The 144,179-nt window shown below is 42.8% G+C and overlaps 1 protein-coding gene across 1 annotated transcript; it reads left to right on the top strand.

Moving 5' to 3' along the window:
* The first annotated feature begins 53,231 nt into the window (after nucleotides 1–53,231).
* Nucleotides 53,232–99,906, top strand: LOC126483935 (uncharacterized). The gene is made up of 7 exons (XM_050107218.1): nucleotides 53,232–53,331; nucleotides 70,676–70,727; nucleotides 77,177–77,238; nucleotides 77,354–77,389; nucleotides 83,405–83,555; nucleotides 93,595–93,659; nucleotides 99,558–99,906. Exons 1-7 carry the CDS (start codon nucleotides 53,254–53,256, stop codon nucleotides 99,783–99,785), a joined length of 672 nt encoding a protein of 223 aa, XP_049963175.1. The 5' UTR covers nucleotides 53,232–53,253; the 3' UTR covers nucleotides 99,786–99,906.
* Nucleotides 99,907–144,179: the final 44,273 nt, after the last annotated feature.

Raw genomic sequence — 144,179 nt, forward strand, 5'->3', positions numbered from 1 at the left:
AATCACTTGTCAGTTCTAGTATAATATATTTTTCCAATGAATACCCGTTTATGATCTACATTTCTTCTTGGTGTAGCAATTTTAATGGCCAGTAGTGTATATGTGACTTAGTTTCTGCCCAGAGTTGTACTAACAGTTATGTAACTGTAATGTGCTAATTCCTTGAAAAGGACTGTGAACTGTGATATGAAGATAATGAAATCTTTGTGCGTTATCTAAATGGAATCAACAAAAGTAACAAAAACCTAGTGTCTGTAATTCCACTACAGTCTTTTTGGGTATACTGCCGCGTCATCTCATACAACAAAACTCTTTGCCCTGAGGAAAGCCGCTGCAACACGGCCGAAATGTCTGTTATTTTTGCTACACTACATCCACGACTTTTGGTCAGGTGATTACAGGGTTATAAATACAAAATCAAATAGGGCTAATGCAGGAGTAGGTTTAATAATGAATTAAAAAATAGGAGTGCGGGTTAGCTACTACAAACAGCATAGTGAACGCATTATTATGGCCAAGATAGACACAATGCCCATGCATACTACAGTAGTACAAGTTTATATGCCAACTAGCTCCGCAGATGATGGAGAAATAGATGAAATGTATGACGAGATAAAAGAAATTATTCAGGTAGTGAAGGGAGACGAAAATTTAATAGTCATGGGTGACTGGAATTCGTCAGTAGGAAAAGGGAGAGAAGGAAACATAGTAGGTGAATATGGATTGGGGGGAAGAAATAAAAAGAGGAAGCCGTCTGGTAGAATTTTGCACAGAGCATAACTTAATCATAGCTAACACATGGTTCAAGAATCATAAAAGAAGATTGTATACTTGGAAGAATCCTGGAGATACTAAAAGGTATCAGATAGATTATATAATGGTAAGACAGAGATTCAGGAACCAGGTTTTAAATTGTAAGACATTTCCAGGGTCAGATGTGGATTCTGACCACAATCTATTGGTTATGAACTGCAGATTGAAACTGAAGAAACTGCAAAAAGGTGGGAATTTAAGGAGATGGGACCTGGATAAACTGAAAGAACCAGAGGTTGTAGAGAGTTTCAGGGAGAGCATAAGGGAACAATTGACAGGAATGGGGGAAAGAAATACAGTAGAAGAAGAATGGGTAGCTCTGAGGGATGAAGTAGTGAAGGCAGCAGACGATCAAGTAGGTAAAAAGACGAGGGCTAGTAGAAATCCTTGGGTAACAGAAGAAATACTGAATTTAATTGATGAAAGGAGAAAATATAAAAACGCAGTAAATGAAGCAGGCAAAAAGGAATACAAACGTCTCAAAAATGAGATCGACAGGAAGTGCAAAATGGCTAAACAGGGATGGCTAGAGGACAAATGTAAGGCTGTAGAGGCTTGTCTCACTAGGGGTAAGGTAGATACTGCCTACAGGAAAATTAAAGAGACCTTTGGAGAGAAGAGTACCACTTGTATGAATATCAAGAACTCAGATGGCAACCCAGTTCTAAGCAAAGAAGGGAAGGCAGAAAGGTGGAAGGAGTATATAGAGGGTTTATACAAGGGCGATGTACTTGAGGACAATATTATGGAAATGGAAGAGGATGTAGATGAAGACGAAATGGGAGATAAGATACTGCGTGAAGAGTTTGACAGAGCACTGAAAGACCTGAGTCGAAACAAGGCCCCGGGAGTAGACAACATTCCATTAGAACTACTGATGGCCTTGGGAGAGCCAGTCATGACAAAACTCTACCATCTGGTGAGCAAGATGTATGAGACAGGCGAAATACCCTCAGACTTCAAGAAGAATATAATAATTCCAATCCCAAAGAAAGCAGGTGTTGACAGATGTGAAAATTACAGAACTATCAGTTTAATAAGTCACAGCTGCAATATACTAACGCGAATTCTTGACAGACGAATGGAAAAACTGGTAGAAGCGGACCTCGGGGAAGATCAGTTTGGATTCCGTAGAAATGTTGGAACACGTGAGGCAATACTAACCTTACGACTTATCTTAGAAGAAAGATTAAGAAAAGGCAAACCTACGTTTCTAGCATTTGTAGACTTAGAGAAAGCTTTTGACAATGTTAACTGGAATACTCTCTTTCAAATTCTGAAGGTGGCAGGGGTAAAATACAGGCAGCGAAAGGCTATTTACAATTTGTACAGAAACCAGATGGCAGTTATAAGAGTCGAGGGGCATGAAAGGGAAGCAGTGGTTGGGAAAGGAGTGAGACAGGGTTGTAGCCTCTCCCCGATGTTATTCAATCTGTATATTGAGCGAGCAGTAAAGGAAACAAAAGAAAAATTCGGAGTAGGTATTAAAATTCATGGAGAAGAAGTAAAAACTTTGAGGTTCGCCGATGACATTGTAATTCTGTCAGGGACAGCAAAGGACTTGGAAAAGCAGTGGAATGGAATGGACAGTGTCTTGAAAGGAGGATATAAGATGAACATCAACAAAAGCAAAACGAGGATAATGGAATGTAGTCAAATTGAATCGGGTGATGAACCCCGACCGACACGGTACACAACGAACTCTCTGCTCTCGGGTGGGAGTGCATTCGGGTAAACCGGATGTCAGAGTTCGGCACAGCGAGACCGTCACATAACTACATGGCGGAGCTGGCCGACACGGCCAAATCCCGCGACCTGCTGAAGTTAAAATTATTTCTTCACATGGTCGTTAATGTAGAGGTGTACAACACGCCGCGCACCCCCCAACAATGCCACAACTGCCAGCGCTATGCGCACGCGGGTATCAGATGCGGTCTCGCACCCCGCTGCCGCATTTGCGCTGGCGGTCACACAACCCAACGCTGCAAACTCCCCAATACAGCACCTCGCAAGTGCGCCAACTGTGGTGCTGCCCATCCGGCAAACTACAGAGGGTGCATTGCATACAAAGTAGCTCTGAGGCGCAAAATCGCGAAACATGCGAAACCAACCGCCATCACAGTTCCAAAACCGCCCCCGCGCCCAGTAAGAAGTGGAATATCCTTCGCTGGAGCGGTCGCTGGCAGCCCCAGCAGCGCGGGACGGTCAGAGGAGCCCCAGAGCTCAGAACACGCTCAGCAAACACCCCCAGCAACAGACACACAACAGACAAGCACAACAAATGACACCACACCCGCACCGGGCACACCACACGAAACAAGCAACAACACCACCCTACCCCCTGAGATCGCGAACTGCAGCCCACCACAGGCTACAGAAAACGCACCCACACAGGGACAACCACAGCGCCAGAGGAGGAGGAGAAGGGAAACAGCCGCAGCACGAGGAACACGACCGCACCACAACAAGTACACAGTCAACAGAACACCAACACCCACGAACACATCCCGGACACCAACTCAACAACCCACATAACACACCCACTCACCTCAGAAAATACACAGGCGCCCACAACTGCCACACGAACAACCGACTCGCAGGCCAGCCCTCACCAAACGCCAACACTGGAACAAGCGGCCGCTAACACGACCAACAACTCCCAGGCCGACATGACCAACATCACAACAACATTCCAGAGAATAATGGAAACATTATTCCCCGGACGCACGACCACCGAAATAGTCACGAAGATTATGGGGTGTGTCTCACAACTCTTCATGCAGTTCATGTCGGGTACGCTCAACTGGACTAGCTTCCAAGCCACTATCACACCGCTCTTTACACTACTACATGGATAATACACCACACCAGCCCCGAAACGCAGACTTAAACACAATCACACAGATCCTGTTTTGGAATGCCAACGGGATCGCAAACAAAAAAGCCGAGATGGCCGCGTTCATGGAACGAAAGGGTATCCGAATCGCTCTTGTGAACGAAACACTGCTTACGCCTCGCAAACAACTAAACCTCCCAGGTTATTGCGTCTATCGTCCGACCGAGCGGATGGCAGGAGGGGAGGCGGCACGGCAATCATTATACACAGAGACATAGACCACACGAACATCGAGCTCCCAGCACTTGAAAGACTGGAGGCTACGGCCGTTAGGGTCAAGTTCAACGGAGCCAACACCACACTGGTATCGCTATATAATCCTCCTAAAAACATAGTAACACGCGATATCAGCACAGTACTCAACATGGCACCGCGGGTAATAGCCGCTGGAGACCTCAACGCATAACACCCCGATTGGAACTCACGAATACGAACCTCCAACGGCAAGAAACTGTACGAACGCGCACTAGGCCGAAACTACATTATACTTGGGCCAGACGTTCCCACGTTCGTGCCTACACAGGCCCGACATAGGCCAGACGTGTTAGACATAGCCCTCATAAAGGGCATCACATGCACACTCAACCTAACGGTTGAAAACGATCTGGACTCAGACCACATGCCTGTAATACTGCACATGGAAGAGACACTGCAGGACATCGAACCACGCAGGATGCTTAACTACAAGCGTGCGAACTGGACACTGTTCAAGGAAACGCTTGATAGTCGCATTCCTGACACCCACGAAATTAACAACACACAGCAAATCGATGAGGCTGTGGAGGCTCTCACAACTGCCGTCCAAGACGCAATGACTGACGCCATTCCATTTACAAGACCAAGACAACACTCGACGGCCCTGCCCCAGGAAATCCTGGGCCTTATCTCAATGAGGAACCGCCTCAGGAGATACTGGCAGCGTACCAGGCGCCCGTTCTATAAACTGCACGTCAACAGACTCCAGGGCATAATACGGAATAAAATCCAAACATTCAGAAACGAACAATGGGGACAGAAACTCGCTCGGCTGGATACCACACGTCCTGGCGTGTGGCAGCTGGCCAGACACTTCACCAGGGAGAAACATTACATTCCCACGTTACAAGGACCAGACGGCCCAGCCTACTCCGCGACGGAGAAGGCAGAGCTTATGGCCACAACACTTGCAGCGTCCTTCATGCCGAATCTGGTTCCTTCAGACCCAGCATTCACACTTGAAACGGACCAGGAGGTTACACGACTTGTAGCCCAGCCCTCGCGCGACGAAATCAGACGTGCTAGCACAAATGAAGTCACATGGGCTATCAAGCACACCAACGCTAGAAAAGCCCCTGGGCCTGATGGCATTCAAAACCGTGTCCTCCAGGAGTTCACGGATAAAGCCGTAGAATACCTCACACACCTAACGAATGCCATCCTGACACACCAACACTTCCCTGACTTTTGGAAGGCGGCCAAGGTCCTGATGTTCAGGAAGCCAGGGAAAGACCACTCCCTCCCACAAAATTACCGACCCATCAGTCTGCTGTGCTCGCTCAGCAAGATTGTTGAGAAGGTAATACTAAAACGTATCACTAGGCATTGCATCGCCAACGACACCCTAAGACCGGAGCAATTCGGCTTTAGGAATCACCACTCGACAACACAACAACTCCTCCGCGTAGTCGAACATATAACACACGGCTACAACATGAACAAAGCCACAGGGGCCGTGTTCCTAGACATCGAAAAGGCTTTCGATCGTCTCTGGCACAACGGAATCATACGCAAACTAAGCGAAGCTGGTTTCCCAGACGGACTCGTACGTCTCATACACTCATATCTCACGAACAGATGTTTCAACACTAACGTGCAGGATAAACAATCAACACAACACGGTATCCAAGCTGGAGTACCCCAAGGAAGCATTCTGGGGCCCATCTTGTTTAACCTGTACATTAATGACTACCCAGCGACACGAAACACGACGTTAGCCGTCTACGCGGATGACACAGCCATCCTCGCGCAAGACTGGAAACCGTCGAACATCAACTCACGAATACAGACAGCACTCAGAACAGCCGAGCCTTGGCTGGAGCGATGGCGTATTAAAGTAAACGTCGACAAGTGCGAAGCAGTTCTGTTCACACGCAGACCGAAACTACTGCGCAAACACCAACACTGTAGACCGATAACACTACATACACGCCCAATACGTTTCCGAGAGAAAGTCAGATACCTTGGTGTCTGGCTGGACCGGAAACTTACATGGGGGGACCACATCGAATACGTTGCCAACTGAGCGCACGAGAGGCTCAAACAGCTCTACCCAATGCTCAACAGGGAAAGCACACTGAATAGGAGGGTGTCGAGGTCCTTATACACGACACTGATTAGACCTCTGATGACGTACGCAGCTCCCGTCTGGGGATATGCAGCTCCCACACGACTGCGCCGCCTGCAGATCATACAGAACAAAGTGCTACGAATCATTAGCAATGCTCCACGCTACACACGCACCGTGGATCTTCACCATGAATACCGCCTTGATACCCTCAAGGAAGTATTCAAGAAACACGCCACACGACTATACAGGAACTCGAGACACTCGAACAATCCTTTCATCCTCACTCTGGGAAACTACGATCACAACCACAGGTGGAAACACAAGCGACCAAAGACACTGCTAGCTAGGGCATAACCACCTATGGTAAACTGACATACGCAAACAGCGACAAACGTCGGTAAGCCCCTGCATATCAGCAATACTGACTGGCAACTACCAGCTGCTATTAGAGCCGACCAACAGGCCACAGCAGGGACACCGACGAGCTCGCCCACAGACGCACGAACAATCTCCCAACACTCCCTCACACTGTGCCTCCGGTATATGACCTATCGGACACAAGACCGATAACAAACATAACTGTTGCAGGTTGCAGGACGCTGAACGAGGACTCTGTACCAGCACCCAGCGCCAGCCGCCGAGCAGCACAAACGCACAACGTCAAGGTATCGACATGCATGATACCCACTACTAACAAAGCCTATCCTTGCACAACCTATCGCAGGCAGCAAGACAACCGCTACTGCTCTTGCCGCCCGACCTAACTTTCGCAGAGGTTTTTTTCCCTTGGCTCTTGCCTTGGCACTTTTTTTCCTCTGCCCTTCAAACCGCTACCCTTCGTCAGATTTCGACCAATCTATCTCCAGATGAGCGCGTATTAATGGTTAATCCTAACCAGACGTACGCAAACATCGCAGCACCCACATCCTGCGACACCTCACTTTAGTGAATACTAACCCTTATGCAGAGATGGCAGTAGACCTTTTGTGTTGGCCATCATGCCGGTGTGGGCGTGGAGGGGCTCCACCTCTTGCGAAAAAAAAAAATGGCAAGGAAAGCGTTTCTGAAGAAGAGAAATTTGTTAACATCGAGTATAGATTTAAGTGTCAGGAAGTCGTTTCTGAAAGTATTTGTATGGAGTGTAGCCATGTACGGAAGTGAAACATGGACAATAACTAGTTTGGACAAGAAGAGAATAGAAGCTTTCGAAATGTGGTGCTACAGAAGAATGCTGAAGATAAGGTGGGTAGATCACGTAACTAATGAGGAGGTATTGAATAGGATTGGGGAGAAGAGAAGTTTGTGGCACAACTTGACTAGAAGAAGGGATCGGTTGGTAGGACACGTTTTGAGGGATCAAGGGATCACAAATTTAGCATTGGAGGGCAGCGTGGAGGGTAAAAATCATAGAGGGAGACCAAGAGATTAATACACTAAGCAGATTCAGAAGGATGTAGGTTGCAGTAGGTACTGGGAGATGAAGAAGCTTGCACAGGATAGAGTAGCATGGAGAGCTGCATCAAACCAGTCTCAGGACCGAAGACCACAACAACAAAGACAACCTTCACGAGGATTTTAATGAGACTGACTCTGGCTGCGGAAGCGTACGTATATTTGTATTAATGACTGTAATCAATGATCTGCGAGTGAAACGACTTGAATGCTTGTCCTGTGATACTGCGCACAACGGATCTACATCTATATCCACATCTACATGACTACTCTGCAATTCATAAATAAGCGCCTGGCAGAGAGATTCTGGTACCACCTTGAAGCTAATTCTCAGTAATACCACTCTTGAACAGCGCGCGAGGGAAACGATTTCATATATCTTTCCGTGCGCGCTGTAATTTCTCTTATTTTAGTGCAATGATCATTTCCCCCTATTTAGTTAGGCGTCAACAAAATATTTTCACGTTCGGGGGAGAGAGAGTTGGTGACTGAAATTTAGCGGAAAGATCTTGCTGCAACGAAAAACGCCTTTGTTTTAAGATTTCCACCCCAACTCGCGTACCATATCCGTGACACTCTCTCCACTACTTCGCGATAATACAAAGCAAGCTGCCCTTCTTGTACATTTTCAATGTCTTCCATCAGTCTTATCTGACGTGGATCAGACACCGCTTAGTAATACTCCAAGGGAGGATGGACAAGTGTAATGTGGGCAGTCTCTTTGATAGATCTGTTGCATCTTCTAAGTGATCTGTCAAAAAAACGCTGTGTTTGGTATGTTTTCCCTACAGCATCACCTATGTGACCGTTTAAATTAGAGTTATTCGTGATTGGTATCCCTGTTGAATTGATAGTCTTTAGATTTGTGTCATTTTTCGTGTAAATGAAATTTAGCGGGTTCCTTTTAGTACTCACGTTGATGACTTCACACTCTTTATTATGTAGAGTCCACTGGCACTTTTCGTGGTGTATGGATATCTTGTGTATATCATTTTGCGATTGGTTTTGATATTCTGATGACTTTGCTAGACAGTAAATGACAGCGTAATCTGGAAACAATTTGAGATTGTCTTCTAAATCGTTTATGCAGTTCAGGAAGAGAAGAGGGCCTGTAACACTTCCTTGTGGAACGCCAGAAATCACTTCTGTTTTACTCAATGAGTTTCCATCAGTTACTACGAGCTGTGACCTTTCTGAAAGGAAATTACGAATGCAGTCGCACAACTGAGGCGATACCCCATTAGCACACAATTTGATTAGAAGCTGCTTGTAAGGAACGGTGTCAAAAGCCTTCTGTAAATCTAAAAATAGGGTATCAGTTTCATTTCTCTGTCGATAGCACTCACCACTTCACGAGAATTGTGTTGCATAGGTACGATATTTTATGAATCTGTGCTATATTTGTGGAAATGGATGATTTTTTCGAGGAATTCATAACATCCGAAGACAGTACATGCTACAATATCCTACTGCAAATAAGCGTCAGTGATATCGGACTGTAATTCAGCTGATTACTCTGATTTCCTTTGCTGAGTTATGGTGTGACTTGTGTAACTTTCCAATCCTTAGGTACGGCTCTTTCATTGAGCGAGCAGTTTTATATGATAGATAAATATGGAGCTATTATATCAACATACACTGAAAGGAATTTAACTGATATACAGTCTGGATCGGAAGACTTACTAGTAGTAAGTGATATAAGTTGGTTCGCTACACCGAGCATATCTATTTCTAAGTTACTCTCTCAGCGGCTGTTAGTGATTCGAATTTAAGAAAATTTATTTCGTAATCTTGGTGAAGGAATTTCGGAAAACCGTAATTTGTAACTTTGGCTTCGTGTGATCAAGCAGTGAAGGTGTTGATTTTGTCTTGCTGCTGGTGTACTTTACGAAAAACCAGACTCTCTTTCAATTTTCTGCCAGACTTCGATACAGAGTTAAGTTGTGGAAACTATTATAAGCATCTCGCACTGAAGTTCGCATTAAATTTCGAGCTTCAGCAAACCGGCACACACCTTGGCAATATTGTGCGCTTTTCAATTTGCGTTTTCCGTTGCTTTTGCAACAACGTTCAGGCTTCGTTTATGTATCATGAGTGTTAAGTAAAATCTGTTATTAATTTATTTGGCGTACATCTCCCAATTTCCGTCGATACTTTTTTCGAATTGTGCCACACCTGGTTTACGCTTGAACACGCTGACCAAAAAAGGAACCAATTCTCAATTTATTGCAATTGTCAAGCATAACATCTACGCACACTAACTCAGAGGAACCATCTATTTCAGTTTCGCAGTAAAGTAAACTTCTCCTAACAGCAATTAATATTCTAGCACCAACAGTATTTAATCTAGCCTTTCTGAACACCGTTAGGTCTTTAGCAAAAATTTCGGCTGAATTTAACCAGCTTTCAATACCTATGTCGATTGAGCTCCGGTGCTTACTATTAACACTCAGAGTTCTTGTTCTTTCCCAAAACAGGTATGACAATTTAGAACTGCGAAACCGACTGTTGTTAGATCTACCCTAATCCTGTGTTTGACATGCACCCTCTGAGTCTGAAGCCCTTTCTGTAACTTCCCGAGACCCTCTGATCCAAAAAACCACCCAGTCCACTTTACACAGCCCACGCTACCCATATAGCCGCTTCCTATGTGTAATAGAACCTTGACCTATTAAGTGGAACCCGAAACACATCACCTTATGGCGCAAGCCGAGGAATTTGCAGCGTGAACTTCTGATTCAAAACTTCCACTCTGCTCCGTGCCAGTCGGCGATGCTAGAGATGGTGAACTCTGCCTTCACCTCGCAAGCAATACTGGCAGTCTTTACCTCATCTGATAGCCACCCGAAACCAGAGAGATTCTCTTCCAGACCAAAGAGACATACATTGTTGGTACCAACATGGCTGCATTCTGAGCTGTTCATGACATCAGGAAGCAACCATTCCACATGTGAACACTGGACTTCTTCCCCTCTTTGGCAGCCATATCCCTATGAGGCCTCCTTACACTCCTAACAGTGGAGCTCCCAACCAACAGCAGTTTCACCATTTGTGGCTGCTACCATGTTGCAGACCAAGGGGCTTGTTCTGAAGCAGGGCAAGCAATTGCATCTGGCTCAGGATCTTTATCGGACTCAGACAGCACCTCAAACCTGTTCGACAGACGAACAGGGAGGCCCATCAATCGGCCCCCTTGAAAGACTTTTGCTGCCTGCCGCACCCTGAATGGACCTCCCACTCGACTTATAAAATAAACTGAGAAGCACGCAGGAAATCAGAATAAGTTGCTTCTACTTAGAAACTGGTAAACAAGTAACCAATTCACAAACGAAAGGGTGTGCTCTGATCTGCTGCTGCAGGGACAGAAGCTGCCTCCTAAGTGAAATGTCTAACAACTACACTGACGGAAAAGAAATTGCAGCACCAAAAAATAAGTAACGTACAGTATTGAAATTTCGGGACTGCATTTGTCTACGTATCATATTTAAGAGATTAACATTGCAAGATCACAGTTTGACATAAGTGAAAGATAAATCACTGCAATTGTGAAACGTTGGTACAGTAATAACCGGTATCACCTCCATGATGTTGAATGCAAGCATACAAATGTGCATGCATTTTGTTGTACAGGTCCCGGATGTGAGATTGTGGGATGGAGTTTCACGCCTGTTGCACTTGGTCGCCGGCCGCTGTGGCCGACTGGTTCTAGAGGATTCAGTCGGGAACCGCGATGCTGCTGCGGTCGCAGGTTTGAAACCTGCCTCGGGCATGGATGTGTGTGATGTCCTTAGGTTAGTTAGGTTTAAGTAGTTCTAACTTCTAGGGGACTGATGACCTCAGATGTTAAGTCCCATAGTGCGGAATTAAAGGCGGATTTGTGCCTTATAAATATGCAAATACGCAAAAAGTTTAAGAATTTAAACTAAGAAGCACACAAGTAAATCAAAATATTCTTTTGACAGCTGTTCCAATCTAAAGGAGTCGTAATGCAACAATTTACATTGCACTCAGATAAAATGTCATAGAAATGCTCACTAACCTCTCTGATTAATTTTATAAACAGTGTCCTGCGAAACGCAAGGATGAAATGTGTAAAGGAACACAGCATATTAACAACTCGGCGGAAATGAAGTGGGAAAGCATGTTACCAGAGTTCCCTCAGTCCCACATAGAAAGCTCGATGTCACATGACATGAGGTTAGCATTATTATAGCGACGACTGGGGCTAACCCCGCAGCATGAGGCTATTGAAGGAATGTGAAAATACAGTGTGTGTCAATTAGCGAGCAGTACGGTGTACTGTGGAGATGTTCGTCAGTACGACATCACTCGGAGGCCATGTTTGGATGACTTTACACAGGTAAGATTCACCGGGAAACTGGAAGTAGGACAAAGTATGAGGAGTGTATGGGTCTGAACAGAAAGAAAGCTAGTAGTCTGCTTGCCGACTTGCCAGGCTGAGCAGCGCAGCTAGTGTATAACATGCCTGTGGATGCACACAGAGGACGCTGGTCAAGATGCGCTATGCCATTACAGGCAGAACGTCAAGTACGCTTTGTTGGCTCTGTAGTCTTCCTCACACGATGTTCAGCTTCATATGTCAACTTTATGGTAAAGTGCCGATCATCTGGTTAGTGGTAATATATTATATTATTATTTAATTAAGGTGCTGCGTTAAGTTCTAAAAGGTTTGCAGCGATAAATATGGGCCGCTATGATTTTGTGTTTGGTGCATGTTACACCATATGTTGCTGCAAATGAAATTTAGCTAAGATATTGAATTTTTTTAGACTTGGGAGGAGATCTCTATCTGCCTCCAAACTCGACAAAATGGAATTTCCGACCGCACACTCACGAGAACGAAATATTCGTAACATACCACACATCCCCTAAACCGTTTGAGATATCGATACGAGATTTTGTCAAGTTATTCCACACAAAGGGGAGGGTATTTTGTTATATGATTAGCATGCAGAACATTCTTATCTATGGCAATATAGTAGAAGCAATGGCTTTTATTTTTTTTCAATCCAGTAGTGTAATTTTTTTAAGAATCTTCAACAGCTATTGAAATGAGAATTTGCTAGTATGAAAATGAATGCGAACTTTCTTATTTTATAATACAGCAAACTGACACAATGAGGTTTCCATATGGTAGTGACCGCCCTTGTTTCTTGTTTAATAAAACACTCTGTTTCAAGAGTCTGTCGCAATAGCTATTGCAAGGTGAGTTTGTGAAATTAATACTGTAGTTTGGGAAAAAGCATAATTAAACCTGTGAACAAGAGAAAATTAGTCATTCCTCTTAATTGATGATTCTTCTTCAACTAAAAAATGGTTAACAATTCACACAAAAATAAATCATTAATTCTGTTGCAGTTTTGGCGGAATCCTGTAATCCATCACATTTTTAATAGTGAAAGACTGGAATGGAAACTTACCAAACGATTTTTTCCTTGTTTTTAATCATAGAAATATGAGAATAATTCTCAGCACATAGTGTTCCATATTTCTATTCCTATCCCCATTCAGAGTGGAGCGGTGAATTTCTTCTTCATAATTGTCTTTTAATGTGTTACAGATAGATTACTTGTACTCGGTGACAATTATTGAACTTTATGAAATAAAATCGTCATAACTTCCGCACGGTTTGCGTTAGGACACTCAAACTGCATGGTTGGCAACGGGCATGATGGAAATTATTATGTGCATGTGTACGTGCCTTGTTGTTGTCGACCATTTGCACGTGAAAATGTCAAAGTACAGCGCGTTCTGGGGACAGAGTCCACATTTCGCTATCGAAAAGTTTCTTCACCCTCAACGGGTGACTGTGTTGTGTGCAATGTTCAGTCATGGAATAAGCGGTCCGATAGTCCTTCATGACATGGTGAGTACCGAATGGTATGTGCAGGATTTGGAAGATGATTTCATAGCCATTATCCAAAGCGACCCTGATTTCGACAAGATGTGGTTCATGCAAGACAGAGTTCGACCCCATCGAAGCAGAAGAGTGTTAGGTGTCCTGGAGCAGCACTTCGGGGACCGAATTGTGACTCTGGGGTACCCAGAGGCCATTGGCATGGGCCTCGATTGACCGCCATATTCTCCGGATCTGAACACAAGCGTCTCCTTTTTGTGGGGCTATATTAAGGACAAGGTGTACAGTAATAACCCCAAAACCATTGCTGAGCTGAAAACAGCCACTCAGGAGGTTATTGACAAAATTGATATTCCGACACTCCAGCTGATCATGCAGAGTTTCGTTTTTGTCTGTGCTAAAACGTCACTAACGATGGCAGGCATATCGAAAATATCGTAACGTAAATCCGAATATCTGTAGTGACGTTTACATGCTGAATTAAGTGTGTGCAAGCCGTAGTTTGTAACTGATTTACGTTTCTTTTCTCAAATTTTTCAATTATTGTCACCCTGTGTTTATAATCTATTTTAACCTAAATAAGTAGTTAATGATAGCCGATGGCTATCGGTTCTGCCGACGCCAGTATACCTTTGGCATTGTAGTGGATGAAAACCACAGAGCTTTTACATCCAAGAAAACGGAGAACACCACTCACATTCTAGCGGCGGTCAAGTGATATCGCACGCTTTGTTCATCCTGCACTTGATTGTCACAAGGTCTAACTACTGTGTATCGCAGGCACGTCACACGCCGAACTGTGCCACTCACGTTTGGTGGCAGACCTCTCTCTCCAATACTGTAGCTACGCGATTTATCATATTTGTTTGTGTGTGTGTCAACGAATTAACCTGGTGACTTGTTTGTCAAATGCTGGAGTTTATTGTTGGGCAATATTGTCGAAACGGTAGGGAGCACAGATTTGTGGAGCGGAGCCTGCTAGTTTTTGAACTTGTCGTTAACTCAATGAAAGAGTAGCAAATATTTTAATTTGTGTACAATGACAGATAGAAGTTGTTCGGCAAACTGGTACTGAAGCATAATTAATAAATTGATTCTACGAAAGTACAGGGTGATTCAAAAAGAATACCACAACTTTAGGAATTTAAAACTCTGCAACGACAAAAGGCAGAGCTAAGCACTATCTGTCGGCGAATTAAGGGAGCTATAAAGTTTCATTTAGTTGTACATTTGTTCGCTTGAGGCGCTGTTGACTAGGCGTCAGCGTCAGTTGATGCTAAGATGGCGACCGCTCAACAGAAAGCTTTTTGTGTTATTGAGTACGGCAGAAGTGAATCGACGACAGTTGTTCAACGTGCATTTCGAACGAAGTATGGTGTTAAATCTCCTGATAGGTGGTGTATTAAACGTTGGTATAAACAGTTTACAGAGAATGGGTGTTTGTGCAAAGGGAAAAGTTCTGGACGGCCGAGAACGAGTGATGAAAATGTAGCACGCATCCAGCAAGCATTTGTTCGCAGCCCAGGAAAATCGACTCGCAGAGCTAGCAGAGAGCTGCAAATTCCACAATCAACTGTATGGAGAGTCCTACGAAAAAGGTTAGTTATGAAACCTTATCGTCTGAAACTGGTTCAAGCACTGTCTGCAGCTGATAAGATTAAAAGAATCGATTTCTGTGATTTTATCCTTGCTCAAATGGAAACAGATGAATCTTTCGTTTCAAAGATTGTGTTTAGTGATGAAGCAACTTTCCGCACTAACGGGAAAGTCAACCGTCACAATGTCTGTAAATGGGGCACTGAGAATCCGCGTGAAACAACTCAGTATGAACGTGACTCACCTAAGGTGAACGTTTTCTGTGCCATTTCAGCCAATAAAGTTTTTGGTCCCTTTTTCTTCGAAGGTGTTACTGTAACTGGACTACAGTATCTGGAGATGTTAGAGAATTGGCTGTTCCCTCAGCTCGAACAAGAAGCACAACAATTCATATTTCAGCAGGATGGAGCGCCACCACATTGGCACTTATCTGTCCGTAACTACCTGAACGTCAACTATCCGAGGCGATGGATCGGCCGCTAGGCAGCCCGTGACAGAGCACTTCATCACTAGCCTCCAAGAAGCCCTGATCTTACCCCCTGCGATTTTTTCTTTTGGGGGTATGTTAAGGATATGGTGTTTCGGCCACCTCTCCCAGCCACCATTGATGATTTGAAACGAGAAATAACAGCAGCTATCCAAACTGTTACGCCTGATATGCTACAGAGAGTGTGGAACGAGTTGGAGTATCGGGTTGATATTGCTCGAGTGTCTGGAGGGGGCCATATTGAACATCTCTGAACTTGTTTTTGAGTGAAAAAAAACCTTTTTAAATACTCTTTGTAATGATGTATAACAGAAGGTTATATTATGTTTCTTTCATTAAATACACATTTTTAAAGTTGTGGTATTCTTTTTGAATCACCCTGTACATTTACCAACTGCACTAAATAAAATTTAAAAGAAATTGAAAATTAAGTATTTTAAAAACGACACAAATTTAAGAAACGCAAATTAGTTCTCAGAAAGAAATGTAAATTACAAATGGAGGATTTATGACGTTTTTATCAGGTACTCCGGATATTCCAGATGCATGAAATGAAACGATCAAGTGACAATGTTGGCCGGGAGGCCTGCCCTGGGAAGTTCGGTCGCCGGGTGCGAGTCTTATTTCAGTCGACGCCACATTGGGCGACTTTCTTACCGGTGATGAGGATGAAATGATGACGAGAACAACATAGCACCCAGTCCGCGACCGGAGAAAATCTCGAACACAGCCGGGAATCTAATCCAGGCCCGCTGCATGGTAGCACTTACCACTCAGCTAAGCAGCGGACGCCAGATGCAGATTAACACTAAAGACAAACATCAACTGGTTTATTCAGTCTTATCCTAGGAGGCGTCGTTAAAAAAAGGCAATTGTGTTTCAGCTTGCCGAACAAATGCCGGCTGCGTTTAGGTAATGGATGTGTGTGGTGTGGTGAAATGTTTGTGTTGGAGCGTCATGAGGGAAGAAAGAGAGAGAAACACGACGGCAGTACGTAGGCTACTCCTCGTGAATAGCACCAAAGGAATGACTGGGCTTAATACAAAAATACTAAACTCCGTCCGAAGAGGCCACGAACGCCCAACGGTAACGACCGGCCGTCATGTCATTCTCAGACCACAAGCGTCACTGAACGTGGATATGTCAGTTAACGAAACCGGAGCCGTTACATCTCAATCAAGTAGCTCCACAGTTTGTCTCATAAGAGTTGAGTGCATCCTGCTTGCCGACAGCCCTGGACATACCCGATGGTCATCCACCCGAGTGCTAGCCCAGCTCGATAGCACCTAACTTCGATGATCCGGTGGGAACCGGTATTCCCATTGCGGCAAGGTCGTTGGAGTGGGCTTAATATTCCCACCCGAAAGACCGATTACCATCAATGGTGTCATATACAATGGCATAACGGGACTATGAAACGAATGTGTTTCGTATTTTAAGCTTCTCTGTAGCGCACGGAATTTTGTATGTGTTTTCAGGGTGTCTGATTACAGTTTTTGCCATTGATCAGCCTGTCGCAATTCCCTCAAAAATGACTCTGTGCGCTATGGGACTTAACTTCTGAGGTCATCAGTCCCCTAGAACTTAGAACCACTTAAACCTAACTAACCTAAGGACATCACACACATCCATGCCCGAGGCAGGTTTCGAACCTGCGACCGTAGCGGTCGCGCGGTTCCAGACTGTAGCGCCTAGAACCGCTCGGCCACCCCGGCCAGCCGCAATTTTCTGTTACATTATTTCAGCAATGGTGTAGTTATAGACTATTTCACAAATCGAGCTAGTCAGTAACGCATCGGTCTACCTCTGGCCCTAATGAAATCTATTGTTCGGCTTCACATTGATTGATGGTGTTGTTGGATGTCCTCCTGAGGGATACCACACCTAATTCTATTCAGTTTGGATCGTCAATACTCCGAGTTGTTGGGAGGGCTCTGACCACAAAGTTCCAAACGTTCTCAATTGAGGAGAGATCCGGCCACCTTGCTGGTGAAAGTAGCGTTTGGTAAGCACGAAGACAAGCGGTAGAAACTCGCACCCTGTGCGGGCGGGCATTATCTTGCTGAAATCTAAGCCCAGGAAGCGGAACTCGTCACTAAAGACAGTTTACTCCACTGAGATACCAGGTTAAATGTGTTCAACACCACTGCAAATAGGTGCACATAAATCAATGGTAGTCGCTGCAAGGGGCGTCGTGAGCCGAATAGTCGCATCGCTCCTACTCAAATGTCGGGCGTTTTACCGATTACTCCAACGGGCTTCTTTGGACCAAACTACACGTGGGACGTGTCATCTGCCATCTGCGTAAATTGTTCACGTGCCTGTCTGCGAGACGTCGTTTAAGTACACGGAATGAATTATGCATAGCCGGCCGAAGTGGCCGTGCGGTTAAAGGCGCTGCAGTCTGGAACCGCAAGACCGCTACGGTCGCAGGTTCGAATCCTGCCTCGGGCATGGATGTTTGTGATGTCCTTAGGTTAGTTAGGTTTAACTAGTTCTAAGTTCTAGGGGACTAATGACCGCAGCAGTTGAGTCCCATAGTGCTCAGAGCCATTTGAACCATTTTTGAATTATGCATAGACTTTATACCCTGGTATCGACGTGTCATCTGTTTTCTATCCTTGACAGCTGCGTGGTGTAATTGCGCTGCAGCGTCACACTTTAATTCGTCGGCTGCAGAAGTTTACAGTTTTACATTTTCCGCCGAGTCCTATGGGAATATCAGTTTGTGACCAGTTTGAGAATTCGTGCGTGTCTAATTTTTTGTCTTTGCAAGTCAACTCGCCAATTCATTTTTGAATAATGCGGCCATACTTCTCGGGTTGTCCTTGTACACATAAGACAACGTAAGGAAATGTCGTTCCTGACACAGTTGTAGTATACTGTGAGCTGTGAAGGAATGACTAAACTTGATCAAATCTTTTTTCTGCACAGGGGCGCTTTTCACTCAGTGTTATGGATTGAAAAATAAGGGCAGGAGAGAGAGAAAGAGAAAGCGAAAAGAATTAATGGGCTGGATTTGAACGTGTACAGCCATCGTGGTTGCTATGAGTCTTAGCCGCTGCGCTAGACCAACCAACGTTACAGGTATAGGTGACGTAACTAGATACCATCGCATGAAAAGCTGCTAGCCACGTTCTCAGGACACATCCCTCCACAACAGTGGTTCCTAACCTTTTATGTAAGGTGCCCTCCTTTGCAACCGTAGAATAACTCATGCCCCTTTTGTTTATTTATTTATCTTATTTATTTATTTTCTCGCTTCTTTCGAAGAACATCACTTGACAATAATCCACAGTCCACATGTTAGCAAAAGAGAGTTACCAAATGAAGAGAAATACAAAACTATAGTTTTCCAAAGGGCTTGCTAGCCGAAATAGAAATGTCTTAATGTCTTACATAAAAACCTAATGATATTGTTTTCACATGAATAGCACGTTTCGCATCCAACATTTTTTTATGTGATGAAAATCACTTGAATAATTGATAACGTCAGTGAGACGGCAGAAATTGTTTTTCTTTAAGCATCTCCTGAATGTGTGGTTTCAAATTAGTTAAAGTACACGTAAGGTCACTGTCCACTTTCAGGCAGCTGCAGTGTTTTATTTTCACGATGGCTAGTGCCGAGAACCTGTCTCACATGGATATGTAGATAGGAACTGTATGAGAACTTTTAAGGCTTTCTTTGCTACTCCTGGAAAAATAGCATGGAATTTGGCGCAAAATTCTTCCAATTCCGTTTACTGAAATTGTTTTTTAGCACTCGAATCAGTTTTCAACTCAATTGCATCCTCTTGTATTCCATCACGGAGTATATGCACTGCCAGTCTTCTGAAGATAAAGGGGGAAAATAAAGTTTGAACTCTTCATGAAGCCTTTGCAGGTTTTTGCTGATGATGTCACTCCAGTCGCTGACATCGACATCGCAGTGTTGCCTGTCTAGAAGTTCACTCAATAAAGGGAATGACGAGAAGTTAATAATGGGAGCATCCGCGCGTCGCTTCCACAGCTGTTTCTTTTCCAGGAAGGTCCTTATGACATCATCTGTATCCATCACAGTATAAAGCTTTCGTCAGTGAATGAATGATGAAGCTCAACTTCTCCTAAACTCAAACGAAATAGTTCTGATTTTAATTTATACACCGTTCGAAGCATATCGTGCTTCGGAAGCCAGGCAAAGTTTTAGATGCTAAGGCTTGTCTGTGGATCAGACAGTGAGAGCCAATGAAATTACGAGTTTTTTTCTATGACAATACTTAGGAAGCCAGCCGTGAACCGTACATGGCTGGTGCTCTCTCAGTACAAATTCCCATAACACTGTCCCAAGAAAAACAATTTTACACCAAAAATTCATTGACGACAGAAAATACATCAGAACCGTAAGGTGTTGTTTCCAAGTTTTTAGAAAAGAATAGTTGTTCTCATCCATAAATCTGCAGTGTGTTATTGACATTGTTCAGCTATAACAGTAGGATCGTGAAACTGCAAAGCAAATAATGGAGAAAATTGCAGTCTTTTAACCAGCTGTTCTTTCACATTCACAGCCATTCCTTCGATGCTCCGTTGCACATTGTTGTTTGAAACTGGCAGTTAGTTCATTTTTGCCGACTATATTCTCCAAAAACAATTCCGGTGGTTTTAAGAATGGTAGGATTGATTAGCGCCTCACCAGTGTATACGGTTTTTCTGTTTTTTGGTGATAGCTGAGAAATTCCATATGAAACTTCAATAACTTTCTGATTTTTCTGCTGAAAGATCCCAATAGAGTCGAATTTGTTGCGATTTAAATTATTTCTTCGTACAGCAGAAAACCCTTTGGTTTATATTTCAACTCTGAGTGAGCTGTCGTTAGATGACGTTCGAGACACACAGGCCACAATGAATCCTTATTGAGGACATTATGACACATAACACACTATGACAGTTGGGAATTCTCTTTTTCAGTTAACGTGAATCAATATTTAATATATTCTTCATTATAATCTTATTTTCTCAGACATTTTCAGGCAGTGTACAAAACCAATGAAATACTATTTACTCCTACAGAGCACAGCAGGCGTAATACCGAGCTAAGAATGCAGAGCATAGACTGAAGAACGTGTGTCAGCAAGAGCTTAGCGACACGCGAGGCAAGTGACGCTGTTGAGCTACATCAGTAGCTATATAAGGGATCACGTCAATTTTCACTATCTTCTCAAAAAACAAATCTGGTTGCTTTAGGAATGGTGAGCTTTGTTGTGTAGAACTTCATACACAATGTTAAGGAAAGATAGGCTACAGAGTGGTGCAGCGTCTATGGTCGCAAGGAAGCTGGACAGGAGCAGAAATGATTAACTAACAAGTAATACAGCAAACAGAAGATTCACTTAACTTGCATTTCTCCAAGAGAATGAAGACATTACAAATAATTCAGTAAACAAACAGAGTCCAGCGTCAGTGTCGAATAGTATGAGACTCATTATAGTAAGACTAGATGACTCCTGCATGGTGTCATGTGGCCCCAAGAGCGAGGCTGAGCCAATGGCACCGGCTGTCCCATATTGAGGCGGCAGAGGGCGCTCCAAGTACAGAGCTGCAAGAGGTGTGGCTAGTGGACGTGCACCATTGGGTCCACCAGATGCTGTGTGACCGCTATTGGCGTCAGACAGAAACTTGCAGTTCCGCTGGTCTAAGGCCAGTGGTGTGGTATCGATAAGTCTCACCAACAGTATAAGATTTTTTTTTTTTGCTGTTTAAAAGCAATTCACTCGCTAGCTGTAATAAGAACATTCAATTTTTGGCTTGTGTGACAGCATGTCTCTGCTTTGTTCTGAGCTGTCTATAAACCTATCATGCACAGCCACAGGAGCGCTCCCTGCAGGCTCTGCAAGATACCTAAGACTCATTAAAATCAGTGATGAATGGGTCTGAGGGTTCCCCCGACAGATGCGGACTTAGCGGAGCATGATGCCACCTGCGATGTGACAAAAGGGCAAATCAGACTACTGACTGATCCGAAGCCGACGGAAGCGGCAGTATCCGTCAGCCGCGGTATAAAGCGAGCGCGCCGGCAGGCGACGGCCACACACCGTGGCGACTATCGTGCTCACTCTGGCAGTGAAGCTGCTGTTAGTGGCTGGCGCCGTCACCGCTTTCCGGGTAAGTATCGCTACCCCTACGGCAAGTCGTGTTGCGCTGCCAAGCTAACGAACTGATGGTAGCGCTCTGCTTGACATTTCCTCATCTCAAATATGAAATGGCATCCGCTTCAGTTGTAATAATGATTTGTTCAATCCACGATCAGTTTCGGGATGTTAAAATCCTGTATTCAGATGTATATAAAAGTGTAAAATACAGAGCCGGCCGGGGTGCCGAGCAGTTCTAAAGTTGGAACCGCCCGGCCGCTACGGTCGCAGGTTCGCATCCTGCCTCGGGCATAGATGTGTGTGATGTCCTTAGGTTAGTTAGGTTTAAGTAGTTCTACGTTCTAGGGGACTTATGACCACAGCAGTTGAGACCCATAGTGCTCAGAGCCATTTGAACCATTTGCACACCCACAGGGGCGCTCCCTGCAGGCTCCGCAAGATACCTAAGACTCATTAAAATACGTGATGAATGGGTCTGAGGGTTCCCCCGACAGATGCGGACTTAGCGGAGCATGATGCCACCTGCGATGTGACAAAAGGGCAAATCAGACTACTGACTGATCCGAAGCTGACGGAAGCGGCAGTATCCGTCAGCCGCGGTATAAAGCAAGCGCGCCGGCAGGCGACGGCCACACACCGTGGCGACTATCGTGCTCACTCTGGCAGTGAAGCTGCTGTTAGTGGCTGGCGCCGTCACCGCTTTCCGGGTAAGTATCGCTACCCCTACGGCAAGTCGTGTTGCGCTGCCAAGCTAACGAACTGATGGTAGCGCTCTGCTTGACATTTCCTCATCTCAAATATGAAATGGCATCCGCTTCAGTTGTAATAATGATTTGTTCAATCCACGATCAGTTTCGGGATGTTAAAATCCTGTATTCAGATGTATATAAAAGTGTAAAATACAGAGCCGGCCGGGGTGCCGAGCAGTTCTACAGTCTGGAACCGCCCGGCCGCTACGGTCGCAGGTTCGCATCCTGCCTCGGGCATAGATGTGTGTGATGTCCTTAGGTTAGTTAGGTTTAAGTAGTTCTACGTTCTAGGGGACTTATGACCACAGCAGTTGAGACCCATAGTGCTCAGAGCCATTTGAACCATTTGCACACCCACAGGGGCGCTCCCTGCAGGCTCCGCAAGATACCTAAGACTCATTAAAATACGTGATGAATGGGTCTGAGGGTTCCCCCGACAGATGCGGACTTAGCGGAGCATGATGCCACCTGCGATGTGACAAAAGGGCAAATCAGACTACTGACTGATCCGAAGCTGACGGAAGCGGCAGTATCCGTCAGCCGCGGTATAAAGCAAGCGCGCCGGCAGGCGACGGCCACACACCGTGGCGACTATCGTGCTCACTCTGGCAGTGAAGCTGCTGTTAGTGGCTGGCGCCGTCACCGCTTTCCGGGTAAGTATCGCTACCTCTACGGCAAGTCGTGTTGCGCTGCCAAGCTAACGAACTGATGGTAGCGCTCTGCTTGACATTTCCTCATCTCAAATATGAAATGGCATCCGCTTCAGTTGTAATAATGATTTGTTCAATCCACGATCAGTTTCGGGATGTTAAAATCCTGTATTCAGATGTATATAAAAGTGTAAAATACAGAGCCGGCCGGGGTGCCGAGCAGTTCTACAGTCTGGAACCGCCCGGCCGCTACGGTCGCAGGTTCGCATCCTGCCTCGGGCATGGATGTGTGTGATGTCCTTAGGTTAGTTAGGTTTAACTAGTTCTACGTTCTAGGGGACTTATGACCACAGCAGTTGAGTCCCATAGTGCTCAGAGCCATTTGAACCATTTGCACACCCACAGGGGCGCTCCCTGCAGGCTCCGCAAGATACCTAAGACTCATTAAAATACGTGATGAATGGGTCTGAGGGTTCCCCCGACAGATGCGGACTTAGCGGAGCATGATGCCACCTGCGATGTGACAAAAGGGCAGATCAGACTACTGACTGATCCGAAGCTGACGGAAGCGGCAGTATCCGTCAGCCGCGGTATAAAGCAAGTGCGCCGGCAGGCGACGGCCACACACCGTGGCGACTATCGTGCTCACTCTGGCAGTGAAGCTGCTGTTAGTGGCTGGCGCCGTCACCGCTTTCCGGGTAAGTATCGCTACCTCTACGGCAAGTCGTGTTGCGCTGCCAAGCTAACGAACTGATGGTAGCGCTCTGCTTGACATTTCCTCATCTCAAATATGAAATGGCATCCGCTTCAGTTGTAATAATGATTTGTTCAATCCACGATCAGTTTCGGGATGTTAAAATCCTGTATTGAGATGTATATAAATGTGTAATATACAGAGCCGGCCGGGGTGCCGAGCGGTTCTACAGTCTGGAACCGCCCGGCCGCTACGGTCGCAGGTTCGCATCCTGCCTCGGGCATGGATGTGTGTGATGTCCTTAGGTTAGTTAGGTTTAACTAGTTCTACGTTCTAGGGGACTTATGACCACAGCAGTTGAGTCCCATAGTGCTCAGAGCCATTTGAACCATTTGCACACCCACAGGGGCGCTCCCTGCAGGCTCCGCAAGATACCTAAGACTCATTAAAATCCGTGATGAATGGGTCTCAGGGTTCCCCCGACAGATGCGGACTTAGCGGAGCATGATGCCACCTGCGATGTGACAAAAGGGCAGATCAGACTACTGACTGATCCGAAGCTGACGGAAGCGGCAGTATCCGTCAGCCGCGGTATAAAGCAAGCGCGCCGGCAGGCGACGGCCACACACCGTGGCGACTATCGTGCTCACTCTGGCAGTGAAGCTGCTGTTAGTGGCTGGCGCCGTCACCGCTTTCCGGGTAAGTATCGCTACCTCTACGGCAAGTCGTGTTGCGCTGCCAAGCTAACGAACTGATGGTAGCGCTCTGCTTGACATTTCCTCATCTCAAATATGAAATAGCATCCGCTTCAGTTGTAATAATGATTTGTTCAATCCACGATCAGTTTCGGGATGTTAAAATCCTGTATTCAGATGTATATAAAAGTGTAAAATACAGAGCCGGCCGGGGTGCCGAGCAGTTCTACAGTCTGGAACCGCCCGGCCGCTACGGTCGCAGGTTCGCATCCTGCCTCGGGCATGGATGTGTGTGATGTCCTTAGGTTAGTTAGGTTTAACTAGTTCTACGTTCTAGGGGACTTATGACCACAGCAGTTGAGTCCCATAGTGCTCAGAGCCATTTGAACCATTTGCACACCCACAGGGGCGCTCCCTGCAGGCTCCGCAAGATACCTAAGACTCATTAAAATACGTGATGAATGGGTCTGAGGGTTCCCCCGACAGATGCGGACTTAGCGGAGCATGATGCCACCTGCGATGTGACAAAAGGGCAGATCAGACTACTGACTGATCCGAAGCTGACGGAAGCGGCAGTATCCGTCAGCTGCGGTATAAAGCAAGCGCGCCGGCAGGCGACGGCCACACACCGTGGCGATTATCGTGCTCACTCTGGCAGTGAAGCTGCTGTTAGTGGCTGGCGCCGTCACCGCTTTCCGGGTAAGTATCGCTACCTCTACGGCAAGTCGTGTTGCGCTGCCAAGCTAACGAACTGATGGTAGCGCTCTGCTTGACATTTCCTCATCTCAAATATGAAATGGCATCCGCTTCAGTTGTAATAATGATTTGTTCAATCCACGATCAGTTTCGGGACGTTAAAATCCTGTATTGAGATGTATATAAATGTGTAATATACAGAGCCGGCCGGGGTGCCGAGCGGTTCTACAGTCTGGAACCGCCCGGCCGCTACGGTCGCAGGTTCGCATCCTGCCTCGGGCATGGATGTGTGTGATGTCCTTAGGTTAGTTAGGTTTAACTAGTTCTACGTTCTAGGGGACTTATGACCACAGCAGTTGAGTCCCATAGTGCTCAGAGCCATTTGAACCATTTGCACACCCACAGGGGCGCTCCCTGCAGGCTCCGCAAGATACCTAAGACTCATTAAAATACGTGATGAATGGGTCTGAGGGTTCCCCCGACAGATGCGGACTTAGCGGAGCATGATGCCACCTGCGATGTGACAAAAGGGCAGATCAGACTACTGACTGATCCGAAGCTGACGGAAGCGGCAGTATCCGTCAGCCGCGGTATAAAGCAAGCGCGCCGGCAGGCGACGGCCACACACCGTGGCGATTATCGTGCTCACTCTGGCAGTGAAGCTGCTGTTAGTGGCTGGCGCCGTCACCGCTTTCCGGGTAAGTATCGCTACCTCTACGGCAAGTCGTGTTGCGCTGCCAAGCTAACGAACTGATGGTAGCGCTCTGCTTGACATTTCCTCATCTCAAATATGAAATGGCATCCGCTTCAGTTGTAATAATGATTTGTTCAATCCACGATCAGTTTCGGGATGTTAAAATCCTGTATTCAGATGTATATAAAAGTGTAAAATACAGAGCCGGCCGGGGTGCCGAGCAGTTCTACAGTCTGGAACCGCCCGGCCGCTACGGTCGCAGGTTCGCATCCTGCCTCGGGCATGGATGTGTGTGATGTCCTTAGGTTAGTTAGGTTTAACTAGTTCTACGTTCTAGGGGACTTATGACCACAGCAGTTGAGTCCCATAGTGCTCAGAGCCATTTGAACCATTTGCACACCCACAGGGGCGCTCCCTGCAGGCTCCGCAAGATACCTAAGACTCATTAAAATCCGTGATGAATGGGTCTCAGGGTTCCCCCGACAGATGCGGACTTAGCGGAGCATGATGCCACCTGCGATGTGACAAAAGGGCAGATCAGACTACTGACTGATCCGAAGCTGACGGAAGCGGCAGTATCCGTCAGCCGCGGTATAAAGCAAGTGCGCCGGCAGGCGACGGCCACACACCGTGGCGACTATCGTGCTCACTCTGGCAGTGAAGCTGCTGTTAGTGGCTGGCGCCGTCACCGCTTTCCAGGTAAGTATCGCTACCTCTACGGCAAGTCCTTTTGCGCTGCCAAGCTAACGAACTGACGGTAGCGCTCTGCTTGACATTTCCTCATCTCAAATATGAAATGGCATCCGCTTCAGTTGTAATAATGATTTGTTCAATCCACGATCAGTTTCGGGATGTTAAAATCCTGTATTCAGATGTATATAAAACTGCAATATACAGAGCCGGCCGGGGTGCCGAGCGGTTCAACAGTCTGGAACCGCCCGGCCGCTACGGTCGCAGGTTCGAATCCTGCCTCGGGCATGGATGTGTGTGATGTCCTTGGGTTAGATAGGTTTAAGTAGTTCTAAGTTCTAGGGGACTGATGACCTCAGAAGTTAAGTCCCATAGTGCTCAGAGCCATTTGCAATATACAGAAGGACAGCAGTGCGAAATACACTGTCTACTTGCATTTATGAGACGACCTGGGAATAACCACCCATTATAGCACAGGCAACTGCGAGAAGTGCCGGAAGAGAGTCACTGAGATTCTGAAAGGTACCGACTGGGATGCGGGGCTATGCCGACTCCACCGCTGTGGCCAGCTGTGCTAGGTTCCTCGCTCGAATATCCATGGTGTGAACAGCCTCATCGAGGTGGTCTCACAGATTCTCGATTTGGTTTAAATCCGGGGAGAATAGTGGCCAGGGGAGTTTACTAAACTCATCCTGATGCTCTTAGAGCTATGCACTTACACTGCAAACTGTGTGACACGTTACGCTGCCCATTGGTAGGTGCCATGGTGCCAAGGAAAACCAAACTGCCTGTAGGGGTCGATATGGTACCCAGATTAGATGCCAACTTGTATTGATTCATTGTGCCTTCCAGAATGATGAGGTCACATGGGCAATGTCCTGGACTCTTGCTTGGTATTTGCTTTCAGACGTTTCATGCTGTACAGGCCAACGGCCATCTGCTCAATGGATCATAAAACGCGATTCATTTGAAAAGGCCCTCTGTGGGCACTCAGTGCACGTACAGTTGCGGTATTGGCCGATGAACAGCGGTCAGCATGGGTGCAGGAATGATGCGCCTGCTGAATACACACACACACACACACGCACACACACACACACATACACATACACACGTAAACACACATACACACACGGTGCCCACCACCCACCCTTCCTCCATCACAAGCCCAGCACCCCACTTCACTCTCCCATCACCCCTCAGTCAGTTGCCATGATCCCTCAGCGAGCTCCAAAGCATGTGACCAAGAGCAGTGCAAGAATGTGCAGTTTTCTACAGCATAGGTTGTGTACAAAGAATTATTTACTGGCTGAAACCTATACCGTTTGCATTTAGCTCATATTAAACAACAGATGGGTGCATGATAGGACACACAAATGACTGTAAGTAAAAAACACACACTTATACTTGTAAAGAGAAATAATTAGATGTAAATAAGCTGCCAAAAAATCACTACAAATCTCACATCAAACCTGGTGATCAAGGGAATGCAGGATTCGATTACGATTGTGGACGGGGCCGTAATCCGTTACTATTGGTTGCTTTTTACAGTTACACACATTTATTTTTAAAACAGTAATTCCAGACTCAACAATAAATAAAAAAATACCACACGTTGTTGATGACGGAATAGACAACTGTGTGAATAATAGTATTTTCAATCACCATAAACTACAGATACAGATAATGTTTAAGATAAACAAACCACTGTGATCACGGCTGAATGCCTTACACGCCAAGAGTGGCAATAAATTAAGAATGTTTAAGAAGTCGCTGCAGTTACAACTTACTGGTATTGAAATATTAAAAAGAGGCCACAAACACAGCAGAAGCTATCAGACGCCAGGAATGGCAGTAAATAAGGCTTTAAGGCTCACTGCTATAATACGTATATCGAATTATGTTTTTTTTAAAAGTAAATGACCACAATCCCAGCTGATGGCCTTACTTGGTAGGAACGGCAATTATATAAAAAAATTTAGAACCCTGCTGTAAAACAGCAAATATAAGCAAAGGTTAATTAAAAGAAACAAGCAACTGACCACCAAATGGGTGAAATAAGGTGATGGTAACCGTGTAACACAAGCCTTACACTGCCTGATTTATTCCAGAAGGCGACCAGAACTATTAACTAGACATACATAGCCTCTAATGTAGGCATTACAAGGTATGGTAATATATAATACCTACACCCCCAGAACACTGTGCTTATAACGCCCGGAACGAGAAAGGAATCACTACCACCACAGTAGAAGAATCACAAACGGCCTACAATCATGAAAGCTGTCAAAACTACACGCCTTACCAGGCAGCAGTGGGAAGGCGAGGAAACGTACACTGCCGTTACATACGCTAACCCCCCAGGGCAGCCGGCCGGAGTGGCCGAGCGGTTCTAGACGCTGCAGTCTGGAACCACGCGACCGCTACGGTCGCAGGTTCGAATCCCGTTTCTGGCATGGATGTGTGTGATGTCCTTAGGTTTAAGTAGTTCTAAGTTCTAGGGGACTGATGACCTCAGATGTTAAGTCCCATAGTGCTCAGAGCCATTTGAACCATTTTTGAACACCCAGGGCAGGTTACTGGGGCGTTAGCGACCATCAGGCAGGAAAAATACCGCTGGTTCAACTTAACAAATTGTAACAAGCTGAACGCAGTAAATAGTAATAAGAAGTCGAGGAAAGCTAATCAGATCCGCTTTCCCCAAGCATTCCACTCGCTGCTCTTCGCCTCGGTGACACTACAAGCAGCAACACGAACCCAAGTCACTGGAGAATCGCGAGATGTCACAATGGTGGAGGTTTCTCTACTTGAATTGAAATGCTCTCATCTTAATGCCCGCAGGATGTGGTTTACGTTGAGGTCGTGCACCCTCGTGACCACAGCCCTTCCACCCGGCAGTCCTTACATGCCGCCAGCGTTCCCGGCGTGTTTTCTCGCACAGCGTGGACCTGGCTCCTTCTGCGCCCCCCAACCGAACTGCTAAACTCACACGGCACGGAAAAACAACGACGTCGCCCCAAAGATAGGGCAACAGTTACTACATACCGATAACCGCCGCTGCTGCCACTAGCGGACAGGCAGCGCTTGCGAAACGAGTGGCGCCAGTCAAGACGAGAAGAAGACAAAGAACTGCAACCATGCCAACTAAAGGATACAGTCTGGCCTCCAACAGAGAGCGGTAACCTACAAACAGCACCAATGCGAGCCGCAGCACGGCTCAAAAATAAGTATAATTAAATAATTTGATATATATTCGATGCCTAACATGAATAAGCAAAACATATCTGGTACTCAAGAATAAATTTCAGTTGCAGATGAGGGAAGTTTTCTTATCATTCTGATGAAACACAACTGAAGCTTTTAGTCAGTAGCCATGTTATGTGGAGAGGACCTTTATCATACTTATTCAGTAAAGAACGAATAGCAAACAGTTGTATTTTATGTTAAAGGCATCATCAGTCGAATATTTTTTTGTATGAACTAAGAAAATTTTCGTTTCCCCTCAACTTGGACTTCCACTAAGGGATATAAGGCACTTCTTCTCGTCGAAATGTTTTGGTTCCTTGCTTTTACACACTTGGATTTCCATTAAATAAATAATGTAAACATGCCACAACCGATCTCGCAGTAACGTCAGACTTATAGTATGATCACTGTTAGGATTTTTTGTAAGCACTGTAAGTTCATTTAGCGCCTCTCGTGTCATTTGTCTTTGTTTTCTTTATTGACACAGATACGTCTTACCATGCTTCGCGTCTATGGAAAGTAACAACACTACAGTTAGAATTCCACTTTATGATTTTGATTTCACCATAATGGCTGAATGAACTGGCTGGCAGATTGGCAGGTGACAACAGCAAACAAGCTCCAACAGGCCCTTGGCTACCTTAAACTAAATTTCAGGCTCGTTGATCTTTACAAGACACTATTAGTTCGCCGTTCTTATCACAATGGTGTCTTCTTTGGATCAATAACAGTTGAGGTAGCCCATCTTACATTCCATACTAGCAGTGGCAGCTCCGAATAATTATCGTATACTTCCACCTCTCTGTAGTCTATGGGAATCGGGTTCGAGTAGTAATCTTAACGTTCTGAGGCCCGGTTACAGACTTTAAATAAAGCTAATTAGCAATGGCGTCCTCATTCTGTCAATGGTCTTGCGAAAGAGGCGGGAGAAGCTGTTACAGATCAAGGGCATTGGAGTGGGAAGGTGGGAAAGTGTCTCGGAAGACAGAAGAAGCAGCAGTGATCAAAGGCATGCCTTTGTAGAATGGAAACAGCTACACTGAAGGCACGTAACATTTGTCCTGGGGAAATTTGACCATTAATTGGATACGTGTTACGGTAATTTCTCTACAGACAACCAATACAAGATTAGTCCCCCAGTGAGTTATTCCTGAGGGGGTACCAAGGGAAGGTGAGCATGAGAAAAGGATAGAAAAACCAACGAAACGGTAACTTTACGATCATGAGCGTGGAAAGTCAGGGAAGATAGAAAATCTGAAAAGGGAAATGTAAAGCTTGCGTATTGAGTGAAAAAACAAAGGCAAATGAAAATAATTTAAGGATTTCTGGTTAGTTGAATATAGAGTTATATCAAAAGCAGTAAAAAATTATATGACGGGAGTAGGATTTGTTCTGAATAGAAAAGTCTCCTCAATTAAAAATTAATTTAAAAAAATGTACATGTAACAGGGAATAAATGACCTCTTCAGTCGCGAAAATAGCTTTGCTTGTACTTTTTTAAATGTAGAAGAACCTCTAAGTACATTTGATATTTCGCTTTGTAATTTTTTCAGTTATTCTCTGCCATTCTCTTCTCAGAAAGTTTAAGAAAACGACAACCCTTTTGCCCCTTTTACTCATTAGGTGGTGGACAAATTGTTCCATCAGCCACAGTATAGCATTTCGTTTAGTTGGTGGATAATGTCTCGTCTCTTCACGACTTCCATCATCTGTACGCATCTTGAGTGTTCCACTCATTTACTTTACACCTGCCGTCGTCTTAGGTTGTTCTAGATTCACAGAAATCTGTTCTTCTGGTTTCCACCTCACAGTGAACACTTACTAATTTCATGTAGTTTAAGTGAGCTAAGCTATGAATTTACTGCCGTTGTTTCATTTACTACCATATATCAAGTTGACTAAAATTTAAGTCAAATGTTCGTTGGATATGTTTGTCAATATTGCTGTTCATTTTATATCTTGTATGCTTCGTTAGGATTTGAAACGATTTATGGACCATTTCTTTGCACGCATGCGCGGCTTTTATGAAATTTCTGTATCTTAGTAAGTCAATTATTTAACTGTATTCCGTGTAATCTATATAAGTAAGTAACTATACCGGGCACAGAACTCAGACTATATCTCAGGTTGCCTGACTAACGACTTCCAGTGGCAGTAAAAATTGATTTTCATTATTTCATACAGATATTAACCAAATTGGAAAAGTTGACATAATATCTTCATTAAGTGATATAATCTTATGTGAATGCTGAATTTTGAATAAAATAGTTATGGTTATTGGGCGGCGTCATTGTAAACTACTAAAGCAACTAATTGCCGACGTTTCGACCAACTTGCTCCGGATCTCTCCAGGGCAGTTCACTTAAGTGAATTCAGCACAGTAAGACACCTATTACAGTTAGAAACTGTATGTATTTCTTGAGAAAGAGCAACTCGTTAAGTGCAAATATCCGAACTATATTCATCCAATATTTGAGAATGTGAATACTTACTGACTGACAACAAACTTTACTCATAATTTCAGAGTTTTGCGAAATGTTTTCTCGCCGGCACCCCTAACAAAACGATGAAAGGAAAGAAGTTTATCAAGTTCATCGCTCACTACATTGACACAGTTCGTGCAGTAAAAGTGCGCATCAGGCATGACGTTTTAATTTATTTCTTTGTTACTGCTAACTGTATTTGCAACACATTTTGTAGACAATATCCACTTATGGCACTGAATGAACTAGCAAAATTATATCATTGTTCAGGAGATATGGCCTCATAAATATTAAGATTTGGAAAACTAGCTTTTGCTGAAAATGGATCGAAAATTAGCCAGATTATGGTTATACAGAGTTCGATAATGAGAGCACTTCGCGACTTCCAACAAACTTTTACAGGTAAAACTTCCTGGCAGATTAAAACTGTGTGCAGAACCGAGAGTCGAACTCAGGAACTTTGCCTTTCGCACGTAATTGCTCTACCAGCTGAACCACCCAGGCATGACTCAGGACGCGTCCTCACAGCTTTACTTCCGCCAGTACCTCGTTTCCTACCTTCCTAACTTCACAGAAGCTCTCCTGCGAATATTGCAAGACTAGCACTTCTGGAAACATATTGCGGAGACGTGGCTCAGCCACGGCCTGGTGGAAGTAAAGCTGTAAGGACGGGGACGGCTCGCGAGACGTTCTTGCGTAGATCAGTCTCGGTCCGGCACACAGTTTTTATGCCGGCACGGTAGTTCAGCGTGTTCGGTCAGAGGGTTAGCTGCCCTCTGTAATAAAAAAAAACTGAGTTAATCGATCAACAACGAACTTAAAAGGGTGTCTTATGAAGTCCGAGCCGAGCAGATGCGACGAACAAAAGCGAACAAAATGAGATTAAAAAAAAAAAAAAAGTTGGTAGAGCACTTGCCCGCAAAAGGCAAAGGTCTCGAGTTCGAGCCTCTGTCCGGCACACAGTTTTAATCTTCCAGGCTGCCAGGAAGTTTCATATCAGTGCAAACTCCACTGCAGAGCGAAAATATCATTCTGGAAACTTTACACGTAATTTCCAACTTTTCTAAACCTTTTTTCGCTTATATCGTGCTTGACGAAAATACGAGTATTTAACACAGTAACTCGTTTATAAAGTAAACAGAGGTATGGAGCTGTTTTATACATAGGAGCTCGATTCTTTAAGAAATCGATGGTTCACTGGTATATCCCAAATCAGTCCAAGCAGTGACTAAGAGGGTAAAAATACCCAAGTGTTACTTTATTCCTAGCTAACAAAAACTCATATTCCTCGCGATCTGTTACTAGGTCTTGCCATTCTTGTGCTAATAATTCGTGTCAATATTTTGTAACCATGATTTAGTAAATCTGTGATTCGGTAAAATTCACATCTGCCAGGATGTGCTTTCTATGGAACAGGATTTATTACGTTCTTGAAGTGTGAGGGGATTTCACCTGTTTCACATACGCTGATTTCGTGACGACGTCACAACTTCAGCGATGCTGGAGGAGGGTAAATGTATGTCTGAAATAAGCGACCTTTTTCCGAAAACGACGAAGTCGATATAGACGAAAATCGTTCTTATATCTCTAGCGGTGGAACACATGCACTGGTAGTAATGCTGCTAAAACTGAGAGCTATGGTCACTTTTTAAATAAAAGACATGTGTTTCTAGCAAAGATGAATAGTGCTCATACCTCTTAAGGTATGCATTATAGAGTCCACATTTGCGGAAAGATTTTTCTTCTTTTGGTCCATATTACCACCTCTGCAAGTTACCATCCCTACAGTCTTAGTAACAACAGTACCAGCACATGTTCTCCACTGTCAGAGGTATCTGAAAGAATTTTGCTTTTAACTTTTGACTCGATCGTTTCCAGACCAGATTCTGTCACGTCATAGTCCATGAAAGTTTGTAACATTATCAAGGAATCGTCTTGTATATCTTGCTTGCCAGGAGAAATGGTTTTGTCATAGTAACTCTGACGGGGATGTCGTCTACTTCAGGTGCCTTTTCAGATCTTTCACGGTTATGTCAAATTTTTCGCAGTAGCATATCTTCCGTCTCATTTTCATCTACTTCTCCTCCTCTTCTTTCTATTTTGTAGTTTTCCTGTATGTGTTATATCGTTCCTATAGTCATGCATGTGTACACAGTTTTGCATTTCTAGTCTAGCCGTTATTGTTTCCAGTTCTAAGTACATCTATTCCTCTTGTACTTGCACCTTCTGCGTTGTCTCTGTTCATTCATTTCGTTTTTGCATTCCCGATTGGTAATCTGTTTAGGTACTGGGCAATGACAGGTCAAGGTGATCTAACACAGTTTCATGTCAAACACATTATTTTAATGAAGAATGCAATTTCCCGTTATCACATATATAATAATACAACCTCACTATTACTGTCTGCCACAATTACACTGTGAAATTATTAATAAAAAGAGAAGTTATTTGTATCTCTTAAGCAGACTACGCTCACAAATAAATGTTGCTTTGGCCTCATTGTTTGACGTGCTTTCTGAAAGGCATTGTTGGCGTCAGCGTTAAACATTATACTCTATTAAAGGGTATGTTACATTCATATCGTGTACAATAATGATATGTTCAAATGTCAGTCTTATTTTATAGACGTCGATATTCCCTTTTGCCTACCTCGCTTATCATGTTTTTATATTTTCTTCTTGCGCCAATCAAATTCAATAACTCGAGCGTTGTTCAAGAATTTCTTCTGACTCTTGACTTTTTGCTAACGTGATCCTCTTCTGCTTTCCGTATTCCATCTTTCAAACCTATCATTTGTCTCTATTGAGTTGCTTCCTCATTTGTTAGTCAATAGTTTCCTTTTGAATGTAAGGAAGACCTACGCTTCTTTCAATTTATCCACTATCCACCTTTTTAATTTTTTACGTTTTACATTTTCTCATTTATAATCTTCAGTTAATGACCAGTAAATTACGTTCAGATTTCACATCTAGGCCTTGAATATTTTGTAGTTTATAGTCTGGTTTAGAAATTCTTGGGTTACCAGTACACGATCTATCTGAAACCGACAGGTGTCTCGAGATCTCTTCCAAGTATATAATCTCCGTTCATGATTCTTAAACAAAGTGACACGAACGTGCTCGGTGTAAAATTAGACCAGGCGTCTTCCTCTTTCACTCCTTTCCACCAGTTTACTTTCTCATACCACATATCTTTCTATTCCCCCCTACTGAATTTCAATCTCCTATCACAACTAATTTTCGTCTCTCTTAATGATCTGCCCATTTTCTTTCCTCTCACCATTTATTCATGAAACAATGTAGACAATAAGCTTGTACTATTGTGTCTATCATGGCTACTATGTGTTCACAGTAGCTTACCTGCGTTCCTATTTTCTTATTCATTATTAGACTTACTCCTAAATTATCCTTATCTATGTTCATAAATCTGTACTCAAATAACGAGAAATCCCATTCCTCCGCCCACTAAAAAATCCTCCCATGCACTTCCAGTTACTGATTCTCACTATATTTACCTTCAACCTATCTATTTCTCTTTTAACATTATCTAACTTACCTACTCGGCTAAGGTATCTGGTACTCCACGCTCGGATTCGTAGAACGCATTATTAGCTTCTCCTGAAGATGACATCCTTTTGAGTACAAGGATGAGGGAACTGTTTAATGTTAATGAGACATATATCCTGAATTCCACATATTCATTACCATACATATCATCATTATTACTAACATTATTAGCATCGTCGTTATAATTGCTCATTTACCATACAAATTGCAACGTTTACTCGCTGAAAGAGTCTAATTAGATGCAAGAGTGGGCCAGATGAAATAAATGCATTCATACATATTATAAAAATGGATGTATGTAAGTATGTGGGTATGTTCCACATCTGCTCATAAACCACTGGAGAGATTTCAACCAAACTTGATACACGTACGCCTTACTGGCAGGCAACAAACGCTGTGGAGGTAAAGACCACCTGCCTACCATAGTTCAGGAGATATGACGTTGTAAATAATAAGATGCGTGAAAAAATGCCGCATCATAAATGGCGTTTAAATGTATTACTTCTGTGCTGCTAAATGTATTAGCAATCAATTTCGTAGGCAGTATCCTCATATGCTGCTGAAACCACCTACAAAATTATGTCATCGTATGACACATAGCTCAGGAGATATGATGTTGTAAACACTGACATGCATGAGAAATGTCGCATCATGCATGACGTTTAAATTTATTACTTCTCTGCTACTAAGTATATTTGCAACGTATTTCGCCGACAGTATCAACGTACGCTGCTGAATGTACCTACACGAATATATTATTGTACCACACATAATTAAAAAGATATGACGTCATAAACACTCGAATATATGAAAAAATTCTGCATCATGCATGAAGTATTAATACATTTATTCTTCACTAATAAGACACTCCTACAATCGAGTCTACTTGAGGAAATCTCTGACACCTGGCAGCGATTTTGACAGTTTTCAACTACGAAGCGCAAACAGCTGTAGGCGATAACCGTCTATAGAGCTATGAAGAGGCATTGTCATAGAGACGTTTACAAAATCGCGTTGTAGACAAGCGAAGCAGCTGAGTCCAGCGAACAGAAACTCTCCAGGATCATGTTCCTTAGTTTCAAAAATGTTCAAATATGTGTGAAATCTTATGGGACTTAACTGCTAAGGTCATCAGTCCCTAAGCTTACACACTACTTAACCTAAATTATCATAAGGACAAACACACACAGCCATGCCCGAGGGAGGACTCGAACCTCCGCCGGGATCAGCCGCACAGTCCATGACTGTAGCACCCTAGACCGCTCGGCTAATCCCGCGCGGCTCCTTAATTTCGATACTGTTCTTATAAAACGGTACATCATGCTAACTTCTTTGTACAACTGTTTAATTTCAAAGGTATTTTCACGAATGCGTGGAAATGAAATTTTTTTATACTATGCTACAAATATAGTTTATTGTTTCTATGTCTAATAGAAATAGATTCCCGGGAAATGCCGGATTTTTCATCTAGTAAACCAATAAATAGAAGCACATCAAATGAATTCGCAATTGCGAATAAGGACTACTATGAGCTGTAGAATGGAATGACGGAAATGAAAATATGTACCGGAGCGTCATTGCGAATTCATTTGATTTGTTTCGTAACGGCTGTGGACGCTGCAAGGCTGTTCCTTTGGACATGCACGCAAATCCAAAGGAACTTTGCATCTTAGTCAGAATAACACAGGCACACCAGTATTGAATAAATAGAAATGAGACAGAAGACATTAGGTATCAGGAAGAAAGAACACGGGATTCAATGGTGTCCATGCTTTGAGCTACCAGTCAGCCGTTAAACAAATTTCGATCGGAGTGAGGGAAACGCGATCATCAATTAATTGCAAACCTGTAACCATAGTTATCTCAAACTGCGACCTTGATTTGTTTTGACAACTAACACAAGAGAGGGATAGTTAGGGAACGTATAGGATTACTACTTTCGTAATATAGATTCATATGCCTGCCGGGAAGAGGCTAGAATAAGTCTTTAGCAGCTGCAAGTTCGTATCACGTGAAGACGTAATATTTACAATCTCCTGCTAAATGTGGGATACGCTGAAGGCCTTCCACAATACGCGTAATAAATAGTGAAACTATTCGTCACCAACTCCACCCCATCTAACGCTCCTTCCTGAGTGGCGACCACCAAAGGGGTGTCTAGTTCGCTAAAGAATGTAATTGCAAGACGGTCAGCAGAAGCTGACATCACAATCCCGAAAAGGAAATGCGGGCGGCATGTTTCATATCAGGCTCCAAAGACATCCCATCTCAACAGAGATCTATTGTGAGAGAAGCAAAGATGTGTTTCACTTCTACACATCGACAAGTTTACGTGAACTGCTGAGAGCGAGGGTAGTTTGTGAACACATTGTACCCTTTTAGTACACTGGATTATGTCTGTTACAGTGGGTATGGAATCCGAGTTTGCCGCGATATCCTTAATGTAAATAACCTAAAACCTATCATCGCAGCTGTATGTGACACTGGGATACCTTATTTTAATATTTTCCCACTGCATAGTTGGCCCTGGGTTCATCTTCTTACCCTTGTTACCTCGTAGAAAGCCATTCTCTTTTCTGAAACATTGGAAAATGAGTTACATCCGCATTAGTTGATGGATGTTGATTCTGAGGGCGTTATCATTGGCACAGTAGTTTGTAAAAAGTTCAGTGCTTGCACGACATCTGAGGTGGAGTGCCCCACTAGTCGAGCAGTCATATTCTGGCCGCAAACAAGCGCACTGATACCGCACGCCTTGTGCCCCTTCACTTGGTTGTCTCAAGATCCGACTACTGTGTATAACGGTCACATGAACGCAGAACTGTTCCATTTACTTCTACATCTACATCATAGTCCGCAAGCCACCTGGCGATGGCTCTTCTGGAACTTCTAACTGATCCGCCCTGCCCTGTTCCACTCGTGAATGTCGTATAGGAAGAATAATTGTCGGTAAGTCTCCTTCTCGAATTTTCTAATCGTGATCATTTCGCGAAATGTATTTGGGAGGAAGTAATATGTTCTCCGATTCTTCACGGGAAATAAACTGTCAAAATTACAACGGTAAACATCTCCATGATGCACAACGCCTCTCTTGTAGCGTCTGCCACTGGAGTCTGTGGAGCATCTAAACGATCTTGTGACGAAACGCGCCGCTGTCCTTTGTATCTTCTCTGTCTCTTCTATCAGTCCTACCTGGTAACGATCTCACATTGATAAACATTTAGAATTGATCGAACAAGCGCCTTGTAAACCACTTCCTCTGTGGAGTTACATTTCCTTAAGATTCTACCTATGAATCACAGAGAAGCATCCGCTTTTCCTACTATTTGCTGTATGTGGTTATTTCACTTACGGTCGTACTAGACAGTTACTCTTAGATATTTTACGATAGGTGTGTGTGTGAAATCTTATGGGACTTAACTGCTAAGGTCATCAGTCCCTAAGCTTACACACTACTTAACCTAAATTATCCTAAGGACAAACACACACACCCATGCCCGAGGGAGGACTCGAACCTCCGCCGGGATCAGCCGCACAGTCCATGACTGCAGCGCCTAAGACCGCTCGTCTAATCCCACGCGGCTACGATAGGTAGTGTAGCTGTACAGTACTGCATTTATTTTCCTATGTACGCGCAATATATTACATTTACACTGAAGAACCAAAGAAATTTTTACACCTGCATAATATTGTGTAGGGCCACCACGAGCACGCAGAGGTGTCGCAACACGACGTGGCATGGACTCGACCAATGTCTGAGGTAGTGCTGGAGTAAATGAATCCTGCAGGGCCGTCCATAAGCCCGTAAGAGTATGAGGGCATGGAGATCTCTTCTGAACACCACGTTGCAAGCCATCCCAGATATGCTCAATAATCTTCATGTTTGGGGAGTTCGGTGACCAGTAGAAGCGTTAGAAGACCGTTCCTTGAGCCACTCTGTAGCAATTCTGGACGTGTAGGGTGTCACATTGTCCTGATGGAATTGCCCAAGTCTGTCGGAATGCACAATGGACATGGATGGGGGCAGGTGATCAGACACGATGATTGCGTACGTGTCACCTGCAAGAGTCGTATCCAGACGTATCAGTGGTCACATATCACTCTAATTGCACGCGCCCCACATCATTACAGAGCCTCTACCAGCTTGAACAGTCCCCTGCTGACATTCAGAGTCCATGGATTCATGAGGTTGTCTCCATACCCGTACACGTCCATCCGTTCCATACAATCTGAAACGAGACTCGTCCTAACAGACAAAATGTTTCCAGTCATCAACAGTCCAATGTCGGAGCTGAAGGGCTCAGGCGAGGCGTAAAGGTTTGTGTCGTGCAGTCATCAAGGGCACACGAGTGGGTCTTCGGCTCCGAAAGCCCATATCGATGATGTTACGTTGAATGGTTCGCACGCTGACACTTGTTGATGGCCCGGCATTGAAATCTGCAGCAATTTGCGGAAGGGTTGCACTTCCGTCACGTTGAACGATTCTCTTCAGTCGTCGTTGGTCCCGTTCTTCCCGGATCTTTTTCCGGGCGCAGCAGTGTCGGGGATTTGATGTTTTACCGGATTCTTGATATTCACGGTATACTTGTGAAATGGTCTTACGGGAAGATCCCCACTCCATCACTACCTCGTAGGTGCTGTGTCCCATCCCTTGTGAGCCGACTATAACACCACGTTCAAATCACTTAAATCTTGATAACCTGCCACTGTAGCAGCAGTAACTGGTGTAAAAACTGGGCCAGATAGGTGTTGTCTTATATAGATGTTGCTGACCGCAGCGCCATATTCTGCCTGTACCCATATCTCTATAGTTGAACACGCCTGCCTATCCCAGTTTCTTTGGCGCTTCCGTGTATTTACGTTCACGGTCAACTAACAGACCCAGCACCAATCACAAATCCTCTGCAGTCAATTTCGCAAATCGATACTGTCTTCTGGTATTACTACTTTCTTATAGGCGATCGTATCATCTGCGGTCTTAAAGAGCTTCCGACGCTTCCTACTATGTAATTTATATATATTGATAACAGTAAGGGCCTATCACACTTCTTTGAGGTACTCTGGAAATTACCTTTACAACTGTCGATTGTGTTCCGTTAGAGCGATGTGTTGAGTTCTACCTGCAAGGAAGAGTTAGAATCTGGTCCGATGCTCTGTAAGGTCGTATTTGTTTCACTAAACGGCAGTGCGGGACGGTATCAAACGCCGTCCTGAAGTCAAGGAACACTGCATCAATCTGAACACCGTTGTCAGTAGCTCTATGGATCTCATGGAAGAACAGTGCCATCTAAGTTCCAGAATCCACGTTAATTTCGTTCGCCAAAAGCTTCATAATTCTTGAGCATTAAACCTGCTCCATAGTTCGACAACAGGTTGACATCAGTGGTATGGCCTATAATGAGGATCATTTGTAACGCGACCCTTGTTGGAAACGGGAATGAACTGCGCTTGTTTTTCCATTCGCTACGTGCCCTTAGTTGCTCCAGCAATCTACGACAAACTGAGGCTAGAAGGGGTGTCAGTTCTTTCGCATAATCTTCGTGAGGCATCTCGTCCGGTACTGATGCCTTCGCACTACTAAGCGATTGCAGTCGCTTTTCTATTCCGCCATCCGCTATCTCAACATCTGCCATTTCGACGTTCACGTGATGACTGAAGGGAGGGACAGTGTTATGATCACCTGCAGTGAAACAGTTTCGTAAGAACGAATTTAGTATTTCGGTCTTCTCTCTGTCATCTTCCGTTTCGATGCCAGGATGCTGACTGAATGAATGTATACAGGATTTTGAACCGCTTACTGATCTTAACTAAGACAGAAACATCTTACTGTTTTTACTAGGATCGGTAGGCAAAATTTTACTTTCAAACTCGTTGAACGACTGTCTCGTTGCTCTCCTCATGCTCGTTATCGCTATGTTCAGGTTTCGTTTGTCAGCTAGCTGGCCGGCGTGGCCGAGCGGTTCTAGGCGCTATAGTCTGGAACCGCGCGACCGGTACGGTCGCAGGTTCAAATACTGACTCGGGCATAGATGTGTGTGATGTCCTTATGTTAGTTATGTTTAAGTAGTTCTAAGTTCTAGGGGACTGATGACCTCAGATTTTAAGCCCCAAAGTGATCAGAGCCATTTGAACCATTTTTTTTGTCGGCTATCATTTGTCTTCTCTTGAATCTATAATGAAACTCTCATTTTTTACGTAGACGTTTTCTAACAAGGCTATAGAACCACTCTGGGTTTTTCCCATACCTTACGACCTTGCTCCGTACGTTCTTGTCTAAAGCATATTGAAGGATGCTTTTAAATTTTTCCCGTTTGTGCACCACATCTTCGTTCTCAGCACTGAATATTTGATTCTCATTACTCAGATACTCTTTAGTTAGCTTCCTGGGACTCTTAACGTTCCTTGTCAAACCTGTCGTCAAGAATGCTATCACAGCCTTATGATCTCTGCTACCCGTCTATCCGTTAACCGATTGGGTAAGTTCCGGTCTGTTTCTTGCTAGGAGGTCTCGGACGTTACCTTCGCCAGTTGGTTCTCTATTTATCTGCTCGAAGTAATTTTCAGACAAGACTTGTTTAAGGTTTCTTCCGTTACTTCTTGATAGAAAAAGTCCAAATTTAAGGCCGAATAACAAAAATCAGTAGAACGAGAACAGTCTACTTGCTATACAATCTTAAATTTCAGACAAGACATTCAGAATAATGTCTAACAAATCCCTGTCCCTGGCATCAGTTTTGAGAGCATCTCCCAGTATACACCTGAAGAGTTGCAGTCTCCCCTGCTAGAACTAAATGATTAGGGAAATTACTAACAATTTCCTGCAAGAGCTCTCGGTAGCGCTCTATCTCTACAGCTCCTGATCTAGGCCGTCTATAAATGCATCCGATTTCTTAGCGATCTTTGATGCTTAACTTTACCAGATTTATTCACATTCGGAATCCGTGATAAACAAATGCTTCAAATGGCTCTGAGCACTATGGGACTTAACATCTGAGGTCATCAGTTCCTTAGAAATTAGAACTACTTAAACCTAAGTAACCTAAGGACATCACACACATCCATGCCCGAGGCAGGATTCGAACCTGCGACCGTAGCAGTCGCGCGGTTCTGGACTGAAGCGCCTAGAACCGCTCGGTCACACCGGCCGGCCAGTGACAACCCCGCTAGATATTATTGGATTCTTTACTGCAATAAATACACCACCACTATTGGTGACTAACCTATTCTTACGATGAATATTCCAATCTGAACTTAGGAATTCGTTACTGTTCACTTCTGATTTCAACCAACTTTCTGTTCCTAATACTATCTGAGCATTATAACTTTGCATTAGCGCGACTAGCTCTGGGACATATCTTTGGATGCCCTGGAATTTACTAATAAGATATTAACGTTTTCTATTTTCGATCTACAAGGACGAGCATCCTCCGACATCACTGTGGCTAATGTAAGATTGTTTTTGGCAAGCAGTTCGTCTCTGATCCTACCGAAAGCTGCTATATAAACACTAACTCACTGAACGCAACTGCACTGCACACAGGCAGACAATGTACTGAGGCTACCAACTGGCTGCTCTAAACATTCAAAGTGGCGCACTGCAGGTGGCACAAATCTACACTACTAAAACTACGACGTACCCAAAACTATATGCAAGAAAACAAAAACTATTCTGGTGTCTTTCAGACGGCGCTCAAAGCGATACTAATAATCAAAGTCACAAAATGACTGTAACGACAGGGCCGCACTTTTCCAGCATAGTAGCTACGCCATTTATCTTGAGTGTATAAGCTCAGATATCGTGGGTCTATTTGTTTGTAGGTGTTTCGACCGGTTAAGTTGGTGACTTCCTCTTCATATACTATCTGATAAAAAGCATCCGGAGACCTATTAGTGGAAATTAATATATGTTGTGTATGCCCTTCGCCTTTATTACGACTTGAGCTGTGCTAGGCACTCACTCTTTTAATGAGATGTGTGAATGTCTATGAAGCAATTCCAGCCCATTTGTTATTAAGAGCCAAAGTCAGACGAGGTAATGATGTGGGACGCTGTGGTCTGGAGCGAAGTCGACTTTCTAATCCATCCTAAAAGTGTTTCACTGAGTTATTGTCTCCAAAGTGATCCTCTACTCGTGTTGTACGCATTACGGTAAAATCAGTCCAAATTCTTCCGCATTTAGCGTTTCCTTAATCACAATAATGGGTCCATACACTGAACCCGAGAACCCCCCCTCCTTTACAACTCCTCAGGTATACTTCACTTTGGCGCTACACGTGACGGCAATTCGCGTTCTTAAACCCAAACCCCTACATTGCAACAGGGCATCATTCCAGTCACTCGTTTCCAGCCATCTATGGTCCCGCGGCGTCGGGACGCCACTGTCTCAAGAGCCTCTCAGCTTTGACTACAGAAATGTGTGACTTATGAGGAGCTGCACCACCGTTATACTCCAATTTTTTCAGCTTCTTGTACTCAGTCATAGTGCTAGTTGGACTCCTCGTTGCACTTTGAAACTTACGAATGGTTCCTTCCCCAATTTCCTTTCATGAGATTTTTTATAATCACTCTCTGGATTGCTCAGCGGTCCCTCTTCTGAAGTTAAGTGGTTTTCCTGGTCTTGGTTCAGGTGTGATGGTTCCTTCACGTTTTCACTTCAGAGCCACAATACCAACAGTCGGCTTGAGCTCCTTTAGAAGTGTTGAAATGTCCCTATGGATTTTTTACTCAGGTGACATCCAATGAAGAACCCACGTCCGAATTCACTGAGCTCTTCTGACAGGCCTTTCCAGCTGTTACTGTTTCTCAAGTGACAACACTACACTCCCCGCCTCCTTTTATACAGGCGGGTCAGCCTCTCGTGACATCGAATGTTCAATTCCGCATTACAAAGGGGAGTCTGGATACTTTTGATCAGATTCTTAAGGCTGGAGTGCTCCTGTTGTGCATTATGTTGATCACTGATTGACTATGTCCGGTGTGAAACACATCTGCCGATTTATACGCTGTTGTTTCGGAATGGTGGCTTTCAACATGTTTTCAAACACCTCTCATGCACCCTGGTCAAATCTTGGTCTTGCACACAATCTTAATGAGCCAGCTAGTTTCACTCTTCTAGTTTCACTCTTCTACGAAATTAGCCAGGTTTTTCCGTAAAATGGGTAAGATGGAATACTGTACTGCCTAACAATTTTGTCGTATGGACTAATAATGGTAGAAATAAATACATCGAAGGTCTGTTAGTGTCAGTACAGCATTTGTTCCTTCCCTTTTAACTATCATAGTAGTATGGTCAGCGGTCCCTCTTCTGAAGTTAAGTGATTTTCCTGGTCTTGGTTCAGGTGTGATGGTTCCTTCACGTTTTCACTTCAGAGCCACAATACCAACAGTCGGCACATTTCTGTAGTCAAAGCTGAGAGGCTCTTGAGACAGTGGCGTCTCGACGCCGCGGGACCATACATGGCTGGAAACGAGTGACTGGAATGATGCCCTGTTGCAATGTAGGGGTTTGGGTTTAAGAACGCATTGTTGGTAAGGCGGGTACCAGGTTGAGATTCATTGGGAGAGTGCTTAGAAAATGTAGTCCATCAACAAAGGAGGTGGCTTACAAAACACTCGTTCGACCTATACTTGAGTATTGCTCATCAGTGTGGGATCCGTACCAGATCGGTTTGACGGAGGAGATAGAGAAGATCCAAAGAAGAGCGGCGCGTTTCGTCACAGGGTTATTTGGTAACCGTGATAGCGTTACGGAGATGTTTAATAAACTCAAGTGGCAGACTCTGCAAGAGAGGCGCTCTGCATCGCGGTGTAGATTGCTCGCCAGGTTTCGATAGGGTGCGTTTCTGGATGAGGTATCGAATATATTGCTTCCCCCTACTTATACCTCCCGAGGAGATCACGAATGTAAAATTAGAGAGATTAGAGCGCGCACGGAGGCTTTCAGACAGTCGTTCTTCCCGCGAACCATACGCGACTGGAACAGGAAAGGGAGGTAATGACAGTGGCACGTAAAGTGCCCTCCGCCACACACCGTTGGGTGGCTTGCGGAGTATAAATGTAGATGTAGATGTAGATATGGTTCCCATGTTGTACTATGAGAAAAACCAGGCAGGTAACTGCACGAACACCGAGCGAGATGGCGCAGTGGTTAGCACACTGGACTCGCATTCGGGAGGACGACTATTCACACCCACGTCCGCTCATCCTGATTTAGGTTTTCTGTGATTTTCCTAAATCGCTTCAGGGAAATGCCGGGACGGTTCCTTCGAAAGGGCACGGTCGACTTCCCTCCCTATCCTTCCCTAAACAGATGGGACCGCTGTTTGGTCCCCTCCCTCAAATCAACCAACCAACTAACTGCACGAACCACATACCGCATGGAAACTGAGATGAATGCAAAATGGATCGCCGAAAACACAGTAGAGAGCGAACGTTAAAACTGGAACTATCATCAGCTCAAAAACTGTACCGATGAACAAAGCCAGAGCCAGCAAAGAATACGCTTAATGAGAGGTCAGAAATCAAATTCCTAGGTCCAGAAAGGTGATGAAAGGGGTGGATGTGGATAATATAGCGTAACGAAGGCTTCAATGGCGAGATACGAACTAACCATTCGGTCGTCGGGCGGGGGATAGTTATCTTTAGTGGACCACCGGCCACCCTCACGTGACGTGCTTGCTGCTACTCTTAGTTTCACGGCCGCCGCAAGCGGAGCTGCTTTTTATAAAAGTAGTGTCACTACTGTACTTTGCAACACTATAATACAGAAAGGAAGAACTTACTCCTCTCGAATAGCACCGACGGAACCTGCAGGTTTAACGTCCCCATCTAACAAACAATTTACCATCGACTTTGTTTTATGTCCTGGCTTCACGAGGCGGTGAAACGAGACTTTACTGAAAAATTATTGTTTTTCGGGGTGGCTAGTTGATGCTGTTCTTTTCTAAGTGGTCAAGCTGTCACTATCCCCTATTACGTTATTTTAGGTATTGTGTGTTAGAGAGTGGGTTTTAACAAAAAATTATACAAAACGGCTGTAGACTGAATCTTGTGTACGATGAGACTTCAAAAAGAAAGTTGCACATGTCGTTCCCGTCCACGCTAGGACCATTTACGCACCAAGAGTGGCACATTGTCAAATGGTTCAAATGGCTCTGAGCACTATGGGACTTAACATCTGTGGTCATCAGTCCCCTAGAACTTCGAACTACTTAAACCTAACTAACCTAAGGACATTACACACATCCATGCCCGAGGCAGGATTCGAACCTGCGACCGGAGCGGTCACGCGGTTCTAGACTGAAGCGCTTAGAACCGCACGGCCACACCGGCCGGCTGGCACATTGTCAAAAGAGAGTATCTCTTCTGAGTTTCCTGCAGAGACAGCTCTGCTGAGGTACGGCCAACCCGTGCACCACTGTGAGGGAGTGAAATAACGCGGGAACCGGTAACATACTACAACGTTGTAATACACTGGACAGTACGATTCTTGTGGGAAAAATATCTACACCTCACTCAGATTCACCGTGAAATCTAATAGTCTGTGCACAAATGCAATGTTGCATCTGGTTGTAGTGTGATGATTCCACTGATCTGACACAGACATGTATGATTCTGAACGGGAGTGAAAGCCATAGACATCGGCCACTGACAACAAGGTCCAGACGATCGAAAAACGATTCAAGACTTTCGTAGATTTTGCAGTAATGTGCATGTTCACACAGCCGTTCTCGAATGGCTCCGTGACCAGAAGCGGATTTCTGCCATCAAAGAAATAAACGATTGGTGGACCGTTTCGATCTTAGTTTACAGAGACTTGCTGATTCGGTTGAAAAACAGCGTGATGTAATTGTGTCACTCTGAAATATAATGTAGCATTCAATAAAAGTTACTTGTACTATCACAACAATATGTAATTAATTTCTGAAGTCCTTTTGTACCTCTGTGTCGAAGTCTGAGTGCAAGTGAGTGGGAAGGAATAAGAGTTCTATTTAAAATTTCACCTTCTGGGTCTTACTTTTAAATAATTTAGCTACAATAGTCTAAAATTATTTTAGTAAGGATGCTTATGTTATCGAACTCGAGCTTTCCACACATCTAAGCAACTAATCAGTTTCATGAGACTGCTTAGAGGGTAGGAGTCAAAACCATTATGTTTGCGCGAAGTCTTGAATCAGGAACTTACGCCACCACCTCCCCTCTTCTTCCTGGCTAGGCACTAATGGTGAACGTTTTCCAATATGAAGGGCAAAAGGCGAGCCGTGTTCTGTGCGACCGGTACATTACGCTAGCGTGACTTTTGTAAATCGGCTAAGGCTGACGCTAGGGTGGTTAGTCTTGAAAAATGTGAAGAGTTAGAAAGAACAAAGTTTATCGTCCCGTCGACTGGGAGGGCATTAGAGACGGAGCTCAAGCTCAGATTGAGAAAGGAAATCTTCCATGCCTTTTTTAAAGAAATCATCTCACTATTCACCTTAAGTGATCTAATAAAATTACTCAAAATCTAAATCTGTATGGCAGAGGTTGAAAATACCGTTTCAGTTGTAAAGTATTTTATTTTCACACGACCGGTTTCGGACTGTTATAAGTCCATCCTCAGCTGTCGTACTGGAAGTAGCAAAAGAAGGCAGATACTTTTCACTCGCCGCAACACGCACACACAAAAAAACAAAAAACAAATTTTTCCAAAAAGTTTTAAAAAAGTTTTAAAAAACATTTCGAAGCCACCGGTCGGGCTAGGTGCTATGAAACCCATGTCAATGCGCAATTGGCACCAGACAGTACTACGGACAACTGCCTGGGTAGGGAATATATACAAATGATATCACGACACTTAACGCTGTACTGTGGTCCCCAAGAGCCGCTTGTACCAGGCGCGGTGTGCTGCCTATGAGCGCGGTTTCGAAATGTTTTTTAAAGGTTTTTAAAACTTTTTGGGAAATTTTGTTTTTTTTGTTTTTATGTGTGGTGCGGCTTGTGAAAATTATCTCCCGTCTTTTGCTATTTCCAGTACGACTCCAGAGGATGGGCTTATTACAGTCCGAAACCGGTCGTGTGAAAATAAAGTAATTTACAACTGAAGCGGTGTTTTCAACCTCTGCTATAATGCTCAGTTGCGGATGTTCTGCCAACAGGATTGTTTGTAATTCTGTATGACTGTACGAGGATTTGAACTAGCGTTCTCCCAAATCCGAATCCAGCTGTGACGTACCATGTCATAATTACCAGTGAAATAGCACAATCCTACTTCACCAGACTTCATATAAATACATGTTCACAAAAACCATTTATTTCACACTTAAATATTAATATTCTACATATCTGAATCAATGTTTAAGCATTTTACTTAAATTCTGTAAACTCATTTTATTAATGTTTTTTACATATGTACCAGAGATTGTTATCGTCAGAAACAGTTTGGTTTATATCCCCGTTCTTGTCCGTCGTGCACTGTCTTGGTGAGATCGTGGTCTTGAATACATTAAAAAATTATCGCCAACAGCGGACAGCCTTGCCTCCACATTTTCTTTCTTCAAAATGATATTGGTATGGTTATAGTGCGAAAACAGTGTAACGAATATGTCTAAATAGGCCACTCTCAGAATCGCAGTTTGTAGGGGGGGGGGGGGGGGAAGAAGGGAGGGGCGTCTTGCTACTCGGTTCCTGAGTCCTTCAGTCTTGGCGAAAGACTTGCTCAAATGGTGCTCATGTGCTTTTGTAGAACTACTAAAGGGAGATGAATTTTGATTCAGTAGTTATAAGTGTGAAATATTGCTGAATATAATTATTTCAAAGTTCGAGAACTTTATTTTACTCAGTAATCTTTGGAAACCACTTGAATATCACAATCCTTTTATGAGTTAATGTTTCTCCGCAAGCGAATAGGGTTCGCGAACAGCATCGTGCCTACAGAAGCCAACGAGACGAGCAACGAGATAATTAGCTAAATAATAGAGTTTTAGATGTGGATGCAGGTTTCGATGCGACTTACTTTAAAATAATGATCAACGTTTGGTTCGAAAACTGATAACTGAATATCAAACGGTGAAGAGGCGTATTACAACTAGGTAGTTGGTTAGGTAGTTAGTTAGTTACGTGTTCCATAGATGATTTGAACAATTCTTTTATCGAAATGATGTGGAACGAGTTACTGCAAACGATATGTATTATTGATTAGTGTTAACATTAATGAGCACATTATCATTTTATTTCTACTCATGAAACTACACTTAAATTTTTTTCTTTTCTACTGGATACCAGTTTGTAAACAGAAATTCGTCAGTGGAATAAAAGTAATTGTACGGGAGAAATGATTTTAAATTACATTTAAAACCTCGCTTCACTACCTGTCAGAAATTTTAGGTTATTGCGCATATAATCAAAAATTTTACTGGTACGTGCTGAACTCCTCTCTGAACCACTGAAAGATTTAACAATGGGTGATAAAGGTCATTTTCGGTGTAGTGTTGTGGATATCTACAACACTATTCTCCCCAAATTGTGATGGACTATATTTGACGCATTTCATTAGGGAAAATATTTATTGTGCTGGCGCAGTTAACATACCCAACTCCTTGAGGATACCTACATGAGATCCGTGAGTGCACACCACATATTGTTTTTACTTCTCGCTTTTGTGCAGTCAATGCCTTCTTTCTAAGTGATGAGCTACCCCAAACAATTATTCCGTACGACATATATATAATGTGCAAAATTTGTCTGTTGGTTGATACGTTGGTTTCCAAGATAAGCAATCATACAAAGAGCAAAAACAGCTGAACTTAACTGCCTGAGAAGCTCAGTAATATGCATCTTCCAGTTCACGTTTTAATCAGTATGTATACGCAATAATTTAGAGCATTCTGCCCTACTTACAGACTTCTCTTCACGTGCTACATCAATAGTTTGCTTGACAATTTGTTGTATAGAACTGAATATAGTGTGTTTTTTCAAACTTCAGGGTGAGTCCATTTTCTGTTGTTTTCTCTCTAAAGGGATCTGCAAAAATTACCGAGTTTGCTTGTCGAATGTTAAACGGGAAGTCATTCACAGTTTTTTTAAAAAAAGTGTCGAACACTTCGAGAGGTTGTAGTACTCATCAAAACAAGAAAAATAAGTCCCATGGATCTGGAAATGCATACTTTCTGCGACAAACATGTGTTTGAAGGAGGTGTTCAACGTGGCTCCCATTCGCGACAATTCAACTCTCTGCCTTCTGACGTAAACCCAGTTGTTGTACCTGCTGGCACGGATTGAAGACGAGACCCTGTAGAGTCCGCACATCGTTGAGTGGAGTGGCGTAGACCAATTCCTTGAAGTGTCCCAATAAGCAAAAGTCTAGGGGATTGAGGTCGGGGGAACGAGCAGGCCAAGGTGTGGGACTTCCCCGACTAATCCAGCGGTCCTGAAATACCTGCGTCAGATGTTCGCGCACATTGTGACGAAAGTGAGCTGGTGCGCCATCATGCATGAACCACATTGTATTCGTTGTTGCAATGCCACAGCCTCCAGTAAGGTAGACAATACGTTAATGAGAAATGCATTTCTGGTTCATGCCCTGGATTGACAGTGCAGTACAATAAGGCACACAAATACAACGAAAACTAACGTAGCTTACAACACTACTCGAACCATACAACTGACTGCAGACCACCTAGTGGTTGGTAGAGTACTGTGAGTAAGACATCACGATGCCCTGCCGACAGTGCCAATATCCACAACCAAGCATCGCGCAGGCCCTCCTATAAACACCCGTTTATCTCGGAAAGTATGTGTATCCGGACTCGTGTTTATTGGACTTATTTTTCTTGTTTCGATGAGCACTACCACCTCTCAAAGTAGTCGACACCACCTTTTTAAAACCGGTATGAAGAACAGGACTGGACCCAAAATTGCGCCGGCAGTTGTGGCCAAGCGGTTCTAGGCGCTTCAGTCTGGAAACGCGTTGCTGCTAGGGTCGCCTCGGGCGTGGATGTATGTGATGTCCTTAGGTTACTTAGTTTTAAGTAGTTCTAACTCTAGGGGACTGATGACCTCAGATGTTATGTCCCATAGCGCTTAGGGCCATTTGAACCATTTGAACTCAAAATTGAATCCTGAGAGACTCCTTTTCTGATTTTACCCCAGGCACTAGTTTTTTCTACCTTTGCGACGTTGTCTGAACTACTAAGCACGATGTCTTGCATTCTGTTTTTCAAGTATGATTCAAACCAGCTGTGTGTAAAACCATCAATTCCCTAAACTTTGAGTTTTTCTGAGAGAATATAATGGTCTAAACAATCGGAGCCCTTGGAGGGATCGCAAAAAATACCTGTTGGAGATATATTATAATTTAAGGCTTGTACTCTTTGATAAGTGACTGTATAAATAGCATTCTCAGTCGGGCAATCTCTCTGGAATTGAGACTGTAATATACTAAGCAAATTGTTTCCTTTTAAGTGTGCAACAGTTCAAAAATGGTTCAAATGGCTTTGAGCACTATGCGACTTAACTTCTGAGGTCATCAGTCGCCTAGAACTTAGAACTAATTAAACCTAACTAACCTAAGGACATCACACACATCCATGCCCGAGGCAGGATTCGAACCTGCGACCGTAGCGTTCGCTCGGCTCCAGACTGTAGCGCCTAGAACCGCACGGCCACTCCGGCCGGCTGTGCAACTATTCTTGAGTATATTATTTTCTCGAATATTTTGGAAAAATGTATCAGTAAGGAAACTGAATAATTGTTTTTCTTGCCACCTTTCTTACGGTGTGGCTTGATAGTGTGTGTGTTCAAGTGTGTTTGAAATCTTATGTGACTTAACTGCTAAGGTCATCAGTCCCTAAGCTTACACACTACTTAACCTAAATTATCCTAAGGACAAACATACACACCCATGGCGGAGGGAGGACTCGAACCTCCGCCGGGACCAGCCACACAGTCGATGAGTTCAGCGCTCTACAGCTCGCGGCTAATCCCGCGCGGCGGTGTGGCTTAATAACTACATATTTAAAGCTGTCTGGATAAATTCGGTGTGCCAATGATGCATTGTACGAGTATATATCGCTAAGGACATTACTTATGATTTTGGGAGAACTTTTCGGAATTCTGTTTGAAATACCATCAACCCCACAAGAGCGTTTGTCTTTTTGAACTTTTATAATTGTATTAATTTCATTGAGGATGTTGGAGATACTGGTTGCTTAAAGTTTTGTGGAATGACGAAACACTGTTCAACCCTAACCTGCCTTCCATCTTTGCAACGACTGGTGGGGAGCGGCGTTTCGGCGAAGCCTTCGTTGCTCGCAAACTAGGGAGCGACAGTATCAGCTTATTTACACAGCTCGGCCGCGCCACGCCGCGCAGCGCCTTATCTCAGACACGGGCTTTTTTGCAGAGCGTGGCGTCACCCGCGATTCGGCTGAAGAGCGGAGCAGAGTCCCGGCAAGTGGAGAGGCGCACCGAGGCTGCCGGAAGCGGCGGCATCCGCCCGCCGCGGTATAAAGCGGGCGCGCCGGCCGCCGGCCGCCTCACACCATGGCGACCACCGCGCTCTCTCCGGCAGCGCTGCTGCTGACTCTGCTGCTGGCGGCTGGTAGCGTCACCGCTCGCAGGGTAAGTGCGGCTGCTCCTGTGGCAAGTCTGCCTGCCATTCAGCGGGCTAGCGAACTGACTGTAGCAGGCTGCTTGACATTTTCACATCTCATATACTGGGGTCCCAAAAGTCATGGGATACCTCCTAATGTTCAATAAAAACAACACCAATCGCCGTTATATAGGTTTATTTCTAGGCTACCAGTTTCGACGTTACACTACATCTACATCTACATCTAGATCCATACTCCGCAAGCCACCTGACGGTGTGTGGCGGAGGGTACCTTGAGTACCTCTATCGGTTCTCCCTTCTATTCCAGTCTCGTATTGTTCGTGGAAAGAAGGATTGTCGGTATGCCTCTGTGTGGGCTCTAATCTCTCTGATTTTATCCTCATGGTCTCTTCGCGAGATATACGTAGGAGGGAGCAATATACTGCTTGACTCTTCGGTGACGGTATGTTCTCGAAACTTTGACAAAAGCCCGTACCGAGCTGCTGAGCGTCTCTCTTGCAGAGTCTTCCACTGGAATTTATCTATCATCTTCGTAACGCTTTCGCGATTACTAAATGATCCTGTAACGAAGCGCGCTGCTCTCCGTTGGATCTTCTCTATATCTTCTATCAACCCTATCTGGTACGGATCCCACACTGCTGAGCAGTATTCAAGCAGTGGGCGAACAAGCGTACTGTAACCTACTTCCTTTGTTTTCGGATTGCATTTCCTTAGGATTCTTCCAATGAATCTCAGTCTGGCATCTGCTTTATCGACGATCAACATTATATGATCATTCCATTTTAAATCACTCCTAATGCGTACTCCCAGATAATTTATGGTATTAACTGCTTCCAGTTGCTGATCTGCTATTTTGTAGCTAAATGATAAAGGATCTATCTTTCTGTGTATTCGCAGCACATTACACTTGTCTACATTGAGATTCAATTGCCATTCCCTGCACCATGCGTCAATTCGCTGCAGATCCTCATGCATTTCAGTACAATTTTCCATTGTTACAACCTCTCGATACACCACAGCATCATCCGCAAAAAGCCTCAGTGAACTTCCGATGTCATCCACAAGGTCATTTATGTATATTGAGAATAGCAACGGTCCTATGACACTCCCCTGCGGCACACCTGAAATCACTCTTACTTCGGAAGACTTCTCTCCATTGAGAATGACATGCTGCGTCCTGTTATCTAGGAACTCCTCAATCCAATCACACAATTGGTCTGATAGTCCATATGCTCTTACTTTGTTCATTAAACGACTGTGGGGAACTGTATCGAACGCCTTGCGGAAGTCAAGAAACACGGCATCTACCTTTGAACCCGTGTCTATGGCCCTCTGAGTCTCGTGGACGAATAGCGCGAGCTGGGTTTCACATGACCGTCTTTTTCGAAACCCATGCTGATTCCTACAGAGTAGATTTCTTGTCTCCAGAAAAGTCATTATACTCGAACACAATACGTGTTCCAAAATTCTACTACTACGTCATCTTCAGGCCAAGACTGCTCCAATCCAGTAACCTTCGTGTTGCAAATATATCACTGTCTTTAACTGGTCTCCTAATAGCTGTTACGAGACCAGTTAAAGGTGCTGCTATATTTGTAACACGAAGGTTACTGGATTGGAACATTTTTGGTCTGAAGATGGCGTAATGTAACATCGGAACTGGTTGCCTAGAATTAAACCTATATAACGGCGATTGGTATTGTTTTGATTGAACATTGAACAGCCGTAGTCCCATACTCCACCAGAAGATGGAGTTACCTTCGCCTCCTAATGTAATGTCGGACCTCCTTTTGCCCTGCTACGTGCAACAAATCGACTTCGCATGGACTCAACAAGTCCCGAGCCATAACTGCGAAAGTTTTGCCGGTGCAAGATGTTATGCTCGAATTGATCTCTCGATCGTGACCCATAAATGTTCGACGGGGTTCATGTCGGGCGATCTGAGTGGACAAATCATTGCTCGAAGTGTCCACAACGTTCTTCAATCCAGTCACGAACAACTGCGACCAGGTGACGTGGCTTATTGTTATCCATAAAAATTCCATCGTTGTTTGAGAACATGAAATCCATCAATGGCTACAAATGGTCTCCAAGTAGCGGAAAATTATTTTGACCAGAGGACCCAATCCATTCCATGTAAACACAGCCCACACCATTATGGGGAGCCTGCAGCTTGCACTGTGCCTTGTTCACAACTTGGATCCATTGCTTCGTGCGGTCTGCGCCACACTCGAACCTTACCATCAGCTCTTGCCAACGGAAATCGCGACTCGTATGACTAGGACTCAGTTTTCCGGTCGACTAGGGTCCAACCGATATGGCCACGAGCCCAGAAGAGGCACTGCAGGCGATGTCGTGCTGTTAGTAAAGGCACTCGCATCGGTTGTATGCTGTTATAGCCCATTAACGCCAAATTTCGCCACACTGTGCTAACGGATACGTTCGTCGTACGTACCAAATTGATCTCTGCGGTTATTTCACACATTCTTGCACTTCTGTTAACACTGACAACTCTATGCAAACGCCACTGCTCTCGGTCGTTAAGTGAAGGCGCACGGTCACTTCTTTGTACTCTATTATTCTCGGCAGTGAAATTTAGTATTCCCGGCACACTCTTCACACTATGGATCTCGGAATATTGAATTCCCTAATGACTTACTATGTGGAATGTTCCAAGTGTCTAGCTCCACCTACCTTTGCGCGTTCAAAGTCTGTTAATTCACGTCGTGCGGCCACAAACACGTCGGAAAACTTTTCACACGAATCACCTGAGTACAAATGACAGCTCCGACAGTGCTCTTTAGATCTTGTGTACGTAATGCTACTGCCATCTGTATACGGACATGTTGCTATCCCATGATTTTTATCACCTCATTGTGTGTGACCATATAGGAGGGATAGTTACGTTCTTTCAAACGACGGAAAACCTGGGTGAGACCTTTGTTGCATGGGTTGTTCAGGAAACACCCACCTCCTCATCATCCCGGAAATCCTTGCGACGCCGTGACTTAACTACTGCGCGCCATGTCTGGAGAATTGACGAAGCTGAGGCAAAATTTGATAGCCCAAAGGAGCAACTTGTGTTGCACTCTGTCCCGTGCAGAATGACCTGAGGCGTTGTCGTGGAACAAAAACACCCTCTTGGACAACTTCCCACAACGCCTCGAAAATAATTTATTTTCCGCCACAGTCACACTAATTTCAAACGAAACGACCAGTTTCGACTGGAATCGGCCATCCTCGTATCATAAAATACTTGTCGTGGTTCACTCCCATCACTGTAGAAACCTCACTGGATTCACTGCATGGGTGAACGTTGTGGTTTCTGTATTAATGAGAATGAACCAAGTCATGTGTTACGTTGTAAATATATCTGATTTCGGCTGAAACACTTAATTTGATATTAATGTGATTGTTACAGATGGTAAACTACCTTCAGAACAATCATTCTACAGCCGACTGAAACGTCATTCCTTCAACAGTCCTGTGGCTTCTTTAGGCGATTTGCCCCTTGCGAATACAACTTCTTGGAATCGCACCATGGCAGTCCCAGAATACATTGAACGTCACCTACCCCGATGACAGTTGGGTAACTGCACTTTATGGTGGTGGTGTATCCGCCAGTTTCCTTTGTCTCTTGATAATAACTATGCAATACTCGTTCATACTGATTATACGGCTAAAGAACTCATATAGACTGGCATAACACAGCTGCAATATTTTCGCATTTTGCATTTTGCTTTGTTGGTCGACATTGTCTCCTCTCTATAAGAATTTCGTCGTCAGTATATGTCTTGAGTTTGTTTTACACACTAAGTTTAGTTTGTACTTTTTCTCGTATTTGATTGACAGAAATTTCCGAGACTGTTTTCCCCCCGCAGAGACGACTGTTACCAGTTTCCAGGAGGTTGTTTCCCACAGCTCATATATTTGAACAATGTCATATTACCGTCTTGAGTTTCTGATAAAGTTCTTTACTTACACAAGCATTTTCAGTGTTCATAGTACCATGCTAGATGAAAATCCTTATCGTCGGGTGACAAAATCGTGAATTATACATTGTTCTGATACTCATACCACTTTCTTGTCTACATGGTCTTGTCTGTGAGGTCTTCTCCATGCGGTATGAATCTGTTCACAGTGTTAACGCCGATTGCACTTGTAACATGAGTGAGAACACTACCTAGCACAGGATTTATAAACTGGCAATGTAATTTATATCGCGGTACGACAACAGTGTATAACTCATGATTTTATCATCTGGCCATAATGATTTTATATTTCGCCTGACATGGTGCTGTGAATACCTTTACGAACCTGATGATGGGCAGCCGACTGAAACTGATCGTGTAAGTGTAGAGTTTGACCAACTCCTCAAGGCAGTAATATGAAATTTTTCGAAATTTTCAGTTGTTTGTTTCATGTAGCTTAATCGAGCTAAGCTTTGTATTTACTGCTGCTGTTTAATTTACTCCCAGATATCAAGTTCACAAAACAAAGTTAAATGTCCTTTGGATATATTTGCTATACTGACGTTCGTTCTCTGGCAGTTTATTGCCTTAGAATACTGTTAACTTCGGATTTATGGAGCACCTTTATATACTGCAGCCTTTTTTGAAGGTTTTGTATCTTATTGCATCGATTATACAGCTGCATTCCTTGTAATATGGCCCAGTACAGTTCAAGAAATGACTGAGATATACTGGCTGGGTAGGTTAACGCTTCGTTGTTGTATATGTTTCAAAATCACAGCTGTTAAACCATTCCGTAGTTCTTTTACTTCCTTCCACGATTTATATCCTACAAGAATACGGCATCACATTGCCTTTTAACATCCCACAACTATAATCTTCCTTATGCTACGATGAAGTTAAAGTTGACATTTTAACCTTGAGCATATTATGCTGCCAGATACACCAGTGTATTTCAGATTTTATCCAAATTACGATTTGTTTCGGCACTGGTACGATTTATACCGTATTTTAGCCAAAATAGATTGTTAATAGCCTCTATTTTGGAGTAATGAAAAGTCTCTTTCAGTATTTGCCTTTCATTTTCTCTCTAAAAACTCGTAACACCTTTCTCCAGTTACTTATTTTTTGAGAGTTGTAGATTACATCTAGTATTTTTCGTGTCTCTGTCTCCCGAAACGCATGTTTGTTGGTTACTCTGATACGCATTCCTAATATAATAATCTCGGCCTTGTGGCTATTCACTTTAGCATCTCCTGCTGCTCTTTACTTGTGCAACATTCCCAAAACTATAGTCATATCTTCTCGGTTCTTTAGCGCTATTCCGACAACATCCACATTTGCTACAGACGCAGAAAATACACCAACGGCGTTTAATAATGAAATTTCATGATCTGTTATTGACAAAGGAGATCCAGCACTAACGGGAGCACCGTCATGGATAAGGGGTATATTTGTTTTACTGAGCGATTTATGTTTATTTTATTAGTTCTTTGTCCATTTATCACAATTCTCGAGCTTCACAAGCTGTATATGACTTAGTGGTTTTATGAATTCGGGATTAAGCCCTTTCGCGGTCATTATTCTGTAAATGAACGTCCGGTTTCTTCTATCGAATGCTTTCAAGAAGACAAAATTGGGATTAGTACGGCTATTCCTTCATCAGAATGTTGCAGAATATCGTATACAATTCATTATATTGGTGATTTGCTGATTTATCCTCTCCCAACAATCTCATAAGACTCGGCTGGTGTTCATTCTAAGCCCGGTGGTTTCCCTTCTGCTACTCGTCTTATTTATTGAAGAATCTCTTTGTTCGTGCCGAGCTTTTTTGTCACATCGTGAGTTTTCTTATCACCGGTAACATCCTCTCCACAAAGGTTTCGAATGTTGGTATGAATTTCTTTAGAACACCTTTCTGCTCTCTAACTACATTTACTTTCTCTGTTTGCATACATTTTACTATGCCTCGGCTTCGTTTATCACTTAGGTTCTTTCTTTAAGACCTTTCAGCTGTTGCTATGTGGTAGCTTAAATTTTAACATAAACCTTATCAATGCTTTGTATATCACACACGAGGTCTGTACGTGTGCTACGAGATTTACAGATACATGAATATTCGAAATTCAAGATGTCTTCTTGTACCCTTCTTTTGCAGCTTCAAAAGCGTATTAGAAACTTCTTAGACTGCCGGTTTGCCAGTTTTACCCAGCATTCAAAAGTGCTAGAATATTTCTGTACTTGTCTTATACAAGCCACCATACGCTGTTAAATTATTCAAATCCTTCGCATAATGATGTGTTTCAAAATCTTGATCTTTGCTGTGGTAGTATCTCGATATAGGTTATGTAACAGTAATAATCAGAGAAGGTGAGAGGAACGATGTCAGGCTTAATTAGATTCGTTTTCGATGACCTTTGCAGAAATACTATCCAGCCTGTTACTGCTGCGTTCATTAGACAAGTGTAGGTCGGTACCTATACATGTGTTGGTTTCCAAGTGTCATGAAATCCAAGGCTTCAGTCTCTTAAATTTGGATGTTGGTCAGTAATATGTAACATACAGTAGAAATCATTGCCCTAGGTAATTATCTGTGTGTTCTTATGCAGCAAATACACATACTACTTTAATATTTTGATCCCTCAGTTTTATTACCTGACCAACAATTGGTATTTTCAGTGTTAGTTTGTCAAAAAGAAGTCCAGAAATTTCACGACGCGAATCTGAGAGTTTTATTTCCGAAAACAGAATTCCTCCCTGATCAACAAGTCCTGCGGATATTCATATAAGACTCGTAGAACGTCACATGGACTTCCTCTGAAGAAACGTACTGTACAACAGCTGCGTCAACAGAAAAGCGATACAGAAAATCTGCAATTAATGATATTTTCTATTTGCTCGTGAGTTTGTTTACATAGTTGTTGCAGTGTTATAGGCCTGCCCCGTTTAATTATAGCATATATGAGCCAAATAAAAGAAGCTAAAGTTGAAATTCTCCCGGTGTGCCTAGAGGTTCATCAGCCCAGGGTCCGTATTTCTGTATACCGATTGCCAGTCCAATGTCCCTACATTCTTGTGGGTACAGAACTTTTCTTGATGCCCACACACGGAGTGTATGTAACCTTTCTCCACAGAGCGTATGTAGCCTTTCTCATCGTCTTTCCTTCTTTTGTGATGTTAATTGCTCCTGGACCTTTCTCTGTTAGGGATACATCATGTCGGCCTTTTAGGTTGCATCACAGCATTGTTTCCTACATCATTAGCCACACTGCGCTCCTTAATTTCATAGTCCTCGTACTGAGTAACATTCAGGTCTCCGTTTGCTCCAATTCCGCAGTAATTTGTTCATCTGTTGATCGTTTGTTTCTTACTCGTGTTTTACATAACTTTTCCCACCTTTTCCACAATTACTCGAGCCTCACTTACTTCTTGATCAAGTGAACCTGTCATTCCTGGAAATAATTACTTCAGTTTGTTGTTTTCTATACGCCCTATTTTTGCTTCCGTACGTTTGAATTTTCTGGACGCTGTTGCTCCATATTATTCCTGTCTGTTTTTGATATAGCTGACTCTGATGTATTTGCACTACATTTGTTTTCAAAGCATTAGTTTCATTTCTTCACCCCATTCAGATGTATTAGCTTAAAGGGATGTAAGATGCACTGATTTAATTTCACCTTGACAAACTAGTTGAATGTGTACTTATCTGGTGGTAGCCGTTATCACTAAGTCCCTTAAAAGGTCTTCTGCGATCACAAGAATTATTAAAATGTTCTGCTGAGTACAGGGGTAATGTTCTTTTGTTAAATCCTTTGTGCTTACAGGTAAAGAGACAAAACTCTATATGCTTCTGAAACTCCACTCTAGCTAACCTAATTTCATTTAGTTTACCATGCAGACCTCCATCTGACAATGTATCCTCTCCAACCCATCGTTAATACTTCGTACTTTACCAGGTGGAACTTTAAAGTGCTGATTTAAATTCTTACAGCTCTTAAACCGAAACCAGCACAAGTAATGGCAGCTGTGCTTACCAAACTACCATCGTGCTTAAATTTTATGCGTCTCACAAATACGCTCTTTTAATGTTGTTGTTGCTGTAGTTGTGGTTAGATGCAGCTCTCCATTCTACTCTATCCTGTGCAAGCATCTTTATCTGCGAATAACTACTGCAACCTACATTCTTCTGAATCTGCTTATTATATTTATCTTTTGGTCTCCCTCTAAGATTTTTACCTGCCACACTTCTCTCCAGTACCAAACTAGTGATCCCTTGGTGTCCCAGAATGTGTCCTTCCAATCTATCTCTGCTTCTAGTCAGATTTTGCCACCCCAGTTCTATTCCGTACCTCCTCGGTAGTTACATGATATACCCAACTAACCATCAGCATTCTTCCGTAGCTCAACATTTCAAAGGCTTCTATTCTCTTCTTGTCTAAACTGCTAATGACCATGTTTCACTTCGATACATGGCTACACTCCATACAAATACTAGATGAAAGGCGTTCCTAACACATAAATCAATATCAGATCTTAACAAAATGGTTCAAATGATTCTGAACACTATGGGACTTAACTTCTGAGGTCATCAGTCTCGATCTTAACAAATTTCTCTTCTTCAGAAACGCTATTTTTACCATCGCCCTACATTTTATATGCGCTCTGCTTCAGCCATCATTTATTTTTCTGCCTAAATATCAAAACTGTGATTGCTGTGTTCGGATGAGGGCTGAGTTGGCATCCATTTGCTCACAGTTGCAGGCGGCTCTGACTTCGGTCGCGCAGCTTGAGGCTGTTGCCAATGGGCACCACTGTGGGGAGCCGGACTTGGGTATCACGGGGATGTCAACCTCGTCCCGTCTGTCCCCAGATCGGTCTGCCGCTGTGGTTGCCCCGGTTGCTGCCCGCAGTGGGGCTGAACCCTCGCCTGTGGTTGATTGGGAGGTCGTTCCAAGGCGTGGCAGGCAGCGAAAGACGTCCCCAGAGTCTGATCAGAAAGCCTCCCCGGTGCGTCTGACAAACAGGTTTCAGGTACTGTCTCTGGCTGAGCCAGATGCAGCTGCCTGCCCTGTTTCAGAGGATGATTCTCAGCCTTCAAGGTCCGGGCAATCGCAGAGGGTGGGCTTATTGGTAGTTGGGAGCTCCAATGTTAGGCGCGTAATGGGGCCCCTTTGGGATATGGCGGCTAAGGAGGGGAAGAAATCCAGTGTGCACTCCGTGTGCGTTCCGGGTGGAGTCATTCCTGATGTGGAAAGGGTCCTTCCGGATGCCATGAAGAGCACAGGGTGCAACCAGCTGCAGGTGGTGGCACATGTCGGCACTAATGACGTGGGTCGCTTTGGATCTGAGGAAGTTCTCTCTGGATTCCAGCGGCTATCTGATTTGGTGAAGGCTGCCGGTCTTGCTTACGAGATGAAGGCAGAGCTCACCATCTGCAACATCGTTGACAGAACCGACTGCGGACCTTTGCTACAGAGCCGGGTGGAGGGTCTGAAACAGAGGCTCAGACGGTTTTGCGACCGTGTTGGCTGCAGATTCCTTGACTTGCGCCATAGGGTGGTGGGGTTTCGGGTTCCGCTGAATAGGTCGGAGTTCACTACACTCAGCTGGCGGCTACACGGGTAGCGGAGGCTGTGTGGCGTGGACTGGGCGGTTTTTTAGGCTAGAAGGCCTCGGGAAAGTACGGGATGGGGGATGGGCTGCAATCTCAAAGGGTGCATGGCAAATACAGGACGTGCTTGGATCAAGGAACAGTCGTAATTGTAGCTGTAAATTGTTGTAGTTGTGCTGGGAAAGTCCCTGAACTTCGAGCGCTAATAGAAAGCACAGAATCTGAAATCGTTATAGGTACAGAAAGCTGGCTAAATCCTGAAATAAGTTCTGCAGAAATTTTTACGAAGTCTCAGACGGTGTTCAGGAAAGAGAGATTAGGCAGAATTGGTGGTGGAGTGTTTGTGTCTGTCAGTAGTGGTTCATCTTGTAGTGAAGTCGAAGTAGACACTCCGTGTGAATTGGTATGGGTGGAGGTTATACTTAACAGCCGAACTAAGTTAATAATTGGCTCCTTCTACCGACGCCCAGACTCCGATGATATAGTTACTGAACAGTTCAGAGAAAATTTGAGTCTCGTAACAAATAAATACCCCACTCATACGGTTATAGTTGGTGGTGACTTCAACCTTCCCTCGATATGTTGGCAAAAATACTTGTTCAAAACCGGTGGTAGGCAGAAAACATTTTCCGAGATTGTCCTAAATGCTTTCTCCGAAAATTATTTCGAGCAGTTAGTCCACGAACCCTCGCGAATTGTAAATGGTTGCGAAAACACACTTGACCTCTTAGCCACAAAAAATCCAGAGCTAATAGAGAGCATCATGACTGATACAGGGATTAGTGATCACAAGGTCGTTGTAGCTAGGCTCAATACCGTTTCTTCCAAATCCGCCAGAAACAAACGCAAAATAATTTTATTTAAAAAAGCGGATAAAGTGTCACTAGAAGCTTTCCTAAGAGAGAATCTCCATTTCTTCCGAACTGACTATGCAAATATAGACGAGATGTGGCTCAAATTCAAAGATATAGTAGCAACAGCAATTGAGAGATTCATACCTCATAAATTGGTAAGAGATGGAACTGATCCCCCATGGTACACAAAACAGGTCCGAACGGTGTTGCAGAGGCAACGGAAAAAGCATCGAAGTTCAGAAGAATGCGAAATCCCGAAGATTGGCTAAAATTTACAGACGCGCGAAATTTGGCACGGACTTCAATGCGAGATGCCTTTAATAGGTTCCACAACGAAACATTGTCTCGAAATTTGGTAGAAAATCTGAAGAAATTCTGGTCGTATGTAAAGTACACAAGCGGCAAGACGCAGTCAATACCTTCGCTGCGCAGTGCCGATGGTACTGTTACCGACGATTGTGCCGCTAAAGCGGAGTTATTGAACGCAGTTTTCGGAAATTCCTTCACCAGGGAAGACGAATGGAATATTCCAGAACTTGAAACACGAACAGCTGCTAGCATGAGATTCTTAGAAGTATATACCTTAGGGGTTTCGAAGCAACTCAAATCGCTTGATACGGGCAAGTCTTCAGGTCCAGATTGTATACCGATTAGGTTCCTTTCAGATTACGCTGATACAATAGCTCACTACTTAGCAATCATATACATTTCCTGTCACCGATAGATCTGTACCTACAGATTGGAAAATTGCGCAGGTCGCACCAGTGTTTAAGAAGTAGGAGTAATCCATCGAACTACAGACCTATATCATTGACGTCGGTTTGCAGTAGGGTTTTGGAGCATATACTGTATTCAGACATAATGAATCACCTCGAGGGGAACGATCTATTGATACGTAATCAGCATGGTTTCAGAAAACATCGTTCTTGTGCAACGCAGCTAGCTCTTTATTCGCACGAAGTAATGGCCGCTACCGACAGGGGATCTCAAGTTGATTCCGTATTTCTAGATTTCCGGAAAGCTTTTGACACCGTTCCTCACAAGCGAATTCTAATCAAGCTGCGGGCCTATGGGGTATCGACTCAGTTGTGCGACTGGATTCGTGATTTCCTGTCAGGAAGGTCGCAGTTCGTAGTAATAGACGGCAAATCATCGAGTAGAGGTAATTTCGGGAGTACCGCAGGGAAGCGTGATAGGACCTTTATTGTTTACAATATACATAAATGACTTAGTTGACAACATCGGTAGCTCCGTGAGGCTATTTGCAGATGACACGGTTGTCTACAAGAAAGTAGCAACATCAGAAGACTCGTACGTACTCCAGGAGGACCTGCAGAGGATTAATGCATGGTGCGACAGCTGGCAGCTTTCCCTAAACGTAGATAAATGTAATATAATGCGCATACATAGGGGCAGAAATCCATTCCAGTACGATTATGCCATAGGTGGTAAATCATTGGAAGCGGTAACGACCGTAAAATACTTAGGAGTTACTATCCGGAGCGATCTGAAGTGGAATGATCACATAAAACAAATAGTGAGAAAAGCGCCAGGTTGAGATTCATAGGAAGAATTCTAAGAAAATGTGACTCATCGACGAAAGAAGTAGCTTACAAAACGCTTGTTCGTCCGATTCTTGAGTATTGCTCATCAGTATGGGACCCTTACCAGGTTGGATTAATAGAAGAGATAGACATGATCCAGCGAAAAGCAGCGCGATTCGTCATGGGGACATTTAGTCAGCGCGAGAGCGTTACGGAGATGCTGAACAAGCTCCAGTGGCGGACACTTCAAGAAAGGCGTTACGCAATACGGAGAGGTTTATTATCGAAATTACGAGAGAGCACATTCCGGGAAGAGATGGGCAACATATTACTACCGCCCACATATATCTCGCGTAATGATCACAACGAAAAGATCCGAGAAATTAGAGCAAATACGGAGACTTACAAGCAGTCGTTCTTCCCACGCACAATTCGTGAATGGAACAGGGAAGGGGGGATCAGATAGTGGTACAATAAGTACCCTCCGCCACACACCGTAAGGTGGCTCGCGGAGTATAGATGTAGATGTAGATGTAGAGTAAAACTGAAGTGATATCAGGTGTTCCCCAGGGAAGTGTCCTGGGACCTCTGCTGTTCCTGATCTATATAAATGACCTGGGTGACAATCTGAGCAGTTCTCTTAGGTTGTTCGCAGATGATGCTGTAATTTACCGTCGAGTAAGGTCATCCGAAGACCAGTATCAGTTGCAAAGCGATTTAGAAAAGATTGCTGTATGGTGTGGCAGGTGGCAGTTGACGCTAAATAACGAAAAGTGTGAGGTGATCCACATGAGTTCCAAAAGAAATCCGTTGTAGTTCGATTACTCGATAAATAGTACAATTCTCAAGGCTATCAATTCAACTAAGTACCTGGGTGTAAAAATTACAAACAACTTCAGTTGGAAAGACCACATAGATAATATTGTGGGGAAGGCGAGCCAAAGGTTGCGTTTCATTGGCAGGACACTTAGAAGATGCAACAAGTCCACTAAAGAGACAGCTTACACTACACTCGTTCGTCCTCTGTTAGAATATTGCTGCGCGGTGTGGGATCCTTACCAGGTGGGATTGACCGAGGACATCGAAAGGGTGCAAGAAGGGGCACCTCGTTTTGTATTATCGCGAAATAGGGGAGAGTGTGTGGCAGATATGATACGCGAGTTGGGATGGAAGTCATTAAAGCAAAGACGTTTTTCGTCGCGGCCAGATCTATTTACGAAATTTCAGTCACCAACTTTCTCTTCCGAATGCGAAAATATTATGTTGAGCCCAACCTACATAGGTAGGAATGATCATCAAAATAAAATAAGAGAAATCAGAGCTCGAACAGAAAGGTTTAGGCGTTCGTTTTTCCCGCGCGCTGTTCGGGAGTGGAATGGTAGGGAGATAGTATGATTCTGGTTCGATGAACCCTCTGCCAAGCACTTAAATGTGAATTGCAGAGTAATCATGTAGATGTAGATGTAGATCTACTACTTTAAGCGTCTCGTTTCCTAATCTAATTCCCTCTGCAGTACCTACTTTAATTCGACTACATTCCATTATCCTTGTTTTGTTTTTGTTGATGTCCATCTTACCTCCTCCTTTCAATACACTAACACATATGAAAGCCTGAGAATTGCTCATCATCCAGTTTTACTTCATTTGTTTTAGTTGAAAAGCGATAGTTTTACCGAACCGTGACGGAAGCACGCTGTGAAAGGAAACAGAGAGCACTCTAGCACACATAAACAGCCCCACTCGCGGCGCACACCAACACCGCATGCCCGCTCACTATGGCTGCCACAGGCACACTGATCGATCATTATTCTCGCCAGAATCGACAGAAAAGCAACGCCAACAACAATTTTTCGTGTTTATGTATCGACATCACAAGCAGAAAATGAAGAGAGAGAGCGTACGATGGCACTCTACGAGTAACTCATAATGCAGTGGGCGATTAAAATACACTACTGGCCATTAAAATTGCTACACCAAGAAGAAATGCAGATGACAGACGGGTATTCATTGGACAAAGATATTATACTAGAACTGACATGTGATTACATTTTCACTCAATTTGGGTGCATAGATCCTGAGAATTCAGTACCCAGAACAACCATCTTTGGCCGCAAAAACGGCCTTGGTACGCCTGGGCATTGAGTCAAACAGAGCTTGGATGGCGTGTACAGCTACAGCTGCCCATGCAGCTTCAACACGATACCTTAGTTCATCAAGAGTAGTGACTGGCGTATTGTGACGAGCCAGTTGATTGGCCACCATTGACCAGACGTTTTCAATTGATAAGCGATCTGGAGAATGTGCTGGCCATGGCAGCAGTCGAACATTTTCTGTATCCAGAAAGGCCCGTGCAGGACCTGCAACATGCGGTTGTGCATTATCCTGCTGAAATGTAGAGTTTCGCAGGGATCGAATGAAGGGTAGAGCCATCCACTGTTCAAAGTGCCGTCAATACGAACATAAGGTGACTGAGACGTGTAACCAACGGCACCACATACCATCACGCCAGGTAATACGCCAGTATGGCGATGACGAATACACGCTTCCAATGTGTGTTCACCGCGATGTCGCCAAACACGGATGCAACCATCATAATGATGTAAACAGAACCTGGATTCATCCGAAAAAATGACGTTTTGCTATTCGTGCAACCAGGTTCGTCGTTGAGTACACCATCGCAGGCGCTCCTGTCTGTGATGCAGCGTCAAGGGTAACCGCAGCCATGGTCTCCGAGCTGATAGTCCATGCTGCTGCAAACGAAGTCGAACTGTTCGTGCAGATAGTTGTTGTCTTGCAATCGTCCCCATCTGTTGACTCAGAGATCGAGACGTGGCTGCACGATCCGTTAGAGCCATGCGGATAAGATGCCTGTCATCTCGACTGCTAGTGATACGAGGCCTTTGGGATCCAGCACGGCGTTCCGTATTACCCTCCTGAACCCACCGATTCCATATTCTGCTAACAGTCTTTGGATCTCGACCAACGCGAGCAGCAGTGTCGCTATATGATAACCCGCAATAGCGATAGGCTACAATCTGACCTTTATCAAAGTCGGAAACGTGATGGTACACATTTCTCCTCCTTACACGAGACATCACAACAACGTTTCACCAGGTAACGCCGGTCAACTGTTGTTTATGTATGAGAAACCGGTTGGAAACTTTCCTCATGTCAACACGTTGTAGGTGTCGCCACCGGCACCAACCTTGTGTGAATGCTCTGAAAAGCTTATCATTTGCAATCACAGCATCTTCTTCCTGTCGGTTAAATTTCGCGTCTGTAGCATGTCATCTTCGTGGTGTAGCAATTTAGTGGCCAGTAGTGTATAATAATCATTTAGCATCGGAGTGCTATAAAAGTGGAGGGAATAAAAGTTAGTTCTGTGCAATAATACGGACTCGGCAATGGGAATGAGAGAGCAAGAGGACTCCTTGAGTACTGCAATAAATGTCCGCTACTAATAGCAAATACACTGTGCAAGAATCGCTGGAGAAAGAGGTATATCTGGAAAAGGCCTAGAAACACGAGAATAATTTTTCCAATCTTCCGACTTGTCTGGTACGTCACGTGACGAATTCCTGTCCTTCGTTTGAGAGTAGCACTTGAATCCTAGAGGAAGATGCCAGATGGATCAGGTGATCATAAGACAAAGACTCTGAAAAGAGATACTGTAGTACGTGACCAGGAGCAGATACAGACTCAGTTCCCAGTTTAGTAATGTTGAAGATTAGATAACTGTCAGGAATGTGTGTAAGGAAATGGGATACTGAACAACGGAGGAAAGATAATCAGCGTTTTAGGTTCTCTGAGGCTGTAGATATTTCGATGATGAATATCACAGAAGGCAATTAATAACCTGGACAGACATGATGAGTAGAAGGAAAGTAACCTAAGAAACTCTGAGCGACAGAATAAATATTTGAATTGATCGATGAAAGAATGAAATACAGAAACATTTATGAAAAGAAAGGGACAGAGCAATGGAAAGTGATGAAATTGATATGAAGTGCAGGAAGTTATTGCGAAATGACTGCAGGCGATACATGAAGAAATCCAGAAGGAACTGGTAATCGGAACGTCAAGACATCCTTCGGTAAAATTAAAACCAAAGGAGTCAGTATTAAGAGTTGAAAAAGAATTCCACTGTTAAACGCAAATGAGAGAGCGGGTTGGTAAAAGGTACGTCGAGGGCCCCTGCGAATTGCAAAAACTGTTTTAAGTGATAGAAGGAGAAAGGCATTCGAGTTGAACGTAAGGGCTCCTGTATTGGAGGCAGTGTGTGAAAGATCTATTGAAGACTGACATCAAATATAAAGCAGGAGGCGTAGATAACATTGACCTAGAAATTCTAAAATCATTGGGGAGATGATGACCAAACGAAAATTTAGACTGGACTGTAGAACCTATGACTCTGGAATATATAATCAGGCTATCGGAAGAACGCCATCTACACAATCAAATACGAGATACATGCGCGAGTCGCACAGTTAGCTTAATAGTTCACGTATCCAAGTAGCAAAGAAGAAGAATATACACAGAATTAAAAAGGAAAAGTGCGTGTATCTAATATGCAGATTTGTTTGATTTAAGAAATTACCGGAGAGGGAATTCCTAACTTGCAGTTGATATCGTGGTCAAGATAAGAAAAGTTAAGACACTTTTGTAGGATTTGTCGACCTAGGAAAAGCGTTAGATTACGTAAAATGGTGCAAGATGTTTGGGAGACAGACAGATAATAGGAAATGTGTATAACAATCAAGAGGGAAACAATAAGACTGGAATAACAGTCTCAGGTCAAAAAGAGCATATGGTAGAGATGAAGTTTTTTCTTCCTACTGTTCATCATGTACATTGAAGATGTAATGACGGAAATAGTTTTTTTAGCAGTCTTTAGTTGATGAACGAAGCGATAGCGTTGTTGAAACCAAAAGTTTAAGGGTAAGAGTTACTTAAAGCTGACCCCCATTTAGACTGCACATGAGGTTGTATTCCTCCTACACGTTAGTTATGGAACAAAAGACGGAGTACTGGAACAACAAAACTGCTCCCATAAATAAAATACATTCAAAATACACACGGCTGATGGCATTTTTAATGTTACATTTTTTTGACGAAAAAGATTCATGATGTACATTTTTCAGAGTGTCTGTGTTATTGGGTTATTTATGTCACTTGACTTTACCAATACAAAAGAAAAAACACTATTCAGAATAATAAGGACGTAAATACTGATTGGTTAGCCGTAAGAACAGTAACAAAGACAACATGTATGTTCTGGGAAAGGCAAACCTGTTAAACATTAAACTAAGAATAATTTTTGTAGTATAGAGTATAATGAATACTTGAAACAATTTTTGACGTTTCTTCTGCAGGGTCCTAGACCTTTCGGCCGATGTGCTTCGTCGGTGGGTGATATAGATAGAGGTAAGTAGAAAACTATAGATTGTGTGTTCGTTATTAATTTATATAACTAATTGGACAGTTCTTCTGTTTGGTATACAGAATTAGACTGAACTGGTTTAAATTACATGTAATACACTAGTAAAACAAAATACAAAGTTCGTAATTTAAACAAGAATTGTTATTTGAATTTAATGTTAATTTAAAGTTCATTAAAAGTGAATCGTTCCTTTTCATTGTGGGTGTTTCAGACTTTAATACTGAAATACATTATCATTAAAAGACAAAAGCTATCATAAGCAGACAAATATGTAGTGCATAGCAAATTTTACGCTTTTATTTATTCTTATTGAGCCTGACCAGATTAGAGCTTTAAGGTCCTCTCTTATGACTGTCCAGGAACAACACAAACCATATTGTTATATAGCACTCAAAATTATTATTATTATTACTGGCGCAACTACCAATATTAACAATAAATGGCATTAAGAATCATATAGATTAGTGTAGCGCATTTGAAGCATCGCTTAGCATTATCAGAAGCGGAAGAGATGAAGAAAGAAGAGACGATTGAAATGACAGTGACAGTTGCTGTTAGGAAAGGACAGATTTTAAATAGAGAACTGTATGCACAGGAGGGAGATAGAGCTGTGAGGGAGAGTATATGAGAGAAATTTGCTATTGTGATAGAAGATGAATCATTAACTGTTTTATGAAATTTGAAAGGAATTTAATTTTTCTGATATTCTGAGAAAGATTGCTCCAAAGATGAGTTCTTGACACAATAAATGATCTAGAGAATTTTGCAGTGTTATGTAATGCTGTAGAGAGGATTTTATCTTTTTGAGAACAAGTATTTCTGCTATGCTATTCTGAAAGTATAGTAAGAGTTGAAAATAAATAAGAGGGAGTTCAGTGCCTGAGAAAACTATGGAGCTTAGCATATGATAGTACCTATGCTTATCAGCGTGTAGACATGAGTGTAGACATGAGTATTGTTAGTAGGCAGGAGTGATATGGTCGAAATAGCTAAGTCACAAATGTACTCTACACAAACATTTATCGGCAGTTCTAGCCGGCGTAAGTGGTCGTACAGAAGTTCTTTGAGAATAGGATCATCATAACCAAGTATGGGGAGTATTAGAGACTCTACGACTTTCTTTTTCAGCTAGAAAGGGAATATTGTTATATTTTCGTAGCGAATGATGTGACGGTGATACCTTCTTACAGACTGGATTTTGTATTCAGTCGAGTCTAAGCGACGGTCCAAGAGGAAAAGTTATTTCTATATCGTTTACAATTAAGAATGGAAGAGATTCTGTGTACTGATATTTAATAAGTTTTTGAGTGACTACGACTGCTTACGTTTCAAATGGGTTTAGTTTCAAATCTAAACTCTGCATCCACTCTGTTCAGGCAAGTAAATCAGCAATTACCTGCAGGATGTGTGTACGTAGGTTTGTTGGACTTTCACTTAGCAATAACAAAAGGTCGTTGGCGTATGCCGTAACAAAAGATCTTTAGCTTATAAGTGATATTTGCTATGGGAAAAAAAACAAGGTTAGAGAGAGCGTCTTTGGCTAGTACAAAAACGTCCTAGTACCGGATTCAAAACCCATGACCGCTTAAATTTTGATTAATAATCAGCACCGGCGGTCAAAGATTTCCAGTATAAGAAGTCACTGTCATTCTGCCAACGATCTTTTCAAAGAGGGCAGAGGAGGGAGGAACGGACGGAGGTTCAAGGCACTCTATTGTCCCTAAAGGTGGAAGAATCAGCAATGATCAACGGCATGAGGATGCAGAAGGTAATGGAAACCACAGCATTAAAGACACCTAATGTGTATCCATAGGGCATATGACCTGTAATTGAAAAAGTGTCATGTTGACATCTCCAGCGGAAAAAGATTCCAGAATGGTTCCCCATTCCAGTGTCTGAGAAGGGACTGCCGAGGGGGAGGTGACGCTGAGAAAAAATTTCAATAATCAACGAAAGGATAACGTTCTATAAGCCGGGACGTGGAATGTCAGAAGCTTGAACGTGGTAGAGAAGCTCGAAAATCTGAAAAGGGAAATGCAAAGACTCAATATAGACAAAGTAGAGGTCAGTGAAATGAAATAGAGAAACGGATCTCTGGTCAGATGAATATAGGATGATATCAACAGCAGCAGAAAATGACATAAAGGAAGTAGGATTCGTTAAGAATAGGAAGGTAGGGCAGACAGTGTGGTACTGTAAACAGTTCAATGATAGTGTTGTTAATATTAGAGTCGACAGTAAAACAACACAGACAAGGATAGTTCAGGTATAAATGCCGACGTCGCAAGCCGAAGCTGAAGAGAAAGAATATATATATATATATATATATATATATATATATATATATATATATATATATATATATATATATGAGGATATTGAAAGGGTGATGAAAACCTAATAGTTATGGGAGACTGGAATGCAGTTGTCGGGAAAGAAATAGAAGAAACAGGAGAATACGGGCGTGGTACGAGGAATGAGAGAGGGGGGAGACTAATTGAGTTCTGCAATAAATTTCAGATCGTAAAAGCCAATACTCTGTTCAAGAATCAGAAGAGGAGGCAGTACAGTTGAAGAGGAATGGATAGCTCTAGAAATGGTATTCACAGAATTTCGAAAGAAAAACATAGGTATGAACAAGGTAATAGGTAAGAAACCATGAATAACAGAAGAACTATTTCAGTTGATCGATGAAAGAAGAAAGTACAAAAATGTTAAGGGAAATTGAGGAATACAGAAATATGAGTCACTGAGGAATGAAATAAATAGGAAATGCAGGGAAGCTAAGACGAGATGCCTGCAGGAAAAATGTGAAGACATCGAAAATGAAATGAATATCGGAGGGACTGACTCATCATACAGAATCATTAAAATTAAAAGCAAGGGTGGTAACATTATGAATTCAACAGCAATTTCACTGTTAAATGCAGAGGAGAGAGGAGATAGGTGGAAAGCGTACGCCTCTATGCGGGAGAAGATTTGTCTGATATGATAGAAGAAGAAACAGGAGTCGATTTAGAAGAGATAAAGAATCCAGTAATAGCCTTTAAAAGAACTTTGGGGGACTTCAGGTAAAATAAATCAGAAGGTATAGATGACACATAGATATAATTTCTAAAATCATTGGGGGAAGTGGCAACAAGACGACTGTTTACGTTGGTGTGTAGAATGTATGAGTGTGGCGACATACTACTGACTTTCGGAAAAATATCATCCCGAAGACTGCAAGAGCTGACAAGTGCGAGACCTATCGCACCATCAGCTTAACAGCTCATGCATCCTAATTGCTGGCAATGTTAATATACAGAAGAATGGAAAAGAAAGTTGAGTTTGTGTTAGACGACGATCAGTTTCGCTTTATGAAAGGTAAAGACACCAGACAGGCAATTCTGATGTTGCGGTTGTTAATGGAAGGAAGACTAAAGAAAAATCAATACACGTTCATAGGATTTGTCGACCTGGAAGAAGCATTCGACAATGTAAAAGGTGCAAGATGTTCGAAATTAAGAGAAAAATAGGGGTAAAATATAGCAAGAGACAGGTAATATACACTATGTAAAAGATCCAAGACGGAATAATAAGATTGGACGACCAAGAACGAAGCGTTCGGACTAAAAAGTGTGTAAGACAAGAATGTAGTCTTTCGCTCCTACTGTTCAATCTGTCCATCGAAGAAGCAATGACGGAAATAAAAGAAAGGTTCAGGAGTGTTATTAAATTTCAAGGATATTAATGATACGATTCCCCCATGACATTGCTATCCTGATTGATAGGGAAGAAGAATTACGTGATCTGCTGAATGGAACGGTCTAATACCTAGGAATTACAATTACGAACAATTTAAATTGGAAAATGTTGTGGGGAAGGCAAACCAAAGCCTGCGTTTTATTGTCAGAAATCTCAATTGATGCAAGAGTGCTCAAACGCATAACAAAATGAGACGTCCGTCTAATTGTTTACCGAAATACTCGATTTGATAACCGTTTACGAAATAAAAGTGGTGTTATGCCTTACGCGAGCCATCGGGTGTACCAGACGTGTTTTTAAAGTTAAATACAGGTTTTAAATGTCCCCGCTTGAGACTGCTGTATGGGATCAACGCAAACACGGGGAGTATGTACGTTTATTGTCTGACCACAGATATTGCAGTGGAAGTACGCGTCGGTGCTTACGTTTGTTTGTGCTTGTTTAAAATATCCTAATTAATTGATAATCCCATTGAGTGTGAATACTGACACTGATTTCTTTTTTTTTTTATCGAAAGACGTGGGAGCGGTTAAAATTCATCGATAGATTAGTGAAGCTCATGAAGTAACTCTATGAAGGATAGAATATGAGATACAATGGATGATAGACGATTGTATGGTGTTCGTGATGGAGTGCTATGTGGGCGGGATCGTCATCTCTGAAGACTTGTTACAGAAAGTTGCTGAAAAAGTTCAGTAAAAGAGACTATCTGATCTAACGGGTTTTCTCAAATTTTAAGAGGTATTATGAAATACATTCAGAATTCTTAAAGTACTGGAGGGTGCGTTTATGCTGCCAGTCAAAAGCGCTGCTGATGTGTAGTAATAGTGGAACTAGTAGTAGTTTCAGTCATCCGTGAATCATTTTTACACTTTTACAAGATTATTGGGCATGTTGTCGTGTTATAGTTGTTAAAAAAACACGTAAGTGATATATGCAGGTGTAGTATGAAAAGAATGGCCAGATAATCGGCCGTGACCTTATAGTCGGAATCATCCGAGAATTTGCCGGTACTAATTTAAGGAAGTCGTGGAAAATTTAAATCAGGTTTTCAAACAATCGACTTTCCAGTGCTTTGAATACCATTGAACGATACTGTAACAAAGATGAATAATTTTTAAGCAGAATCGTCAATGATGACGAATCATGGATCGGTAAGTTACACGCGAAACGAAACAACAATCCAGGGTATGGAGGCATTCATAATCAAAAAAAGTTAACTTGATGCAAACAAGCTCATGTGTACTGTGTTAATGGGATAGGTCGGATATGTTGCTTGTACCGAACGGGGCAGTGCAGTGGTTAACACACTGGACTTGCATTCGGGAGGACTGACCATCCTGATTTAGATTTCCTGTGACTTCCCTAAATCGCTTAAGAAAACTGCCGGGATGGTTACTTCGAAAGGTCACGGCCGCTTTCCTTCAGATCCGCCTGTAATGACGTCGTTGTCGACGGGACGTTGAACACTAATCTCTTCCTCCTCATTCCAATGTTGCTCGTGATTTTTTTGCTTCAGAGTAACACAATTATTTTCGAGAGCTCATTAAAGGGATCATTTTAACTGCATGACAATGCCCATCCATCCACACACGGCCTAATGAATCGCAACGTTTGGCTGAGGACAACTTGATTACCCTCGGTATAACAGTGATGTAGTATCCAGCACTTAGCACTTGAAAAACATTTGAGCGGACAGTGACGATGATTTCAAAACAGCCGTTCAACAGTGGCACCCAAATTAGTTCTTAGGATCTTATGAGACTGGAATTAGCAGTTGGCCGTTCGTTATGATGAGCACTACAGCATTGGTGGAAATTGCGTAGAACTGCAGACAAATAAAGGTATATGCTTTTAAGTAATAACCTTTTTTAAATGCTGTCTTACTTGTTTCTATAAAACCAGCACCTTGTATTCGAATTATATTACCTACGACAAAAAATGACGAATATCAACACCAATGAATTATAAATGTAACATGAATGAATGAACTTCGCATAGCCATGATATATTATTTCATCCTCTGAAAAATATATTATACGATGTTGTAGCAAGATGTGGACCGTTATGCTGGCACAGGCTAACTGTCTAAGTAGCTGCTGCTACTTTTGATGAGACAGGCAAGGGTACCGCAGGAAATTCACGATCTTTCACATATATCGTTCATAAGAATTGCCTTAATTGCTCTCACCGTTTGCTTGAGGTCCCATTTAGTCCTCTGCTGTTTAGGACGCGCGGTAAGCTAACATAAGTTTCGCTGAGATGTGGATTCCAAAGCAGAAATGATAAGAAACAGTAACTGACAAAAGTCAACTGATTTCTCTTAGCACTTTTAACGAGTCATTTCGTCAATTACGGGTAGGGTAGGCAAATGGAAGAAATACCTTGGCAACCATTCCTAGACTTGTTTGCACTATCCGAACTTACTTTCCTTTTAACCGCTGAGCTGACAATATTACTAGCTCGCCTGTGTCAGAAAATCTTTGAAACTTCCTGAATTGTGAATAGCTACACTGTGTTGATAAAATGAACATCCTTTCCGTCTTATGGCATCTCCTTTTCCTACTGTTATATGGATGAGATTTTTTAAAATTACAATAGAAAAAAATGGCAAGTTTATTCGCACGAAATTTCGTTTTGGTATTGAATTACTTGCACGAGTATAATAAAGTTTCTTCTGTTACAGATACTATGATGAAAATCGTCAGAAACTTTGAAGTTCCCGATGAAACCTCTGATGATCAAAAGGTAATTTTTTCATTTCTTAGTATTACACACAGGAAAAAAGTATAATGTTTTCGTGCATGAAACAATGTTTCGGGTGTGCTATGTGTTGTTTCATATATTATTTTCTCTCTTGCAGTGCATGCTCCGCTGCGCTTTAATGACAAATCGATTGGTAAGTACTTAACAACTTATGTCAAACACACATTTTTCGTCAAGACCACTTTTAGATATATGGTTCCATTTGGCATGTGATAAACGAGCGAGTGGGAGGGTCCATTACTGTTAATGTTAGCAACATATACGAACGGAATAGGATACAAACCTCCTTCTCCGTACACTGATTTAGGTTTTCGGTGAAAAAGCGTGGAACGTCTAAATTAACATAGTCTTATGGGAATTGGAATTTACGGCGACTGACAGATGGCATTCCTGTTGATCTGATAGAAACTGTATAAGAACGTACTGAAGATGGGATACTAACGTGTTTACCTGCGTGATAATATAATGAAAAGATATTTTGATCAGTGGTAAATGAAACACGTCAGCTATTTCAAAAAATGTGAAGAAGACTATGACACTACATGTAAATCATTAATGGCAGCTTGCAGCCATATTTATTCGTGCATACATGTCCGATGAAACATTGCATCGTAATTCGGAATAAATCAGGCACTGCAATATCGTATTTATCCGCCGACACCGGAGAAGCGACATTCAAATAAAATGTCTCCTCTGTACGGGAATATATACAGGGTGGTCCATTGATAGTGAACGGGCCAAATATCTCACGAAATAATCATCAAACGAAAAAACTACAAAGAACGGAACTCGTCTAGCTTGAAGGGGGAAACCAGATGGCGCTATGGTGGCCCGCTAGATGGCGCTGCCATAGGTCAAACGGATATCAACTGCCTTTTTTTTTTTTTAAAAAAAAAAGGAATCCGCATTTTTTGTTACATATTCGTGTAGTACATAAAGAAATATGAATGTTTCAGTTAGACCAATTTTTTCGATTTGTGATAGATGGCGCTGTAGTAGTCACAAACGTATAAGTACGTGGTATCACGTAACATTCCGCCAGTGAGGACGGTATTTGCTTCGTGATACATTACCCTTGTTAAAACGTACCGTTTAGCAATTGCGGTAAAGGTCGATATCGTGTTGATGTATGGCTATTGCGATCAAAATGCCCAACGGGGTGTGCTATGTATGTTGCTCGGTATCCTGGACGACATCATCCGGACCGTTCGCCGGATAGTTACGTTATTTAAGGAAACAGGAAGTGTTCAGCCACATGTGAAACGTCAACCACGACCTGCAACAAATGATGATGCCCAAGTAGGTGTTTCAGATGCTGTCGCGGCTAATCCGCACATCAGTAGCAGACAAATTGCGCGAGAATCGGGAATCTCAAAAACGTCGGTGTTGAGAAAGCTACATCAACATCGATTGCACCCGTACCATATTTCTATGCACCAGGAATTGCGTGGCGATGACTTTGAATGTCGTGTACAGTTCTGCCACTGGGCAGAAGAGAAATTACGGGACGATGACAGATTTTTTGCACGCCTTCTACTTAGCGACGAAGCGTCATTCACCAACAGCAGTAACGTAAACCGGCATAATATGCACTATTGGGCAACGGAAAATCCACGATGGCTGCTACAAGTGGAACATCAGCGACCTTGGCGGGTTAATGTATGGTGCGGCATTATGGGAGGAAGATAGTCGGCCCCCATTTTATCGATTGCAATCCAAATGGTGAAGTGTATGCTGATTTCCTACGTAATGTTCTACCGATGTTACTACAAGATGTTTCACTGCATGACAGAACGGCGATGTACTTCCAACATGATGGATGTCCGGCACATAGCTCGCGTAGGGTTGAAGCGGTATTGAATAGCATACCATGGCCCTCACGTTCACCGGATCTGACGTCTCCGGATTTCTTTCTGTGGGGAAAGTTGAAGGATATTTGCTATCGCGATCCACCGACAGCGCCTGACAACATGCGTCAGCGCATTGTCAATGCATGTGCGAACATTACGGAAGGCCAACTACTCGCTGTTGAGAGGAATGTCGTTACACGAGTTGCCAAATGCATTGAGGTTGACGGATATAATTTTTAGCATTTATTGCATTATTGTGGTATTTACAGGTAATCACGCTGTAACAGTATGCGTTCTCAGAAATGATAAGTTCACAACCAAAATAAAATGTTCAAACGTAACTAGGTTCAGTATTTTAATTTAAAAAACATACCTGTTACCAACTGTTCGGCTAAAATTGTGAGCCATATGTTTGTGACTATTACAGCGCCATCTATCACAAAGCGATAAAAGTGGTCCAACTAAAACATTCATATTTCTTTACGTGCTACACGAATATGTAATAAAAATGGGGGTTCCTACTTTAAAAAACGCAGTTGATATCCGTTTGACCTATGGCAGCGCCATCTAGCGGGCCAACCATAGCGCCATCTGGTTTCCCCCTTCAAGCTAGACAAATTTCGTTCTTTATAGTTTTTTCGTTTGACGCCTATTTCGTAAGATATTTGGCCCGGTCATGATCAACGGACCACCCTGTATAATGGATGTACGAGTACAGGTTATAGAGATATGGTTTACAGCATATGGAAGTTTGACTCTGGCTGTGAGTCGTGCTCGGTTAGCCAAATGGTAAGGCGACCGGTCGCGATAAGCGGGAATTCCGGGTTCGAGTCCTGGTCTGGCATAAATTTTCAGTGTCGATATTCCGGTCTGCAGCTGATGGTCGTTCATACTCGTAACTGCGAATGCATTTCATGTATAAGCAAGTATACGGTACGGGTCGCGTGTTGACGGGAATGACGGAAACGAAGAGATCTATACAGTCCACGGTGGTAGGCCTCTATTGTGGGTGGTGGAATGGGATAGTTGGAGATCAGGATACCAGTAGTCCACCACGACGCGCTGGGTAGCAGTGGAGCCGCGAGTTGTCTCCTGGCAATGTAACGCCTTGTCTTACAAACGTCATTGGTAAAACATTCGTTTATCGTACATCAAGTACAATAGCCGTGACGACGCCGAGAGAAGCAAACCCCTGCAGTATATACACTGAGGTGACATACATGGTGTGAAGAGCAGTGGATTGGCAGAACTGTCATTTGTACTCAGGTGACTCATGTGAAAAGATTTCCGGCGTGATTACGGCTGCACGACGAGAATTAACGGACTTTGAACGCGGAATGGTTGTTGGAGCTAGACACATGGGGCATTTCGTTTCGGAAATAGTTAGCGAATTCAATATTACGAAGTCTATAGTGTCAATAGTGTGCCGAGAATCCCAAATTTCAGACAACGCAGTGGCAGACGGCCTTCACTTAACAACTGAGAGCTGTGGCATTTGCATAGATTTGTCAGTGCTAACAGAGAAGCAACACTGCGTGAAATAACCGCAGAAATCAGTGTCGGGCACACGGCGAACTTATCCCTTAGTATAGGGCAGTGAAGTTTGGCGTTAATGGGCTGCAGCAACAGACGACCGACGCAAGTGCCTTTGCTAGCAGCAAGACATCTCCTGCAGCGCCTCTCCTCGGCCCTTGACCATATCGGTTGGTCTCTACAAGACTGGAAAACCTTTGCCTGGTCAGATGGGTCTCGATTTCAGCTGCTAAGAGCTGATGGTAGGGTTCGAGTGTGGCACAAACCCCACGAAGCTATGGACCCAGGTTGTCAACAAGGCAGTGTGTAAGCTGGTGGTGGTTCCGTGGTGTGAGCTGTATTTACAAGGAATGGACCGGATCTTCTGATCCATCTGAACAGATCATTGACTGGAAGTGGCTGTGTTCGGCTACTTGGGGACCATTTCCAGCCATTCGTGGACTTCATGTTCCGCAACAACGACGGCATTTTTATGGATGACTATCTGTCATGTCACTGGGCCACAGCAGTTTGCGATAGGTTTGAAGACCATTCTGAACAATTCGAGTGAATGATTTAGCCACACAGCTCGCCCGACGCGGATACCATCCAATATTTATGGGACATAATCGAGAGGTCAGCTCGTGCACAAAATACTGCACCGGCCACACTCTCACAATTATGGATGGCTATAGAGACAGCATGGCTCAGTGTTTCTGCAGAGGACTTCAACGACTTGTTGAGTCCATGGCAAGTCGAGTTGCCGTGCTATGCTGGAGAAAAGAATGTCCAACACGTTATTAGAAGGTATCCAATGACTTATTCCAGCTCAGTGTAAACCGTACACAGCCGCTGAAGGATGCTGTGGTCAGCTTGCGACTCATGATCACAGGCAGCCAGCACTGTCGTTCAGCCGAGAAAGCGATGGCGCCAACGTCAAGACAAGACCGCCAACTCCAGCAGAAGGGGAGAGCACACGACAACAGTGCCTGCCCACACAAGTAGAGGCAACGAGCAAGGAGTTTACCTGCAGACGCGATGGCAGTTGAATGGCTGCAAGGCCCTAGACTGCAGCTGTAGACCTTATAGTTTAAGAGGCCACTAAAGCACGAGATGTGTGAGGAAAGTCGGCTGTTGTGGCCGAGCGGTTCTAGACGCTTCATTCCGAAAACATGCGGCTGCTACGGTCGCAGGTTCGAATCCTGCCTCGGTGTGATGTGCTTAGGTTAGTTAGCTTTACTTAGTTCTAAGTCTAGGGGACTGATGACCTCAGATGTTAAGTACCATAGTGCTTGGAGCCATTTGAACCATTTATGTGAGGAAAGTAATTAGAGTTTTTTTTGTCTACCAAACTTTTTTTTTTTTCAAACAATAATTTTGTCCCTGCAAAGTCGGAGTCGTTGCTCTTGGTAGCAGCGCTGAAACGCATCAATTGGTAGGGCCTTTCAGGTGTCGGTTACATTCCTTCGAATGTTCTCTCGAGTCCTAAAATGACGTCCTTTTGAGACATTTTTCAATGTCAGGAAAAAAAAAGTCAGATCAAGTGAATGGGGGGGGGGGGGGGGGCTATGGAACAACAGGAATGCCTCTTGAAGTCGAGAATTCCGGGATGAAAGTGGTCGTGTGACATTGGACTTCCTCATGATACAGCATCCACTTGTCTGAAGAGCGGGCCGGCCGGTGTGGCTGAGCGGTTCTAGGAGCTACAGTCTGGAACCGCGCGACCGCTACGGTCGCAGGTTCGAATCCTGCCTCGGGCATGGATGTGTATGATGTCTTTAGGTTAGTTAGGTTTAAGCAGTTCTAAGTTCTAGGGGACTGATGACTTCAGAAGTTAAGTCCCATAGTGCTCAGAGCCATTTGGCTGAAGTGCACATTCTCTCATGGTTCATCCTTTTCCTGGGCCTTCCTAGGGCATCTTTAATATTTGACAGCATGTGCTGGAGGAACAATCTCACAAGAGCACGCACATGTCCGACGTTTGCGTCGGTTATTGAAGTGGAAGGTCTCCCTGAACGAGGTTCATTTTCAGTGTGTTCTCAGCGATCCAGAAATGATTTTTGCCAGCGACAAACTTCTGCTCTTGATAAGGATTGTTTCACGTAAGCCTCTTTCAACTTTTCAAATGTCACACTCGCTGATTCCCTGAGTTTAACACGAAACTTAATGGCATAATATTGCTCTAAATTCCGTTGTTTCGTTTTCGTAACACACAGCAAAGCCAGTATTCTAAAGCACAGCAATATTTTGGTTTCTTAAACATTTTCTTCCCTTATTGTGGTGTCTTCCATTGATTCGAAATTGTGGTCTCGGAAAGTGCAACTGCACAGCAGTGGAAAGTAAAGCAACACATCCCACGATACACACGAAACGAGTGGACCCAATATGGCCCTATGTGTCACGTGACAATAACGAACAGCAGACGGTGGCAAGTGAAGGGATGGGGACGGCCAGAGCCTTAATTACTTGGGTGGACCACATGATCAACGAGCACGACACACAAAAAGTCGCGGGAGATGGATCTTCAGAAACGCAGATGACAGGGAAATCGTCATTTCGATGGGGCACTGTCTTGCACAGTCAGATATATCGATCAGTATATCTCTCTCTTGGTAATGGTTGAACACATATAGAAAAGTTTCCTTACATAAGTTCTGCAATGTATCTCGCCGTTTCTCTGATTTTATTTTTAAATCTTCTAGAATGTGTCAAGTATGTATTTTCATAACCAACCGACTGCCTTGTTTTAACCTCAAAATGGTTCTAATTTGTGTGTTTCGTCACAGGTTCGAGATGGTGTACTGGACGCGAGGCAGATCCTGATGAATATTCAAGCGGACGCGCACTTTGCGGGCAGGATGGCCTCCGTCTACGGCCAGAAAATCACCCTCGACATGGACCGGCTATCCAACGACGTGGAAGCTTGTGTCACCTCTGGTTAGTGACACGTTTCAGCCTTCGCAGCACCTCTCTCTCACACGAAGTTCGCTTTTTTAAAAGTCATGTGTCTGTCATAGATGCTGCAGCTATTTTTTCCTATCTTGCGCCAATCTTTTGACCCCCTAGGTAGCTACTGTATCCAACATCCTCTGTAATCAATTTTTTGCATATTCTACTCTTTATCTGCCTCTCCCTTCTCTACTGCTCATTTCAGTGCCGTTCCGCAGCAAATGCCCCATTAACATCTCCCTTCTTATAGTAAAAATTCTCTATAGAGTCCTTTCCTCTCGCATTCTTTGTAGTATTTAGTCCTTTAAACCATTTTCTATATCACTGTGTTAAAATAGATCCTGCGCTACTGGCCGACGTGACTCAGGGATACTCGTACCACAGCTCACTCTGCTGAATGTTGCCGAAAGCGTCGAACTTTTCTCCTACTGCAGGCTTAATTCGTCTTGGCGCCACATTTGATCACACGTAGTTAAAAGGAGATGATAGAGAAACTCTAAATAAAGTGAGAATCGGCTACAGACACAACTGAACATACAGCTTGTTCCCAGAGGTCCTTGAGTTTCCAGTTGGACTAATAGAATTAATTAATTAGAAGACACGGGAATGACAGGCAAACGTGCATTATTGTAGTTAACCACCAGTTAAGGGACTGGCAGACAATGTTCGGTCAATAAGAACAACACACAAAATGACCGTAGGAAAATGTGAATATGGAAAGTGAACAGCAGGCCGTTGTGGCCGAGAGGTTCCAGGGACTTCAGTCTGGAACCACGCGTCCGCTACGGTCGCAGCTTCGAATCCTGCCTCGGGCATGAGTGCGCGCGATGTCCTTAGGTTAGTTAGTTTAAGTAGTTCCAAGTTCTAGGGGACTGATGACCGCAGATGTTAAGTCCCATAGTGCTCAGACCCATTTGAACCATTATGAAAGTGAACACAGAAAAAAAAGAAAAAAAAAGAAAAAAGAAAAATGAGGGCGACTAAGACAGATTCTGTTCACTGACTGTACATCTGCTGCGTTCAGGCTTCGGTAATACGTATGCGGTAATTCCCAGATGTCAACGCAATTCGAATGTGTCAATTCTTTTATCTTGAGAGCAATGAGATTGTGATGTTGTTACACTTATCTTTCTTGGAAATTAATTCGTAATACATTTGGCATTTGACTCCATTTGAATCTGGAAGTCTTAATAACTTCGTACACAGTTACTTTGAAAATAAGGGTAATAATACAAAGTAAATTACAGGTAAACTGTAACATGCAGTTTCTGGAGTTTCAGTAAAATTTACATGTACATAATGGCTTAGAGAAGAAAATGTAACAATGATGCAAAGGTTTGGAAAAGTCAAAACATATAATTTCTGCGTTCCCTGTATAATATGCACATCTTAGTTTCCTTTCTTGCTTCTCCATCAAAACCTGAGCATGTTAGTGGATGATCTGAATCACTAATACCGGTTTTATGAATCGACATTCATTCATTGGAAATACTCCTGTCCTGTGTAGATACTGGGATACGCAGTCATCTCCGGTTGTTAGCTGAAAGTTGGCCCACTACTTTATCCTCCATTTATTCCCGAATAGCTCCCAACAGTCTTCTATGCTTTCCCAAATGCTTCCTTTTACATTACTGGCCATTAAAATTGCTACACCAAGAAGAAATGCAGATGATAAACGGGTATTTATTGGACAAATATATTATACTAGAACTGACATGTGATTACATTTTCAAGTAATTTGAGTGCATAGATCTTGAGAAATCAGTACCCAGACAAACCACCTCTGGCCGTAATAACGGCCTTGATACTCCTGGGCATTGAGTCAAACAGAGCTTGGATGGCGTGTACAGGTACAGCTGCCCATGCAGCTTCAACACGATACCACAGTTCATCAAGAGTAGTGACTGGCGTATTGTGACGAGCCAGTTGATCGGCCACCATTGACCAGACGTTTTCAGTTGATAAGCGATCTGGAGAATGTGCTGGCCAGGGCAGCAGTCGAACATTTTCCGTATCCAGAAAGGCCCGTGCAGGACCTGCAACATGCGGTCGTGCATTATCCTACTGAAATGTAGAGTTTCGCAGGGATCGAATGAAGGGTAGAGCCACGGGTCGTGACACATCTGAAATGTGACGTCCACTGTTCAAAGTACCGTCAATACGAACATGAGGTGACCGAGACGTGTAACCAATGGCACCACATACCATCACGCCAGGTAATACGCCAGTATGGCGATGACGAATACACGCTTCCAATGTGCGTTCACCGCGATGTCGCCAAACGCGGATGTCGACCATCAAGATGCTGTAAACAGAACCTGGATTCATCCGAAAAAATGACGTTTTGCCATTCGTGCACCCGGGTTCGTCGTTGAGTACACCATCGCAGGCGCTCCTGTCTGTGATGCAGAGTCAAGGGGAACCGCAGCCATGATCTCTGAGCTGATAGTCCATGCTGCTGCAAACGTGGTCTAACTGTTCGTGCAGATGGTTGATGTCTTGCAAATGTCTCCATCTGTTAAGTCAGGGATCGAGGCGTGGCTGCACGACCCGTTACAGCCATGCGGATAAGATGCCTGTCATCTCGACTGCTAGTGATAAGAGGCCGTTGGGATCCAGCACGGCGTTCCGTATTACCCTCCTGAACCCACCGATTCCATATTCTGCTAACAGTCATTGGATTTCGACCAACGCGAGCAGCAATGTCGCGATACGAAAAACACTAATCGCGATAGGCTACAATCCGACCTTTATCAAAGTCGGAAATGTGATGGTACGCATTTCTCCTCCTGACACGAGGCAGCACAACAGCGTTTCACCAGGCAACGCCGGTCAACTGCTGTTTGTGTATGAGAAATCGGTTGGAAATTTTCCTCATGTCAGCACGTTGTAGGTGTCGCCACCGGCGCCAACCTTGTGTGAAAGCTCTGAAAAGCTAATCATTTGCGTATCACAGCATCTTCTTCCTGTCGGTTAAATTTCGCGTCTGTAGCACGTCATCGTCGTGGTGTAGCAATTTTAATGGCCAGTAGTGTATTTATTGAGTTTGCTTGATTCAGAACTGTCTCGTGAATTAATTTCTTAAGTATGTCAGGCGGAATGGGATGTTTGTTAGCTTGTTGATGTGTTCCTTGTCTGGCCTAGAGGTCAGCCGGTGAGCAGTCTCGTTTCAGTCGATTGATAAAAGTGAAGGTATCAACTGAAATACTACTTCTTTATTTCTGTCGATGATATACTTTAAGGCGTGTCTTATTTCAGTTGTCTCATTTCCGTCGATTTGTAAATGTGAAGGTATCAACTGAAAAACTATTTCTTTATTTCTGTCCGCGACATACTTTAAGGCGTGCCTTATTTCAGTTATGGGTGTTGTTTCTGTGGAGTAGTTTGTTGAGATAGCCTCAACGGCTGCTCTAGAATTAACCAGTACCGCAGCTACTGTAAATAAGTTGATTGTGTTTATAAGTTAATTGCTAGATGGAGTGCACGAATTTCACCGTCAATGCTCCTCATACGTTGCACGAGAGCGGAGTACTGAGAGAACAATTTGATGTACACCTCGGCTCCAGTGTATCATAAATCTTTGATCCATTCGCATACATTATAAGCCATTCTGATTATGCGTATTTTTGATTTAGCACCGTTGTTTGCCGTTGCCTTTCATATCGTATCTGCAGTTTTCTTCTTAGTAATGTTCTCCATTGCCTATAGAGTATCCATGCCCTTTTAATGTAAAGGACTGACAAGTTATTTGGCACTCTCTGTAGTTATATCTGTGTCTAGGTTGTTCAGTAGCGTTTCACATGCTCCTGTTGTTGATGTTTGTGTTTTTCAAGGAGCTAGGAAAGCAGACTTCTGTCCAGTTTGCTTTGTGTGATGATTTCATTTTGATGAATGTACATACGACTTGCTTCTTTATTTTTGTTGGGTGTAGTTTTGACTGTTTCGTTATGAGGCTAAGCGTTTGATCCTGGTTTCTCTCTAATGTGACTATCAGTTATTGTGCTGTAGAATGAAATTTTCACGTCCAGATTTAATAACAGATTTCATTTATATATATTGAATGTTTTGTTTATGCTGTTCTGACTGCATCTTCAATTTGGTACAGGTGGTCCCTTAAGGACTTTCATTTTTTTTGAATTTTCTTTCCTTAATAAAGTCTGTATGGTTGGTGAATTACCTAATACTCCACTTCAGCAGCTTTTGATTTGCTGATGATTATTTTACTATCGAAAGATGATTATTGCAGGAATCAAATGCCTTATTAATCGTTTTTCTAGTTTGCGCTTTTTGGCCAGTGGCCCATATTACGATTTCGTATGCAAACGTGCTCACATTTATATTTTCACTCTTCATCAGCACTCCAGTCAGGCCATTTAATTAGATGTTAAATAGTTACAGCTTCTGACTTGTCCCTATGGTATTCCAGTTTTGTTTGGTTTTTACCTCGTTTGTACCTCATTCTATCTTGTCTTCGGCCAATTTTGACTCAGGAATCTTTTTACTCTACCTAGCATGTTTCCATATATTTTCAATTTATTCACATTCCCTGGACAAATTAATATGACTACTTGAAAAAATTCTGAAAATAACGTATAATTCTTTGCATAAATTTTTATGGGTTTTTATTATGCCAAATATACTTGGTTAATGCAAGGACATATGCCAAAATAAAAATAATCCACCTTTATGGTTTTTATTAACATTTAGTCAAGGACGTGTCTTTCAAATGTTGACTGTGAATACAGTGAAATAGGGCTCTTTTACTCAAATTTATTTCAGTTGTGAAGTGGTCTTTGGCCACTTACCTTTTTAGCAAATCCCAAATTTTCTCCGTCAGGTTCAAGTCAGGAGAATTCCTGGTCAGTCCAGTAGAGGTGCATTTTTACTCTTCAGGAAACTCATCTTGCATGAATACTGATTTTACTTGTTTGTTGAACCAGTTTCGAAGTAACTGAAGCAGACGCGTTAGTAGAACGTTGTACTGCTACAGTCTCAATGCTCCTTAAACTATGTAGCCCTCCCAGTCCCTTACTACAAATTACAGACCAAATTGTGACTTAGGTTGGATGCTCGGTATTCTTTAGGACACAATTATCACTGTACTTTTCTGAAGGCTTTCTCCTAGTTGACTTTGTCTTGTCACTGTAGCATACCAGTATAACAAATTGTTATGATGTGAAATGAAAATGGAATATTTTTTTATAAGAGAAAGACAAAATATTTAAAAAAAACTTATTGAGCTCGAGACATCCACAATGAAGTTCCTGTACTTCTTTGCCCATCGAATCGTTGATTCATCATCCTGGTGTTTTACCTAGGTTTACAAACTGTTCTGCAACCCTTGTAGGTCAAGTCAGACAGTAATCTGTGAACTGTACTGATAGAGATGGAAGCTTCTGCATCTTCAAGTTTCTTTCTGATGGCGCTATTTGTTGCCGTGCTATCTTCCAATAATATATTTTGCAAGTGGCGCATGCTATGCGTGCTATGCAACTTATTATTATAATCAACAAATCAATTTTTAGAAATTCTGCATTTTTTTGTTATTTCTCGTTGAGAGACATTAGTTTCAGTCAAGAGCCATTTAGCAAGTCCCTATTTTGTTGATGAAAGGTCTGTAGCTAATCCCATGTCTGAAAATATACAATAATTGGATTAGGTTTCCTCAAATATTAATTTACAATGTAAAAACAACAATCGTGCTCAGAAAGGGTTCAAATAAACTAAAACTACTTTTCGTACATGCCATGAATAAAAATATTTATTTAGAGCCAATTTACTGTTTAATTTTTGATAATTGTAGGTGACAACAGAAAGTGTTGGGTATATGTATCTTCTTCTAGAAAACCAAATGATATCAGCAATCCAACAACGACAAAATAAAACAACTGTTTCATGAAATATCCTTCTGAAAGCATGCAAATAGTCTTAAAAAATACTTAAAGTCTTTCTAAAAATCTTTCTCCCTTTGAAATTACATAATATTACGTCATTTCATGAATTATCTTATGTGATCTCATTAATTTGACCAGGGACCGTAAGCTTGCTGTTCCACATGACATAATGTGCTACTTGAGGAACAACAAATCTTTGTAATGAGCTCTGCTTTTTATTGAATCCTGATTTGACGTTTTATATTAGTTTCATAACTGAGTTTGATGTGGGCATGTTATCTATGAAACCTGCTTGCTCCTCTTCTAGGGTTTCCTGAGTTTCAAGATTCAAGGATGGAACTGAGTTCTGCAGTTATCATTTTTCAAAAGTTTTGGCCTTTAATGATGTCAATGAGTTTCATTAATAGTATCTGAAGTCTTCAATTGGTTTGTCTTGTTGAGGATTTGTATGATTGTAGCAGGTTCGAATCCTGCCTTGGGCATGGATGTGTGTGATGTCCCTAGGTTAGTTAGGTTTAAGTAGTTCTAAGTTCTAGGGGACTGATGACCTCAGAAGTTAAGTCCCATAGTGCTCAGAGCCATTTGAACCATTTTTATGATTGTAGCAACTACCAATCACCCCCCCCCCCCCCCCCCCCCCACATACACACACACAGATTTAGTGGTAAGAGGGCCCAGTGGACAGCCTGTCAAAAACTGAACACTGGGTCATTTCACCACTATACCCTAAATGTTTTAAAAACTCATGGTAAAAGATTGTCTGGTTCCTTTTTTTCCCTGGCCACAAAGGCTTTTATGTTTTCATTGCACTATAATTCATTATTTAATCAGTTCTCTCAGGCTAGGGAATGTGGGATTAAAAGTGGTACAAAGCTTCAATGCATTTAAGAAATGACGTTGTAGAACCACAAAAACTGCTGTAATCAATAGTTATTAACAGACAAACCATTTTCAAGTCACAGATTAACACTACATTGAGCTTGTGGTACGACTTTGACCAGGTAGGATGCTCTTCACTGGAATGGTACATCTATTCGAGAGCTGACTATGAATACTTAAGGCAACAGACATGTGTGTATGTGGCAGATGCTGCGGATTGTAGGCAACTACGTAACTGACTCAGAAACTTTCTCTGAATTGCTGTAATGTTAATCTGACGTTAAAGTCATCACTTGTCCGAAACTACTTGTCTGTGAATAAACATTTTTAAGCTGTGTCTAGTGTAAGACTTTGCGATTTTGAGTTCAAGGAAGTGTACTGTTTCTTCTGTTTCTATTTCTGTAGTGAACTGAAAGTTGTAGCGTAAGCCATTTATCTGCCTGTATTAATCGATTATACATTCTTGAGGTTTCTCTTTGAGGCATATGATATTGTCTACATATCTGTTTGTATTATTGCTTCAAAAATTTCGGTTTCAAAGTGATTCATTAGGATATCTGCTAGTGTGTATGAGATTGAGCTGCTCATTGGGAGCTCCTCCATTTGTAAACATAATGAATTCTTAAATTGTCAGTCGATTTGCTCAGTGATTATTTTTACGATTTTTATCAGTTCTACTATGGAGATTTTTGAAATTTATGGGTTTCCTATCTTTTCTTTTTTGATGTTAGTTGTTGTCACCAGGTAGGACTCAAGCGTTTGTGTCACCGAAAGATATCAGTTTTGCAGTAGATAGGATACATACATCTTTTACTTTTGCATTAATTCTAATAAATTTTTATACTTCTGTTGTACCCCAATTAGGAATGTTGAGTTAAGTATTTGTGTGCAAACTTTGCAGTATGATATGTGGGAGCACTCTTGAAGATGATAATTGGTCTCATCAACGTATTGTCTTCATGTATTGTGTGCTGGATTCTGAAAACACACACACACACACACACACACACACACACACACACACACACACGCACACATGCACACACAGCATAAGTGAGGAGCAACAGAAGAAATGTATGCAAATATTAACAAAATTTGTTTTTAGGTAGAATTGAAACAAATGAGCCCTCGATCACAATTATTTAAATCTTATTGACCAGGTTTCAGCACTTCTAAGGGTGCCTTCATCACAATTAGACAATTAGAATGGCCTATAACATAGCTACAAATTTATAGGAAAAGATATTTTTATCTATAAAAAGTGTAAGTGCTGACACACAATGAAAGACAGAGGCAGTACTTACATATCACTTATAGAATAATTAACAGATCAGAAGGGCTTTAGTCACAAAATATATAAAAAAAAAACCTGTGGCTGTACAGGTACTAGCAGCCCATAGTGGCTCGCATTCACGCTTTCCTTTTTTATATATTTTGTGACTAAAGCCCTTCTGGTCTGTTAATTATTCTATATGTGACATGTAAGTAGTGCCTCTATCTTTTATTGTTAGTCAGCGCTTACACTTTTTGCATAAAAAAGTGTTTTCCTATAAATTTGTAACTATGTTTTAGGCCATTTTAATTGTTTAATTCTGATGAAGGCACTCTTAGAAGTGTTGAAACCTGATCAATAAGACTTAAATTATTATGACCGAGGGCTCATTTGTTTCAATTCTACTTTAGAAGCGGTCGCTGAACCAAGAAGACATGTTTTAAATCTTTTTACGTACTGTAGTGGCAAACTATTGATTTCAAACATCTATATTCATCAAATTATTGGTATACTAACTTAACCTGTTAATATGATCGCTTGCAGTTCTGGTAGCTCTGCTATCAAGTCATTCAAGACATAATTTTGTGAATCAAATTCAACTGTCGAAACTGCACCCCACTTATTCTGTGCCGGTCGTTTACAATGGAGTCCCCAGCACTACTGTTGCCTCCCTCCCACCCCCACCTCCATACAATACTGTCTACAAAGGTGTGGGCCATGGTACTTTGCGTGCACTCCGCGCACCAGTTGACAACACTGTGGGGCTTCTTCAAAGTATCCGCAGATACCTCACATGTTTGTGAATTGTTGGCACCAGTATATTATTCTCTTAATTGATATATGCATTATACAGCAATCATTAAGTATATCATGTCGTTGTTAGTTCCAATGAGTCGTTTCATAAATCCATACGCCTTTATATTGCTGCAATTTAATTCTTATGTTTCAGACACGTTTCACCTATTCTGTTAAAGACATCTTCAGCGGACCAATTTACTTATACGTCTGTCCTGTCAAAATCACCGTTTCCTCTCATCTGGTCGTTGGTTGGAGAGTGCACTCCATTCACGAAAATGTAGCACATATTCGTAGAGAGAGAGCTTCGGGTTTTCATATTTTCGTACTCCGCTTTTCTTTACCTGAATGGTGTGAAACATTACACTGCTTATCTGGCAAGAACTTCAGATTCATACTACAAGAACTGTGACCATTTTTGTCGCAGCACTGTTTGTGTGGGGTGATTAGTTGGAAATGTTTGTGGGGGAGAGGGAGGAGATGGAACTATTTCCAGCATACGCCATACATCTAAGGGCAACCTTGTCGATATTTTTCGTTAGTTTCTGTGCCAGCATATCCTATACGAAAATACGAAGACGTAGTGTGCGTACCTGTATCTCTGGGTGTGAGTAAAAGACTGAAGTCCTTGACTTGGTTGACGTATGTTTCATATAAAATCCTCGTCTCAGTGATATAATAAGAACTTTCTCTTGTGTTCACGTTTCAACTTTGCGCGTGGAATCTTAGACATCTTACTGCAGATTTGATGTAGCTTACTATCCAGGATGCTACAGACCTATGTAAAAGGCAGTATGATCACTGCCCTCTTTCACTCTGTTTGTGTAAATCTCAGCACAAGTGACTCTTTCGGAAGATCACTGGCTTGCTTTGAAATATCCTGTTATGAATTCTTTAAATTCTGATGTCTCAAAGTCATAAATCAGCATTAGGGGAACACAACGACACTAAACCATTTTTTCAGATTTCGTACTCTTATACGAAGGCAGGATCATGAGCTATGCATCAAAGTGAACATCCTAACTCGTGTGCTGGACATAATATACAATATATGACGCAGCACGCATGTACAACAACAAAAAATTGACGATACATAAACTAAAATTTTTGGAAAGGCGGTACCATATGTCCGTCAGCAGTTATGATTTCAAATGTTCCTTAAAACTAATGTTTATTTCTGTTGCAGAAGAGAATCCTGACTGTGATACAGTCTACAACCAGTTCAAGTGCGTCTCTGATTTAATTTCCAACGTAAGTAACAAGCTTCTATTTAGCATTTTAATTTTGTTGTTTTTTATATAGCTCGTGTTTAATTACTCTCGTTACATCTGTTCTACACATGAAATAGTGCAGAATACGAAGGGCGTTCAATATCTATGCGACAAATTTTTTTCTGAAAGCAGATTAGTTTTATTCAGGATTCCAACACACCATGTGATTCTCCACTCTTTTGGCTACAAATCCATATTTTTCAATATAATCTACGTTCAATGCACCCTTACTGGGAAGGTCAGTATACCCGCATGGTATCACCACTCTACTGGCCGACGTCAGAGCCACCGTCTTGGTACATCAATAACTTCCCAATCATTTTCGTGTTGCTTCCCGAGAAGCGCATTCTTCCTGAACCAAACAGATGGAAGTCGGATGGCGCAAAATCGGGGCTCTAGAGTGGATGAGGAAGAACCGTCCAATGATGTTTTGTGAGTTCCTCTGGGGTGTGAGATCTGTGTGAGGCCTTGCGTTGCCATGGAGAAGGTGGAATTCGTTTGCACTTTTGTGATGACGAACACACTGAAGCCGTTTATTCAATTTCCTGGGGGTACCACAATACACTTCAGAGTTGATCGATGCGACGCGATGGAAGACATCAAACAGAATAACCCATATAGAGTCCCAGAAGACCGGCACCATGACTGTATCTGCCACTCCATCGACTGCCATTTAGTTTGCGGTCGAACTGATGAACCCAAGTTTCACCGCCTGTGCTGATGTTAGACAAAAAATTGTCACGATCAGCCTCTTAACACGCAAGCAGCCCCGTACAGATTGTCCCTTGTCGCTCCTTATGTCTTCTGTTAGGGTGCGAGGAACCCAGGCCTCATACACATTTGAGTAACTCAACTGGTGGACGAGTGTGTCAGCACTTTCAACAGAGATATTCAGTTGAGCAGCGAGGTTTTTGATTGTGACCCGTCGATCACCTCGAATGACAGTGGCCGCACGTTCGAACATTACGGGAATCACAGCTACGTGTGGCCTGCCGGCACGCGGGAGATCGGATAGCTCTGCTCGACCTCGTTACAATGATGACAGACACCTCGCCCAATGACTCACCGTGCTTTTGTTCACTACCAGGTCTCCGTAGACATTCTGCAAGCGCCTGTGAATATCTGTGATGCTCTGGATTTTCCCCCAAAAGAAACTCAATGACAGCTCTCTGTTTGAAACACTCATCCGTTACCGATGCCATTTTGAAGGCTACGTATAGCGTCATCACCTATCGAAACTTCATGAAAGTATTGGGGCTGAAGCGGGAAAATTTCACCATGCACTACAACAAATTCTGCATTTTTTTCAACCGAAACTGAACGAGAACAAAATGTGTTGCATTACTTACTAAGTGCTCTGTGTATGTTAACTCATAAAAATAGACTACAAAAATGTCATTTTTCACACTTGAATTGAAAACAATTTTTAAATATTTTTATGTCCGGATTCCATTGCTCACATAGTGCTGGTGGAATTATTAACGATTTGGTTTGCGTCAAGTCCAGCAGTAGTTGGGAAAACAGACAATGTTTGTGAGAAATGCGACATAAGGTCAGATTCGTGTAATATTATTATGCCACTGACAGCACTGTTTGATTTCCTGTGTGGTGTAATACCACTCCGTCCGAGGCATACTTGGACTAAAGGCAATGAAACATGTCTTAATGTCTACAGGTGACCACGAATTATGACGTCGATATGGATTGACAGACGAGTCATCCCCAGAGCCATGATGGTCTACACAATTCGTTTTCGTGTGCTGGCACACTACTGGACTAAGGCTACACGTAGAAGTGCCATTAAGCGCACCACCATTTCCATACCTCTGATGTACCACGAACTATGTGCGGAAGTCTGTTGCCAGAAGTACCCCTGATATCAGACTTCAACCACTTCCACCTAAGATGCGTGACATATGCTCCACTATGAGCAACTACTTCTCGCTATCCATGCATTCGAAAAACAGGAACATGTAACGGTCTCCAGCACTCCAACACCTGGATTGCCAAAGACTCCGACGGCTGTGTGCGACGGTGAGGAGGAGAGTTCTCATCCTCGCACAGAGATGGCACTGATATCAATCAAATTTTGTTTGTGTTACATTGGTATATGTTACATAATTACGCCAGGCAAGTGTGACCCCATTGAGTGCGTTACTTCAGTTTGCGAATATTCTGTTCAAAAGGGTGAAGTGGAGCGCAGTGGCGTCATAAAGTTCTTTGTTCGGGAAAGTTTATTGCTAAAACATACACTGTTGAGACTAAGGATCGTCTCACATGTATATAAAAATGTCGAATGTTAATAAAGTTCGTTTTATTTAAAAAGCTTTAACAGCTACCACGTTAAAAATTCGGAGGTATTTCTTCCCAGCACGCTCTCATATTAGGACTTGTTTTCAAAAAGTATATATCATATTTGAACCTCATTTTTCCACATATATTAAAGTAAGTTTTTCAGTTATGGAACATTTTATTCTTTTAGGACTCGTTTGTCCACTTCTTGTATTTCTTTTTCCCATGCTTTGCTACAGATCTCAGGGTGGTCAACGCTGACTGAGAGCGGTAGTGTAAGGACCAAAGAGTTTTTTGACCGTATACGGAAATAAAAGAAATTTATTCGACACTTCCTGGAGCACATGTTACGATTACATCGCAGCTTCTGAGAGTACACAATTCAATGCTCCAATCCTTCAAAGTTATCCATGAGTGTGCTTCACTTTTGAGATGACACTGGACAGAAAAATCCAGAGGTCGAGGTACAGGACCTGTTCGACCTATCCATCTGGGGCCATGTTGACGCTTTACATGTCGTCTTACATCAGTAGCAAGACGTATCGTTGCCCCATCCTGCATATACTGAATGCACCTGCTACATAAACTGTAAAGATGCAGCAATTGCAAGGGTTTCTCATAAACACATATTGTCACTTAACCATTCCGTTTTTAATAATTTTAAAATTTGAATTTGTTAGTGTTCTTAATTTCTTGTTTTACTTATACACCCTACAAGCCCAGTACAGTTTTTACATATTGTACTCTTTCATTTTACTGCATTTGTAAAATTTTATAATTGACGAATACATGCAGGCCTACAGACACGACAGCTTACGAACTTATGACAAACGTGTTTTGTTATGAATAATATGACTTCTGGCAAAGTGGCTTACTTCACCTCATATTTTAAATATATGCTACTGTGCTAAGCTGATTTTGTGCGTATTTTTTTGATGATACTACTATGGCTCCGTTATATTAGGACATGTTTTAAAACAGGTATACCTCGTCACATTTAAGCACATTTTTCCACATTTCTCAAAGTAATACTTTTCATTGTGGCATATTTAATTGCTTTAAGAAATAGACTGCCCACTGTTTGTATTTGGGTTTTACGTGTTTTGGTGCAGATATCAAGATGGACATTTCTGACCGAAACCGGTATTCTAAGGACCAAGTTCTGTGGTCGTAGACTGAAAGAAAAGAAAATTTTACTGAATTGTAAGGTCTTTTCTAGGCTTACGAGATGATCTCACAGTGTATGAAAGAAGTGATACCTCAGTGGAGAGATAACTTACGGTATTGCATCCAAATGTTAGAATGACACCAGGAGCGCCCCCTACAGCGGATCCAAGTGTACAGTAATGTGCCACAGTAGTATTTTCTTTCTTGTAAAGGTAGACAATCATGATTAAAACTTGAAGCCAATTAAATGGGGACCTGATCGAAATGTTTACTTTACATATAATCTGTACTAATGTAGATATAAAGTAGCGACAGTAAGTATTTTTACAATTACACTTTTCATGAGAAAACAACTTATTCAAAGAAAAATCTTTATAACTGTTATGTCACTTGATTTACAGCATTAACTGCACTGATGTAACAAAACATAGAACATTGTGTTTCGTAACTGGAAATATCACAGGCAGACTCACAAAACTTCTGTAGTTTGACAAAATTCATGTTACAGCTTAATAGACTTGTGGAACTCAAATCAGTGTACACAGCCATTGCTATCAGGCTGCATAAACTTCCGCTATAATTACAGCCGCTCAGCGTAATGGTATGGAGACAATGAAAGCAGCCAAACAATGTAGGGGGATTTTCTGCCATACTTTAAGCTCAGATTACAATAATTAGTCTCGGTTGGAGAATTTTCGTTGCCTTAGCGTTCGACCGACTTCCTCCCACACATGTCGAACCCGACAGATCTGGGCTATGGTTTACTCTTATCCTTTTCAAAAAGTCTTTGACATTAGCAAAAGGTGCTTAGGATAATTGTTGTGCTGAAATTTCCGGCATGTCCTATTTTATCTTTGGCATGGGACAACATCAGTGTATTCAAGATTTCACAACAATTGAAACGATCCATAATGCCTTCAGTAGGCACCAGAAGGACGACACCTGAATGGGAGAAGTATCCCTACACCACGGCGTTCCCATCACCATGCTTAACAGTGGTTACTTGGTACTGGACAGCGTTTCTTGCGTCGGATGGTCTTCGAACATATCGGGTCCCGTCGGAAGAATACGAATCAGACGTTCATCGCGCGTGCGACCACTGTAGATGTGTACAGTGTTGGAAATGCTGGAGGACGGTGTGCGTTATCTTGAATCAGAAATACTCCCAACAAACAGTAAGAAAATGATTTTTGTTAAACATGAAGAAATACTCAGCTCAAATCTTCTTCCTGTGAAATGTACAGCACATATAGACCTTTCAAATTATTACAGGTCCTCTAAAATATTAAATTCCTATCACTGTGCTTTTAAATGATGCTAACGCAGAGTCCAGAGCTGGCCTACGATACCTACAGAGCTTAAGTCTTGGAGACTACGGACGAAAATTGCAGCTTGCAGACTCGGCGGTAAATGGAGACCGTAAACGACACGGCACACTAGGAGAATTATGCTCCGTAGCTCAGTGCTCCTGTATTTAACGAGGCATCGACGAGTCGCTATCCACATATGTTATGCCCGTAGGTTGGCAGCTACGGCCCCTAGCGGACTTCAGCATAGTTCATACTACCAACACATACAGTGGCTGCGCTACGAGTGTTTCGACCGCGGCTTATCGCTTCTGGTGCGGTGTTCTCTAGAGGCGTGAGTACCGTCACCATTATGCGCTCTGGAAAACTCAAGTCAAGCTTTCCTGTTATTTGCTAATATTAATGACTTTTTGCTTGGGCGGCAGCCATGAAGATTAGACTATGGGAGGATTTGTTTTACCGTACTGTTCGATATTTCCACGTTGCGGAATTCACGCAGTTCTCTGTTTATATCAACAGCAGTCTTCTTTGAGTCGCTCTTTTACATCATCCTTATGGGATTCTTCGTCCGGAGTGTGACTGTGCTGGACCTACCCGGTATTCGTTTATGATTTGTGGTACCTGTTAACCGCTTCTCCTCATTCCAAACACTCACAATCTGCCTGAGACTTGCATCGCTGTAGGGGATCGATTACCGCAGTTTTGAGGTCTACTGAATTCTCTTTGACATTCGGCACATTGCGAACTGCGAAGACACAAAACAAAAACTAATGTAAACCAAAGGTATTCGACGTAATACTGGTCTAGGCATTCGTTTTCCGACAAGAAACCAGTGTCAAAAATTCCTTTTGACCGACCACAACAACACTGTCACTGTTGTACTTACTGCCACTGCACTGACTCCTGTCGGATCTGTTTATATGGATGTGTGCAGCTGCACAGTGAGCCAAGACGGACCGGCTGGGCAGGGAAGCGGACGACGCAAGCGAAAATGTGTTTGTCAAAATACTTATTGTCGCTACTGTAGATGAAGATATGTGTTTGAATGCTGGAAGGCGGCAGCCACCCCAGTCACTCTGCAGACGTTGGGAGGTTTCTGCTCTTGGCCGCAGGGTAACATGGCGAGCTACGCCAGCTTCGTGGAGGTGGACGGGTCAGAGCCCGGCGACTGGATGCGGCGGCGGCAGATGCTGACGAGCCGCCCCCACGGTCCCCCAGGCCCCATGGGGGGCCACTGGGGGCCACCGCCCCCACACCACCGCGGAGGACCCCGCGGGGGAGGCAGGCCTCCTCCACCACCTCCAGAGTCCGACGAGAACGACGTCGAAGAACTCGAGTAGTAGCAGCTACCTCTTCAAAGAAACAGCAGACAAGATTATTTTTACAGTTCTTAAAACCAATAGTAATTCACTAAAACTTGTACAGCTCCAGTATATAAGAAATATATTTGCCCAAAAACGATACCTAATGTTTCATTCGTAAGTCGATGTATTCCTTTTTATCTGTTTGTATGCAAATACACTGCGGTGACAAACGTCATGGGATACCTCCTAACATCGTGTCGGACCTCCTTTTGTCCGGCGTAGTGCGGCAACCCGATGTGGCATGGATTCAAGAAATCGTTGGAAGTCCCCTGCATATCGAGGCATGCTGCCTTTATAGCTATCCGTAACTGAGAAAGCGTTGCCAGTCCAGGACATCCCGCACGAACTAACCTCTCGATTATGTCCCTTAAATGTTTGTTCGGATCATGTCGGGAGACTGGCTGTCCAAATCATTTGATCGAATTGCCAGAATGTTCTTCAAATCAATCACGAATAATTGTGGCCCGTTGGCATTGCGAAATGTCACCCATAAAAATTCCGACGTTGTTTGGAAACACGAAGTACATGACTGGCAGCAGATGGTCTCCACCTAGCCGAAAATAACCATTTCCAGTCAGTTGCCCAGTCCATTCCACGCAAACACAGCCCACAGCATTACGCAGCCACCAACGGCTTGCATGACCTGGGTCTGTGGTTTCGTGGTCCAGCCGATATGGGTCACGAGCCCTGGAGAGGCACTACAGGCCTAGATCACCCGCATCGGTCGTCTGCTGCCATGGCCCATTAACGTCAAATTTAACCACACTGTCCTAACTGATACGTTATCGTACATCCCACGTTGATTTTTGCGGGTATTCCACTCAGTGTTGCTTGTCTGTTAGCACTGACAACTCTATGCAAACACCATTGTTCTAGATCGTTAAGTAAAAACCGTCGGCCAATGCGTTGTCCGTGGTGAGAGTTAATACCTGAGATCTGGTATTCTCAGCACTCTCTTCACACAATGTATCTCGGAATATTGAATTCTCTAACGAATTACGAAGTGAAATGCCCTGTGCGTCTAGCTCCAACTACTATTCCGCGTTCAGAGTCTGCTAGTTCGCGTCGTGCGGCTGAGATCATGTCGGAAACTTTCTCACGTGAATTACCTGAATATAAATGACAGTTCCACCAATACAATGCCATTTTATACATTGTGTACGCAATATTTCTACCATCGGAATATGTGCATATCGCTATCCCATGACTTTTGTCACCTCAGTGTAAGTTTTTGCTAGCAATGAGATTTAACCAAAACATTGGTGCAAGACATTACCACTAACGTGATATACCTGGTTGCTGGAAAAGATTTTGTATCGTTCAGTGGGATCCTGCCGGTTCTTCCTCATCCACACGTACCTCTTGTACAGCCTCGAACAAGTGTGCCACACCAACCGTCCGGCAATAGAGTGATTGCCAGTGTTTCACCATATAATGGTCAGCTCTGCCAGTTCCCTAGTCACCGATTCATCCTCTAACCCTACCCTGTTAAGACGCAACGGAAGTCCACGCTTCCTCCTGCTGTTCAATTGAAAGCAGAGATGAACTCACATTTCTTGAAACCAAAAGTAGCTCAATCAGAAATTACACAGTAGAGTTTATAAGAAATATGCTGGCGCAAAAAGGATACCTTGTGTTTCTTCTGTACATCCAAGTCTTCTTTTTAAGAGCGTTTTAAATAGAAAATTTTTTCCTGACTGTTTCAAACATAACCAAAACTTCTGGGCAAGGAGGAAAATAGTCACTCTGACAGAGGGATGGCGTCGATATCGTTCATTGTGTTGGTGCATGTTACAAAATAATATAAGTGAAGCATCAGTGAAACAGATTACTTTCTACAACTTTTCAGTGATTCAAGGTGTGTCATGTTCGTTCAAATGACAAAGCAGTCAGAGCCTTTGGAGGTAATGAGTAATGTCAGCCAAAGGTATTATGCAACGCACCCAAATCACTTAAACTGAATATAGTTCCTAACGTTCAGGAAGTTCATTAATGACTATATGAATTAACGATTCACCATAGCAAAGGTCAGCCACTGATAGCTATACTAGCACTCACTGTTCAAATATTTTCTAAGTCTTTATCTGATAAACTGCAAAAAGAAAAAAAACTCCAACCATCAGTTAGCTCACGTAACTAACTGGCCATGCAAACCTTACCAGCTGCATCACCCATCCAGACAAGAACATCAAAAACGCCCCGAAACATACTCTGCTCGACTATTTAAAATTTCTCTCACATGACCTACCGCCACAGTCAAGTAAGAATCTTGGAACGAGGCCACCATTCCAATGAGCTCATATTTTACAATATTTACATATCTCAAACATATGAAATATACATTTTCAGATAATTTGAAGACAGGTATTATTTTATTATACGTTCAAAACTGCAGAATAATAAACTATGATTTATATTTTATGCATCTCAAAGCGGAACGACAAGAGCTAGTCAAACTCATAACTTTCTTTAGACCGCCGCTGCCATACTGCGCTACTCAAACAGCCGATTTATAAACATTAACTTATTAAAATTCTTATCAAACTACCAGGCAAATCATTCACGTTGGCGCTAATCTATTTTGCGTTTATGCAGAACTCTGCTTTAGCGCTCTGTTAACAACTGTTAAATCGATTCCTTATACCAGTTAGTGTGTGTGTATAATGTTAAGGTAATTGCGGTCATTTGTTAGCTGACTTCAGTGCCTATGACTGAAAAATAATAGCAGCACCAAAAGTAATTAATCTAGATTAATGGAATTTCGGGAATACATTTGTCTAGATAAAATATTTAAGTGACTGACATTGCAAAATCACAGGTTTATGTAAGCGCGACATAAACCATTGCAAATGTTAAATTGTGGTACATTGGTTACCGGTGTAATCGACAGAAAGTCGAATGCAATCATGCAATCGTGAACGCAATTTGTTGTACAGTTGTCGGACGTCAGTTTGTGGGATGGAATTCCACGCCTGTCGCACCTGGTCGTTCAATACACGGACGGTTAATGCTGTTTGTGGATGACGCTGGAGTTGTCGCACGAAATCTCATCCCAGACAATAGCTCCAGGTGTAGGTCCACTGTGTGTAGCACACAGACAGGTTGGTTGCAGACTCAGCAGAGCTGAACTGGCCTCCTCCTACCGAACACTTGGCTGTCATTGGTACAGAGACAGACACAGCTTTCATCAGAAAACATTATAGACCTCCAACCTGCCTTCCAATGAGCTCTCGCCTGACACCACTGAAGTCGCAAATGGCGGTGATTTGGCTTCAGTGGAATGCTCGCTACAAGTCTAGCCGATTTGTAACAGTTCGTTGTGCCACTATGGTGCCGACAGATTGCTGCTGCAGATGCAATACGATGGGCCAGAGCCATATGCTGAAGACAATTTTTTTTTCCTCTCGGTAGCGCCACATGAACATCAGGACCGTACATTACTGTACCCATAGTCAAGGTGTAACGTCTTTGGCTAGTAGTCAAAACTTCCTCGGTCTCTTGTTCGAATCCCGCCGCCGCTTAAATTCTGAATAAAAATCTGCAATGGCGGTAGAAGATCCTGCCAACGGCCTTGTCAAAGGGGATGGAGAAGCAGACAGAGGTTCAGGTCCTCTTTAGCTCTTGTGATGTGACACTGCACATAAAGGCGGACGAATGCAGAAGGCAATGAAACCTTTGCATTAAAGACGCATAATGTGCATCCACAGGCACATGCCCTACTACTGAAAATGTGTTATGATGATCTCTCCATTGGCAAAAGATTGCAAACTTGTCCTCCAAGCAGATATCCATGAGGGAATTGCCAAGGGGGTGGTGACCATGAGAAAAAGCCTGAATAACGAATGGAAGGATAACAATCTACGATACGGGGCGTAGAATGTTAGAAGTGTGAAAGTTGTAGGGAAGCTGGAAAATTTGAAAAGGGAAACGCTAAGGCTCAATCTAGATATAATGGGAGGCCAGTAAAGTGAAATGGAAAGAAGGGCTTCTGGTCAAATGAATATAGGGTAATATCAACAACAGCAGAAAATGGTATACGGGGGTAGGATTTGTTACGAGTAGGAAGATATGGCAGACAGTGAGTTACTGTGAACAGTTCAATCATAGGGTTGTTCTAATCAGAATAGACAGCAAACCAACACTGAAAACGATAGTTCAGGTATACACGCCGGCATCACAGGCAGAAAATGAAGAGATAGAGAAAGTATTGAAGATACTGCACGGGTCATCCTGTATGTAAAGGGAGATGAAGTCGAATAGTCACGGGTGATTTGAATGCTGTTGTAGGGGAAGGAGTAGAAGAAAGTGTTAGAGGAGAATACTGGCTTGGTAGTACGAATGAGTGAGAAGAAAAACTAATTGAGCTCTGAAATAAATTTCAGATAATAATAGCGAGGATGAGGTATACTTGGGAAAGGCCAGAAGATACAGGAAGAATTCAGTTAGATTACTTCATAGTCAGGTTGTAAGACGTACCCAGAAGCTGATGTAGACTCAGATCACAATTCAGTAGTGATGATGAGTGGGCTGAAGTTTAAGAGAATAGTCAGCAAAAATCAATTTTCAGACAAGTGGGGTACGGAAGTACAAATGAATGAGGAGAATGACTTGGGGTTCTCTGATAGTATAGATACTGTAAGGAATAACTCAGTATGCAGTTCAGTTGAAGAGGAATAGACACCTCTAGAAATGGTAATCACGGAAGTTGTCAAGAGAAACAGAGAAGATATAAAGAAGATAACAGAAAAGAAACCATGCACAACAGAAGAAATACTTCAGTTGATCGACGAAAGAAGGAAGTACAAAATTTTTAGGGAAATTGAGGAATATAAAAACACATGTCACTTAGGAATGATATAAACAGGAAGTGCAGAACTGACTCAGCATTCGGAAAAGTCAAAACAACCTTCGGTCAAATAAAAGTGCTGTAAAGGGTTGTAGCATTAACAGTGTAATGGTGATTCCAATATTGAATGGAGAGTGGATAGATGGAAAGAATACATTCAAAGCCTCTACGAGGGGGAGATTATCACACGATCATAATATACAGAAGAATGGAAAAGAAAATTGAAGATGTGTTAGTTGACGATCAGTCTGGCTTTAGGAAATGTAAGTGCACTAGAGCAGCAATTGTGACATAGCTGTTGATAATGGAAGCAAGACTGACGAAAACTTGAGACACATTAATAGGTTCCGTCCACCTGGAAAAGTGTATGGCAATTTAAAATGTTGGAGGATGTTCGAAATTTTTAGACAAATAGGGATAATATACAAAATGTACAAGAGACGAGAGGGAACAATAAGAGTGGTAGCCTGAGAACACAGTGCCCAGATTAAGATTAGATTATATTAAATTATATTCAGTTTTAGTTCCATAGGCCCAACAAATGAGATGATTCTCGTGGATGTGGAACATGTCAGTAAGTATAACATAAAAACATAAAACTTCCAGTGTAAGTAATACTTACTACCTTGATCATTTGTCAGGAGATTGTCGAAATAGATAAATACAATGCGGTAAAATAGAACAGCTGATATTTACAGAATTAACACACAGTCAGAATGAAACATTGTTATGCACTATTAATAAATTTATCATACACAGAATACCTAATCTTAACTGTTGTGACCAAGTGCTGTCAGAACTGAATTTTTTTTTACTTTAGCTGGCTTAACAGTCTTGATAAAATATTCATCTATAGAGTAGAAGGAGTTGCCTATCAAAAGTCTTTCAAACTCTGTTTAAACCATGCTTTTCTGAAACCAAGTTTTTAATGGTCGCTGGCAGTTTATTGAAAATGTATGTTGCTTAATATTGGATCCCTTTTTGGAACAAGGTAAGTGCGCCCTAAATACTTTTGCTCAGTTTGATGAGTTACCCTGGAATATGATCCCATAAGACATAACAGAATGAAAGCAAGGAAAGTACACAAGTTTTTTATATTTATATCTCCTAGATCTGATATCATTCTCACTGTGAATACAGACTTGTTTAGGTGCTTAAGCAGTTCTGTAGTATGCCCTTCCCAACTGCATTTATTGTCGAGTTGTAACTGCAGAAATTAAGCACTGTCAATCCCTCTGATCTGCATGTCTTCATATGTTATACAACACATGCTGGGAGGAAATCTCTTACAGGTTCTGAAGTGCATGTAGTGGGTCTTTTCAAAGATTAATGACAGTGAATTAGCTTTAAACAATTTATTAACATCGGTGAAAATTTGATTAGCAGCTATTTCTAAATATTTACTTGACTTGCTACTTATTTCAATGTTTGTATCATCTGCAAACAAAATAAACGTAGCATCTGGCAGTGTAACAGACAAGAGGTCATTAATGTACGCAAGAAAAAGCAATGCACCCAAGATGGAACCTTGAGCAACACCACATGTAATTAATTTCCAATCAGATCAAGACTGGCTGCTTACTGCACAGTTATTTTGCGACAACACTCTTTGTTTCCTGTTAGTTAGATAAGACTGAAACCATTTCACAGTACTGCCGGTGACACCTAATATTCTAATTTACTTAAGAGAATGCTGTCGTTCACACAGTCAACGGCATTTGACAGGTCCCAGAAAATTCCAGTAGCCTCTAATTTATTATCTAATGAATTAAGTACATTCTCACCATAAGCATAAATAGTTTTCTCTATTCAGAACCCTTAAGAAATCCAAACTGTGACTTGGGCAATATAATATTTGCAGTCAGATGCTTAGGGAGATGCTTGATCACAACCTTCTCTAATATTTTTGAGAAAGCTGGCAAAAGTGAAATTGGTCAATAGTTTGATGGTATTTCTTTATTCTCCTTCTTGTAAAGAGTCTTAACTTCAGCATATTTTAGCCAGTCCGGAAATGTTTTGCTGATAAGAGACTGATTACATAAATAGCTTAAGACAGAACTCAACTCACATGAGCACTCTTTGATTAACTTCATTGATATGTTGTCATACCCACTGGAATACTGATTTTAAGGATTTTATTATGGATGCAACTTCTTTGGGAAATGTGAGTGTCATTTCCATCCTACTGAAGTTATTTTTAAAGACTGTTCTCATGTACTCCATTGCACTGTTCACCAAACCTGATAACCCCAAGCTATCAGTAACAGAAATGAAGTACTTGTTTAAGAGTTTGCTGCACTACATGGACTTTGCTACACTACATGGACTTGTTACCAAAGTCACATTTAGTTTTAGAGCTATCTGTTCCGCTTCCTTCTTGGCCCCACCTGTCTCTGGCTTCACTATATCCCATACAGTTTCTATTTTGTTGCCTGATGTAATTATCGTTTTCTCATAATAAACCAGCTTCGATATCTGGATTACTTGCTTCAATATTTTGCAATATTCTTTGAAATGCATTACAATTCCAACATCAGAGCTGTTCCTAGATAGTAGATACAGTCTCGTTTTTGTCCTACATGATATCTTTATTCCTTGTGTAATACATTGTTTATTTTCAAAAGTGTAAACTTTATTAATAAATGCTTAGTATTTTCCATTTGAGTCAGAAGTATTGTAAACAACTATCCAGTTCATGTCTTTGTGCAATTTCCTGAATATCTCAATTTTTGACTTATTTGTTACACTCCTGTACTCAGATTTTATACATTTTTTATCCTGACAAGTTTCAATATTTTACACAAGATGCTGCATGTCATGATCAGATATCCCATTTACTTTTGATCTTGTGACATGACTTTTTCCCTAGATTTGTCTACAGAGATATTTTCAATAGCAGTCTCAGAGCATTTACATATCCTAGTTGCAAAGTTCACAGTAGGAACTAAACTGAATGATAGTGTTACTGACTGCAATAATTGTTCACTGACAAAGATTTTCAATAAACCCACATTAAAATTACCAGCAACGACTTTTTCCTCGTTTATGCCATGAGATGGGACAACAGAGCCTCTAGATTTTTTATGAAGAGGTAAAAATTTCTGAAGGTGATCTATATATACCTACTTTTACAAACGGCTTATTATGAAATACTACTTCTGTTGCACAAGCTTCTAAGTGCTGCTCTGAGCAAAATTTATTAATATCCGTGTTTTGAAATCAGAGAAGTTTCTAACAATGTGTCAATGCCTCCTATCTCCATATTTTTTCTACAGAAGGAAGAAGCTAACTTTATTCCTGTAACATTTTACATATCTATATCAGTGGTCACATGATGTTCAGAGAGGCAGATTATACCAACTAGTTTTCTCAGCTCTAATACTTTAAAACAAATAAGCAACTCATTACGCTTACCCCTTAGTACTCGGATATTCTGATGCAGTAAGGTTATCTGATTTTGTGCACTGATTGAATTATTACTCGATGAAACTAATTGTCCCGTCAATTTTTGAGTATGACTAGTTTCAATCAGTTAAAATTTTCTTTCTGACTGCCTGTTTTATCAATGTGAATGTCATTTTCAGCCTGTCTCTGAACATCTTTGTTTCTGCCTTCCCTACCCTAAAAACTGTTGATCTGTCACTTGTAACCACTGGTACTTTACGACTTGTGACGATGCTCCCCCTTAAGTTATTTGCTATTACCCCAGACAGTTTTCCCTTCCTTTTCCTGTTGAGGTGAAGGCCATGCCTAGTATAGTATAAGGATTGTGTAGGACAGGTATGTAGTCTTTCACCTCTACTGTTCAATCGGTACATCAAAGAAGCAATTACGGAAATAAAAGAAAAGATCACGGATGGAATTAAAGTTCGAGGTGAAAGGACTTCAATGACAAGAATCTAAAATGACGTTGATATCCTCAGTGAAAGTGGAAAAGAATTACAGGATCTCCTGAACGGAATGAACAGCCTAATGAGTACGGAAAATGGACTGAGAATAAATCGAAGAAATCCAAAAGTAAAGAGGAGTAACAGGAATGAAAAGAGCAAGAAACTTAACATCAGAATTTGTGATCACGAAGTAGCTGAAGCTCAGGAATTCTGCTACCTAGGAAGCAAAATAACCCTTGACGGTCAAAGCAACGAAGACCATTCCTGGTCAAGAGAAGGCTACTACTATCAAAGAGAGACCTTAATTAGAGGAAGCAATTTCTGAAAACGTACGTTTGGAGCCCAGCATTGTATGGTAGTGAAACATGGACTGTGGGACAACCCGAAGAGAAGAGAATGGAATTGTTTGAGAAGAATGCTGAAAATTAGATGGACTGATAGGGTAAGGAATGGGGAGAGTCTCTGGAGAATCGGCGAGGAGAGGAATGTATGGAAAACTCTGACGAGAAATAGGGACAGGATTGTAGGACATCTGTTAAGAAATTTGGAAAGTTTGGTAAGTTAGTAAGGGACCAAACTCTGAGGTCATCGATCCCTAGCTTAAACACTAATTAATGTAACGTAAACGAACTTATGTTAAGGACAACACACACACTCATTCCTGATGGAAGACTCGAACTTCCGACGGAGGAACATCTGTTAAGACGTAGTGGAATAACTCCTAGGGTACTAGAGGAAGCTATAGACGGTAAAAACTCTAGAGAAAGACAAAGATTGGAATACACCCAGAAAATAATTGGGAATGTAGGTTGCAAGAGCTATGAAGACAATGGCACAGATATAGAATTCTTGGCGGGCTGCAGCTCCCAGCAACCATGTACAGTGGCTACATTCCTGCAATGTCTTTATGCAGTATCGCTGAGGGCTCCTAAATACGAATCGCATTTTGATAGTATATCAAAAGTAAATATTTTTATATTGTTAACGCGAATATGGATTCCATGTTTTTGATTCGATGATCTGAAATTACATCACCATACGACTGAATCCGGGATTTTGCATAGTTTATGAACTAATGCTTGACAGTATTCACAATAATACTTTATTCACATTCTTAAAATGTTAGAGTGAAACTAAAAATTAAAAATTTGAAATAGGAAAAAGTCAAAATGGTTGAGAAAATCTTACTGGACACCAACAAAAATACGATGTCAATTCCACGAAGTGGAGAAACACAATAAATTTTACAAAAGGCTTATTCAAGTTTTATGCCAGTGTAACACCTTGTTTGCTTGTAAAATTCCGCATTTCTTCACGTTAATTAATTATTGCGTTACTTTAATGATATCTGGCTTTTAGTGATCATTGGCGTAACTTACGCTGAACAAAATATGTTTTGGAGGCTATACTTTTTTGGGTTGGTTGGATAAAGTGTAGATCATGCCCAATATACGACAAGATAAATGTGGGGAACCTCTCAAACTCATCCTCAGATTCGCCAATAGAATCATCTTAAAGTAGCCTGAGACCGTACCAAGGTAATCCTCGTCTACGTCTACATTTACATCGATACTCCGCAAGCCACCGTACGGTGCGTGGCGGAGGGTACCCTCAACCACTGCTAATAATTTATTTTCCACTCGCAAATAGAGCGACGATAAAACGACTGCACATGTGCGTCCATATGAGGCATAATTTCTCTTATCTTTTCTTCTTGGTCCTTAAGCGAAACGTAGGCGGCCAGCCGGAGTGGTCGAGCGGTTCTAGGAGCTACAGTTTGGAACCGCGCGACCCCTACGGTCGCAGGTTGGAATCCCGTCTCTGACACGAATATGTGTGATGACCTTAGATTAGTTAGGTTTAAGTAGTTATAAGTTCTAGGGGACTGATGACCTCAGAAGTTAAGTCCCATAGTTCTCAGAGCCACTTGAACCATTTTTTTTTTTTTGAAACGTAGGCCGCAGTAGATTCGTTTTGGAATAGGTCGCGTTCTCCTTTACAGATGAACTACACTTCCTCAAAATTCTCCCAATAAACCGAAGTCGACCATTTGCCTTCCCTATCACAATCCTCTCATGCTCAATCCATTTCAGATCGCTTTGAACGTTACGCCGAGATATTTAAAGGATGTGACTGTGTCAAGCAGGACACTACTAATGCTGTATCCGCAAATCAGAGGTTTACTTTTCTTACTCATACTCATTTTCTAGATTTAGAGCTAGCTGCCACTCATGACACCATCTGGACATTTTGTCTAAGTCATCTTGTATCCTCAAACACTCAAGTCGACACCTTCCTTTATGCCATAGCATCATCAGCAAACAACGTTAGATTGCTGGCCACCCTGTCGACAGTACGTTTTACGTATATAGAAAATAATAGCAGTCCTATCACACTTCCTTGGGACACTTCTGAGGAACACTCGCCGTCGGAGACAATATACTGGGTTCTACTACTTACGACGTCTTCCAGCCGCTCACGTATCAATGAACCTATACCATTTGCTCGAACCTTCATCAACAATCTGCAATGCGACACCATCAGTGCGTAAACACTTTATCAAATGCAACAATTTTCTCTATTTTGTGAACACTTCTTTGATACTTGGGTACCACAATGGGCTGCTTTTATTGAAACACTACGAAACAAGCACAGAAAAAGTTACAATTCAGAAAATCTGAAATGCGTGAGGTAGCAAACTTGATGATTGAAGAATGATATGAAACGCCTGTAACTCCTTGCGAAGCTGTTATTAGCACAACAAGAAATAGTCTGTAGTGCAATCCTGTAGTAGGCAACCAGGTTCCAGCAGCATCTCACGGGGCTTGATGCGGACAGTCTTCACTCTGTGAACGACATGACCTTAGAGCCCTCGTGCCTGCTGTTCAGACTGCTCTCCATACATATGAGTGGACGTCACATCTTATATTCAACTACGCATCAAACCATCACACTTAACAGTCCTCCACTACATCACTCAACACTGTAGACTACCACATTGTGATGAAAGGGATAACATTTACCAAGTACGAGAAGATTACAGTAGGAGAAACTGATGTGGGACTCTTCTGAAGCCCTACCTATTCGTGATCCTAACATAGACCAAGGCGTTTGTGGGTTTTGAACAACAGAAACCAGTTCAGTACGTGGGCACCTCAACGCAGCCAGCTGCAGATGACATTAATCCTACAACTTAGACACTTTCACACGAGATGCACTGCTCTGACATCACTCCAAGACTGCGTACGAGATTGTATAAAAGTGTAAGGTGAAGCTTGAGCAGAAACTCCTGAGCGTTGGGCGAGCCCACTTAGCTATTCTGAAGGAGTGACCACCTCACTTGTCTGCCCACCTTGAGCATTCTCAAATGCGTGTGAAATCTTATGGTACTTAACTGCTGAGGTCATCAGTCCCCAAGCTTACACACTAGTTAACCTAAATTATCCTAAGGACAAACACACACACCCATGCCCGAGGGAGGACTCGAACCTCCGCCGGGACCAGCCGCACAGTCCATGACTGTAACGACTCAGACTGCTCGGCTAATCCCGCGCGGTGAGCATTCTCATTGCTATCTCTTCACTACACGGCGTATCACAGCAATCCTCACACATGACGGGTGCAGAGAAGGGTCTTCATAATCAAATTCATGTCATTATATGCAATGTCATCGAATTTAAGTCAGAAGAGGCAAATGAGGGAGCAAAACTCTCATTGGAAGTTGTTCCTGTGAGGGTTGCAGGAACATACAGCTGTTCCATTCACACAATAAAAAGTGTTGAATCCTGCCTAGTCGTAATACGCTCCTTCTATCACCCATATTCATCCAGGCAATCCAGACTAGCGTTGAGGTCATCATGCGGTGTTTCAACCTTTGCGAGATAATCAATACAAGAGTGCCTTTTGTTTGCCAGAGAACAACTGCAGTAACATTTCTGGCACATGATGCCGACTTCCATCTTATGCCACAAGGCTACCGATATGAATCCAGTTCTTTCGTTACTGTTCTTTTTCTGGTTGCAAGTAGTGGCTCGATCTCATCCGCAGTTGTGAAACAGCGCATGTATAACTTGTTTACACCTCATAAACGGCGTAGAAACACATTTTTCCATCTGTTCCTGGTAATTATTCATCAAACGTGCACTCATTTTCCACAAAGTTTTCTATTAGTTAGTCTTTCCATAAAACAAAACAAATCTTGGCTCTAAAATTATTATGGCGTCATCAATATCTCTTCAGCCATCCATTGTCCAGTACAATCACTGAACTTTTGCATAAAATATGAAAGCTTTTCCTCTTTTTTATGTGACAACTCATTTCTACAGGCTAAATCAGCAAGCACGTGGTTTCTGGCTGATATTACGCCAGCTGCAGTTACGAAAGACATAAAACAGCATGAACATTTTTGTCATATTTCGACACAGCTCCATCCAATATGTAGTTTCATCTCACTTGAGTCCTACTTCGTATAAGCGTGGGCATATGTCCAACTGTAAGATAAGGTTCAATGTTTTTACTTCTCTGGCGATTCTCTAAATTTTTATTTATCTGTTCATCCAGACGTTCCTCTAAAATTTTATTTACCTGTTCATCCAATCTTTCATCATTTCCGCTTAAATTTACTAGGGCAGTATAGCGAAGTATATAAATAGGCACAGATAGTGCATGGATCCCTATAAAAATTATACTAAGTGGCTAAATAATTATAGTCTTTCTAATATCTCCATATTTTCATTTGTGATATTGAAACCGTGCAACTTTGTGACTGAGATATTACTCTGAGCGCACAGTAGTTTTTCACTCTTAAATACTGTAACTTGACTCAACATTCAACACATAGCTCTGCAGCAGTATGCTCTTGCGTTATGCTGTCATTAGTGATTGAAGCTACGAGTGCACGCTTTACACACGAGCTGATGAGAGAGCCTTTTGTTTGCAGGTGGAAAAAATTGTTTGCAGATTTTTTGGAAACTATTTCCGCTGCCGCTGACGAACTGAAGGTAAGTTTACATGAGTAAGTTCTATGTGCAGACATTTTGTATAAGAGTTAAATGATATAAAAATTTTCTTCACCCACTGGAAAGCGAAAACTGTCATTTCCGTAAGTTAAAGGGTAGCTTTGTGATAGCACACATACCTGTAGAAACATACATGGCAATTGCAGTTGTATGAATCAAGGGATACCTGTGAATTTTATTTCGCATTACAATTTTTTTTCTTAGTATAACATACAGTTGCTCATAACATTTTTTTAAATGTGTGATGACTTTGTTTGTCTCATACCACTGGAACTGTAAGTGCCAAACACATTGAACTAATTACATTGTTTACAGGATATTGCATTGAATGTACCTGTTGTGACCTGTTTTTTCTCATGCAGTTCAACTGAATAGATGATAAATAATTCCTTTGCTTTAGTCTTTTTTTCATTCTTATTTTGTTCCTATAAAGATAGGCCTATAATTATTTTGATTTTTATATACTTGACAAACTTGGTGACAAACGTTTTTCTGTGCGTTGATAAAACAAAACTCATAAAACTGCGCGGATCATTAACAAAGTTATGACTGTGAGTCATAAAGAAAGAGCAAGCGAGATGGCGTAGTGTTCAGCACACTTGACTCTCATTCCGGATTGCAACGATTCGAACCTACATTTGGCCATCCAGATTTAGGCTTTCCGTAATTTCCCCAAATCGCTCCAGGCAAACGCCGCTACAGTTCCTTTGAAAGAGCACGGCCGATTTCCTTCTCCATCCTTGACAAATCCGAACTTGTGTTCCTTATCTCTTAACCACGATGTCGACGGGACGTTAAACTCAATCTTCCTTCTTTCCTACCTTTTCATTAGGAAACGCTAGGTCAGCCCATCTTCGTGACTTTCCCTGTCTTATGCTTCCTTTCACAGTGTTGTCCTGAGACAGGGGGGTAGCTTTGTGACATATTCCACATTATGAATACATTGCACACAAAAACCAGATTACTCTTAAAAAAGATAAAGGTATTCTATATATGTGGAAATCAAATGTCGCAGTACATATGTTTAAAAGGTTATGCTACGAAAAGTGTTAAATATGCCCATACATGCGCCACTGAAAACGTTTAGCTCTGTGGGTCAGCTCTGAACGGTTGGAAGTGAAGAATTCCTTACAAAAATTCATCCACTTTGGACGATTCCGTTAGTTAGGTACCGTCAAAAATTGCGAATGTTCGTCTGAACGAATCAAGAACAAGAACACTTTCGAAGGCACAATAAACAGAACTACGTATTCCGAAGATCAACTGCACGCTTAGGTAGTTACTCAACGGAAAGCTACATAATAAAAACAAAATTTCAAAAATATTAACGTCAGTTTTGCCCCAGATTGATAAACTTGTTCTTGCATAATACGCTGACGCGCCAAAGAAATTGGTATAGGCATGCGTATTGAAATACAGATATATGTAAACAGGCAGAATTCGGCGCTGCGTTCGGTGACGCCTATTTTAGACAACAAGTGTCTGGCGCAGTTATTAGATCGGTTACTGCCGTTACAGTGGCAGGTTATCAAGATTTAAGTGGTTCTGAACGTGGTGCTACAGATGGTGCACAAGCGATGGGACACAGCATTTCCGAGGTAGCGATGAAGTGGAGATTGTCTCGAACGACCATTTCTCGAGTGTACCGTGAACATCAGGAATCTGGTAAAACATCAAATCTCCGACATCGCTACGCCCAGAAAAAGACCGTGCAAGAACGGGACCAACGACGACTGAAGAGAATTATTTAACTTGTCAGAAGTGCAACCCTTCCGCAAATTGAAACTTCCTGGCAGATTAAAACTGTGTGTCCGACCGAGACTCGAACTCGGGACCTTTACCTGCAAGGTTCACAGGAGAGCTTCTGTTAAGTTTGGAAGGTAGGAGACGAGATACTGGCAGAAGTAAAGCTGTGAGGACCGGACGTGAGTCGTGCTTCGGTAGTTCAGATGGTAGAGCACTTGCCTGTGAAAGGCAAAGGTCCCGAGTTCGAGTCTCGGTCGGGCACACAGTTTTAATCTGCCAGGAAGTTTCATATAAGCGCACACTCCGCTGCAGAATGAAAATCTCATTCTTCCGCAAATTTCAGCAGATATCAATGCTGGGCCATCAATAATGTCAGCGTGCGAACCATTCAACGAAACATCATCGATATGGGCTTTCGGAGCCGAAGGCCCACTCGTGTACCTTTGATAAGGTACACGAGACAAAACTTTACGCCTGAAGTGGGTCCGTCAACACCGTCATTGAATTGTTGATGACTGGAGACATGTTGCCTGGTTGGACGAGTCTCGTTTCGATTTGTATAAATGGATGGACGCATACGGGAATGGAGACAACCTCATAAATCGATGGACCCTGAGTGTCAGCAGGGGATTGTTCAAGCCGGTGGAAGCTCTGTAACGGTGCCAGTGTAGTTGGAGTGATATGGGACCCCTGACACGTCTGGACACGACTCTGGCAGGAGACACGTATGTAAGCATCCTATCTAATCAGCCACATCCATTTATGTCCATTGTGCATTCCGACGGACTTGGACAATTCCAGCAGGACTATGCGACACCCCACACGTCCAGAATTGCTACAGAGGGGCTCCAAGACCACTCTTCTGGGTTTAAACACTTCCGCTGGCCACCAAACTCCCCAGACATGAACGTTATTGAGCATATCTAGGATGCCTCCGCTCCCCTTGTACTATTACGGACTTATGGACAGGCCTGCAGGATTCATGGTGTCAGTTCCCTCCAGATCTACTTAAGACATTAGCCGAGTCCATTCGACGTCATGTTGTGGCAATTCTTCGTGCTCGCGGGGGCCCTACACAATATTAGGCAGGCGCACCAGTTTCTTTGGCTTCTCAGTGTACATATTCAAGCTGCTATCTTTGTACCTGAGGAGATATGGTACTACTGGAGGCTACAAAATCTTGTACTTTTACAAAACCCAACAACACCAGAATGAGAACATCTCTAATGATACACCATACCATGTACTCTACAGCTTGATGCAAGCAAATACCAGACACGCAACCGAAACAGACAGGCAGTGTTTCTAGTAACACACTAACCAAATGTAGATCATATACAAACAAAAGCCACATGAGTAACAGACAATCCTATCCCCAAAATGCAGTTCAACCAGATACAGACCTGCTCCGCAAATTGTGCTCTATCACGCTTCAAGCTCAGTCTGCAGGCGGTCACACTGGAGCTTCTACTTCCTGGCTGTTTCTGTTTTCACTGGCCAGTTCGAATTCTGCTCCAATGCGGCTTTCTAACCCTGGTGGTGGCAGTGATCACCCATCCTCTGTCTATAGGGAACCGCACTGACACTGGCTTGTACTGGTCAGCCACCGTGATACCCGAAAAAGTTCAGCAGTGGCGAAATGCATGGCCCTGGCGACCCACTGAAGACTTATCAGCCGATGCATACTGTGGCTAGCGCTGGCTCGAACTGAAGTTCGGTTCCGTACGCCGCGCTGCAGTTTGTTGTGACGACACACCGCCTTTTGCCTCAGTGAAGTGCGGTGCTCGGCAGGTAGCCACTATCCGCGTCCTCTGTAGCTCCAGGAAAGAAGTAGAAGCACTACTGGAACTGCTAGGCGGGGAGGGGGCTGGGGGGGGGTGGGGGGGGGGAATACAAGTGTGCCGTGAAATTGCTAATTCACGGCACAAGGGCTTTAGGATCCATAAATAGGCTACTGCAGATGGGAGACGAATAAAATAACACCAAATAGATTATAACGGAGTTGTCAGACCCAAGGTGGAAAAACAGGGACTACACAGAACAAAAACCATTTATTGCAAAGAAACAAAGAAATGATTTAAGTCACGTGTAGGGTTCACTGCAAACCACAAAACCAAACAAAACAATACTACAGATATTGGAACTCGGGGGTCGTTTCCCAGTACAGGTGGAATCTCAGATTTAACAGTAACATTTGTTTCAAAAAAAGTTGAAAAGTTGTGTTAAGGTCTATGAGACCAAACCGCTGAGCTCATCAGTCTCAAAGCTTGTAACTTAAACTATATTACGCTAAGGACGGCACACACACCCATGCCTGCTGGAGGACTCGAACTTCCTGCGGGAGGAGCCGCGCGAACCGTGACAAGGCGCCCTAGAACACGCATCTATCGCGCGATGCTATTTGTTTCAATAATGAAGATAACATAACCAAAGGAAATCATTCTAGCCTATATATGAAATTGCTTACTTTTGTTGAAGTGGTAGAACACTTTTTCAAAGTTACAGAGAAAGATAAACGAAAATAAGTCCGACCAAAAGATGCTAATGGAATATTCAAATACAAAAGTAGGACAACAACTGAAGAACGATTCTTAAGTGGTAAACTTTGTCAGTGATAACTGAAATAGCAGGTATCATACTGAAAGGAATCTGTATCATCTCATTTCATGATTTTCATTTCCTTTCATAACAAATATTAATTTTAGTTTGGCAGCTTCTCTATCTCTCTGGGCTTAAGCGCGTCAGACATTGATGCAGTTAGTTCTCTGAAGTGAAACAGTCACGCTATGGTGAGATAATCTTTGGACAAAGTTACCAGATGTACTCCATGAAAATACAGCCTACAGGCAGTCTGGTGTGCTTATTGATTCTGGCATCATTGTGCGGTGAATGCAGTCGGGTCGTCCGTCAAATTGGCAAGTATCACACGGAATACTAAAGTTCGTTTATGTTTGCAAGGGTTGTCCCGTTTCGAAAAATTGAGTTGAACATGGAATTGTATGTTTGAAAAGGTGGTAACAATATGGCACACTGTGCTAGAGAGAGAGAAAGAGAGAGAGAGAGAGAGAGGAGAGAGAGAAACTATATCTTCATGATTGTATCCTGGACGGAAACTCCCTCCCGTTTATAATTGCTTATAAAATGTGTTATAGATGTTTCATATCATGCCGGCCGGGGTGGCCGAGCGGTTCTAGGCACTACAAACTGGAACCGCGCGACCGCTACGGTCGCAGGTTCGAATCCTACCTCGGGCTTGGATGTGTGTGATGTCCTTAGGCTAGTTAGGGTTAAGTAGTTCTAAGTTCTAGGGGACTGATGACCTCAGAAGTTAAGTCCCATAGTGCTCAAAGCCATTTGAACCATTTTTTTCACATCAATTTCGAAAAGCCAGTATTCCACGTACTTTATTTATTGATTATGCTGACAGAAAGTGTGGCCTGGACTTCGGGTCACTACGTTGGTCATAGCACGTCTCCAGCTTTTGTGAAATCATCATTTGTGCCTGGGTTCCTCATTAAGTTAACAGAAAAAAAATTGAATTTGAATCACACAGAGGGACAAGCTGGTTGTAGAAGGGGAAATAGCCCAGTGCATCACTTAAAAGCATCGAAGAAGTTGTAGGCCACAGCAATACGTCTAAATTTCCGATATCACTGAGATTTCCCTCCGCCACACACCGTCAGGTGGCTTGCGGAGTATGGATGTAGATGTAGATTCAATGATACTGAAGAAGATTTTGACCCAGCTTCGTCAAAATCTGCACCCACAGCCATTGACAAACAAGGCAACTTCCGTTAGTACAAGAACAAGGGACCATCACCAACTTGACCTCATATTTTAAGGAGAAAAAGGCGCATATGTAATATCTGCCCTAGAAATCGGTCCCTCATGAAAATTTGGGACATAGTTCTGAAAGTACGCAGTTTTAGACCTTCTGAATGTACAAATTTTAAAGTCCGGCGCGTATCGGTTGTTTTGTCATTCGCTCCGCTCTACAGCAGCCGCCTAACGCCCAATCGCGAAGTTCAGTACTATGTAGTGGAGTGGATTAATGTTTTGACATTGGTAACACGTTTTGTTCATTGTGTCAATGGGTGCAGTTTTTAACCTATATCTCGTAACTGTGGGATCTCTTCACTTTCAACGTTTTTATGTTGCGGTTCACAAATGCAGTGTAAATGAGTGAAATGAGTAAGTGTATCATTAATGATGCAGCGTAGTGCTATCGAACTGTTAATATCGCTGTTGTCGATTTTTTTTATTTTTTATGTGCCACGGTTAAAATGAAGTTCGTTTGCAGTAGGTATTATTCTTCAACGAGATCAGAATAATTAAATTGTACACTGAAAATATTAATTTTATTTCATTAGGCACGAAGCCCATGCCTACTACAGTAGTACAAGTTTATATGCCAACTAGCTCTGCAGATGATGAAGAAATTGATGAAATCTATGATGAGATAAAAGAAATTATTCAGGTAGTGAAGGGAGACGAAAATGTAATAGTCATGGATGACTGGAATTCAAGAGTAGGAAAAGGGAGAAAAGGAAACATAGTGGGTGAATATGGATTGGGGGAGTGAAATGAAAGAGGAAGCCGTCTGGTAGAATTTTGCACAGAGCATAACTTAATCATAGCTAACACTTGGTTCAAGAATCATAAGAGAAGGTTGTATACAGGGAAGAATCCTGGAGATACTAGAAGGTATAAGATAGATTATATAATGGTAAGACAGAGATTTAGGAACCAGGTTTTAAATTGTAAGGCATTTCCAGGGGCAGATGTGGACTCTGACCACAATCTATTGGTTATGAACTGTAGATTAAAACTGAAGAAACTGCAAAAAGGTGGGAATTTAAGGAGATGGGACCTGGATAAACTGAAAGAACCAGAAGTTGTACAGAGTTTCAGGGAGAGCATAAGGGAACAATTGACAGGAATGGGGGAAAGAAATACAGTACAAGAAGAATGGGTAGCTCTGAGGGATGAAGTAGTGAAGGCAGCAGAGGATCAAGTAGGTAAAAAGACGAGGGCTAGTAGAAATCCTTGGGTAACAGAAGAGATACTGAATTTAATTGATGAAAGGATAAAATATAAAAACGCAGTAAATGAAGCAAGCAAAAAGGAATACAAACGCCTCAAAAATGTGATCGACAGGAAGTGCAAAATGGCTAAGCAGGGATGGCTAGAGGACAAATTTAAGGATGTAGAGGCTTATCTCACTAGGGGTAAGATAGATACTGCCTACGGGAAAATTAAAGAGACCTTTGGAGAAAAGCGAGCCACTTGTATGAATATCAAGAGCTCAGATGGAAACCCAGTTCTAAGCAAAGAAGGGAAAGCAGAAAGGTGGAAGGAGTGTATAGCGGGTTTATACAAGGGCGAGGTACTTGAGGACAATATTATGGAAATGGAAGAGGATGTAGATGAAAATGAAATGGGAGATAAGATACTGCGTGAAGAGTTTGACAGAGCACTGAAAGACCTGAGTCGAAACAAGGCCCCGGGAGTAGACAACATTCCACTAGAATTACTGATAGCCTTGGGAGAGCCAGTCCTGACAAAACTCTACCATCTGGTGAGCAAGATGTAAGAGACAGGTGAAATACCCTCAGACTTGAAGAAGAATATAATAATTCCAATCCCAAAGAAAGCAGGTGTTGGCAGATGTGAAAATTACCGAACTATCAGTTTAATAAGTCACAGCTGCAAAATACTAACGCGAATTCTTTACAGACGAATGGAAAAAGTGGTAGAAGCCGACCTCGGGGAAGATAAGTTTGGATTCCGCAGAAATGTTGGAACACGTGAGGCAATACTGACCCTACGACTTATCTTAGAAAATAGATTAAGGAAAGGCAAACCTACATTTCTAGCATTTGTAGACTTAGAGAAAGCTTTTAACAATGTTGACTGGAATACTCTTTCTCAAATTCTAAAGGTGGCAGGGGTAAAACACAGGGAGCGAAAGGCTATTTACAATTTGTACAGAAACCAGATGGCAGTTTTAAGAGTCGAGGGGCATGAAAGGGAAGCAGCGGTTGGGAAGGGAGTAAGACAGGGTTGTAGCCTCTCCCCGATGTTGTTCAATCTGTATATTGAGCAAGCAGTAAAGGAAACAAAAGAAACATTCGGAGAAGATATTAAAGTCCACAGAGAAGAAATAAAAATGTTGAGGTTCGCCGATGACATTGTAATTTTGTCAGAGACAGCAAAGGACTTGGAAGAGCTGTTGAACGGAATGGACAGTGTCTTGAAAGGACGATATAAGATGAACATCAACAAAACCAAAACGAGGATAATGGAATGTAGTCGAATTAAGTCGGGTGATGCTGAGGTAATTAGATTAGGAAATGAGACACTTAAAGTAGTAAAGGAGTTTTGCTATTTGGGGAGCACAATAACTGATGATGGTCGAAGTAGAGAGGATATAAAATGTAGACTGGCAATGGCAAGGAAAGCGTTTCGGAAGAAGAGAAATTTGTTAACATCGAGTATAGATTTAAGTGTCAGGAAGTCGTTTCTGAAAGTATTTGTATGGAGTGTAGCCATGTATGGAAGTGAAACATGGACGATAACTAGTTTGGACAAGAAGAGAATAGAAGCTTTCAAAATGTGGTGCTACAGAAGAATGCTGAAGATTAGCTGGGTAGATCACATAACTAATGAGGAGGTATTGAATAGAATTGGGGAGTAGAGGAGTTTGTGGCACAACTTGACAGGAAGAAGGGACCGGTTGGTAGGACATGTTCTGAGGCATCAAGGGATCACAAATTTAGCATTGGAGGGCAGCGTGGAGGGTAAAAATCGTAGAGGGGGACTAAGAGATGAATATACTAAACAGATTCAGAAGGATGTAGGTTGCAGTAAGTACGGGGAGATGAAGAAGCTTGCACAGGATAGAGTAGCATGGAGAGCTGCATCAAACCAGTCTCAGGACTGAAGACGACAACAACAACATAATTATTCACTTGCTTAGGTTCGTTAATTTTGATTTTGAGGTGAATGTATAGCTGCAGAATATCAGGACGAGAATATTGTTACAATAATACTGAAAGTATATGTGTAGGTTGACTTAAGAATGTACCCATTTTACTTACTTTTTTTTTACAGAATAACGGTTCTCGAATGAATTTCTAAACATTTTGGGCAGATGTGTACCTCACCTAATCTCAAGAGGTCTACAGTAAATTTCTCTATTGTGAGTTTTTTGATGACATTGAACTGTTTGTCTCAAGTCAAGATAATCGTCGACAACAAATGGAAAAACTTAAGACTGCAACTCGGAAAGCAGATCTAAAAATCAGTGAGAGTAAGACAACTCTTTCGGCACGAGGTCACCACCACCTTCTTCCAGTGTGGTGGGAGGTTCTGTGAACAGATAGATGGAGTCGCCGTGGCATCGCTTTTAGCGCCAGGCATCGCTAACCTGCATACGAAATATCTCTCGAAACCGAGCGCCTGAAACCAAAGCCGTTCTAGAAATATGTGAACGACATTTTTATGGATTGGCTGCAAAGTGAATAAAATCTACAACACACACAACAACGTCAGGCACACCATGGAATTGGGAGAAAACGGATGCCTACTTTTCGTAAACATTCTGAGGAAGAAGAATCCTGATGGCAAGCTGACACACACTGTCTGCAGGAAGAAGGCAGTCGGGGCTGTACCTAGACTTCAAAGAGTTGCCATCGTCCAGGGGCAGCACAAAACTGTGTGCTCGCCACTGTGGTACGTAGAGAGCGAGCTACAGGCGACATGAAAAGGCTGCGTACCGAGTTACAGCATCTGCACGAAATCTTTCTCAAGAACGGCTATTCGGAGACGCAAATAAAACGCGCCCTCCAGCAGACAGAATAAGCAGACAGAAAAGAATCTAGAAGTAAAACCAAGCTCATGGATTTCCTTACGTTCGCAAGGCTGACTAAAACCAATGTTGCTACGACTTAAAAGCCATTTTCTGCTCAACGGTTAAAATCATGCTTGAGTCAGTCAAAAACCAATATGGGCTGTGGGCACCTGGCGTCTATAACACTCGTTAAGAGTGTTGTGCGAAGTGTATTGGCCAGACGCAATGATGTATCTCGAAGCACTGCTCAGAACATGTGAGGAACACTTCCGTCGTACAGATCGACGAGTGTGCGGTTGCAGGGAGCAGCATCAACGAAGAAAACATGTTTGTTTCTGAATAAAAAAAATGCTATGTTGCGCTATCGGGTTCTGAGATTCAGTCATCAAAGAGGCAGTTGGGATAAAAGAAAATGATGATCTTATCAGCCGGGACAGCGGTTTGCAACTAAGCTGTGAATGGGATGCGGCGTTAGCAATGAAACGTCGGAAACGCTCTGGCTGAGGGCCGCGAGAAAGATCGTCTTTTTCGTGGGCCTCGCGCTCTGACGTGAAAGCGACGGAGGCAGTGGGCAAGACAGACAGAAAACCCCAAGGCTCGACGCTAGGACGCATTCTCCCCTGCTCCACCCTCTCCCCCCCCCCCCCCCAAGCATCACTTCTGGCCACCTCACCCTTTCCCAAAACACATGATTATGAGATAGCCCACTCATTGGACTCCTGGCAATGGGGCTGCGGTGCAACAGCAGTAAATGAACGATCTGGACGTGACCTCGACACTTGCCTGAAGATGACGAGTTGGAAACTCATCGAAACGTTGCGAAAAGACGAAGCCACGACTTGGCTGATAACAGGAGGTTTCACCAAGGAAATTTTCCGAGAAATTCTGCATTCCCATTTCAGACTAACATAATCTTGTAACATGACTGGTACCTATCACTTCCTGACGCTAAGCGATAATCGTTTCAGGCTACACATGGTATATGTGGAGTGACCGACGCTACCGTTTAAAAATAAGCACTTTAAATTCTGGGGCTGTTTTCGAAAAAGGAAGCACAATATGCCTTTCATATAACCCCGTAAAAAGAAATCCATCGGTGTTAGGTCCAGTGATATACTGTGTTTGTACAGTAAATTGGTCACTGCCAGAGGCGCTTGCGGGGGCAAGCTCGGCCGCCAAATGGACCGCCATGGGGTGTGGAGTCGTCCGGGGGTGAGGGACGACAACCAAGCGTCCTGCTGTCTGCCACACGTGCACGGAACAGTGCTTCATGTTTTCGCGAATGTAGAATTCACGTGAACGTAGAAGTCAGGTGAAAATCGCTGAAACGTTGTTAGTAATCGATACTGAATACGTCTTAAGTATTGGCATATTTAATAAAGATCATAACTGCAACAGTTATGTACGCTTGCCACGAGAAATGGAAACAGCAGGAAATACAGTATAATAAAGTAACAAAGCAAACAGACAAACAGTACTTTTAGCTAGCTAACGCTAGTAGTTGGCGAGGCCTTCCGATTACTGCCGACTTCTACCGGATAAGAAGTATCGAACTGATCGGTCAACTTAAAGTTAACACAATGCATTTTCCGAAGGAAAAAACACAGTATCATAATCTCGAATGGAATGTTCCAGTGGTCTGGAAGATGTCGATTTCAAAATGTGTGAACCTCCAAACCCGACTCATTGCGCTTGCGCAACAGTCGAGATTTTGAAATTTCCTTTATATTTACTATTTATCCCTTCTACTAGCAGATTTTTTTTGTTTCACTGAATACTACTGGAGTCATAAAAACCCAGGTAATTTATCGAGATATGTTGGCTGTGGTTCAAAATGGCTCTGAGCGCTATGGGACTTAACAGCTGACGTCATCAGTCCCCTAGAAGTTAGAACTACTTAAACCTAACTAACCTAAGGACATCACACACATCCATGCCCAAGGCAGGATTCGAAGCTGCGACCGTAGCTGCGTTTCACAGTTCTTTACTTTCACCGTAGCAGTTGCGCGGTACTAGACTGAAGCACCTAGAATATTGGCTGTGTTTTAACGAACTATCGCAAAAACGTACCTTACAGCACTTCAACATTGTAGTCGTCATTCTATTTTCATAAATGTTACATTCAAGAAACAAAAAGTAATTTACATTTGGATCTTATTGGTCCAGTAGAATTCAGTGCAAAAAATGATCAACACATTTTAATGCGTTGTAAATACGAAACTGAACAAAACGTCATTGAGAACAACTGATTCAGAGGCAGAAAGTCATATTTTCACAGCAAAAGCTTCAAAAACAGGAGAGGTACATACTTTCAATGTTCTTATGGGATTATATAGACCCCAGTGGTACTATTTGGGGGAGGGGGGGGGAGGAGGGTAAGGGTAATACGTTTCGATGAATCGCTATGTATTAAACTGTTATAATAATCTGTAATCGCTACATACATTTGGAGCCGAATCATGCCTGAGAAATATTATAGTTTTCAAGCTGTAAAGAAGAATAAAACAATAAGTATATGCTACTGCAAGCACGTTATCCTCACATCCGATTGTGAGGGACAGTGCAATTTTTACTAAATAGCTTTGAGCCGATCTAGCATTTTACTGATACATTACGATCACAGAAGGATGCGAATCAATCAGGAAGGCAGCACAAGAAGGCCAGCGAGCAAGACGGGGAGAACGCGAAACACAATGCCGCGCAATTCCAAGTCGGGAGCCTCGAAATTTTCGTGCTCTCCAGGAACATCGATCGCAATTACTGCCTTTTGCAAGTCGTCGTCTCTTTTTTCTGCGGCGCCTCTCCACGCGAGGTCCGCGGGCTGGCAGGGCGACCCCGCAAACCGGCCGCCGTCTGACCCGATATTCCGAGAACAAAAGGCGCTGCTGCAGAAAAGAATCCGCGCCCGCAACCAGCCGTAGCGCTGCAGGAAATGAAGGCATTGAGGACGCGCGCGCGCGCACCGCGCACAAAGCCTTGTAATTGTCCCGCCAAAGGCGCGCGCCCGCGCTGCCAAAGACCCCATTTTCCCGATTCCTTCCGGCGGCACGCCCACCCCGCGCGCCCGCGCAACCCCTTCTCCGCTCTCCTCCCCCTCCTTCGCCAACCCCCCGCCCCCTCAACCACTCCCGCCCCTCCCCCCTCCGTCCCTCTCCGCCCCCCGCAGCAGTAGCGACCGCCCGCTGCCGCTCACCACTGGCGTTCCGGGCAATTTGCCACGTCCAAAAAAGTGTTCCCTTTATAGCGACGTGCGCGCTATATATTGACAACACTTAGGCCAAATTGGTCGTATTGGGGGAGCATTAAGCTTGTCCATTGACACATAAAGGCAGCCGGCGGGCGGAGGAAAGAGACGGACGGGCACAGAAAAAGGGTGTGGCGCCGGCGGAGCTGCGCGGAGGGTGGCCACCCCCGCGAGGATAATTGCAGCCGGCTTTCCTTCATTATTATATTGAGCCCAGACGGGGGGCGGTGGGGGCGGGCAGCCCCGATGCGACGCTCATTTGTGCGCCGTCTGGCAGAAAAGTGCCTCGTCCACCCCCAGTCCTCCGCCGTACACGTCCTTCCTGCCGCGAGACTTAAACGGCCTAATTTCCTTTGACGTGAGCCGGCGGTGGACGCGGTTTGAACCCCAATGCGCTCTGCCGCTGCATTCCGTCGGCGCCGTCTCCCTGCCGCGTTGGCTGTGCGCGAGTAGAATTGTCTGGATGGGAGGGAAAAAAAGGAATGAAAAGCATCCTCCCGCCAACTCTGTCCACATATTTTTCTCCCTTTTTTTATTTTCCTTGCCCTTCCTTCACCTGCATAACAAGTAGTCGCGCGTGGAGATTTTTTTCTCCACACATTTCATGCCTAGACTTAGACGGCCTCTATGAACGGTGCTCGTTGATCTTCAGCAACACAGAAGAATTTTACGTGTTTTTCGTACGAGTCTGATCAAGATGGTCAATGGCAGAAGGCCATGATCTAACTCGGACCCACGAAGTCAGAGCAGATGAAGACCAGCTAACGATTTTTCGACCCATCCAATGATCAAAACCGTACCTAGGATTTCAGCCCGTGTTCATATACATTCGTAGAATGTTGTTGTTGTGGTCTTCAGTCCTGAGACTGGTTTGATGCAACTCTCCATGCTACTCTGTCCTGTGCAAGCTTCTTGATCTCCCAGTACCTACTGCAGCCTGCATTCTTCTGAATCTGCTTAGTGTATTCATCTCTTGGTCTCCCTCTACGATTTTTACCCCCCACGCTGCCCTCCAATACTAAATTGGTGATCCCTTGATGCCTCAGAACATGTTCCACCAACCGATCCCTTCTTCTAGTCAAGTTGTGCCACAAACTCCTCTTCTCTCCAATTGTATTCAATACCTCCTCATTAGTTATGTGATCTACCCATCTAATCTCCAGCATTCTTCTGTAGCACCACATTTCAAAAGTTTCAATTCTCTTCTTGTCTAGACTATTTATCGTCCACGTTTCACCTCCATTCATGGCTAAACTCCATACAAATAATTTCAGAAACGACTTCCTGACACTTAAATCTATACTCGATGTTAACAAATTTTTCTTCTTCAGAGACGCTTTCCTTGCCATTGCCAGTCTACATTTTATATCCTCTCTACTTCGACCATCATCAGTTATTTTGCTCCCCAAATAGCAAAACTCCTTTACTACTTTAAGTGTCTCATTTCCTAATCTAATTCCCTCAGCATCACCCGATTTAATTTGACTACATTCCATTATCCTCGTTTTGCTTTTGTTGATGTTCATCTTATACCCTCCTTTCAAGACACTGTATTCGTAGAATAAATTTCTTTATTTCAGTCTATGATCACAAAATTGTTAGGTACTTAGACTACCGGTTTCCATCAATAATGACCGTCTCCAGGTCTGCTGCAAAATACAGAAGTGATTGACCATGCGAAGATTAAAAGGAGCGGGCTAACAGGAGCTGACAGGTAGGTTGGAGCGAGTTTGCGAGCACGTTCGGGTGAGGGCAATACTCTCGTGTACTGAGCGTATTGCGGCTACGGGGCAGTGGCAGAGGGCAGTCAGACCTGGAGCAGTGCGGGGGCGTTGTTGGTTTGGCGTCATGCTGAGGAGAGAGACCGCTGAGTGGCCACGTTGTTGTAACGCAACTGGGGTTAGCAGCGTCTGCAGTGGAAGCCGTTGCTGTTCTGGGCAGTTAAGCCTGGCTGTGACAGTGTCCTGTCCTGTCGCACCACGCAGCATCTCCAACCTTCGTGTCGCTTTTACAGACAGAGTGAGCCATTTTAAGTTCTATGCGGCGAAATACCAAGTTTTTGGCAGTTATTTTTCTGTCGGAAACCGTGCCATGTTGTGATTGCACTATTTTCTGACTCAGTAGTGCGCGAGTTCTGTCCCTTCTATACTGATGTTCATATTTAAATCAGTTTGTCGACTCTTTAAAAGGAGTTTTCTGTGGTCGTGCTAGGCACGTACCATTTAAAACGTTTTAACGTGAAGCCAGTGAAAAAACGCTCAGCTCTTGTAGTTCTGATAGTGATTCTTAGATTCGGTCTCGGAGGTGTCATTATAAACACTGCATATTTAAAATCGGTTTGGCTGCGCGTTACTGGTGTTCGGTGTTACTTAGGTTAGCTAGGGTTCTTAATCGCCCAGAGCTTCTGTAGCTTGAATTGTGTAATTAAATACTAATATGCTGTTATCTTCACTGTGGTTACGTAAAGAGGAAAGGTAGAAGCACACTACTCATAATGAGTTACCTCCTTGTCTTAAAGTTTGTCTGCATTAATCATAATATGAGCTGTGTGGTATTTACCGAAAAAATTATTTCCTCTGATTGGTTAAATCAGTGTTTGCTGCCTTAGTGCCGAGAAAAAGATTAACGGCTTCAGAAGAGTCACAAAGCTTGGCTGCAAATTTATTGGGTTTCCTACATGTTGCAGAGTGCAACTTGATCGTCTGTGTCGTGTACGAGGCTGGCTTATGTGTTCCTGGTGTCGGACGCAGACAGTGGGGCCTATGACCTCTCAAGGGACCGTAGTGCAACGAGACAATGTTGACGAGAAAGCGCCATCCATAAGAAAAATCTGTAGTTGTAAATCATGCTATTTTAAATGAGAGGAAGTAGCCGGGTCTGATTCTACAGGGTCCATCTGCCCTGCAGAATAGGCAAACTAAAATTGAAGAATTTTGTGTTTTCTGTTTTTCTCTAAGACAAGTTGGTTTAAATGGCTTGAAAGTGTGTCATGTTTAAAGTCCCTTTGACAAGGGATTGATTCTATACGTGTGATGATTAAATTTTTTTATGGAATTGCAATCATATAGAAATATTCTATTTCTCTTAAGAATTTACACTTTTAATTGTTGTATGTTATATTTGACGTGCTAATAGGCGGTGGCTCTGAACTGTAAATTCAGTATATTGTCAGTTTTTCATTTTATTGTTAAATTTTATTTAAATAAAATTTATCAGCTAACAACGAGTTATTGTAGTCTGAATGTCTATGCTGATACCAGAGTGCCATGCTATTATGTTTTGTTAAATAAAGGAAGCAAGAAGGGTATAGTCATATTAAGTCGTTAAATGGGTCTGGTCCTCCTACTCCCTCAGCCATGTTCTCTGCAGTCACCTATTAACAACTAATCGATTGTCTAGTCTTAAAACAATAAAATACGCCATAATGAATAGTATTACTGACATAAATGTGGGAAGAAAGCGCTTTTAACATGACGAGGCATACCTGTTTTAAAAAATATCCTAATATAATGAAGCCATAGTGGCATCTTCAGAAGATAAACGCCAAAATCGGGTTAGCAGTCTCGCACGTCTTTAAAATTTGACACCTACTAGGCCACAGTATTGACAGAGTCATCTTGTTAAACAAATACTGTTCATAATAAACTGCTCTACAGTACCTACAACATATTTGCTGCGTAAGCTCGTTACATGTCGCTTTATATTAGCATATGATATAGACTAAAAAGAAGAATACGATAGGTAGTCTACAGTTGGCTTATCAGATATATGAGTTATTACAGTAATAAAATGCAATAAATTCAAAACACTACTAAAGATAAGTTGTTCAAAATGAAATAGTTAAATGACAATAATCCTCATACCTCAGTACTGGGGCAAGGAGGGCACCACCCCACTCTTCATTGTTGCCACAAGTATCCAAGATGGCGGGGTTGACGTCATCCAAGATGGGGGCGTGTAGACTTGACAACAATGCAATACATCATCCAAGATGGCGGCCGTGACGTCATTCAAGATGGTGGATTTTGATGGGAAGTTTGAATTTTGGTGGGAAATAGGTCAATTGGGCTACCTCCACTAACCTAACCCCCTCCCGCAGAAAATGATGGGAAGTTCAAATTCTATCAGGATAATGCATCACACCATGGTTAGCTCTACTAACCCAAGAAAATGGTGGGAATATAGGTCAATTGGACTACCTCCACTAACCTAAGTCATCCGACTGCCACCTATTCCTAGGGATTGGTGGGAAAAGGTCTTGAAGACTGCTAGACATAAGCTTTTATTTTGCATGGACCAGTCTTTATTTAAACAATTTGATGCAGTACAGCCATCCAGTGTTGTTGCCATGGAGTCTGGAGTCCAACTGACCTAGTACACAGTTCTGCCAGCAGAAGGCACTGTCGTCTCTTCCGTGATGTAGTCCAAGATGGCGGTCTGTGGTGGGAACGGGGAATGGCGGGAAGCAGTGTGGTCACCATGGGATCCGGAGTCAAACTGAGTTAGTACACAGTAGCACCACCAGAGGGCACTGTCGTCAATCTACATCTACATCCATACTCCGCAAGCCACCTGACGGTGTGTGGCGGAGGGTACCTTGAGTACCTCTATCGGTTCTCCCTTCTATTCAAGTCTCATATTGTTCGGGGAAAGAAGGATTGTCGGTATGCCTCTGTGTGGGCTCTAATCTCTCTGATTTTATCCTCATGGTCTCTTCGAGAGATATACGTAGGAGGGAGCAATATACTGCTTGACTCCTTGGTGAAGATATGTTCTCGAAACTTCAACAAAAGCTCGTACCGAGCTACTGAGCCTTTCTCCTGCAGAGCCTTCCACTGGACTTTATCTATCATCTCGTAACACTTTCGTGATTACTAAATGATCCATGCTGTCAGCTGATGACACAAGTGCCATTATCCAAGATGGTGGGAAACAGTGCATTCACCACGAGGTCTGAGCCTAGTACACAGTACCACCACCAGAGAGTGCTGTCCTCCACTCGATGACATAATCTAAGATGGTGGGGGAAAATTGCAGGAAACAGTGTAGTCGCCACAAGGTCTGGACCTATACATAGTAATGTCACCAGAGGGTGCTGTTGTTCGTTCATTGACATTGGGAGGGGAAAATGACTCAGCCTATGCTGAGCTGCTGGAGAGTGGAAGGAGTGTACTTTATTTATTTTGGAGCAATTTATTTGGGGATGGATTTGAGATAGTATATTTATCACACTGATACTAAACATATGCTCTGACATGTTCAGGGTCACACCACACAGCACACAGACCTGTAAACTACTCCTAAATAATGCTCTGCAGACATGCAAACAACTCCTAAATTACCAAAATAAATTCAGTACAGACATGCAAACTCCACCTAAATAATGAAGTACACTGGTGTGCAGACACGAAATCAACTCGTAAACTGTGCAAATAACGCATAACACGGCCTACAGACCTGCTAGCCAAATAATGCAACAGTCACGCAGTCAACGTGGACAAGCACCGCCCCCCCCCACCCCCTGACAAACTAGACCTCACAGGAGGCTACTGTCAACCCCCAAGAAGTGATACGGCCGTCAGCTGTCAAACCACACACAGGTGCCCTGAAGCATGAGGTGGCGACGTCCATTTCATACTTGGCACCTGAGAAATTCCTCTCGAAATAGGTGTTCTCCTAAGCACCATTGCTGACGCGACCGGTTGGGAGTGAAGACCTATTTGCAGAGCACGCTGACACTGCCGTGAGCCACTGCAAGACACAAGCCAGAATGAGTGATCGCTCTCACACTGCTGCTACCTGCAGCGACCGGGTGAAAGTTGGATCTGTTTTCGGGTATATAGTTACCACAAGCACCTTCAACGACACATGAATGTACACAGACATACAGAAGACAGAGCAAACGCACTCCAAATGTGGAGATGATTGGGCAAAATCAAGTACAGTGCTATACTACACCTCCCAATTAGTGCATTTGGGCTAGTTGTTGGCAGCTGTGCTACATTTACAAGCAACTTCAGAACACAGAACAAGAGGTTATGCCACGATCGCATTGATAGAACTGACATAGAAAACTCGATAGAATTGCGAAAATGGCAGGGAAATAGGTATAAATTGACCAAATATACACAAAAATGCTGGGAAATTGAGGAAGTACTTGTGTATCTTCTTTTTCGCGCAGAACAATTTGTACATGAGGACGAGTATGTGACATAAAGAGGATTTTGTGAAAACATAGACATGGAAGTGAAGGGAATCAGGGAAGCAATCGATTTTCCTCCATTGAGGCAGCATTATACTGTATGTCTATTGAGGTACCAGTGATATACGCAAGTTGACTACTGTATTTGACGCTTTTCAGGAAGACAGAGAACCACCCATCTCTAAACTTACACGAATCTGTGTTGAAGGATAACAGAGAGTGGACGGGGTGATCGATTCAGATGAAGCTGTAACTAAGTACGGTTTAATGGTAGACTGATGATGCATTCTAGAGAGGGGGAAGTTTTATGCAGGTAAATTTTTCCACTATTCTGTCATAATAGCTTATGTTTGACTCATATACAGCCATGTGTTCTGTATGTGGTTTAAAGCACCTTCTACTTGCGATCGTTAACGGTAAAGCTGTCGGTCATCAGATGGCTTCCACCTCATGTGTGATGAAATGTAGCACATTCCTCTAAACGGACTATGATTTATGCGATGTACTCCTTCACCCTGTCGCATCTTGGGTGTAAAATCAAACTTCAGCTTCGTAACTAAGTTAGCGATAGGTGCTTACAAGGTGGTGCAATCCTCACGTATACATTTGCCTGACAGATGTGCTGCTTACAGAGTTAGTGATGGAATGACTTGTAATTTTCACATTTCGGACGCTGCTGCCATGTGTTTATCTGTTTCCTTGTAAGAGGTATTCGCTGTTACTAACCATCATTTTTTATAGGGCTGATGAAGGCATAGTATAATTTCCGAACTGTGATCAGATGTGAACAGTGGACACTATACATCTGTGAAAAGCTATATTGTACTCATATCACACAGAGCCAATGTTTTAAGGGAGCAGTCTTTTTCATTTTATGGTTCGATAACATAGTTTATCGTAGAGTAATCGAGAAGAAGGATGTATTTCATGCATTTGTAATATATTTCTCACAAAGGAATATTAACAGCGCTACATTCCATACGACTGGTAGGACGGAAACGCAAGCCCGTTTTAAGTGCGGAACGTTGTAGCCTTAGGAGCGCTAGTGTTTACCAATACCTTCCAGGTACCGGTCCTAGACTCTACAACAATACTTTAGAGTTGATAGCTTGGTTGATTTACATACAAATGCGTCGAACTCCATCCGTCTGGAGCTCATTGTGCATATAAAGCATTCGTTTCTTGTTCTTCTTAATAGTCTGCTATTACATCATGGCACTTTGAAATCTGTTACTATACATCGATAAGGAGTGCCAACCTCATCGACATGGGTGCCTGTCAAGAAATCTTGTGCACTTGGATGGGTGAGGACTTGGAAAGCTTCATTCATTCACGAGATGTGGAGTGTAATGGTCTACTTCTGGTCAGTTGCATATTAAATTGGTAATAGTGCTGTAGAGCAGGTTTTTCAATGACAGTGTGAGGAGGCTCTTTCACTCTCTAATTTTACCCCAAGACAGCGAGAATGCTCTGTTACTCCCATATGCAGAGAGATAGATCATAAATTAAGCACTATGCTCGAGGTGTTAGAAATGTGTAGAACACTGTCCGATATACTTTAGTGGAGTATGTGTTCCAGAATTACCAATGAATGGACGTACTTCACAGTCATCTATCCACGTTTGCAATGATACTTGCAAAGTGGAGAAGGGGTGGTTTAGCTATGATGCTTAAATTGGGATAAATGCTGTCGCATCATTGGTCTGTGTTGAAATTACTGTAAAATTGCTAAAATTGTTCATGCTATCAACTGTGATGCCTATTATCAGAGTACACCGATGGTGTGTTTTCCATCCCATCTGTCCACAGGCAGATTGTTGGTTACCACATAATGATTGACTGACATCGCTTCTTTGAGTTGGAGAAAGAGTTTTGGTGGATGGACAACACTTTCTGGGGTGTATAGCACCGAAACAGTGATCGCATACATGACTGCAATATGATGAATCGTCGAAACAGAACGTACAGTCATCAGCTGTTCCATCATTATGGCAGATGAGTTTAAATGTAGAGCACGTGAATCACAATCGGACTGTAGTTTGGAAACTCTCCACAACACCGCCAAACTCTTCCAGTTTCATTATGTTGTAACTGTCTTTTATTTAAAATCATCCAGTGCGTGTGGCGTGTTATGGTAGCCACAGTAACTATATGATTTACACTGTGTGAAGTCTAGTTTTCTGTGAGAGGCTGTGTATCAGAACGTCTTAATGTCAGTTTAGAACCTGACACTGACCTCGAAGTCGTGGCAGAAAAATAAAATGTATGGTCGAGTACAACCATGCTACAGCAGAAAAAAAATTACAATGAGACATGGCCACAGGGAGCGTCTCTTGTGATTTGCAGTATAGTCCGTGGGATGATCATCCTCCTACAGTACAGGTGATGAAACTTTAAACTGGCCTCTGCATTGGAGTATATTTAATAGGATCGTCCCACATGGGCTGCAGGAGCAGCAGTTTGACGGTTGAATTCAGTGAAGGACGAGCTGCTCCTTTGGGAATGCTAGGAGGAAGGCACCCTAGGCTATTCTGAGGAGCATTGTGACATCTCTCTCTCTGTGCTGGATCCTGCCATAGCTATGCGACATCGTGCCAGCATCGGTGCCTAGGTGAATTCTATATCGGATGAAGTTAGTGAAGCTTTTATAGTTCATAATGTGTCTCTGTTGGATGTTACAGAATAACGATGATAGCATGTTGGGCTGATAGATGTGAATGGACACAGATCTGCTTTGGACTGTAGTATCTGTATCTGGTTTGGAGATGCATCACAATGCACGTTTTTCCACTGAATGGTCAAAACACAGTCCTGCTGCACTAACTCAGGTCGTTCTGTTTCTACATGGGTTGCAGAATGTGGTGGATATGGCTATCTCCTACTTATACTCAGTTCCGACTTAAATTGGAACAATCACGTGCGCAAAGCTGTAGAAATGAGAGCAGTTGCAAGATGCGTGGGGGCAGACTAAAATCAGGTAGGAATTTTGCTGTAGCAGACGGTTCGAGAAAGGTGACTCATTTCGGGTTATGAGAGTGCCAGAAATACGATTGAGTAATGGTTGTAATCATTAAAGGACCTGTCTATAGGATCCTACGCAGGTATGTGCTTGAATGAAAAGACCTTATTCCAAATCATAGACATCATTTCTAGCAGATAGCATAACACTAAAGATCTGAAAAACTAGTGTACATTTTCTTACGACCACAATCGGCACATCATCTACTGCTGTTTGTGATCCTTCCCAATCAGTCGTCACCTATAACTCAGTGGATATATCGCAGAACCTCTGATATGGTATCGAGACAGAATATGTTAAAAGTACTATAGAAATATCTTGCTGCGGCGGCATGAGGGATCACAAATACCGATAACATACCACGTTCCTTAGCCGAATCACTTTCAAAATTCAGCGATTTTATCACGAGGTTGCATCGTGGGCTACGTGTAACCGGAGTGCTGGTATGATAATATACACTCCTACGATCACTGTCTCGGTATTTGTCCGGAAAAACCATCTCATTCAGAGGTAATGTCGTACCTCGATTTATAAAGCCAGTATAGCTTTTAACATGGATACTTGTGTGTACCTGTATAACTAAGAACGCTTGTAACAGTAAAACACAGTAGTTGTTGCGACTGGGTTTTTTATCGTCTGGTCGATTAGGTCTCTCTTTCTAAGACACAGGTAAAACTTATGAGACATTCCACCCATCGCTGATTTTCTCTCAGTATTATTTTGTATCATAAGCAATCAATTATTGATGAAGTATTATACTTAGTAGTAGTATGGGATGTGTGATACGTTCACCTTCAGCAACAGGCTTATAAAGTATGTGTTTGTGTTCTGACATGTGCAAAGGAGATGACTGTGGAATACTGTGATAGCAGAGGGAAGAGTATGTTAAGTCATAAGAATGGTACAGGTATTTCTATTTCCAGAGACACAGCCGTCGGCAGGACGTATTTCCAATACTTCGCTCATTGTCAAATGTCATTCGACTGAAACTGCAATAGTAACATTTAATTGTAAGTATAGTGATAAAATATATATGTGACCAATTTCATAGGATGATGCCGTGAATGCATGGCCTGTGGTGAGAATGATTCACATTTCCTGTTAACGATAGGAGCTGTCAGAATGGAGAGGCCTGTTGCAGTGTAGGAATGTAGATGAATTAACCGTGTTGTCCTCTAGATGACTGATAGTGAACTAATACTCAATGTGTGTTGGACAGCTTTCGTGGTCAAGTGAAAATTTGAGAAGATTGAATATGGAGGTACGTTTGTGCTGGACTGTTATTCCCTCCCACGTAAATTGTTTGGTTCACTGCTTCTGCACATTTCGCTCCTTTATTTAGTTGAGAGAATATAGATTGTGGTGTGTGCATCTAGTATGTGGAAGACAGATTTGCCGGTTTTCTAGACATGAGAAACACCTTAGTTGACCTAGTAAATTATAGGGATCATTTGGAATCTGTTACATCACCATAATCAGTATTCGAGAGTGGAAATATCAGTTTCCTCTATTTATTTCGAGTTCACATGCAAAGGTCCTCACAGACAGAATGAGCGCTTACGTTTCGGGTTTGCAGAGAAATAATTTCCAGTCTATATCTTCGGAATTATGCTGCGCGAGCGATCGGTAGGCTACTCCTATGTGCCTCATGAGAAGTACCGCGTAAAAGGTATAATATTATGGCTAACCATGCGAAAATACATGTGTTCTTGCAAGCCCAGAGTCTGGAGATGTGTGTAGAAAAGCAAGCAAGCAGGTCTGGACCAGAAACGGTAATGCATTTGTGCTGAGTGGGAGTGAGCCCGAATTTGTAGGACAATTCTGAGAGTGACTTGAGTCCACTGAGGGTGCTCTGGCCACTTGGCGGGCGTGGAAGACCGCCAACCTCACAGGGAAATATCTAGTGCTGTGAGGGGTATATACGATGCTGTCTATCTTCACAGTACATGACGAATGATGTAAAAGGGATGATTTTGTATGGCACAGGATAGGAATTGTATGTTTACTACATTGACACGTTACGCAGTGGTATACTGCTGGGTTGGAGATCGGTTTTTTGCTCTAATATTCAAGCTTCTGTCCTCATTGGGTAAGAGTATTTCCGTATTTGACGATATGTAGGGGCACTTTGTAGGGTTTAATTGTTAGTGCAATGTGGCGATCTGAGTAAAATAGTTTTTTCCCACTGAATGTCTCATCTGCAGGAAGAAAAAAAAAAAGAAAAGAAAAGGCAGATGGTGCTTCGATACTGGAGGCATCAGTAATTCGACGAGTAAATTCGAAAAGAGCCAATCATAATGCAAGATTCGTTCACAAGAAATCCTTTTGTGCTGGGAAATAGGAGTCTCTACATAGTAGTGGCAATGTTTGTGTGTGTTGAAAGCATGGAGGGTAATATGTGATGGACGGGGTACCACATTAGGACCATGAGGAAGACTGCATCCAACGTTATGCTGCGATATATTCATAAACAGGTTGTGTTAGGGCAAGAATTTCCGAGCATATAAACTGAGACATCAAGAAAGCGAGTGTTAACTATTTCTGGGACACTATACAATTTCTGGGAGGTCGACTCAGTTTTTATTTTACATAGCCATGTGACATCAGTATAAGATTGAGAACCTTGTTAGGTGCACTTGGGATGGTCTGTAGCTATGCGCATGGACTTTGCAGCATTGCGTCAGTCATACTGGGCAGTTAAACATGGTTAGACGTGTCTCGCATGTCGCACTAGGAAAAATGCACTCTGTGCTATTCGGTGACGTCAGTATCCCCAGGTATCACATCAACAATGGTAAAACACAGGTGCTGCCCAGAGGTGTCTCGCACTTGAGACTGGTGTGAGCGCACTTTGGAGTTCATGACGTCAGTATAACACTCGGAGAACTCTATCTGTATACCCGTAAATAGACCCAACATTCACCCCGTCGCTGTAGGAAGCAGCAGCGTGAGAATGATGTCTCACAATGGCTTGCGTTTGGTGGTGGCTTGTGGTGGCGTCGGCGAGCACTACAAATATGTCTTCGCTCCCGTCTGGTCATGTCAGCAACGGTGCTTAGGTGAACACGTATTTTGAGAGGAATTTTTCAGGTACCAAGTAGGGAAGGGATGTCGCCGGCTCATGCTTGAGGGCATCTGTGTGTGGTTTGACAGCTGACAGCTGCGCCCCTTCATGGGGTCTGCCGGTAGCCTCCTGGGTGGTCTAATGGACAGGGAGTGGGGGGCAGTGCTTGTGCATGTTGATTGCGTGACTATTGGATTATTTTGATAGCAGGTCTGTAGTCTGTGTTATGCATTATTTGGACAGTTTACAAGTTGATTTTGTGTCTGCACACCAGTTTACTGCATTATTTAGGTGGAGTTTGCATTTCTGTACTGAAATTATTTCTATAATTTAGGAGTTGTTTGCGTGTCTGCAGAGCATTATTTAGGAGTAGTTTATAGGTCTGTCGGCTGTGTGGCGTGATTCAAAAACATGTCAGAGCATGTGTTTTGTATCAGTGTGATAAATATACTATCTCAAATCCATCCCCAAATAAATTGTTCCAAAATAAATAAAGTACACTCCTTCCTCTCTCCAGCAGCCCAGCACAGGTGGAGTCATTTTCCCCTCCCAACAATCATCTTGGGTTATGTCACTGAATGGTTGACATTACCGTATGGTGACATTACTGTGTACTAGGTGGCGACCACACTGTTTCCTGCCATTTCCCCCCACCATGTTGGATTATGTCATGGAACGGACGACAGAACTCTCTGTTGGTGGTACTGTGTATTAAGCCTAGACCTCATGGTGGACACGCTGTTTTCCACCATCTAAGATAACAGTACTTGCATCATCAGCTCACGTCATGGTGGCCATCTTCGATTATGTTACAGAATGGACGAAAGCGCCCTCTGGTGGTGGTACTGGGTACTATTTCAGTTGGACTCTAGACCCCATGGTGACCACACTGTTTCTCAGCATTCCAACCCCACCCCAGACTGCCATCCTGGATTACATCACAGAACGGATGACAGTACTGTAGGTCATTTGGAGTCTGGACCCCATGGCGAATACAATAGATGGCTGTACTGCATCAAATTGTTTAAATAAAGATCTTGGGTATAAAATCGAGACTTCAGTTTCATAACTAAGATAATTCTATGTTAGTGACAGGTGTTTGTAAGGCACTGCAATCCCCGTATATACATCTGTCTGACAGATGTCCTGTTTACCGAGTTAGTGGTGGCATGACGTGTAACTTCACGCGTCAAGCGCCTCTGCTATTCGTTTATCTGTTTCCTTCTAAGAGGCATTCCGATTACTAACGCCGGCCGAAGTGGTCGTGCGGTTAAAGGCGCTGCAGTCTGGAACCGCGAGACCACTACGGTCGCAGGTTCGAATCCTGCCTCGGGCATGGATGTTTGTGATGTCCTTAGGTTAGTTAGGTTTAACTAGTTCTAAGTTCTAGGGGACTAATGACCTCAACAGTTGAGTCCCATAGTGCTCAGAGCCATTTTTTTTTATTACTAACGATCATTTTGTAAAGGACTGATGGGAGCATAGTATTGTTTCATAATCACGATCGGACGTGAACAATGGACGCTATACATCTCTGGAAAGCTATACTGTGCGTGTATCAAACAGAATCGATGTTTTAAGGAAGTAGTTATTTTATTTTACAGTTTGTTACAGTAGTTTATCGTAGATCAACCCGCAAGAAGGATGTATGCCATGCGCTGAAAATATATTTCTTACATTATAATATTAACAGCATTGCATTCCAGGTGAATGAACCCATAGGGATGCGGATCTGCTTTGGACTGTACGATGTTGAGTCTTCCTAATTTTCCCACTAAGAAACCACCGTAACTGTTCATACTGTCTTTGTACTACCTCATGTTGCAGGAGTGGGCTCCGTTTGGCGCTAACCTTGCACATCGTACGTGGTTGGTGGAGCTACGACATGTTCACATTTCCATTGAATGGTCAAAACATGGTCCTGTCGCACTAACTCAGCTTAGAATGTTTCTACACAGGTTGCATAAAGTGGTATATGTAGCTCTCTCCGACTTCTGCTCAGTTCCAACTTACATTGGAACGATCACATCTGCAAGGTGCAGGGATGGCAGTGCAGAGTCTGAGGATCAGTTGCAAGATTCATAAAATGGTTCAAATGGCTCTGAGCACTATGTGACTTAACATCTATGGTCATCACTCCCCTAGAACTTAGAACTACTTAAACCTAACTAACCTAAGGACATCACACAACACCCAGTCATCACGAGGCAGAGAAAATCCCTGACCCCGCCGGGAATCGAAACTGGGAACCCGGGCGTGGGAAGCGAGAACGCTACCGCACGACCACAAGCTGCGGACGCAAGATTCATAGGAACTATCTAAAACCACGTTGGAAGTTTACTGTAGCAGATAGGTTCGAAAAAGATGATTCGTTTTGAGATATGAGAGTGCCAGAAATATGGTTCACTAGTGGCTGTGATAATTAAAAGTCTTATCCGTATGATCCAATACAGGTATGTGGTTGAATGGAAGGACTTGATTCCAAATCACAGACAGCATTTCTACTGAAAAGCGTAGCACTAGAGATCTGAAAAGCTAGCATACATTTCTTACGACCTCAGTCAGCACACCGTCTACTGTATGTGATTATTCTCGATCAACCGTCACCTATAATCCAGTGGATATATCGCAGAACCTCTGACATGGCATCGAAACAGAATGCATCACAAATACTGGAGAAATATCTAGTGGCAGCATGAGGGAATTGCAAATACTGACTTCATACCACATTCCTTAGCCGAATCACTTTCTAAATTCGGTGGTTTTGTTACAAGCGTACACCATTGGCGATGTGTAACTGCACTGTTGGTCTGTTAATATGCACTCCGGCGATCACCGTCTATATTCAGTGTCACGGTATTTGTCCGGAAAAACCACTTCACTCGAAGATAATGCCACACCTCGATTTAAAAAGATTGTATAGTTTTTAACATGGATATCGTTAGCGATACTTGTGAGCACGTGTAGAGCCAAGACCGCTTGTGACAGTGACATAGTCGTTGCTATCGTGTTTTTAACATCAGGCGGCTTGTAAGAAGGTTACGTTTCTCTTTCTGAGACGCTGTGGTACCACTTACAAGAAAAACTTGTGAGACATGTCCACCCATCGCTGATTTTCGCTCAGTGCTGTTTCGTATCGCCAGCAATCAGTTATTGGCGAAGTACTGTAGTTAGCAGTAGGGGATGCGTGATAGGTTCGAACTGAGCATCAGGCTCATAAAGTATGTGTGTATGTGTTCCGACATGTGCAAAGAAAACGACTATGTCCAGTTGTATGGAAGATACGGATTTGACATGGAAAACTGTGATAGTTGCAAAGGGAATGAAAGATGCTTTTTTTTTTTTTACTTGGAAAAGTATGTCAAGTCATAAGAATTTCTATTTCCAGAGCCATTACCGTCAGCAGGGGATATTTCCGATACCATGCTCTTTGTTGAATGTCGTCCAGTTGAGACCGTGATGGTAATATTTAGTAAGTACAGTGATAAAATAAATGTAGCCGGCTTCCTAGAATGATACTGTCTGGTGTGCAAGGAGTGCTTGGCAGCGGTGGCCTGTGGCGGGAATGATCCAAGTTTCCAGCTAACGACAGGCGCCATCCAAATGGAGAGACCAGTTGGGATACAGGAATGTAGCTGACTTAATCATGTTACCCTCTAGATGGCTGAATAGTGAACCAATACTCACTATGTGTTGGACAGCCTTCATGATCGCGTATGTAGAAATTTGAGAAGATTCAATATGGTTGTGTGTTTGCACTTGACCATTATTCTCTTTCATGTAAATTGTCCAGTTGACTGCTTCTGCACATTTTCCGCCTATATTTAGTTGAGAGGACATCGATTGTGTTTAGTGCATCTAGTAGGTGAAAGATTGGTGGAAGACACGTTTGATGGTTCTCGAGGCATGACAAGCACCTTAGTTGACTTTTTAAATTATAGGGATGATTTTGGAATCTGTTGTATCACCGACATCAGTAACAATTTTCGAGTTGTTTTCGTGTCTGTACATCAGTGAACTGCATTATTTCGGTAATTTACGAGTAGTTTACTGGTCTGTAGACTGTGATTGCGACCCCAAGCACGCTAGGGTGAGTGTTTTGTATCAGTGTAATAAATAAATAAACTACATGAAATCTGTCCCTAAATAAATTGCTCCAACTTCCTACTGAAAGTACATAAAATACACTCCTTCGTCTCCAGCAGCTGGACACAGGCTGAGACCTTTTCCCAACATTTTTCCCCAGACCACCATGGGATGACAGTGCTCTCTGCTGGCAGTACTGTGCGCCTAGTGGTCAGTTGGACTCCGGACCTCATGGTGAAATCATTGGATGGAGCTACTGCCTATGACAACTAAAATTGTTTAAATGAACACTGCAAGCAAAATAAAGACTTACATCCACGCTATCCAGCAGCCCAGCATAGACTGAGTCCTTTTCCCGCCAATTCCAAGGAAGAGGTGGTGGCTGGACGACATAGGTTAGTGGAGATAGCTCAAGTGACCTTTCCTCCTGCCAAAGTTTTTCCGCCATTTTCTTGTGATAGTGGAGATACCCCAAGTGACCTTCTTCCCAACAAAATTTTCCTGTTATTTTTGGGGGAGTGGAGGGGACCAGAGGAAGGAGGAGGTGTGGGGGCTAGTTTAGTGGAGGTAGCCCAATTGACCTATTTTCCCTGAAAATTTGAACTTCCCACCATGACATCATTGCAATGTTGCCATCTTGGATCCGCCATCTTTAATAAATATGGCAACAATGTAAAGTGGGGCCATACGAACTTTGCTTCGCTACTACTGGGCAGTTAGGATTTGAGTTCGCTTCGTCATGTGGACAGTAAGACAAAGCGTCATCTATCTTCCACAAATCGCTGAGCGTAGTCGCACACTTCATAGTTTACTTTGTTCAGACGCCTTTTGCTTGCGTAATGTCGCGGGGCTAATTTCTAAGTTGCAACACTCAGCAGTTCATGGTCAGAAATTTTTCGCTAGCGTGCTTTGGCGTAAAATTCTGTTATGTGATTTCTGTCTGCAGTTGTATTTACTTTGTGACCAAAGGTGAACCTGTTCATTTCGGTTTAGCTTTTTTCCACGTAGAAGGACCAACATGACCTTTCATTTAGTAATCTGTATATGTAGGTCATGGCTCATTTAATATAATCACGCTGTTTTGTGATTTTATAGGATTCATTGTTGTTTTGTTTTTGGTAATATGCGGCCTTTTATCACGCTGTTGGGCTTCGAAGGACATATGTAGCCCTGTTACTGAATCTTGGTGCTTGTTTACTGAGTAATGCCCGGAAGTTATTTCAAATGCTCTTTAACTATTTTTCATCCGGAACTCACTAAAAAATTATTAAGTTTTTCATAATCATTTAACATGTGATAATTGATGAATTCTTCTCGGGTTATCAGCCGAGTGGTGGCGTCGTCTTGTCGCAACGTCTGGCGAAGATGATGGGCACGAAACTCATCGAAACATTGTGACAACA

This window comes from Schistocerca serialis, chromosome 6 (assembly GCF_023864345.2).
Source record: "Schistocerca serialis cubense isolate TAMUIC-IGC-003099 chromosome 6, iqSchSeri2.2, whole genome shotgun sequence".
NCBI lineage: Eukaryota > Metazoa > Arthropoda > Insecta > Orthoptera > Acrididae > Schistocerca > Schistocerca serialis.

Bases quoted from the DNA above. Each gene is read 5' to 3' on its own strand.
- LOC126483935 (XM_050107218.1), top strand. From the start codon at position 53,254: ATGGCGACCACCGCGCTCTCTCCGGCAGCGCTGCTGCTGACTCTGCTG. The intron at 53,332-70,675 runs GTAAGTGCGGCT...TTTCTTCTGCAG, and splicing joins GTAGCGTCACCGCTCGCAGG to GGTCCTAGACCTTTCGGCCG. The intron at 77,390-83,404 runs GTAAGTACTTAA...GTTTCGTCACAG, and splicing joins CTTTAATGACAAATCGATTG to GTTCGAGATGGTGTACTGGA.